A 144179-nucleotide genomic window follows, 5' to 3' on the forward strand; every position below is an offset into this window, starting at 1 on the left:
CCACACCTCCTTGCCGAGATGTTGCCTCGATGGCCACATTCAAGGAAATGACGTCGGGAAAATCCGGGTTTCCCTCTCTTGAAGAACATGTCGAACATGAAGAACATGAACATGAGGAGGATAAATGCAAGATCATAATTTGCTATTCAAGAAACCACTATACCTTAACGATCTATTTGGAAATTAAATAAAAAAGGAAGTTTAATAGAAAAGTAAATTGAATAAAAATGGAAGTTGAATAAAAATTAAAATGAAAGTTGCATAAAATTAAAAATGGAAGTTCAATCCAGAAACCACTATACCTTAACGATCTATTTGGAAATTAAATAAAAAAGGAAGTTGAATAGAAATGAAACTTGAATAAAAAAAGAAGTTGAATAAAAATAAAAATGGAAGTTGCAGAAAATTTAAAATGGAAGTTCATTCAAGAAACCACTATACCTTAACGATCTATTTGGAAATTAAATAAAAAAGGAAGTCGAGCAGAAAAGACACTTGATTAAAAATGGAAGTTAAATAAAAATAAAAATGAAAGTTGCAGAAAATTGAAAATGGAAGTCCATTCAAGAAACCACTATACCTTAACGATATATTTGGAAATTAAATAAAAAATGAAGTTCAATAGAAAAGTAACTTCAATAAAAATAGAAGTTGAATAAAAATAAAAATGAAAGTTGCATAAAATTGGAAATGGAAGTTCAGTCCAGAAAACACTATACCTTAACGATCTATTTGGAAATTAAATAAAAAAGGAAGTTGAATAGAAAAGAAACTTGAGTAAAAAAGGAAGTTGAACAAAAATAAAAATGGAAGTTGCAGAAAATTAAAAATGAAAGTTCATTCAAAAAACCAATATACCTTAACGATCTATTTGGAAATTAAATAAAAAAAGGAAGTTGAATAGAAAAATAACTTGAACAAAAATAGTAGTTGAATAAAAATAAAAATAGAAGTCGCAGAAAATTAAAAATGGAAGTTCATTCAAGAAACCGCTATACCATAACGATCTATTTGGAAAATAAATAAAAAAGGAAGTTGAATAGAATAGTAAATTGAATAAAAATGGAAGCTGAATAAAAATAAAAATGAAAGTAGCATAAAATTATAAATGGAATTTCAATCTAGAAACCACTATACCTTAACGATTTATTTGGAAATTAAATAAAAAAGGATGTTGAATAGAAAAGAAACTTGAATAAAAAAAGAAGTTGAATAAAAAAAAAAAAAAGGAAAGTTGCAGAAAATTAAAATTGGAAGTTCATTCAAGAATCCACTATACCTTAACCATCTATTTGGATATTAAATAAAAAAGGAAGTTGAATAGAAAAATAACTTGAATAAAAATGCAAGTCGAATAAAAATAAAAATGGAAGTTGCAAAAAATTAAAAATGGAAGTTCATTCAAGAAAACATTAAATCTTAACCATCTATTTTCAAATTAAATAAAAAAGGAAGTTGAATGGAAAAATAACTTGAATAAAAATAGAAGTTGAATAAAAATAAAAATGAAAGTTGCATAAAATTAAAAATGGAAGTTCAATCCAGAAACCATTTTACCTTAACGATCTATTCGGAAATTAAATAAAAAAGGAAGTTGAATAGAAAAGAAATTTGAATAAAAATAGAAGTTGAATAAAAATAAAATTGCAAGTTGCAGAAAATTAAAAATGGAAGTTCATTCAAGAAACCACTATACCTTAACGATCTATTTGGAAATTAAATAAAAAAGCAAGTAGAATAGAAAAGTAAATTGAATAAAAATGGAAGTTGAAGAAAAATAAAAATAAAAGTTGCATGAAATTATAAATGGAAGTTCATTCCAGAAACCACTATACCTTAACGATCTATTTGGAAATGAAATAAAAAAGGAAGTTGAATAGAAAAGAAACTTGAATAAAAAAAGAAGTTGAATAAAAATAAAAATGAAAGTTGCAGAAAATTAAAATTGGAAGTTCATTCAAGAAACCACTATACCTTAACCATCTATTTGGATATTAAATAAAAAAGGAAGTTGAATAGAAACATAACTTGAATAAAAATGCAAGTCGAATAAAAATAAAAATGGAAGTTGCAGAAAATTTAAAATGGAAGTTCATTCAAGAAACCAGTATACCTTGACGATCTATTTGGAAATTAAATAAAAAAGGAAGTTGAGTAGAAAAGTCACTTGAATAAAAATGGAAGTTAAATAAAAATAAAAATCGAATTTGCAGAAAATTAAAAATGGATGTTCATTCAAGAAACCATTATACCTTAACGATCTATTTGGAAATTAAATAAGAAAGGAAGTTGAACAGAAAAGTAACTTCAATAAAAATAGAAGTTTAATAAAAATGAAAATGAAAGTTGCATAAAATTAAAAATGGAAGTTCAATCTAGAAACCATTTTACCTTAACGATCTATTTGGAAATTAAATAAAAAAACGAAGTTGAATAGAAAAATAACTTGAATAAAAATGGAAGTTGAATAAAAATTAAAATGGAAGTTGCCGAAAATAAAAAATGGAAGTTCATTCAAGAAACCACTATACCTTAACGATCTATTTGGAAATTAAATAAAAAAGGAAGTTTAATAGAAAAGTAAATTGAATAAAAATGGAAGTTGAATAAAAATTAAAATCAAAGTTGCATAAAATTAAAAATGGAAGTTCAATCCAAAAACCATTTTACCTTAATGATCTATTTGGAAATTAAATAAAAAAGGAATATGAATAGAAAAGAAACTTGAATAAAAAAGGAAGTTGAATAAAAATAAAATGGAAGTTGCAGAAAATTAAAAATGGAAGTTCATTCAAGAAACCACTATAACTTAACGATCTATTTGGAAATTAAATGAAAAAGCAAGTTGAATAGAAAAGAAAATTGAATAAAAATGGAAGTTGAAGAAAAATAAAAATGAAAGTTGCATGAAATTAAAAATGAAAGTTCATTCCAGAAACCACTATACCTTAACGATCTATTTGGAAATTAAATAAAAAAGCAAGTTGAATAGAAAAGAAACTTGAATAAAAAAGGAAGTTGAACAAAAATAAAAATGGAAGTTGCAGAAAATTAAAAATGGAAGTTCATTCAAGAAACCGATATACCTTAACGATCTATTTGGAAATTAAATAAAAAATGAAGTTGAATAGAAAAATAACTTGAATAAAAATAGAAGTTGAATAAAAATAAAAATAGAAGTTGCAAAAAATTAAAAAATGGAAGTTCATTCAAGAAACGACTATACCTTAACAATCTATTTGAAAATTAAATAAAAAAGGAAGTTGAATTGAATAGTAAATTGAATAAAAATGGAATTTGAATAAAAATAAAAATGAAAGTAGTATAAAATTATAAATGGAAGTTTAATCCAGAAACCACTATACCTTAACGATCTGTTTGGAAATTAAATAAAAAAGGATGTTGAACAGAAAAGAAACTTGAATAAAAAAAGAAGTTGCATAAAAATAAAAATGGAAGGTGCAGAAAATTAAAATTGGAAGTTCATTCCAGAAACCACTATACCTTAACCATCTATTTGGATATTAAATAAAAAAGGAAGTTGAATAGAATAATAACTTGAATAAAAATGCACGTCGAATAAAAATAAAAATGGAAGTTGCAAAAAATTAAAAATGGAAGTTCATTCAAGAAAACCACTATATCTTAACCATCTATTTGGAAATTAAATAAAGAAGGAAGTTGAATAAAAAAATAACTTGAATAAAAATGGAAGTTGAATAAAAATAAAAATGGAAGTTGCAGAAAATTAAAAATGGAAGTTCATTCAAGAAACCACTGTACCTTAACGATCTATTTGGAAATTAAATAAAAAAAGGAAGTTGAATAAAAAAATAACTTGAATAAAAATGGAAGTTGAATAAAAATAAAAATGAAAGTTGCATAAAATTAAAAATGGAAGTTCAATTCAGAAACCATTTTACCTTAACGATCTATTTGGAAATTAAATAAAAAAGGAAGTTGAATAGAAAGGAACTTGAATAAAAAAGGAAGTTGAACAAAAATGAAAATGGAAGTTGTAGAAAATTAAAAATGGAAGTTCATTCAAGAAACCAATATACCTTAACGATCTATTTGGAAATTAAATAATAAAGGAAGTTGAATAGAAAAATAACTTGAATAAAAATGCAAGTCGAATAAAAATAAAAATGGAAGTTGCAAAAAATTAAAAATGGAAGTTGTAACGCCCTCAAAATAATAACATTAAACCCATCAATATAGACATGCATTGATATAAAAAAAAACTCCACATTCTTCTATTCATTAGAGTTCCCTTACCAAAAAGTATTACATGTTAACGACAAAAGCAAATGCCCTAAAGGTTTACAGCTTTCCAAGTTAACACTTGATTACAACAAAAGAGTGCTGTAGACGTCCCCCGAACGCCCCGGGAGGGTTAGTTCCCGTTCTGTTCATTTGGGGTCACTACAGCTCGGACTCTTAAATGTCACGGTTCCTAATCTGAACCAAAGAGTCCAAATCCGGCAAATCGTTTTGAGAAACAGATTTTTGAAAAAGTAGTGCCAAACATGGACTGCTTTGCCAGATACAGAGTCGCCACCTAAATATTTTATTTTGGGAAATTTAGGAAACCCTGACTCGGTGCCAAAAGGCCACGTGTCCGTCATCACCAAAGTTGCCTCGGCTCGGGAACTTGGGTACGATTGGGGAAGGTCACTTCGTGAGCACCCCCGCTCGCCCGGTCATAGACCGGCCTCTACTAACCATGATATCAATTTTTGAAAACATTGCGAGTTCTTATTCCGGTTATTAGCCTAGGTTACTATGTGATGCGCACAGCATACAATTATAGACTAGATCGCCTGAATTGGAACAAAAACATTTCATGTTCGCTTTTTGAAAATGGTTTGCTACCCGCAGGTAGGCTTGAAACATTTGATGATTTACTCCAATTCAGATAACCCAACCTTCACCCACAGGCATTCAGACAGTTATATCAGATAAGCACATAGCCTCATGGTAAGCATGCTATTTCATGGCAGCACTCACACGCATGCAAGGATGCTAAAGCATAAAGCTTACCGAGTACTCCAAGCCAAAATAGAAACTATATTAGAAATCATGCATGATCCTAAGTATACAAAAATGTCTAATGCAACACATACAAAATGCAACTATGGCAGGCTCGGCTATTCTAAACATGGCATATGAAATGCTACAACCATCATGTATTCAACTTTGAAATTGAAAATACAATGCAGTTAGTATGGTGCGCCGAGCCCGGTGCATGCAATACAGATGAATGAATGCAAAACATGCTGTCATACTGTATGCTAATTTAAACATGCCCTAATCTAACCATCAAAAGCGGATAAATAAAAGGGAGAAAGACGTGGGGTTGGAAGACATACATCACACTCACCCACACTTATTACAGTTGTGCCCTCGCAGAGAGGGTCCGAATAAATAATACAGTCCAAATATTACAGTCCCGAATAAAAGAATATTACAGTCCAAAATATTACAAAATCCTAATTAATTAACAAATTAACTAAGAAAGCAAATAAAACTGGCGTGCAAGCCAGGGACTGCCTTGCTTCTGATGGATGATGCATGCCCGGATTGTCTTGCGCGGAAATCCACCGGAATGCCCCAATTAGCCTCTGTTTACACCTGTTCTTGAAATGCGTGCCAAGCCCCAAAAGGTTGCTGATTCTTCGTTTTGCTGCAACAGAGAGCAGGAAAGGGGCATAGCAATGTATTTGCACAGATATATGCATGTCTCGATCCTCGTGCCACCAATCACGCATACCGAGGCATGATGGCCGAGGAGCCGAAATGCACAACTCAATATAGGATGAATGCACATGAAACTACAACTAAAACCTAACTCCATCATGGATAATCCGGAGTGTCGGTGACTAGAAAATTGAGACACATTCCGTCACTCGGAGTACGAAATGTACCTCGTTTTTCGTGCCCGGGCTAACTCATATTCCGGACATGATGCAATATGCATGATATGCATGAAATGCAACTAAGATGCAATCCTAACATACACAGAATGCTATGAAAAATGACATGCCTTGAAGTGCGTGCACATGGGCACGCAAACCGAGGCGATGACAGCAACAATGCGAATGACATGAAAATGAGATGCCTCGAAGTGCGTGCACACGGGCACGCAAACCGAGGCGATGACAGAATGCAATGAAAATGAGATGCCTTGAAGTGCGTGCACACGGGCACGCAAACCGAGGCGATGACAGAATGCGATGGAAATGAGATGCCTCGAAGTGCGTGTACACAGGCACGCAAACCGAGGCGATGGCAAAATGTGATGAAAATGAGGTGCCTCGAAGTGCGTGTACATGGGCACGCAAACCGAGGCGATGACAGAATGCAATGAAAATGAGATGCCTCGAAGTGCGTGCAGACGGGCACGCAAACCGAGGCGATGACAGAATGCGATGGAAATGAGATGCCTCGAAGTGCGTGCACACGGGCACGCAAACCGAGGCGATGGCAAAATGCGATAAAAATGAGGTGCCTCAAAGTGCGTGTACACGGGCACGCAAACCGAGGCGATAACAAAATGCAATGAAAATAAGATGCCTCGAAGTGCGTGCACACGGGCACGCAAACCGAGGCGATGACAGAATGCGATGGAAATGAGGTGTCTCGAAGTGCGTGTACACGGGCACGCAAACCGAGGCGATGACAGAATGCAATGAAAATGAGATACCTCGAAGTGCGTGCAGACGGGCACGCAAACCGAGGCAATGACAAAATACGATGGAATTGAGATGCCTCGAAGTGCGTGCACACGGGCACGCAAATCGAGGCGATGGCAAAATATGATGAAAATGAGGTGTCTCGAAGTGCGTGTACACGGGCACGCAAACCGAGGCGATGACAGAATGCAATGAAAATGAGATGCCTCGAAGTGTGTGCAGACGGGCACGCAAACCGAGGCGATGACAAAATGCGATGGAATTGAGATTCCTCGAAGTGCGTGCACACGGGCACGCAAATTGAGGCGATGGCAAAATATGATGAAATGACATGGAAACATGATATGGGCTTATACCAACATGAGTGAGCCTCAGCCACACTCACATAGGATGCCGGCGGATAAAAATGAAGTGCCTCGAAATGCGTGCACACGGGCACGCAAACCGAGGTGATGATAAAATGTGATAAAATGACATGGAAATGACAAATGGGCTTATACCAACATGAGTGAGCCTCAGCCACACTCACATAGGATGCCGGCGGATAAAAATGAAGTGCCTCGAAATGCGTGCACACGGGCACGCAAACCGAGGCGATGGCAAAATGCAATGAAATGACTTGGAAATGACAAATGGGCTTATACCAACATGAGTGAGCCTCAGCCACACTCACATAGGATGCTGGCGGATAAAAATGAAGTGCCTCGAAATGCGTGCACACGGGCACGCAAACCGAGGCAATGGCAAAATGCAATGAAATGACATGGAAATGACAAATGGGCTTATACCAACATGAGTGAGCCTCAGCCACACTCACATAGGATGCCGACGGATAAAAATGAAGTGCCTCGAAATGCGTGCACACAGGCACGCAAACCGAGGCGATGGCAAAATGCAATGAAATGACTTGGAAATGACAAATGGGCTTATACCAACATGAGTGAGCCTCAGCCACACTCACATAGGATGCCGGCGGATAAAAATGAAGTGCCTCGAAATGCGTGCACACGGGCACGCAAACCGAGGCGATGGCAAAATGCAATGAAATGACATGGAAATGACAAATGGGCTTATACCAACGTGAGTGAGCCTCAGCCACACTCACATAGGATGCCGGCGGATAAAAATGAAGTGCCTCGAAATGCGTGCACACGGGCACGCAAACCGAGGCGGTGACAAAATGTGATGCAACATGGCAAAAATGATATGCAAGCATGCTAATGGAATTTAAGAACTAAAATATGGGGAAAAACAGTCCCGAAATGAGGCGAAATGATACCAAATGCATGGAATTGTCCCGAAATGCGAATTTAGGCACCCGAAATGGCCTATAGCTATGCCAAACATGCACAATATGGACATGCAATGCAAAGACAGAATCTATACAGTCCCAAAAGATGCACTTTCACAGTTATAAACATGGCCAAACAGCAAGCATAGGTATGGCAAAAATAGCATGCAAGAATAGGGGCCAAAAAAGGGGTAATGAAGCAAGTGATATAAGCAAAACCCAAACTGAAAAATTTCCTTCTACAACACTGAAGAGGGACTAAAAATATGAATATTCACAGTATATGGCAGCCTCAAAATCAGTATACAAACATGCTAAAAATGTGATGCAAAATGAGGCTCAAAAGGTGCTATAACATGAAGTATACAAACTAATCACCAAACAGAAAAAAAATGTTAATGAAACATGAAGTATAGGCCAAAATAAAGCCACTTTAAGTTCGGACCAAGGTCCAAAAACAGAACCAAATGGGGCTGCCAATTTATGCAAAAATGGGGCCAAATAAGGGATATAACTACAAGTGACACGTGGAAACACCAAACAATGTTGAGCCCTTCTCCAATGTTGAAGAGGGGCTCAAAATAAGCCTTATATCAGTTTACAACATGCTCAAAAAAAGATTGCTCATGGGCCAAAAATAGCATGCATAATTATGACATACAAGAGGATCAATGAAGCAAGTGTATCATGGAGGGCTCAAACAGGGTTGAGCCCTTAATGAAAAGTGAAGATGAGCTCAAAAGAGGGCCCTTTTCAGTTAGGGCCGGAGCTTGAAACAAAAAGCAAGTGGGGCTTAGAAATAGATCAAGAAAAAGGGTCAAAAGGGTAAAAGCATTACTTACCCTTGAAGACTCAAACTTTTGTTGCTTCTTGGATAAATTTGCAGCTTCTTTGGCCTTTGGGAAACCTTCCTTGTTGCTGGAAATGAGATGGTGGTGGTAGAGCTTGGTGGTGTAGAAGGAATGATGGTTAGGGACTTAAGGTTTTTCAAAGAAATGAGAGCTATGGAGATGGAGTTGAGTATGGATGCTTGAAGGAGAGTTTTTCTAACCCCCAAAATACTACAAGGCTTGCTTGCTATATAGGCCAAAGAAGGGGTGTAAAGGTGGGGGAAAATGAGAGTAATATTCCCCCACGAAATATCCCCCAGATAAAGATCTTGTCTGGGGGAAATTGCCCCACAGCTGTAAAGTGTACAGTGCAAGGAAGCAGGCCGGCCTGGTACTTTTGTTGCAGGTGGCCGGCCGGCCACACCCCCTAGCCGGCCGGCTAGGGGTCAAAAGGTTCAATCATATTTTCTGGCCGGCCAGCAACTGGTGAGGTACTCCTATGTGTGTACAACACAACCATGTGGTTAAAAGTCCAAGAAAGTGGGTCCAAGGGGTTCAACATTAGCTCGGAAAGAGGGGTTCAAAAGGGTCAATTTGAATTAATGGCCGGCCATGAACTTTTAGGGTCCTCTCATGTGTGTACATCACAAATATGTGGTTCAAAGTTCAAGAAAAAGGGTCCAAGGGGTTCAACATTAGCCCGGAAGGAGGGGGTCAAAAGGGTCAATTTGAATTAATGGCCGGCCATGAACTTTTAGGGTCCTCTCATGTGTGTACATCACAAATATGTGGTTGAAAGTTGGCAACACTAACCCTAGGGTGTTCAACATTAGCCCGGAAGTTGGAAAAACGGGCGCCGGGAGGCTCCGGAGGAGAGATAACTGGTTGCTGCAACAATTGCTGGCCTCCCACCCTTCAATGACCTCCCCGGTGATAAAACAGAGGTACCTGCCAAAAATGAACGAAAACCGTTGCAAAACGAATGCTCGGGGACCAAAACGCGCAGTTCGGGGTCCCGAAAATGGGCTATTAAACACCGAAAGTGGTGTTCGGCCACGAAGTGGGTTTCTCAGACCCCAGTGTCCCTCAACAGGGATTAAATAAGATGTATGCCAAAAATCAGAGCAATAGGAGATGGTTAAGCGGTCCCGAACCGAGGCACACGGCCTACGGTCCCGAAAACCGGGAACCGGACTCCGAAATGGGCAAAATGGCCTACGGCCACCAAATGTAGCCTACGGCCACTGAGAGATGGTCTACAGGACCTCTCCCTCCCTTCAGGAAAAGAAACAGAGAAAATCGAGTCTGGTTCGCAAACCGAGACAAGGCAGAGAAGAAGGTTCGGAAGTTCGGAGGCAGGGCTTACGGCCGCGACTCTGAGACTTCTGAACGAGCACGATATGCAACGTCACCGAGCGCTCAATCGGTGATGTCTGAGTCTTAAGGTCGGTCAAAAATGGGGTGTCTACAGTTGCCCCTCTTTGACAGAACTCGGAAGTCATAAGTGACGGGAGTGAATGTCAAAGCCCAGAGACGACCCATTTTTGACAAGGCCGAAGACTTAGACAAACAGACAGGATAAACAGAGATGTGCCCGCAGGCATGCCCGCAGGCGGGGGGCAAAATGCAAATGATATGCAAGATGCCGAAGGTAACCCAATGATTGTGCAAATGCAGCAAGCTGTAATGAAGCAAGTATTCGCAAATAGATGCAACAGTTTTAAGCAAGAATGCAAAGCAACAACTACATTTCATGCAGTTAAGAATGCGGAGGATTATTCAATCCCCGCCACGTCTCACTCGGAGAAGATACAATACCTGCACGATTCGTCTGGTCGTACCAGCCTCAATTAAACCGTACATACAATATCATGCCTGCAAAAGAGAGAAACTCAACGAGCACAATATGCTAACAACATGTATTTAATGTGATTCTGAAAGTTCGACATACGCAGTGCCGGCGAATGTATGCATCGCAATGCAAAAGTGGAACATGCGTGACAAAGCATGCTCAAACATGGAGGTATGCCAATATCAAGAAATGTACATGACAAGGCAAGTATGCTCATGAGAATGCAAGTTATGTGCATGATAGTACAAAACGAGCATAAATCAGGGTGTTCATTTGTCATGAAACAACGAGTACGGAAACGCGTGTTTCGGCGAAGGTAACTCGATCACGGCCTCCGATCCGCTTCCCTGAAAGGTTACAACTCATTCAAAAGGGATACACTTGGATTTCGATGAATGACGATGATACACATGTCAGAACTTGAAGCCGAAGTCCCGACGGAGCAATTTTGCGACCGGAAGTGTACTTTTCTTGAACTTTTTCAGGTCCCGGGAACTCCGATCTTCCTCAAAATTTGCAGGGAGCTAGGTGAGCATGTGGGGAACATGGCCGGCCGTTCATCTTCCCAAGGGGAGGTGGCCAACCATTTTCCAATAAAGCTAATGGCTGGCCGGCCATTTCTGCAAAAAGCAGATAGCTGGCCGGCTAGAAATAGGGGCCGGCCGGCCATGTACTTTAATCCGGGGCTATTTTGGTCTTTTTTCCTCCTTTTTGCATGCTTCTTCAACCAAGGCTTGAGGCCTATAAAAGGCAGCCGAGGCCCCTTCCTTTTCTTGCCTTCTACAACACTTTCCTCTCTAGATCTGAGTTTCACGCGCGTTTTCCAACGCCCCGCGCAAATTGTTTTCGCAAAAACACTCAGTTTTAAGCACTTTGAAGCGATTAAATTCCGGCTTCGGAGCTTCTTTTTGCACTTTCGCCACTTGAGGTAAGTTTGTCTCAATATTTGGAATATTTTCTCGGGAGTTGACTTTTGTTGACTTTTCATTTCCCGAGAGTTGATTTTTGTTGACTTTTTCCAATTTTTGCTCATTTTTACTCATTTTTGCTCCTTTTGCAGATTCTTTGAAAATGGCGGGCAATTCTCCCCATGGCGGAGGTTTTCCAGGTGCCGGCGATGATTTCGATCCTATGACTCTACCCCCGAGGACCCGACCTTTCATTCCCGGGAGGTACCGTCCGCCAGCACACGTCCTCCCTCGTGCTGTCTTTCGTCACTTCACCAGTTTTGACGAGCGAGCACCCGGGGATCTGCTTCTCAGAGAGCCGGAGCAACATCTCTCTCACGAGGCCGGAGAGGTATTTACCTCATCTTCTGTATTTTACATTTCGCACCCTTGCCATGCTTGAACATGCAGTTTAGCTTATGACATAGTACTTTGCTTACATCTTGAGCATGTAGTTTCAACACTTGAATTTCTGAACACTCGGCTCATTAATTAATTGCGAACACACAGCACACATTAGTTAAGAGGCGAACACACGGCCCAATCACTGATTTGTCGAACACACAGCCCGAATTCGAAAGTGAACACACAGCCCACACTTTAAATTTTCTGAACACGCAGCCCAGATAGATAGTGAACACGCAGCCCACAATAGTTGAAATTTGAACACGCAGCCCAAACTTTAAATTTTCTGAACACGCAGCCCAGATTAGATAGTGAACACGCAGCCCACAATAGTTGAAATTTGAACACGCAGCCCAAACTTCAAATTTTCTGAACACGCAGCCCAGGTAGATAGTGAACACGCAGCCCACAATTTAACTGAAAGTTGAACACGCAGCCCAAATTTCAAATTTTCTGAACACGCAGCCCAGATAGATAGTGAACACGCAGCCCACAAGTTAACTGAAAGTTGAACACGCAGCCCAAATTTCAAATTTTTTGAACACGCAGCCCAGATAGATAGTGAACACGCAGCCCACAAGTTAACTGAAAGTTGAACACGCAGCCCAAATTTCAAATTTTCTGAACACGCAGCCCAGGTAGATAGTGAACACGCAGCCCACGATTTAACTGAAAGTTGAACACGCAGCCCAAATTTCAAATTTTCTGAACACGCAGCCCAGGTAGATAGTGAACACGCAGCCCACGATTTAACTGAAAGTTGAACACGCAGCCCAAATTTCAAATTTTCTGAACACGCAGCCCAGATAGATAGTGAACACGCAGCCCACAAGTTAACTGAAAGTTGAACACGCAGTCCAAATTTCAAATTTTCTGAACACGCAGCCCAGATAGATAGTGAACACGCAGCCCACGATTTAACTGAAAGTTGAACACGCAGCCCAAATTTCAAATTTTTTTGAACACGCAGCCCAGATAGATAGTGAGCACGCAGCCCACGATTTAACTGAAAGTTGAACACGCAGCCCAAATTTCAAATTTTCTGAACACGCAGCCCAGACAGATTTGCATGTAGTTTATTTCACTTCATCGGCATACAGCCCATCTCATCTCATTGGCACACAGCCCATTTCATCTCATTGGCACACAGCCCATTTCACTTCATTGGCACACAGCCCATTTCATTTCATTGGCACACAGCCCATTTCACTTCATTGGCACACAGCCCATTTCATTTCATTGGCACACAACCCATTTCATCTCATTGGCACACAGCCCATTTCACTTCATTGGCACACAGCCCATTTCATTTCATTGGCACACAGCCCATCTATTTCATTGTTGACACATGTATTCATTCTGAATGCAGGTTGGTTCCCGCAGTGTGCGGGGGTATGGTTCTACCATCGCGCGGGATTGGTATGCCGAGCTCCCGGAGGCCGTCCGAGATTTGGTAGATTTGGCAGGATTCGGGCCTTTTTGCGTTGGGTTATCACGTTGTCCTGCCAGGAGGACACTGATGGCGGCCCTGGTAGAGAGATGGTGGGACACCACCAATTCCTTTCATTTCTCTGCTACCGGGGACATGACCATGACCCATTTTGACTTTGCTGTATTGACCGGCCTTGACGTCGGAGGTTGGTCCATCCCCTACGATGAGGATATGGGCGAGTGGGAGGCCGCCTGGATGTATCTGTTGGGGGCTCACCCGCCTGTTGATAGGGTTTCAGGGAGAGTCCGATACACTTGGTTCTCCTCCCACTTCCGGCGGGCGGAGATGGTGCCTGAGACTCCCGAGGAGACGGAGCAGTATGCCCGTGGTTTCCTGATGTTCCTCTTCGGGACTACCCTGTTCGCCGACAGAGGGAACACCGTTGGGCTATATCTGCTGAGCGCTCTAGTCGACCTATCACAGGTCCATCGTTATGACTGGGGTGGCGCCGGCCTGGCTACCCTTTATTTTTATATGAGCGCGACCTCCCGCGGGCGGGACGATTTGCTTGGCGGCTACTGGAGAGCCTGGGAGGTACTTTCTGTCCCCTTTGATTTACATTTCTGCTTTTCATTACTTGTACATTGCACTCACAGCGCACTTTTACAGTCTGTATTTTGCTCTGAGCATTTCGTACTTACATTCTGCATTGCTTTTCTCAGCTATGGGTCTATGTATACTTCCCATCATTAGCCCCAGAGCTGGAGGTGGTAGGGATTCCCATGACCCCGTATTCATTGATATTCGAGGGCCCGCACCGGCCGAGACCTCGAGAGACCCTCCTTCGCCTTCGACAGTACTTTAACACTGTGCGACATTCAGAGGTACTTCAGAACTTTCAGTTCCTTTCATTCTCATCTTTGATTTGCTCTGTATATTCTCGATTTCTGATTGGTTTATGCATTCATCATCCGTAGATTACATGGCAGCCCTGGGTGTCCCTGGGTGATGGTCTCCGACTTCAGTATACCAGAGCATCGGACATCTCCCAGTATAGGGTCTTGCTTGAAGGGCCGGTTGGCAGGGCATGGTTCCTGGGGGAGCGCTTTCTGCGCCAGGTATGGGGGTATCTTTCTCAGGATATTCCCGCAGTACCCCCAGCCAGTATGCGGACTGCTGACAGGCTTTCTTACTCAGAGGTAGTCGGCGCCATGCTGGGTACTGATGCTTTACTATACATTGAGGAGGGGGACTACGCCACTTACCGTCACATATATTTGATGCCTCCATTGACGGAAGCTCGTATCCCGATGATGAGGCCTGCCGGTATGTCATCCTCGGGCCAGGCTCAGGCTCGGGCTGCAGACGCCCCTTCTACTAGCAGGGTCGGTACATCTAGAGGTGGGAGTAGACCGGTTCCTCCGGCTCCGTCGGTTCATCCTCATCCTGGATGGCCAGATATGCCTACTAAGTTGATGGCATGGCAGTACGGGGCTAGCTCTCCGACTCCGATTCCACTAGAGCCTCCGATGCCCAGTGATCGATACGCCATTGATCCGGACTCACCACCGATATGCTCCACTTTTTTCATTTCATCATTCAGATGTTTAGACACTTTTCTGTTCACTGATGATTATGAGCTCATTTTTGCAGCCATCGCGAGGGTACATGGAGGAGGTGGTTGGACTGGTGGCCACACTCGAAGGCATGGTCCTGCGTAGGGAGGCACAGTTGTCTGTCGCGGGCATCCAGGTACCCTTCAGTTTCCTAGCATTTATCATATCTTCTGATGACATGCTGATTTCTACTGCATCGATAGACTACTTTTGTAGAGCACATCTGACACACACCCCACTTGGACACTGTATTTATATGCACCCACTTCATGTAGCCTTTGCTTGTATCTGCATCTGATGTATATATTTGGACTGATGCATTTGAATTGAACTCTTTGTTTTCAGATGCCTTCATGGTCCGGTCAGCCGCAGGCTAGGCCATCTGGGCCTCATTGGGGAGCTGGGCCATCTGGGCCTTTTCAGGTGGCGGGGTCATCTCGGCCTTCCCGAGGAGCCGGGCCATCTAGGCCTTTTCGAGGAGCTCGAGGGGGGCCTGTCCGCAGACGCAGGGCTCACGTTGTGGAGGTGGAGCCTGATGAGGAGGAGGAGGAGGCTACCAACCGTCAGTTAGAGACATCTGTTGAGGAGGGAGGCTCCGGTTTTGGCTCGGGGAATAGAGGCGAGGCTGAGGGGGGTCCTGAGGATGACAGCTCCGACTCAGATGGTGGTGCGGAGATTGTCCCGCAAAAGAGGATGAGGCGTGCTTCTCGTTCCCGCTCCCGAGGACTTTGATGTTGCTATTTCCTGCTTTATTTTCCTTTTTGCTAGTAGTTTGTAGCACTTTGCACATTGTTAGGCAGTTTTATTTTTTGTAAAACTTGTACCTTTGTTTGTTGTAAAGCATGATGAAATGAAATAGCTTTTGAAAAGGTGTTTGTATCTAAACTTTTAGCATCGTATCGCATCATTTATTTTGCACAAAATGAAATTGAATGGAAATGTGCATTGTGTAATCACCAAGTCAGGTAGTGAACCGACGCAACAAACTAAGCAACTCAACTTACTAAGATTAACAGGACCTTAGAAAGTTTACAACTCGATAAGCAAAATGCAACAACGCAAATAAACAAGACTTTAACAAAAATTGCTTAAACAGAGAGCAATGACTCAAAAACACAAAACACGTCCGCTCGACAAACAACTCGATAAGCAAAACGACAACTCGATAAACAAAACTCAACAACAACAAAGTGTACTTCTGATGATCTGGGCATCGGAACGCATCCGAAACGGAGGGAGATGAAGGCCTTTGATTCTCCCGTTGCATGGAAATGCTTGAAACTTTCCTCAAAGGGTAAAACAGGGCCAAGGAGATACACTGCATCATTGCTGGCCATCCCTGGGAGCCGACCGGCCATCTTTGGTGGAGAGAGACAGCTGGCCGGCCATTTCTGAAAAAGTGAATGGCTGGCCAGCCAGAAAAGGTGGCTGGCCGGCCACTCAGTCCCGCAACCTCCAGATTTTTGACACGTGTCCCCGTGAATAGTGTTTTTCCTTCTATAAAAGCTTCAACTTCGGGAACATTCATTTCATCTTAGTTTTAGCCAAAGATGGAGGCGTTTCTCGCAGAAAATATCACATCTTGGATCTCTTCTCTAGATGGCTCGGAAAAGCTGAATTTCCGGGGTTTTGGCTTGAATGCACTATTCACGCTGAGCCGTACTCCGCTACATCTTCCTTTTCTCCATGCCGCGGCAAGGTTCTGGAATCCAGTGACGCATGTTTTTAGCTTTGGCGGCCAAGAGATGTGTCCCACTTTCGAAGATTTTCAGGTTTTGATGGAATCTGAATGCTCTGAAGTGATCTTGCCCCAGCTCCGTTTTGGTCACGCCCAGGCTTTAGGGCGGATGTGTGGGCTCACGGCGCATGATGCTCGATCTCTGATTTGCAGTGGAGAACTGGACATCCTCGGCTTGATCCATCGTTTTTCCGACGCCGGTGACCGCAGCAACCATTATTGGCAGGGTTTTCGGCAACACGCCCTCTGCTTATGTTTGTTGTCTCACTTTCTGCTTTCCTCGGGCTTCGGTGGGGCTAGCATTCGCCTGATTGAAGTCGCCCAAGGTTTGAGAGAAGGAAAGAGCTGTATTGCCATGACCTTGGCCGAGACATTGATGGGCTTAGATTCTGTCTATCGCCGGGAGGCGACTAGGTTCGCCGGGAGTCCACTGCTACTGCAGGTAGTGTTTCCCACCCGACCTCACATATATATTTGCTCACATCACTCGACCCTCAGGCTCGGTTTTTCTCACAAAACCCTTGTCTCACTTTTCTCTCATCGTACTTCTCTCTGTTCTTTATTCTCTCATTTTCCATCCCTCCCCTAGGTATGGTTAATGGATAAGTTGCAGGTTGTGGACTCTTGCCCAGCTTATTCAGCTCGAGGCTACTTCTTTCGGCAGCGCCTAGTCAATGCTCTTGACGAAAGGTGGTGGTTCGATTGGATGTGCAATTTGTCCGCAGACGGCATTGCTTGGCGTTGTCCTTGGCTCAACCTCCCGGCAATGAGCTATAGTATGTCCCGGCTGATTGGGATCCAACTGGTTGGTCTAACCCACTGCGTATTCTATTTTCCGTTCCGGTTCCTACGTCAGTTTGGCCATGATCAGACCTGCCCACCGGAGGGGATTGAATATCCAGCCGCTTTCCCGATCCGGGGAGCACAGCTTGCCCGATATGCCACGGCATGGAGGACTAGAGAGCTCCTGGCCCCTGCTTTTACTTTCAGTTGCACTTTGTCCGATGAGTGCGTGGATTGGCTCAATGAGGAGGCACAGGTTGGGCCTAGCTTGGCATCAGATGCTTCGTCCAGCTCTGGGAGGGGACGCAGAGATATTCGATTCAACTATGCCCCAAATTTATTGCTTATTAGTATTTTCAAGTTTTCTTTATGAATGTACTAAAAAAAGCAACCTCGATTGTAATGCAAGAGCAGGAGAACTCTATTTTGAAATCGATGAAATTGAAAGTTATGGTACTGAAAATTTTCCACTTTTGGTCCAAAAATGGTCTTAGTCGTAAAAAGATTGATTTGAACAAAGTCAACTTTTATTAAAACTTTTCAAAACTATTTTCGATGTGGATCAGAACTGGACACGCCGAAAATCTGTCACTGAGATGCACAACCCCAGATCCCTGCAACTGGAAAGTTGCCCCTAGTCTGAAGAACAATGCGGCACTTCACAGCAACGGAAAGTTGCCCCTAGTCTGAGTAACTTTGCACCGTCGCGGCAACGGAAAGTTGCCCCTAGTTTGAACAGCACTGTACCGGAGATCACGATAAATGCTGATGGATAAAGATGACTGAGATGATCAAGATGGACAAAGTTGATCGGGGAAAAGTTTATGGCTGAACTTCAAGATGAAGCTGCCTACGTATCCCAAAGATGGGAATCAAGCCTTACGTAGTTCAGGCCAAGGTTCACTCGAGTATTTTCACTCTCCTTTTGCGCTCTAACTTTTTCCAAGGCCGCCCTTTGCGGGTTTTCAACCTTGCGAGCTCAGTTTTTATATTTTCTAATTTTTTTGTGCTCCGACTTTTGCCTAGGTCACCCTTTCGGGTTTTCGGCCTAGCGAGCCTCTCAAGGATAGTATTTCTTCAACTTGTCCATATTGATCGGTTGTGAGAACTCCAAGCCATCTAGATCCATCAGAACCACAGCCCCACCTGACCAGATGGCTTTGATGATGTAAGGACCAGTCCAATTAGGTTTGAACTTGCCCCTTGGGTCGTGGATGGGAGCTCGGTTATCTTTGAGCACCAAATCTCCTTCTTTCAGATTCCTGGACTTAACCTTCTTGTTGAAAGCCCGGGCGATTCTGCGTTGATAGCCTTGGATGTGGTACAGTGCTTTCAGTCTTCTTTCATCAAAGAGCATGAGTTCTTCGAATCTGCTTTGCTGCCAATCTGCTTCGGCTATCTGGCATTCAGCCAATACTCGTAACGATGGGACCTCAATCTCAATGGGTAGAACAGCCTCCATTCCATAGACCAACGAATATGGAGTTGCTCCAGTAGAAGTTCTGATTGAAGTCCTGTAGCCCCACAGAGCAAATGGCAGCTTGTCTGGCCAATCCCGATAGGTTCCCACCATCTTCTGTAGTATATGCTTGATATTCTTGTTGGCGGCCTCAACCGCTCCGTTGGTCTACGGCCGGTATGTAGATGACTTATGGAAAGCCACATTGTATTTTTCCAACAAGTCTATCACTTCTTTCTTGAAGTGGGAACCATTATCTGAAATTATCTCGTTTGACACCCCGTAGCGACAGATGATGTTGTTCCTGATGAACTTTGCGACATGCGACGCCTTCAACACCGCGTATGATTGGGCCTCGACCCACTTTGTGAAATAATCTATCGCTACTAGGATGAACTCATGCCCGTTTGACCCCTTCGGGGTAACAGCTTCGATCACATCAATTCCCCAGACTGAAAAAGGCCACGGCGAAGTCATGTTGTACAGTTTTGACGGCGGGATGTTCATGCGATTTGCATGAATTTGACACTTGTGGCATCGCCGAACAAAGCTAATACAATCCTCCTCCATGGTTGACTAGTAGTAGCCCTGTCTGAGGATCTTTCTGGCCAGCATCACTCCATTCATGTGTGCACCGCACTCTCCCCCATGGATGGCTTCCATCAGGCGTTTTGACTCTTCAGCTTCTACACAGAGCTTATGCATTCCCAGATGACCCCTTTTGTACAAATTTCCCCCGCAGATAATGAACTGGGCAGCCATTCTTCTGACAGCCCTCTTATCCTTGGCATTTGCCCCTAGTGGGTATGTCTCCTTTTCCAAGAAGTTCCAGATGTCGTAATACCAGGGATTGCCGTCTTGAACCTCATCTATGGCGGAAATCGACTCGTATGCCGGCACGAACTTCTGATCAATAATGACTGGACGCATCCGGACTCCGGACGGGATGTCTATCATAGAAGATAGAGTTGCTAGTGAATCTGCAAACCTGTTGTTCTCTCTTACGAGGTGGGTGAAATTTAGCTTCTCAAACCGAGGAATTAACAAATCCAAGGTTTGGTGGTAGATTATCATCCTTTCCTCCTTGACTTTCCTATCTCCTTTTGCTTGAGACACAACAAGGTTCGAGTCTCCAATGACGTCCAGCCGTTTTGCCCCTAATTCCAGGGCTGCTTCCAGGCCAGCAATACATGCCTCATACTCTGCTTCATTGTTGGAAACTTTGAACCGGAGCTTGAATGCTAGAGGGATACGGGAATCATCAGGCGCTATCAGCAACACCCCTATCCCATACCCATACTGGTTTGACGCTCCATCAAAGTACATTGTCCAAGTTTCATCTTCGACGTGTAGAATAGCTTCATCTGGGAATAGATACTCAACCGTTTCATCCCCCTCAACCGGGTGGTCGGCAAGGAACTCCGCTACCGCTCTACCTTTTACTGACTTGCGCGTTATATACTTCAAATCAAATTCGGAGAGCAAAAGCAGCCAACGAGCTAGCCTACCCGTAAGTGCTGGTTTCTCGAAGAGATATTTGATGGGATCCAAACGCGAAACCAACATTACAGAGTGGGCTAACAGGTAGTGCCGCAGCTTCCTGGTTGCCCATACCAAGGCCAAACAAGCCTTCTCCAGCGGTGTATAGTGGGTCTCGTAATCCAGCATCTTTTTGCTCAGATAGTAGATGGCTCTTTCCACTTTGTCTTCTGACTCCTGCGTGAGCATGCAGCCCATGGTAGTCTCAGTTACCGAAAGGTATAATATCAACGGTCTCCCCGGCTCTGGTGGCGACAACACGGGCGGGTTCTGTAGATACTCTTTGATCTGCTCAAAAGCTGCTTGACATCGGCCGTCCCATTGGAATTTCTTTCCTTTCTTCAGGAGACCAAAAAGTGGTTCACAAGTCAAGGTTAATTTAGAAATAAACCGTCTTATGAATTGCACTTTACCTAGAAAGCCTCGCACCTCCTTTTCAGTCCTTGGTGGTGGCATTTCTAAGATGGCCTTGATTTTGGAAGGGTCGACCTCGATGCCCCTCTGTGTAATCAGAAACCCTAGCATCTTCCCTGCTGTAACACCAAACGTGCATTTCTGGGGATTCAGTCGCAGCCGAAACTCTTTGATCCTTTGAAAGAATTTTTGTAAGGCGGTGTAGTGGCCCTCTCTATCTTTGGACTTGACAATCATGTCGTCCACATACACCTCGACCTCTTTATGGATCATATCATGCAATATTGTAGTTGCTGCCCGTTGATACGTAGCTCCAGCATTTTTCAACCCGAATGGCATCACTCGATAACAATATGTCCCCCACGGGGTAGTGAACGCAGTCTTCTCCCGGTCTTCGGGTGCCATTACTATCTGATTATAGCCTGAGAAACCATCCATAAACGAAAGCAAGGCGTGCCCTGCCGTGAAATCCACCAATTCATCGATGTGCGGCAAGGGAAAGTCGTCCTTCGGACTGGCCCTGTTCAAATCTCTGAAGTCTACACAGACCCGAATTCTGCCATCCTTCTTTGGCACCGGAACAATGTTGGCCAACCAAGTTGGATATTCAGATACCAGCAGGAACCCTGCGTCAATTTGCTTGGTGACCTCTTCCTTAATTTTGAGAGCCCAGTCCGGGCGAATCCTTCTGAGTTTTTGTTTGACAGGGCGGGCCTCGGGATCAAGAGGGATCCGGTGCTGTACAATCTCAGGATCGATTCCAGGCATGTCTTCGTAGGACCACGCGAAAACATCTTTGAAATCTTTTAATAAAGCGACTAAGCGCTCGCGCTCCTCTGAAGACAACGTGGACCCGATCTGGACCAGCCGCGGGTCCTTCTCAGTACCAACATTCACAGTAGTGATTTCATCCATTAAAGGTTTAACAAATCTTTCCTGCTCTTGATTAATTAATCGTTGCAAAACTGGGGGAATTTCTTCCTCGCTGTTTTCATCAAAATTTTGAAAATCCTGATTTAAGCAATAAATCAAAGGCACAGAAAAATACTCGGAAACCACATCCACATCATTCTCATTAAATACTTCCAAGCCGTCAGATTCCTCTGTTACAACAGACTCAAAAGAAAATGAAAAAGACGACCTAGATAGGACTGTGGTATCCGGGTTATCACCCCCAGGAATACCGGACTCAGACTCAGTCGAGCTGGAATCTGATTCTGACGCACAAGATTCGGTAGAATCAGATTCCGGCTCACTACCTGACCCGGAACTGCTAGATAAAAAGCCTTCTTCATACTACCAGATGAGAGAAGGTGCGATAGATGCATCCAAGATCGGCGCTGGAAAGCCCGCAGCTATTTCATCTCCAATCACAGAAACCGAAGAGTTATCCCCCAAGCACTCTTGGCCGATCGGAGGATCTGATAGTAGACTCGCCAGTGCTACCCCCATTTCAAGCTCTGTGCTCTCAGGATCCACTGCTTCACATTGCTCAACCTCAGTTGGTGGGTCTGTCTGCGCTTCGGCAACGTCATCCCCAGATAATTGTATGTCGAAGAAGATTTCAAAACCAGGCACGCGCGTTCCCTCCGCGTTTAGCCATGGCTCCGGGAAGCCGCAGAATGGAAAATCTTCCCCCTCCCGGACGAAACGCCCGTTTAGGGTACCCCAGATGGGCCTGTGCATTAAATCAAATGGCTTCCCGGCCTTCTTTGCTTTGGCCCTTCCGGCCATTTCTTTTCCTTTCCTCACCCAATCCTCCTTGGTGGGCAGATAACCCAGTCCAAAGGCGTGAGGGTTGTGTGGCACTTCGGCCAAAACTGAGACGCCCTTCCGGCCGCTTCTCCCTAATCCCATCCCGGGAGTATGTTTTAGCTTGTTCATGAGGTAGATAGATTGTGCACTAACATACATGCCCTCATTCACAGCCATGACATTCTGAACCACTTGAGCCTCAGCCAAAGTGAACCCCGACAAAAACACATCCTCCGTGCCGTGCTCAATCTCCAAGACAGGTGTAGACACTTCCGGCGGGGGATGGATTGATGAATTCCCAAAAACGATCGCTACCCCTTTCCCGTGAGGGTATTTTAGCATCTGATGTAGAGTGGAAGAGACTGCTTTGACCTGGTGCAACCACGGTCGCCCCAAAAGTAAGTTAAAGGTTGCAGGAACGTCCAAGATATGAAATTCAATACTGTGTTGTCCTGGACCAACCTTGGTTTGAATTTTAACAGTCCCCATCACCTCTCTGCTGGTATTATCGTATGCTCTGATCACTTGGGTAGTTGGGACGAAGTCCGCGGGCTTCAACCCGATTGTGTATGCCGTTCTGGTCGGGCAGACATTAATCGCAGACCCGGTATCAACAAGTACCACCGGTATCCACTTATCTCTACATTCCATAGAAATATAGAGAGGTTTGTTATGACTTGTGCCCTCAGGCGGTAGCTCCTTGTCCGAAAAGGTTAATGCCGGGGAACCTCCTCCCGGAAAAACCAGCCCAACCAGCTGTTCAGGCGTGGTGTCTATGGAGAGTTTGGACTTGTCCATAGCAGATAGGACAGCTTCTCTGTGTACTCGTGATGCCATTAGCAGTCCCCAAATGGAGATGTCTGCTTGTATTTTCTTTAACTGTTTCAGCACAGCTTCATCTTCAATTTGCTTCTCCTTTTGTCTCTCCACTTCTCTATCTTTCCCGGATGCCTCGGGTTGGTCCAGGTGTGGGGGTTTGAAGTACCGCCCACTTCTTGTCATATGGTCAACCTCATCGAGGTACCAGGTATCATCCGGCTGGTTATTCCCCCAGTCTTCATCGGTGTGGGCAAGACACAAATCGTCATCTTCCCACCACATTCCGCTGGCAGCCAACAGACACCTATCTGGCTCCGGTCCACTCGCACTCTCAGTGCTCTCTGTCCATATGCTCGCAGCATTGTCCATTTTCGTGCACACAGCACTTTCGGTCCCCTCAGGGCCTTTAGCTTTTCTAATTCTCTCAGCCTCCTCAAATTTTCCTTGTTCCAGCTGCGTCAGTACAGCTGTTTGTTCAACAGTTCCCATATTCATAATGCCCGTGTCCCGAGCGGAATTCTTTACACCGGCGCTCTCCGGCGGTACAACTTGATTTTCGGCCGTTCCGGCCACAACTGATATTTCTGCCCCTGCCGGGCTCTGTTCTGGTTGGGCTTCCCCCACTGCATCCGGTTGATCTTCGAGCCATCCCGTGGCCTCCTCTGATCCCTCATAATCATACCAGTTAATCGACGCATCCCCCAATTCCTGGTCGTCAAGAAATTGCAAGTTCGCAAAGTCCTCCTCTACGGCTGTCAGCTCATCTGCCCATAGCCCAGATCCATCCCCCCGGATCATGCATAGTTCTCCTGTCTCTGGCAATTCTACACTTAGCCTAATTCGGCTCGTTGATAGGATGTACTTGCTTGGATCATAGGCTCCCCCAGCAAAATTCTGCCCAGTTTCAGATTCAACAATCTCATTTCCTCCCAAAATCTGCCCTGCTCCGTCTTCGACGGTCACCACCACCGGTTCTGGTTGGGTTTTGGAGATGTCCACCATGCACAAGAAATCAGTGCAATCGGGGAGGAACACCTCCGGCTTGGGTAGGTGGGTGGGCGTAATATAGATGCTAGGATCGTAAGATGCGACCCCAGTCTGGATAAAGTTAATTCTTTTGGGAGGGGGAGCTTGGTTATGTGATGGGAGAGGGTTGGTTGTGACATTGGGTTTATCAGGAGGCGCGATCACCTGTTTGTCAATAAGATCTTGGATCTCATGACGCAATCTGTAACAACGGTTGGTGTCATGACCGTGTTGTTGGTGATATGCGCAGTACTTTGACGGGTCATATGAGGGGGGAGTGGATTCGGTAATGGCTTTGGCTCCAGGGGTTTTAAATGATTTTTTCTGATCAATATTCCCAGAACCTTGGTCAGAGGCATATATAGTGGGGTAAAGGTTCTTTGGCCTCGCGGTTGGAATCGGTTGTTTTGTGTGTTGCTTCCGGACGCGCCGGAGAATGGTGTGGCAGTCATGGGCCTTGGAGGGGGAGGGGGAGTGGTGGTGACCATACTAACTTCCGAGGCTCTCGTATTGGCAGCGCCACTCGGGCCTGCATTGTTGTTGCGGTTGAAGGTCCTCCTCGGTTGTTCTCTGTCATGGTCAAACAGCCCTTGTTTCATTGCATCTTCGATTTGCACCCCCATATCATGTAAATCTGCGAAAGTAGGGAAGGGGACTACAATCATTCTTTGCATTAACTTCGGGTGGAGATTGCGCACAATCATCCGAATCTGATCTTTGTCAGTGGGCCTTAAAGTCATTGTTGACGCCTTTGCCCTCCATCGGATCACAAAGTCCGAGAAAGATTCCTTGGGCTCTTGCCTTGTCGTTTCAAGATCACGGGTTGTGACCTCGATCTGAGTGTTGTATGAATATTGCGCGACAAAGGCCTCAGCCATTTCGTCCCAATTCTTCTTCACTTCATCTTGTAATCTTGCGTACCAATGGGAGGCCACACCCGACAGGGTTCGGCCGAATAATGAGAGCTTCTGTGGTCGTGTAAGGCCCATTGGCCGCAAGACATCCGCAAACAATCGGATATGGACCATGGGGTCGCCGGTCCCGTCAAAACGGTCGATTTGTGGCATTTTGAACCTATCGGGGAGTGTTACGGCCTCCTCGGTATATCCATCTTCGATATCCGGCATAGCCTTGACCCCTTGGGATTTCTTGAAGAGCTTCTCCAATTTGCTCAATTTCAGAGCTGTATGATCAACCTCGACCTCGAAGGGAGAGTCCGGGTGATTGGATGTATGGACCTTGGACAGTTGTGGTGGAAGCGGGGGCGGAGCTGGCCTCGTTGGAAGATTCGTGTCCTCTTGTACATTTTGGACATGCGGCAGGATATTCTGGGCATTTGGTGGGGCGTTCTGAACAGTGGGTGCCTGCTCAGGTAACGGAGCCCCTGCCGGAGGAGGGATTTGGTGTGAAGCAGATGCTGTATTCTGCTGTTGCAATCTGGCGATTAGTTCGGCCTGTTGGGCCATGATCACGGCCTGCTGTTTGGAGAACTCCGTTTGACGGGCGGCATCATCATGCATCTGTCTCATGCTTTCCTGCATCTGGCGCATTAGAGCCTCCATCCTTGACGTATTCTGTTGATCCATCTGTCTAACTGGTATGTCTATTTCTGCAGCAGTAATTGAGACCTCAGTCCTATAGTCCTCTGATGAAGTAACCCACTGCTGTGACAACCTCTGTTCTGACACACTGCGCTTTTTCGGCTTCCTTCTGGTAACAGGGGGTAGAGAATGGAACACTGGCTGTCCGTCGATTAGATCCTCAGATCGATGGAGTCAACGACCTCGTGTCCAAGGTGCTTGGGGAATGCCTGCTGGGTTGGAAGCAATTGCGCTAAAACTGACCTAGCAAAAGATAAATAAAGCGAAAAGGAAATAAATAAACAGATAAACGGACAGCACAACAGCTTAAAATAAAATGCATGACACGCAGTCGGGCATAACAACACACAGTCAATAAGCTGAAATACACACTGTCCTCAAACACTGATTATTATCCCTGTATTACTGTTCCCTAAAACAAAATCTGATATCCGCAGATAACTAATCCTCAAATACTGGCTGATGCCCGCAGGCCTGATATCCATACTCATGTACTGAACCGATGCCCGCAGGCCTGATACTGACGGTACTGAACTGATGCCCGCAGGCTTGATACTCAAACTCATATACTGAACTGATGCCCGCAGGCTTGATACTGACAATACTGAACTGATGCCCGCAGGCTTGATGCCCAAACTCATATACTGATACATGCATTCTTGTAGAGACGCACTCTAAAGCACATAACAGATAAGTGAGAGCCAAAACACCCCTATGTTGGGGTAGGGTTTCCCTGTCCTATTGTGTCAGGAGCTAGGGTTTCACTACGCACGCAGCGGTTTCAAACAACCTATAAATGGGTAAGCAACCTGTCCTAATTTGGAATGGTCACTACGGATCTGAATATGCACTAGGTCGAATGGTCAAAGAGGGTGCCCCGGTAAAACCGGGGTTTGTGTTCCCATACTGGCAGAGCCCACAACCGGTCAGCCTTATGGTCATGCCTTGACAAGACAAGCCTCCGGCAAACCGTTCAGGAATAGCAGATGGCAAACACGGTGTCCTAGGCGCACCAATGCAAATGCAATGCAAAGAAACACACAAGTGTAGTCAAAAGCAGATATCATGAGTTCGAGTCAAGTTCTCTAAATCCCCAGCAGAGTCGCCAGAAACTGTAGACGTCCCCCGAACGCCCCGGGAGGGTTAGTTCCCGTTCTGTTCATTTGGGGTCACTACAGCTCGGACTCTTAAATGTCACGGTTCCTAATCTGAACCAAAGAGTCCAAATCCGGCAAATCGTTTTGAGAAACAGATTTTTGAAAAAGTAGTGCCAAACATGGACTGCTTTGCCAGATACAGAGTCGCCACCTAAATATTTTATTTTGGGAAATTTAGGAAACCCTGACTCGGTGCCAAAAGGCTACGTGTCCGTCATCACCAAAGTTGCCTCGGCTCGGGAACTTGGGTACGATTGGGGAAGGTCACTTCGTGAGCACCCCCGCTCGCCCGGTAATAGACCGGCCTCTACTAACCATGATATCAATTTTTGAAAACATTGCGAGTTCTTATTCCGGTTATTAGCCTAGGTTACTATGTGATGCGCACAGCATACAATTATAGACTAGATCGCCTGAATTGGAACAAAAACATTTCATGTTCGCTTTTTGAAAATGGTTTGCTACCCGCAGGTAGGCTTGAAACATTTGATGATTTACTCCAATTCAGATAACCCAACCTTCACCCACAGACATTTAGACAGTTATATCAGATAAGCACATAGCCTCATGGTAAGCATGCTATTTCATGGCAGCACTCACACGCATGCAAGGATGCTAAAGCATAAAGCTTACCGAGTACTCCAAGCCAAAATAGAAACTATATTAGAAATCATGCATGATCCTAAGTATACAAAAATGTCTAATGCAACACATACAAAATGCAACTATGGCAGGCTCGGCTATTCTAAACATGGCATATGAAATGCTACAACCATCATGTATTCAACTTTGAAATTGAAAATACAATGCAGTTAGTATGGTGCGCCGAGCCTGGTGCATGCAATACAGATGAATGAATGCAAAACATGCTGTCATACTGTATGCTAATTTAAACATGCCCTAATCTAACCATCAAAAGCGGATAAATAAAAGGGGGAAAGACGTGGGGTTGGAAGACATACATCACACTCACCCACACTTATTACAGTTGTGCCCTCGCAGAGAGGGTCCGAATAAATAATACAGTCCAAATATTACAGTCCCGAATAAAAGAATATTACAGTCCAAAATATTACAAAATCCTAATTAATTAACAAATTAACTAAGAAAGCAAATAAAACTGGCGTGCAAGCCAGGGACTGCCTTGCTTCTGAAGGATGATGCATGCCCGGATTGTCTTGCGCGGAAATCCACCGGAATGCCCCAATTAGCCTCTGTTTACACCTGTTCTTGAAATGCGTGCCAAGCCCCAAAAGGTTGCTGATTCTTCGTTTTGCTGCAACAGAGAGCAGGAAAGGGGCATAGCAATGTATTTGCACAGATATATGCATGTCTCGATCCTCGTGCCACCAATCACGCATACCGAGGCATGATGGCCGAGGAGCCGAAATGCACAACTCAATATAGGATGAATGCACATGAAACTACAGCTAAAACCTAACTCCATCATGGATAATCCGGAGTGTCGGTGACTAGAAAATTGAGACACATTCCGTCACTCGGAGTACGAAATGTACCTCGTTTTCCGTGCCCGGGCTAACTCCTATTCCGGACATGATGCAATATGCATGATATGCATGAAATGCAACTAAGATGCAATCCTAACATACACAGAATGCTATGAAAAATGAGATGCCTTGAAGTGCGTGCACACGGGCACGCAAACCGAGGCGATGACAGCAACAATGTGAATGACATGAAAATGAGGTGCCTCGAAGTGTGTGTACACGGGCACGCAAACCGAGGCGATGACAGAATGCAATGAAAATGAGATGCCTCGAAGTGCGTGCACACGGGCACGCAAACTGAGGCGATGACAGAATGCGATGGAAATGAGATGCCTCGAAGTGCGTGCACACGGGCACGCAAACCGAGGCGATGGCAAAATGCGATGAAAATGAGGTGCCTCGAAGTGCGTGTACACAGGCACGCAAACCGAGGCGATGACAGAATGCAATGAAAATGAGATGCCTCGAAGTGCATGTACACGGGCACGCAAACCGAGGCGATGGCAAAATGCAATAAAAATGAGGTGCCTCGAAGTGCGTGTACACGGGCACGCAAACCGAGGCGATGACAGAATGCAATAAAAATGAGATGCCTCGAAGTGCGTGCAGACGAGCACGCAAACCGAGGCGATGACAGAATGCGATGGAAATGAGATGCCTCGAAGTGCGTGCACACGGGCACGCAAACCGAGGCGATGGCAAAATATGATGAAATGAGATGGAAACATGATATGGGCTTATACCAACATGAGTGAGCCTCAGCCACACTCACATAGGATGCCGGCGGATAAAAATGAAGTGCCTCGAAATGCGTGCACACGGGCACGCAAATCGAGGCGATGATAAAATGTGATGAAATGACATGGAAATGACAAATGGGCTTATACCAACATGAGTGAGCCTCAGCCACACTCACATAGGATGCCGGCGGATAAAAATGAAGTGCCTCGAAATGCGTGCACACGGGCACGCAAACCGAGGCAATGACAAAATGTGATGAAATGACATGGAAATGACAAATGGGCTTATACCAACATGAGTGAGCCTCAGCCACACTCACATAGGATGCCGACGGATAAAAATGAAGTGCCTCGAAATGTGTACACACGGGCACGCAAACCGAGGCAATGGCAAAATGCAATGAAATGACATGGAAATGACAAATGGGCTTATACCAACATGAGTGAGCCTCAGCCACACTCACATAGGATGCCGGCGGATAAAAATGAAGTGCCTCAAAATGCGTGCACGCGGGCACGCAAACCGAGGCGATGGCAAAATGCAATGAAATGACATGGAAATGACAAATGGGCTTATACCAACATGAGTGAGCCTCAGCCACACTCACATAGGATGCCGGCGGATAAAAATGAAGTGCCTCGAAATGCGTGCACACGGGCACACAAACCGAGGCGATGGCAAAATGCAATGAAATGACATGGAAATGACAAATGGGCTTATACCAACATGAGTGAGCCTCAGCCACACTCACATAGGATGCCGGCGGATAAAAATGAAGTGCCTCGAAATGCGTGCACACGGGCACGCAAACCGAGGCGATGACAAAATGTGATGCAACATGGAAAAAATGATATGCAAGCATGCTAATGGAATTTCAGCACTAAAATATTGGGAAAAACAGTCCCGAAATGAGGCGAAACGATACCAAATGCATGGAATTGTCCCGAAATGCGAATTTAGGCACCCGAAATGGCCTATAGCTATGCCAAACATGCACAATATGGACATGCAATGCAAAGACAGAAGCTAGAAAGTCCCAAAAGATGCACTTTCACAGTTATAAACCTGGCCAAACAGCAAGCATAGGTATGGCAAAAATAGCATGCAAGAATAGGGGCCAAAAGAGGGGTAATGAAGCAAGTGATATAAGAAAAACCCAAACTGAAAAATTTCCTTCTACAACACTGAAGAGGGACTAAAAATATGAATATTCACAGTATATGGCAGCCTCAAAATCAGTATACAAACATGCTAAAAATGTAATGCAAAATGAGGCTCAAAAGGTGCTATAACATGAAGTATACAAAATAATCACCAAACAGAAAAAAAATGTTAATGAAACATGAAGTATAGGCCAAAATAAGGCCACTTTCAGTTCGGACCAAGGTCCAAAAACAGAAGAAAATGGGGCTGCCAATTTATGCAAAAATGGGGCCAAATAAGGGATATAACTACAAGTGACACGTGGAAACACCAAACAATGTTGAGCCCTTCTCCAATGTTGAAGAGGGGCTCAAAATAAGCCTTATATAAGTTTACAACATGCTCAAAAACATATTGCTCATGGGCCAAAAATAGCATGCAAAATTATGACATACAAGAGGATCAATGAAGCAAGTGTATCATGGAGGGCTCAAACAGGGTTGAGCCCTTAATGAAAAGTGAAGATAAGCTCAAAAGAGGGCCCTTTTCAGTTAGGGCCGGAGCTTGAAACAAAAAGCAAGTGGGGCTTAGAAATAGATCAAGAAAAAGGGTCAAAAGGGTAAAAGCATTACTTACCCTTGAAGACTCAAACTTTTGTTGCTTCTTGGATGAATTTGCAGCTTCTTTGGCTTTTGGGAAACCTTCCTTGTTGCTGGAAATGAGATGGTGGTGGTAGAGCTTGGTGGTGTAGAAGGAATGATGGTTAGGGACTTAGGGTTTTTCAAAGAAATGAGAGCTATGGAGATGGAGTTGAGTATGGATGCTTGAAGGAGAGTTTTTCTAACCCCCAAAATACTACAAGGCTTGCTTGCTATATAGGCCAAAGAAGGGGTGTAAAGGTAGGGGAAAAGGAGAGTAATATTCCCCCACGAAATATCCCCCAGATAAAGATCTTGTCTGGGGGAAATTGCCCCACAGCTGTAAAGTGTACAGTGCAAGGAAGCAGGCCGGCCTGGTACTTTTGTTACAGGTGGCCGGCCGGCCACACCCCTTAGCCGGCCGGCTAGGGGTCAAAAGGTTCAATCATATTTTCTGGCCGGCCAGCAACTGGTAAGGTACTCCTATGTGTGTACAACACAACCATGTGGTTAAAAGTCCAAGAAAGTGGGTCCAAGGGGCTCAACATTAGCTCGGAAAGAGGGGTTCAAAAGGGTCAATTTGAATTAATGGCCGGCCATGAACTTTTAGGGTCCTCTCATGTGTGTACATCACAAATATGTGGTTCAAAGTTCAAGAAAAAGAGTCCAAGGGGTTCAACATTAGCCCGGAAGGAGGGGGTCAAAAGGGTCAAGTTGAATTAATGGCCGGCCATGAACTTTTAGGGTCCTCTCATGTGTGTATATCACAAATATGTGGTTGAAAGTTGGCAACACTAACCCTAGGGTGTTCAACATTAGCCCGGAAGTTGGAAAAACGGGCGCCGGGAGGCTCCGGAGGAGAGATAACTGGTTGCTGCAACAATTGCTGGCCTCCCACCCTTCAATGACCTCCCCGGTGATAAAACAGAGGTACCTGCCAAAAATGAACGAAAACCGTTGCAAAACGAATGCTCGGGGACCAAAACGCGCAGTTCGGGGTCCCGAAAATGGGCTGTTAAACACCGAAAGTGGTGTTCGGCCACGAAGTGGGTTTCTCAGACCCCAGTGTCCCTCAACAGGGATTAAATAAGATGTATGCCAAAAATCAGAGCAATAGGAGATGGTTAAGCGGTCCCGAACCGAGGCACACGGCCTACGGTCCCGAAAACCGGGAACCGGACTCCGAAATGGGCAAAATGGCCTACGGCCACCAAATGTAGCCTACGGCCACTGAGAGATGGTCTACAGGACCTCTCTCTCCCTTCAGGAAAAGAAACAGAGAAAATCGAGTCTGGTTCGCAAACCGAGACAAGGCACAGAAGAAGGTTCGGAAGTTCGGAGGCAGGGCTTACGGCCGCGACTCTGAGACTTCTGAACGAGCACGATATGCAACGTCACCGAGCGCTCAATCGGTGATGTCTGAGTCTTAAGGTCGGTCAAAAATGGGGTGTCTACAAGTGCTAACTCATTTACACATTAAGCCCTTGGCTTGAATATACATGTAATACATCAAAGAAACTAAACAACAAAAGTCTGCCCCCCTCTAGCCTCCCAAGCTACGTCCTTGGAGGTGGCATGCTACCTGCACCTGAAAATGATATTCCCATATAGGGTGAGCTACAGCCCAGTAGAAATACACTAAACCAAATATGAACAATGACTAAAAGATTAGCAGTTGATAGATGGCCAACACTGATACTTTCCCTTATCACACTTTACGGTTTCATGACATACAAGTCCATGTTACAATCCATTTTCCAATTCTTTTCAATTCTGAATTTATAACCATGGCTCAGAACCTGGCCAAACAACTTATATGAGACAGTAACTCATATTAAACTTCTTCCCAATTCATATTAGATAAGCGTACTAGCTATATCAACACATCAACAGATAAGCATACAAGCTATATCATCACTTCCATAGATATGCATAAGAGCACTATCACACTTCCAAAGACAAGCATATGAGCTATGTCAACACATTACTAGATAAGCATATGAGCTCTATCTATGGAGTCCATCCCCTATCTTCTCCTGACAACATCCGGTTTAGAGGTCCATCCCCTATCATTCCCTAAACCGTGGAGTACATCCCCTATCTCCTCCAACACGACACAATGCATATAAACAATAATTATACACATCATCACACAACACATAAATTTAATGTATTCTTTCAACCGTCATACTCAATGACACATTCCAGTGATTAGTTTCAGTTTGCCTAATCATCATGCATTGTCTATAACAATCAAGACTATCCTCCACCGATAGCCCAAAGTAGTTATTTCTATATAGAAAATAAATGCAACAATGGATATATAATCAACATTTCAACCAGGTGAGTGATAAATAATCCAACTACACCCTTTAATTCCATACATTTCCAAATCAATTTCTCATTCCTCATAATTAATTATGCGAATTAATTAACCAATGCAATTAGGGCATTTTCCATAATTAACATTACAATCCTTAGGTTCTATTTTCATTAATGTTATAGCGATCCCGGTTGTCCCATTACTGTTTTGTTGTATTCCGGACTCGGTTCCATGAAGTTAATAGTAGTATCTATCTTGTTGCCATCCTTTAATTCCACTTGATTGGGTTTTAGGATGTTTTGGGCAGGTTTGTTACAGGTTAGTTAGGCCTTGGTTTCAATTTCTTGTTGTTCAGTTTTTAGGTGATCCGCTCGAGCGGGTCTTCTTGCGCTCGAGCGGGGATTGCACTCCTCCAGTATTTCGTGTTCCTGCAAAACTTCTGCAGATGTGATTTTTACGCTCGAGCAGGTTTGTTTACGCTCGAGCGGTGGCGCTTGAGCGGGTTTGGTGGCGCTCGAGTGGGTAGTACTTTCTGGGTATAAGTTCTGGGAGGGGGAAATCTACGCTCGAGCGAACTGGGTTTCGCGCTCGAGCGGAAATGCTTTATTCTTGTGTCTTGGCACTCGAGCGGGCCTTATTACGCTCGAGCGTGTTCAGATTTTTGTTCTTGGCGCTCGAGCGTCGTGTTCTCCGCTCGAGCGGGTCATACGTATATGAGTTATCCGCTGGGTGATTTTAAATCACTTTTTGCTTTTCTTTCTTTCTCCTACTTTTTCTAAAACAATTTTTGAGAGCCTCTCTCTCTAGAAACTCCCTTCTCTCTAGGGTTTGATCTAGTTAGGGTGTCCTCCTTCTCTTCGGCCTTTGTAAAAGTTGTGTGGATCGTCGAGGGCGTCGTTTTGATCCGAGAATCTTGGTCTTTGGGGCACTTTGGTTTTGGTCTCTTCTTCATCCGAGCTCTAACTTAGAGGTAGGGATATCCTACTCCTCTTTATGAGCTTTATCTTTAAATTTTAGTATTTTGAGATGTTGGGGGTTGGTTTGGTGATTTGTGAAAGTTTGGGGGCCTTGGTGTAATTTTTATAAAAGTTGGGGTTTTAGCTATATAAAACCTAGATGCATGTTTGGCATGGAAAAGTGAAATTAATGTTAAAACATTAATGAAAATGGAACCTAAGGGTTGTAATGTTAATTATGGAAAATGCCCTAATTACATTGGTTAATTAATTTGCATAATTAATTATGGGAAATGCGGAATTGATTTGGAAAGATATGGGATTAAAGGGTGTAGTTGGATTATTTATCGCTCACCTAGTTGAAATGTCGATTATATATCCATTGTTGCATTTATTTTCTGAATAGAAATAACTGCTTTGGGCTATCGGTGGAGGATAGTCTTGATTGTTGTAGATAATGCATGATGATTAGGCAAACTGAAACTAATCACTGGAATATGTCATTGAGTATGACGGTTGAAAGAATACATTAAATTTATGTATTGTGTGGTGATGTGTATAATTATTGTTTATATGCATTGTGTGTGTTGGAGGAGATAGGGGATGTACTCCACGGTTTAGGGAAAGATAGGGGATGGACCTCTAAACCGGATGTTGTTGGGAGGAGATAGGGGATGGACTCCATAGATAGAGCTCATATGCTTATCTAGTAATGTGTTGACAGAGCTCATATGCTTGTCATTAGACGTGTGATAGTGCTCTTATGCATATCTGTGGAAGTGATGATATAGCTTGTATGCTTATTTGTTGGTGCGTGATATAGCTTGTATGCTTATCTGTTGGTGTGTGTGATATAGCTAGTATGCTTATCTATGATGAAATGGGAAAGTGCTTAATGTGAGTTATTGTCCCATATGAGTTGTTTGGCCAGGTTCTGAGCCAGGGTTATAAACTGAGAATTTGAAAGGAATTGGAAAATGGATTGTAACATGGACTTGTATGTCATGAAACCGTAAAATGTGATAAGGGAAAGTATCAGTGTTAGCCATCTATCAACTGCTAATCTTTTAGTCATTGTTCATATTCGATTTAGTATATTCCTACTGGGCTGTGGCTCACCCTATATGGGAATATCATTTTCAGGTACAGGTAGCATGCTACCTCCAAGGACGTAGCTTAGGAGGCTAGAGGCAGGCAGACTTTTGTTGTTTTATTTCTTTGACGTATTACATGTATATTCAAGCCAAGGGCTTAATGTGTAAATGAGTTAGCACTCTTTTGTTGTAACCAAGTGTTAACTTGGAAAGCTGTAAGCCCGTAGGGCATTTGCTTTTGTTGTTAACATGTAATACTTTTGTAATGGAACTCTGATGAATAGAAGAAAGTGGAGCTTTTGTATTTCAATGCATGTCTCTATTGATGGGTTTAATGTTATTTTTTGAGGGCGTGACAAATGTTTTAACATTAATTTCACTTTTCCATGCCAAACATACACCTAGGTTTTATATAGCTAAAACCCCAACTTTTGTAAATTTACACAAAAGCCCCAAACTTTCACAACATTACCAACCCAACCCCAGCATCTCAAAATGCTAAAATTTAAAGACAAAACCCATAGTGAGGAGTAGGTTGTCCCTACCTCAAAGAATGACACCCAACCAAGAAGATGATGGAAACGAAAATGCTCCAAACCACGAACTTTTTGAATCAAAAGATAGCCCTCGACGATCAACAACTTTTTGTTAAAGGCCAAAGGTGAGGAAATCACTCCTACTAGATCAATACCTAGAGAGAAGGTAGAGCTCTAGAGTGAGAAGCTCAACAATGGTGTTTTTGGAAAAGTAAGAGAGAGAAGAGAAGTGGAAAAAGTGATTTAAAAAGTCAAAACACGGAGCTTTAACCCAGTCGCCCCGCTTGAGCGGCCAAACCCCCGCTCGAACGTCACTCACAGACTCCCGCTTGAGCGGCCAAACTCCCGCTCGAGCGGCAGATGCACACTCCCAGCACTTTTGCAGACAGGTCTCCCGCTCGAGCGTCCAACTCCCCGCTCGAGCGGCACTCACACACTCTCGCTTGAGCGTTACAATCGCCGCTCGAGCGTACAACACTATAGAGGAGATACTGGATGGGTTTTTTTCCCGCTCGAACGCCAAAACCCCCGCTCGAGTGGACAAGCAACAAAAGGATCCCCGCTCGAGCGTCAAACTCCCCGCTCGAGCGGACAGGTCAAAATCTGGGCAACTACTTTTGGTTTCTAAACCTCAACCAACCTGTAACAAACCTGCCCAACACATCCTATAACTCAGATACGAAGTAAGGAAGGATGTGAATAAGGTATACACAACAACCAACTCCACGGAACCTAAGTTAGGATACAACAATTAAAGAAAAGGGAAACCGGGATCGCTATAACCTCCCCCCCTTAAAGAATTCCGTCCCCGAAATTAAACACAAAATAGGTTTCCTCCATGTCCAACAATATTATGACATAATATTAAACATTTCGACCCATTACCGGTCAATTCCATCTCTTTTCAAGAGGCATTTCACAACATATATTACAAGTGCATTATCAACATGCAATTTTCTTCCATTTCCAACCATTTCCAACATTCATGGTTCACAATTCATATCATAATCAATATACATGATACAACTCCAATTCTACAATATAGCCAACATATGCAATATCATAATCAACTCCCATATCAAGGTAAGTTCTACAACATACTTCCATTAAACCAAAACATTACCAATGTTTTACAACTTAAGACATATATAAAGGTCTTAAGTCCAACAATAATACAAAATCTAAATACAAGATTACTCATCAATAAACAAGTCCGGATATTTCTCGCGGACCTCTAACTAACGCTCCCAAGTGGCTTCCTCCACTCTGTGATGTTTCCACAAAACCTTTACCAAAGGGATGGTCTTGCCACACAGGACTTGATCCCGCCTATCCAAGACCCGAACCGGTGTCTCCTCATACGAGGCATCCTCATCTACCTCTAAGTCGGTCCAATCTAACACATGCGATGGATCCGGCTCATACTTCTGAAGCATACTCACATGAAACACGTCATGAACTCCGGACAACTGTGGCGGCAACACTAAACGATAAGCAACCTCGCCAATCCTCTCAAGGATCTCAAAAGGCCCAATAAATCGAGGGGATAACTTCCCACTCTTCCCAAACCTCATCAACCCCCGCCAAGGTGATATCTTCAGAAAGACATGATCACCTATCTCAAATGCCAAAGGCCTCCTTCTACGGTCAGCATAAGATTTCTGACGACTCTGGGCTGTAACAAGCCTCCTGCGGATAAGTTTAACTTTCTTCGTCGTCTCCCTAACCAGCTCCGGACCCAACAAAAGTGCGTCACCCACCTCGGCCCAACAAAGCAGAGACCTACAAGGCCGGCCATACAAGGCCTCAAACGGTGCCATACCGATACTAGACTGAAAGCTGTTGTTGTAGGTAAACTCCACCAATGGTAAGTGCCTCTCCTACGTCCCACTAAAGTCAAGGACACAACCCCGAAGCATATCCTCAAGGATCTGAATAGTACGCTCGGACTGCCCGTCAGTCTGAGGATGATAAGCCGTACTAAAGGTCAACTTAGTACCCAAGGCACTCTGCAAACTCTGCCACAACCTAGCAGTAAAACGAGGATCTCTATCTGAGACGATCGTCACTGAGACCCCGTGCAACCTCACTATGCCGCGAATATACAAGTCGGCAAGATGGTCTACCGAATCTCTCACGCGCATAGGAATGAAGTGCGCCGACTTAATCAACCGGTCTACAACCACCCAGATAGCATCACTACCCCGCTGAGTCCTCGGAAGACCTACAACGAAGTCCATAGTGACATGCTCCCACTTCCACTCGGCAATAGGCAAGGGTTGCAACAAACCTGCTAGTCTCTGATGCTCGGCCTTCACTTGCTGACAATTAAGGCACTTAGACACGAAAGCTGCCACATCTCTCTTCATACCCCGCCACCAAAACTGGCGACCCAAATCCCGATACATCTTAGTACCTCCGGGATGCACCGCAAGACGTGAACGATGAAACTCTCGGAGTACTTCCTCTTGGCAAGACTCCGGCACAAACAAACGGTCTCGGTATCTCACACTCAGGTCGGGATACACCGTCAAACCCTTCTCAACCTTCCCACTAGAGATCTTCTCTCGGAGGGATTCTACCTCAAGGTCACCTCTCTGTGCCTCTGACACTCGAGTCACAAGTGTAGGTTGCACAACAACAGAAAATAAGGCCGCAGCCTCAACGGATTCGCCCAGTAGCAAATAAAACTCGCCAAATGCCCCCAACATCTCCCATTCCCGGATGGCCATACAAGCTACATCACCTATGGATTTCCTGCTCAGAGCGTCGGCCACAACATTGGCCATCCCCGGATGATAATGCAACTCAAAGTCGTAATCCTCAATAAATTCCATCCATCTCCTCTGCCTCAAGTTCAAGTCTTTCTGTGTAAACAGATATTTCAGACTCTTATGATCTGAGAACACCTCGAATCTCTCACCATAAAGGTAGTGCCTCCAGATTTTCAAGACAAAGATCACAGCCGCTAACTCTAGGTCATGCGTAGGGTAATTCTTCTCGTGTGTTTTCAACTGACGTGAGCCATAAGCTACCACTTTCCCTTCTTGCATCAACACGCAACCCAAACCCTCTCGTGAGGCATCACAATAGACTGCATAACCCAGCCCTCTCTCCAGAATAATCAATACCGGAGCGGTGGTCAATCTAACTTTCAGCTCTTGGAACGACTTTTCACAAGTCTCACTCCACACAAATTTGACTCCCTTCCGAGTCAGTCTAGTCAATGGCAAAGCTAACCTAGAGAAATCCTTCACAAACCGGCGGTAATACCCAGCTAATCCCAGAAAATTACGGATCTCAAACACACTCTTAGGCTGTGTCCAATCCTGCACTGCCTCAGTCTTGGATGTATCAGCAGACACCCCTTCCTTGGAAACCACATGGCCTAAGAACTTGACTTCTCCTAGACAGAACTCACACTTTCCAAACTTGGCGTACAGCCTATGGGCTCTAAGTAACTCAAGCACCACTCTCAAGTGTGCCTCGTGCTCCTCCTCTGAAGGTGAATAAATCAGGATGTCGTCCACGAAAACGACTACAAAACGATCCAAGAATTCCTGGAAGATCCGGTTCATCAAGTCCATAAAGACTGTCGGTGCGTTGGTAAGCCCAAATGGCATCACCAGAAACTCATAATGGCCATACCGTGTACGAAATGCCGTCTTCGGAATATCCTCCTCCCTGACCCTCAACTGATGGTAGCCCGATCTCAAGTCTATCTTAGAGAAACAGCGGGAACCCTTCAACTGGTCAAACAAATCATCTATACGGGGCATAGGGTACTTATTCTTGATCGTAACCCGATTCAACTTTCGGTAGTCAATACACAATCTCAAGGCACCATCTTTCTTTTTAGCAAAAAGGGCCGGTGCTCCCCACAGTGAAACACTAGGGCGAACAAAGCCCTTATCTAGCAATTCCTGGAGCTGAACTTTCAACTCAACCAACTCTGCTGGAGCAAAACGGTGAGGTGCCATAGAAATCGGCGCCGTGCCAGGCACTAGATCAATAGAGAACTCTATCTCTCGGTGAGATGGCAAACTAACAAGGTCCTTGGGAAAGACATCCGAATACTCACAAACCACCCTTGGCAACACAAGCTGGGTCTCACCACACTCACCACTCTCAAAGCTAGCAAGTAGACCACTAAGCTCACTCCGCCCTCGCGAATCATACCCCGGTGGCAAAACACTACCAACCCGGTCTCCCAAGAAATGGAACCACTTCCCGCTCAAGGTACATAACGTGACCCTCTGGCGGTAGCAATCGATAACAGCCCGGTATGACGATAGCCAGTCTATACCCAAAATAATATCAAAACCCTTCATGGGCATAACTACAAAAGGGAACGCAAGTCTATAGTTGGCGACCTCTATATCGCAACCTCTACAACCCTGTTTCAAGATCAGTTCACCCCCAAGAGGTGACACTACATATATAGGAGATGCTAACTGTGCTAACTCCAACTCCAAAACAGATGCAAATGCAGCAGATACAAAAGAATGGGATGCACCCGTATCAATCAACACATTAGCAACCGAGTTGCAAAACAAAAAGGTACCTCTCACTACTGATGGAGCCGGTACTAGATCCTGCTCGGTAACAGCATACACGCGGCCCGTAGGCCCCTGATCTACTTGCTCACCCCTCGGAGCATACGACTGCTGCACTGAATGGGACGACGAAGCCCCCGGATTGGCCCTCGAGGCCTGCACAGACTGAGCTGGCTGAAATCCCTGCGTCTGTCTAGAACCAGACGCTCCTGAAGTGGCACTCAACTATGGGCAAAACCTCTTTAGGTGCCCAGGCTGCCCACACTGATAGCAAGATAAGGGCTGCCCCCTGCCCAAACTCTGACTCTGGGGTCTAGCTGAAGAAGAAGCAGCTCTTTGACCTCCGCCCTTCTGCGGGAAAACCAAAGACTTGTGACCCAGCTGGCCACAACTATAGCAAGTCAAACCTCCCTGATTACCTCTCCCCGAGCCTGCACTCGGCACTGGAAAGGTCGATCTAGCAACTCCACCCTGAGACTGCTGAGGGTTGTAACCCCTCTGTCTCCTGCCATCACCTTGACCATCCTGGCCCCTCTTGGAGCCTGCATGCTTCTCTTCCTCCTCCTCCTGCATCATAAGCTCCATATGAGCTGCAGCATCCACCAAATGTCTATACTCTCGGATGTAAGACCCACCAACCCTTAACTTGAGGCCCCGCCTCAACTTCCGCTCAAACTCATAGCAACGGCGTTCTTCGGACGCCACCAACTCAGGTGCAAACCTGGACAAGCTAGTAAAAGTGGCCTCAAACTCTGCCACAGACATACCTTACTGCTTAAGTCGGCTAAACTGATCCCTCAGCTTCTCCCTAGCAACTGCAGATAAGAACCTCTCCTGGAAAGCATTCACAAACGCCTCCTATGTACCACTAACACGAGCCTTCTCGTACTTCCACCATTGACCCGCATCTCCCTTCAGCTGGAAGGATGCTAAGGTCACTTTCAATGCTCTGTCCTCGATGCCAAGCATCTCGAACGTCTTACTCATTTGTTCTAACCACTCGTCAGCCTTTAGTGGTTCCTTCGGATCTCCAACAAACTCGTCCGAATTAGACCGGAAGAACTCCCTCTTCAAGAAAGAAGGCCCTGCCTCAGCTGCCTGATTCCCTGCTCTGAGAATACCCAAAGCTCCTGCTATCTCTCGGGCCAAGGCACTCATAGCCTGCTGACCCACTGGCTCGGCCACATTGGCCTGGCCAACTCCCTCCTGCATTGCCGGAATATCATCCGGTAAAGGTACTTCCTGCCTCGCAAGCCTACCACGCCTAGCACCTCTTCCTCGTCCTGACATCCTAATAAAGGTAATACAGAACGTTAGCATATTCACAAATGTGCCAAAACTAAACACTCACGTCCTAATGCATGGACAAATGTAATTCACTCCACGTAAGCACATAAACACATAAGCACTTACGAATTTCATTTCCGGATAATGATAGTCCCGAGGCGTTACTAGAGTTCCAGTTAGAAACGGCATTGATCAAGTGCCTTTCCAACAAGACTCCCAGAAACCCAAGGATCCAATCAACATCCTAGAAATAAAATCCCATACCCATATAAACACATAAGCATGTTATCAATTTAAACACATACCATATGACACTACACCTAAGTCTCTATCAAGTGAGACAAACCCATTGTGATACTAATCACTTCCCACGTACCCAAAGTATTCGAACTCGATACGCTCTGATACCAAATTGTAACGCCCTCAAAATAATAACATTAAACCCATCAATATAGACATGCATTGATATAAAAAAAAACTCCACATTCTTCTATTCATCAGAGTTTCATTACCAAAAAGTATTACATGTTAACGACAAAAGCAAATGTCCTAAAGGCTTACAGCTTTCCAAGTTAACACTTGGTTACAACAAAAGAGTGCTAACTCATTTACACATTAAGCCCTTGGCTTGAATATACATGTAATACATCAAAAAAACTAAACAACAAAAGTCTGCCCGCCTCTAGCCTCCCAAGCTACGTCCTTGGAGGTGGCATGCTACCTGCACCTGAAAATGATATTTCCATATAGGGTGAGCCACAGCCCAGTAGAAATACACTAAACCAAATATGACCAATGACTAAAAGATTAGCAGTTGATAGACGGCCAACACTGATACTTTCCCTTATCACACTTTACGGTTTCATGACATACAAGTCCATGTTACAATCCATTTTCCAATTCTTTTCAATTCTGAATTTATAACCATGGCTTAGAACCTGGCCAAACAACTTATATGAGACAGTAACTCATATTAAACTTCTTCCCAATTCATATTAGATAAGCGTACTAGCTATACCAACACATCAACAGATAAGCATACAAGCTATATCATCACTTCCATAGATATGCATAAGAGCACTATCACACTTCCAAAGACAAGCATATGAGCTATGTCAACACATTACTAGATAAGCATATGAGCTCTATCTATGGAGTCCATCCCCTATCTTCTCCCGACAACATCCGGTTTAGAGGTCCATCCCCTATCATCCCCTAAACCGTGGAGTACATCCCCTATCTCCTCCAACATGACACAATGCATATAAACAATAATTATACACATCATCACACAACACATAAATTTAATGTATTCTTTCAACCGTCATACTCAATGACACATTCCAGTGATTAGTTTCAGTTTGCCTAATCATCATGTATTGTCTACAACAATCAAGACTATCCTCCACCGATAGCCCAAAGCAGTTATTTCTATACAGAAAATAAATGCAACAATGGATATATAATCAACATTTCAACCAGGTGAGTGATAAATAATCCAACTACACCCTTTAATTGCATACATTTCCAAATCAATTTCTCATTCCTCATAATTAATTATGCGAATTAATTAACCAATGTAATTAGGGCATTTTCCATAATTAACATTACAATCCTTAGGTTCTATTTTCATTAATGTTTTAACATTAATTTCACTTTTCCATGCCAAACATGCACCTAGGTTTTATATAGCTAAAACCCCAACTTTTGTAAATTTACACAAAAGCCCCAAACTTTCACAACATTACCAACCCAACCCCAACATCTCAAAATGCTAAAATTTAAAGACAAAACCCATAGTGAGGAGTAGGTTGTCCCTACCTCAAAGAATGACACCCAACCAATAAGATGATGGAAACGAAAATGCTCCAAACCACGAACTTTTCGGATCAAAAGATAGCCCTCGACGATCAACAACTTTTTTGTAAAGGCCAAAGGTGAGGAAATCACTCCTACTAGATCAATACCTAGAGAGAAGGTAGAGCTCTAGAGTGAGAAGCTCAACAATGGTGTTTTTGGAAAAGTAAGAGAGAGAAGAGAAATGGAAAAAGTGATTTAAAAAGTCAAAACACGGAGCTTTAACCCAGTCGCCCCGCTTGAGCGGCCAAACCCCCGCTCGAGCGTCACTCACAGACTCCCACTCGAGCGGCCAAATTCCCGCTCGAGCGGTGGATGCACACTCCCAGCACTTTTGCAGACAGGTCTCCCGCTCGAGCGTCCAACTCCCCGCTCGAGCGGCACTCACACACTCCCACTCGAGCGTCACAACCGTCGCTCGAGCGTACAACACTACAAAGGAGATACTGGATGGGTGTTTTTCCCGCTCGAGCGCCAAAACCCCCGCTCGAGCGGACAAGCAACAAAAGGATCCCCGCTCGAGCGTCAAACTCCCTGCTCGAGCGGACAGGTCAAAATCTGGGCAACTAGTTTTGGTTTCTAAACCTCAACCAACCGGTAACAAACCTGCCCAACACATCCTATAACTCATATATGAAGTAAGGAAGGATGTGAATAAGGTATACACAACAACCAACTCTACGAAACCTAAGTCCGGATACAACAATGAAAGAAAAGGGAAACCGGGATCGCTATAGAAGTTCATTCAAGAAACCACTATACCTTAACGATCTATTTGGAAATTAAATAAAAAAGAAAGTTGAATAAAAAAATAACTTGAATAAAAAAGGAAGTTGAATAAAAATAAAAATGGAAGTAGCAGAAAATTAAAAATGGAAGTTCATTCAAGAAACCACTATACCTTAACGATCAATTTGGAAATTAAATAAAAAAAGGAAGTTGAATAGAAAAATAACTTGAATAAAAATAGAAGTTGAATAAAAATAAAAATGAAAGTTGCATAAAATTAAAAATGGAAGTTCAATCAAGAAACCATTTTACCTTAACAATCTATTTGTAAATTAAATAAAAAAGGAAGTTGAATAGAAAAGAAACTTGAATAAAAAAGGAAGTTGAACAAAAATAAAAATGGAAGTTGCAGAAAATTAAAAATGGAAGTTCATTCAAGAAACCAATATACCATAACGATCTATTTGGAAATGAAATAAAAAAAGAAGTTGAATAGAAAAATAACTTGAATAAAAATGGAAGTTGAATAAAAATAAAAATGAAATTTGCATAAAATTAAAAATGGAAGTTCATTCCAGAAACCATTTTACCTTAGCGATCTATTTGGAAATTAAATAAAAAAGGAAGTTGAATAGAGAAGAAACTTGAATAAAAAAGGAAGTTGAACAAAAATAAAAATCGAAGTTACAGAAAATTAAAAATGGAAGTTCATTCAAGAAACCAATATACCATAACGATCTATTTGGAAATGAAATAAAAAAAGAAGTTGAATAGAAAAATAACTTGAATAAAAATAGAAGTTGAATAAAAATAAAAATGGAAGTTGCAGAAAATTAAAAATGGAAGTTCATTCAAGAAACCACTATACCTTAATGATCTATTTGGAAATTAAATAAAAAAGCAAGTTGAATAGAAAAGTAGATTGAATAAAAATGGAAGTTGAAGAAAAATAAAAATGAAGGTTGCTTGAAATTAAAAATGGAAGTTCATTCCAGAAACCAGTATACCTTAACGATCTATTTGGAAATTAAATAAAAAAGGAAGTTGAATAGAAAAGAAACTTGAATAAAACACGAAGTTGAACAAAAATAAAAATGGAAGTTGCAGAAAATTAAAAATCGAAGTTCATTCAAGAAACCAATATACCTTAACGATCTAATTAAACAAAAAAGGAAGTTGAATAGAAAAATAACTTGAATAAAAATAGAAGTTGAATAAAAATAAAAATAGAAGTTGCAGAAAATTAAAAATGGAAGTTCATTCAAGAAACCACTATACCTTAACGATCTATTTGGAAATTAAATAAAAAAGGAAGTTGAATAGAATAGTAAAATGAATAAAAATGGAAGTTGAGTAAAAATAAAAATGAAAGTAGCATAAAATTATAAATGGAAGTTCAATCCAGAAACCACTATACCTTAACGATCTATTTGGAAATTAAATAAAAAAAGGATGTTGAATAGAAAAGAAACTTGAATAAAAAAAAAGTTGAATAAAAATAAAAATGGAAGTTGCAGAAAATTAAAATTGGAAGTTCATTTAAGAAACCAATATACCTTAACCATCTATTTAGATATTAAATAAAAAAGGAAGTTGAATAGAAAAATAACTTAAATAAAAATGCAAGTCAAATAAAAATAAAAATGGAAGTTGCAAAAAATTAAAAATGGAAGTTCAATCAAGAAACCACTATATCTTAACCATCTATTTGGAAATTAAATAAAAAAGGAAGTTGAATAAAAATTGAAGTTGAATAAAAATAAAAATGGAAGTTGCAGAAAATTAAAAATGGAAGTTTATTCAAGAAACCACTATACCATAACGATCTATTTTGAAATTAAATAAAAAAAGGAAATTGAATAGAAAAATAACTTGAATAAAAATAGAAGTTGAATAAAAATAAAAATAGAAGTTGCAGAAAATTAAAAATAGAAGTTCATTCAAGAAACCACTATACATTAACGATATATTTGGAAATTAAATAAAAAAGGAAGTTGAATAGAATAGTAAAATGAATAAAAATGGAAGTTGAGTAAAAATAAAAATGAAAGTAGCATAAAATTATAAATGGAAGTTCAGTCCAGAAACCACTATACCTTAACGATCTTTTTGGAAATTAAATAAAAAAGTATGTTGAATAGAAAAGAAACTTGAATAAAAAAAGAAGTTGAATAAAAATAAAAATGGAAGTTGCAGAAAATTAAAATTGGAAGTTCATTTAAGAAACCAATATACCTTAACCATCTATTTAGATATTAAATAAAAAAGGAAGTTGAATAGAAAAATAACTTGAATAAAAATGCAAGTCGAATAAAAATAAAAATGGAAGTTGCAAAAAATTAAAAATGGAAGTTCATTCAAGAAACCACTATATCTTAACCATCTATTTGGAAATTAAATAAAAAAGGAAGTTGAATAAAAATAAAAATGGAAGTTGCAGAAAATTAAAAATGGAAGTTTATTCAAGAAACCTCTATACCATAACGATCTATTTGGAAATTAAATAAAAAAAAAAGGAAGTTTAATAGAAAAGTAAATTGAATAAAAATGGAAGTTGAATAAAAATAAAAATGAAAGTTGCATAAAATTAAAAATGAAAGTTCAATCCAGAAACCACTATACCTTAACGATCTATTTGGAAATTAAATAAAAAAAGAAGTTGAGTAGAAAAGAAACTGATGGAACAAGGAAGTTAAATAAGAATAAAAATGGAAGTTGCAGAAAATTAAAAATGGAAGTTCATTCAAGAAACCACTATACCTTAACGATCTATTTGGAACTTAAATAAAAAATGAAGTTGAATAGAAAAATAACTTGAATAAAAATGGAAGTCGAGTAAAAATAAAAATTGAGGTTGAAGAAAATTAAAAATGGAAGTTCATTCATGAAACCACTATACTTTGACGATCAATTTGGAAATTAAATAAAAAAGGAAGTTCAATAGAAAAGTAAATTGAATAAAAATGGAAGTTGAATAAAAATAAAAATGAAAATTGCATAAAATTAAAAATGAAAGTTCAATGCAGAAACCACTATACCTTAACGATCTGTTTGGTAATTAAATAAAAAAGGAAGTTGAGTAGAAAAGAAACTGATTGAAAAAGGAAGTTAAATAAGAATAAAAATGAAAGTTGCAGAAAATTAAAAATGGTAGTTCATTCAACAAACCACTATACCTTAACGATCTATTCGGAAATTAAATAAAAAAAGAAGTTGAATAGAAAAATAATTTTAATAAAAATGGAAGTCGAATAAAAATAAAAATGGAAGTTGCAGAAAATTGAAAATGGAAGTCCATTCAAGAAACCAATATACCTTAAGGATCTATTTGGAAATTAAATAAAAAAGGAAGTTGAATAGAAAAATAACTTGTATAAAAATGAAAGCTGAATAAAAATAAAAATGGAAGTTGCATAAAATTAAAAATGGAAATTCATTAAAGAAACCACTATACCTTAACGATCTATTTGGAAATTAAATAAAAAAGGAAGTTCAATAGAAAAGTAAATTGAATAAAAATCGAAGTTGAATAAAAATAAAAATGAAAGTTGCATAAAATTAAAAATGAAAGTTCAATCCAGAAACACCTCTACTTTAACGATCTATTCTGTAATTAAATAAAAAAGGAAGTTGAGTGGAAAAGAAACTGAATGAAAAAGGAAGTTAAATAAGAATAAAAATGGAAGTTGCAGAAAATTAAAAATGGTAGTTCATTCAACAAACCACTATACCTTAACGATCTATTTGGAAATGAAACAAAAAAAGAAGTTGAATAGAAAAATAACTTGAATAAAAATGGAAGCCGAATAAAAATAAAAATGGAAGTTGCAGAAAATTAAAAATGGATATTCATTCAAGAAACTAATATACCTTAAGGATCTATTTGGAAATTAAATAAAAACGGAAGTTTTATAGAAAAGTAAATTGAATAAAAATGGAATTTGAATAAAAATAAAAATGGAAGTTGCAGAAAATTAAAAATGGAAGTTCAATCCAGAAACCACTATACCTTAACGATCTATTTCGAAATTACATAAAAAAGGAAGTTGAGTCGAAAAGAAACTTGAATAAAAAAGGAATTTAAATAAAAATAAAAATGGAAGTTCCATAAAATTAAAAATGAAAATTCATTAAAGAAACCACTATACCTTAACGATCTATTTGGAAATTAAATAAAAAAGGAAGAATAATAGAAAAGTAATTTGATTAAAAATGGAGGTTGAATAAAAATAAAAGTGAAAGTTTCAAAAAATTAAAAATGAAGTTCAATCCAGAAACCAGTATACCTTAACGATCTGTTGGAAATTAAATAAAAATAGAAGTTGAATAGAAAAGAAACTTGAATAAAAAAAGAAGTTGAATAGAAATAAAAATGGAAGTTGCATAAAATTAAAATTGGAAGTTCATTCAGGAAACCACTATACCTTAACGATCTATTTGGAAATTAATTAAAAAAGGAAGTTGAATAGAAAAATAACTTGAATAAAAATGGAAGTCGAATAAAAATAAAAATGGAAGTTGCAGAAAATTAAAAATGGAAGTTCATTCAAGAAACCACCATACCTTAACGATCTATTTGGAAATTAAATAAAAAAGGAAGTTTAATAGAAAAGTAAATTGAATAAAAATGGAAGTTGAATAAAAATAAAAATGAAAGTTGCATAAAATTAAAAATGAAAATTCAATCTAGAAACCACTATACCTTAACGATCTATTTGGAAATTAAATAAAAAAAGGAAGTTGAGTAGAAAAGAAACTGATGGAAAAAGAAAGTTAAATAAGAAATAAAATAGAAGTTGCAGAAAATTAAAAATGGAAGTTCATTCAAGAAACCACTATACCTTAACGATCTCTTTGAAAATTAAAGAAAAAATGAAGTTGAATAGAAAAATAACTTGAATAAAAATAGAAGCCGAATAAAAATAAAAATGGAGGTTGCAGAAAATTAAAAATGGAAGTCCATCCATGAAACCACTATACCTTAACGATCTATTTGGAAATTAAATAAAAAAGGAAGTTCAATAGAAAAGTAAATTGAATAAAAATAAAAATGAAAGTTACATAAAATTAATAATGAAAGTTCAATCCAGAAACTACTATACCCTAACGACCTATTTGAAAATTAAATAAAAAAGGAAGTTGAGTAGAAAAGAAACTGATTGAAAAAGGAAGTCAAATAAGAATAAAAATGGAAGTTGCAGAAAATTAAAAATGTTAGTTCATTCAAGAAACCACTATACCTTAACGATCTATTTGGAAATGAAATAAAAAAAGAAGTTGAATAGAAAAATAACTTGAATAAAATGGAAGTCGAATAAAAATAAAAATGGAAGTTGCAGAAAATTAAAAATGGAAGTTCATTGAAGAAACCAATATACCTTAAGGATCTATTTGGAAATTAAATAGAAAAGGAAGTTTTATAGAAAAGTAAATTGAATAAAAATGGAATTTGAATAAAAATAAAAATAGAAGTTGCAGAAAATTAAAAATGAAAGTTCAATCCAGAAACCACTATACCTTAACGATCTATTTCGAAATTACACAAAAAAGGAAGTTGAGTCGAAAAGAAACTTGAATAAAAAAGGAATTTCAGTAAAAATAAAAATGGAAGTTGCAGAAAATTAAAAATGGAAGTTCATTCAAGAAACCACTATACCTTAATGATCTATTTGGAAGTTAAATAAAAAAGGAAGTTGAATTGAAAAATAACTTGTATAAAACTGGAAGCTGAATAAAAATAAAAATGGAAGTTTCATAAAATTAAAAATGAAAATTCATTAAAGAAACCACTATACCTTAACGATCTATTTGGAAATTAAATAAAAAAGGAAGAGTAATAGGAAAGTAATTTGATTAAAAATGGAGGTTGAATAAAAATAAAAGTGAAAGTTTCATAAAATTAAAAATGGAAGTTCAATCCAGAAACCAGTATACCTTAACGATCTGTTGGAAATTAAGTAAAAAAAGAAGTTGAATAGAAAAGAAGCTTGAATAAAAAAAGAAGTTGAATAGAAATAAAAATGAAAGTTGCATAAAATTAAAATTGGAAGTTCATTCAGGAAACCACTATACCTTAACGATCAATTTGGAAATTAATTAAAAAAGAAAGTTGAATAGAAAAATAACTTGAATAAAAATGGAAGTCGAATAAAAATAAAAATGGAAGTTGCAGAAAATTAAAAATGGAAGTTCATTCAAGAAACCACTATACCTTAACGATCTATTTGGAAATTAAATAAAAAAGGAAGTTTAATAGAAAAGTAAATTGAATAAAAATGGAAGTTGAATAAAAATAAAAATGAAAGTTGCATAAAATTAAAAATGAAAGTTCAATCCGGAAACCACAATACCTTAACGATCTATTTGGAAATTAAATAAAAAAGGAAGTTGAGTAGAAAAGAAACTGATGGAAAAAGGAAGTTAAATAAGAATAAAAATGGAAGTTGCAGAAAATTAAAAAGGGGAGTTCATTCAAGAAACCAATATACCTTAACGATCTCTTTGAAAATTAAAGAAAAAATGAAGTTGAATAGAAAAATAACTTGAATAAAAATAGAAGTCGAATAAAAATAAAAATGGAGGTTGCAGAAAATTAAAAATGGAAGTTCATCCATGAAACCACTATACCTTAACTATCTATTTGGAAATTAAATAAAAAAGGAAGTTCAATAGAAAAGTAAATTGAATAAAAATGGAAGTTGAATAAAAATAAAAATGAAAGTTACATAAAATTAATAATGAAAGTTCAATCCAGAAACTACTATACCTTAACGACCTATTTGAAAATTAAATAAAAAAGGAAGTTGAGTAGAAAAGAAACTGATTGAAAAAGGAAGTTAAATAAGAATAAAAATGGAAGTTACAGAAAATTAAAAATGGTAGTTCATTCAAGAAACCACTATACCTTAACGATCTATTTGGAAATGAAATAAAAAAAGAAGTTGAATAGAAAAATAACTTGAATAAAAATGGTACTCGAATAAAAATAAAAATTGAAGTAGCAGAAAATTAAAAATGGAAGTTCATTTAAGAAACCAATATACCTTAAGGATCTATTTGGAAATTAAATAGAAAAGGAAGTTTTATAGAAAAGGAAATTGAATAAAAATGGAAGTTGCAGAAAATTAAAAATGGAAGTTTAATCCAGAAACTACTATACCTTAACGATCTATTTCGAAATTACATAAAAAAGGAAGTTGAGTCGAAAAGAAACTTGAATAAAAAAGGAATTTAAATAAAAATAAAAATGGAAGTTGCAGAAAATTAAAAATGGAAGTTCATTCAAGAAACCACTATACCTTAAGGATCCATTTGGAAGTTAAATAAAAAAGGAAGTTGAATAGAAAAATAACTTGCATAAAAATAGAAGCTAAATAAAAATAAGAATGGAAGTTCCATAACATTAAAAATGGAAATTCATTAAAGAAACCACTATACCTTAACGATCTATTTGGAAATTAAATAAAAAAGGAAGATTAATAGAAAAGTAAATTGATTAAAAATGGAGGTTGAATAAAAATAAAAGTGAAAGTTTCATAAAATTGAAAATGGAAGTTCAATCCAGAAACCAGTATACCTTAACGATCTGTTGGAAATTAAATAAAAAAGGAAGTTGAATAGAAAAGAAACTTAAATAAAAAAAGAAGTTCAATAGAAATAAAAATGGAAGTTGCATAAAATTAAAATTGGAAGTTCATTCAGGAAACCACTATACCTTAACGATCGATTTGGAAATTAATTAAAAAAGGAAGTTGAATAGAAAAATAACTTGAATAAAAATGGAAGTCGAATAAAAATAAAAATGGAAGTTGCAGAAAATTAAAAATGGAAGTTCATTCAAGAAACCATTATACCTTAACGATCTATTTGGAAATTAAATAAAAAAGGAAGATTAATAGAAAAGTAAATTGAATAAAAATGGAAGTTGAATAAAAATAAAAATGAAAGTTGCATAAAATTAAAAATGAAAGTTCAATCTAGAAACCACTATACCTTAACGATCTATTTGGAAATTAAATAAAAAAGGAAGTTGAGTAGAAAAGAAACTGATGGAAAAAGGAAGTTAAATAAGAATAAAAATGGAAGTTGCAGAAAATTAAAAATGGAAGTTCATTCAAGAAACCACTTCACCTTAATGATCTCTTTGAAAATTAAAGAAAAAATGAAGTTGAATAGAAAAATAACTTGAATAAAAATAGAAGTCGAATAAAAATAAAAATGGGGGTTGCAGAAAATTAAAAATGGAAGTTCATTCATGAAACCACTATACCTGAACGATCTATTTGGAAATTAAATAAAAAAGGAAGTTCAATAGAAAAGTAAATTGAATAAAAATAAAAATGAAAGTTACATAAAATTAATAATGAAAGTTCAATCCAGAAACTAGTATACCTTAACGTTCTATTTGGAAATTAAATAAAAAAGGAAGTTGAGTAGAAAAGAAACTGATTGAAAAAGGAAGTTAAATAAGAATAAAAATGGAAGTTGCAGAAAATTAAAAATGGTAGTTCATTCAAGAAACCACTATACCTTAACGATCTATTTGGAAATGAAATAAAAAAAGAAGTTGAATAGAAAAATAACTTGAATAAAAATGGTAGTCGAATAAAAATAAAAATGGAAGTAGCAAAAAATTAAAAATGGAAGTTCATTTAAGAAACCAATATACCTTAAGGATCTATTTGGAAATTAAATAGAAAAGGAAGTTTTATAGAAAAGTAAATTGAATAAAAATAAAAGTAGAATAAAAATAAAAATGGAAGTTGCAGAAAATTAAAAATGGAAGTTCAATCCAGAAACCACTATACCTTAACGATCTATTTCGAAATTACATAAAAAAGGAAATTGAGTCGAAAAGAAACTTGAATAAAAAAGGAATTTAAATAAAAATAAAAGTTGAAGTTGCAGAAAATTAAAAATGGAAGTTCATTCAAGAAATCACTATACCTTAATGATCTATTTGGAAGTTAAATAAAAAAGGAAGTTGAATAGAAAAACAACTTGCATAAAAATGGAAGCTAAATAAAAATAAGAATGGAAGTTCCATAAAATTAAAAATGGAAATTCGTTAAAGAAACCACTATACCTTAACGATCTATTTGGAAATTAAATAAAAAAGGAAGATTAATAGAAAAGTAAATTGATTAAAAATGGAGTTTGAATAAAAGTAAAAGTGAAAGTTTCATAAAATTAAAAATGGAAGTTCAATCCAGAAACCAGTATACCTTAACGATCTGTTGGAAATTAAATAAAAAAGGAAGTTGAATAGAAAAGAAACTTGAATAAAAAAAGAAGTTGAATAGAAATAAAAATGCAAGTTGCATAAAATTAAAATTTGAAGTTCATTCAGGAAACCACTATACCTTAACGATCTATTTGGAAATTAATTAAAAAATGAAGTTGAATAGAAAAATAACTTGAATAAAAATGGAAGTCGAATAAAAATAAAAATGGAAGTTGCAGAAAATTAAAAATGGAAGTTCATTCAAGAAACCACTATACCTTAACGATCTATTTGGAAATCAAATAAAAAAGGAAGATTAATAGAAAAGTAAATTGAATAAAAATGGAATTTGAATAAAAATAAAAATGAAAGTTGCATAAAATTAAAATTGAAAGTTCAATCCAGAAACCACTATACCTTAACGATCTATTTGGAAATTAAATAAAAAAGGAAGTTGAGTAGAAAAGAAACTGATGGAAAAAGGAAGTTAAATAAGAATAAAAATGGAAGTTGCAGAAAATTAAAAATGGAAGTTCATTCAAGAAACCACTATACCTTAACGATCTCTTTGAAAATTAAAGAAAAAATGAAGTTGAATAGAAAAATAACTTGAATAAAAATAGAAGTCGAATAAAAATAAAAATGGAGGTTGCAGAAAATTAAAAATGGAAGTTCATTCATAAAACCACTATACCTTAACGATCTATTTGGAAATTAAATGAAAAAGGACGTTCAATAGAAAAGTAAATTGAATAAAAATGGAAGTTGAATAAAAATAAAAATGAAAGTTACATAAAATTAATAATGAAAGTTCAATCTAGAAACTACTATACCTTAACGATCTATTTGGAAATTAAATAAAAAAGGAAGTTGAGTAGAAAAGAAGCTGATTGAAAAAGGAAGTTAAATAAGAATAAAAATGGAAGTTGCAGAAAATTAAAAATGGTAGTTCATTCAAGAAACCACTATACCTTAACGATCAATTTGGAAATGAAATAAAAAAAGAAGTTGAATAGAAAAATAACTTGAATAAAAATGGTAGTCGAATAAAAATAAAAATGGAAGTAGCAGAAAATTAAAAATGGAAGTTTATTTTAGAAACCAATATACCTTAAGGATCTATTTTAAAATTAAATAGAAAGGGAAGTTTTATAGAAAAGTAAATTGAATAAAAATGGAAGTTGAATAAAAATAAAAATGGAAGTTGCAGAAAATTAAAAATGGAAGTTCAATCCAGAAACCACTATACCTTAACGATCTATTTCGAAATTACATAAAAAAGGAAGTTGAGTCGAAAAGAAACTTGAATAAAAAAGGAATTTAAATAAAAATAAAAATGGAAGTTGCAGAAAATTAAAAATGGAAGTTCATTCAAGAAACCACTATACCTTAATGATCTATTTGGAAGTTAAACAAAAAAGGAAGTTGAATAGAAAAATAACTTGCATAAAAATGGAAGCTAAATAAAAATAAGAATGGAAGTTCCATAAAATTAAAAATGGAAATTCATTAAAGAAACCACTATACCTTAACGATCTATTTGGAAATTAAATAAAAAAGGAAGATTAATAGAAAAGTAAATTGATTAAAAATGGAGGTTGAATAAAAATAAAAGTGAAAGTTTCATAAAATTAAAAATGGAAGTTCAATCCATAAACCAGTATACCTTAACGATCTATTGGAAATTAAATAAAAAAGGAAGTTGAATAGAAAAGAAACTTGAATAAAAAAAGAAGTTGAATAGAAATAAAAATGGAAGTTGCATAAAATTAAGATTGGAAGTTCATTCAGGAAACCACTATACCTTAACGATCTATTTGGAAATTAATTAAAAAAGGAAGTTGAATAGAAAAATAACTTGAATAAAAATGGAAGTCGAATAAAAATAAGAATGGAAGTTGCAGAAAATTAAAAATGGAAGTTCATTCAAGAAACCACTATACCTTAACGATCTATTTGGAAATTAAATAAAAAAGGAAGATTAATAGAAAAGTAAATTGAATAAAAATGGAAGTTGAATAAAAATAAAAATGAAAGTTGCATAAAATTAAAAATGAAAGTTCAATCCAGAAACCACTATACCTTAACGATCTATTTGGAAATTAAATAAAAAAGGAAGTTGAGTAGAAAAGAAACTGATGGAAAAAACAAGTTAAATAAGAATAAAAATGGAAGTTGCAGAAAATTAAAAATGGAAGTTCATTCAACAAACCACTTCACCTTAACGATCTCTTTGAAAATTAAAGAAAAAATGAAGTTGAATAGAAAAATAACTTGAATAAAAATAGAAGTCGAATAAAAATAAAAATGGAGGTTGCAGAAAATTAAAAATGGAAGTTCATTCATGAAACCACTATTCCTTAACGATCTGTTTGGAAATTAAATAAAAAAGTAAGTTCAATAGAAAAGTAAATTGAATAAAAATGGAAGTTGAATAAAAATAAAAATGAAAGTTACATAAAATTAGTAATGAAAGTTCAATCCAGAAACTACTATACCTTAACGATCTATTTGGAAATTAAATAAAAAAGGAAGTTGAGTAGAAAAGAAACTGATTGAAAAAGGAAGTTAAATAAGAATAAAAATGGAAGTTGCAGAAAATTAAAAATGGTAGTTCATTCAAGAAACCACTATACCTTAACGATCTATTTGGAAATGAAATAAAAAAAGAAGTTGAATGGAAAAATAACGTGAATAAAAATGGTAGTCGAATGAAAATAAAAATCGAAGTAGCAGAAAATTAAAAATGGAAGTTCATTTAAGAAACCAATATATACCTTAAGGATCTATTTGGAAATTAAATAGAAAAGGAAGTTTTATAGAAAAGTAAATTGAATAAAAATGGAATTTGAATAAAAATAAAAATGAAAGTTGCATAAAATTAAAAATGAAAGTTCAATCCAGAAACCACTATACCTTAACGATCTGTTTGGAAATTAAATAAAAAAGGAAGTTGAGTAGAAAAGAAACTGATGGAAAAAGGAAGTTAAATAAGAATAAAAATGGAAGTTGCAGAAAATTAAAAATGGAAGTTCATTCAAGAAACCACTATACCTTAACGATCTCTTTGAAAATTAGAGAAAAAACGAAGTTGAATAGAAAAATAACTTGAAGAAAAATAGAAGTCGAATAAAAATAAATATGGAGCTTGCAGAAAATTAAAAATGGAAGTTCATTCATGAAACCACTATACCTTAACGATCTATTTGGAAATTAAATAAAAAAGGACGTTCAATAGAAAAGTAAATTGAATAAAAATGGAAGTTGAATAAAAATAAAATTGAAAGTTACAAAAAATTAATAATGAAAGTTCAATCCAGAAACTACTATACCATAACGATCTATTTGGAAATTAAATAAAAAAGGAAGTTGAGTAGAAAAGAAACTGATTCAAAAAGGATGTTAAATAAGAATAAAAATGGAAGTTGCAGAAAATTAAAAATGGTAGTTCATTGAAGAAACCACTATACCTTAACGATCTAGTTGGAAATGAAATAAAAAATGAAGTTGAATAGAAAAATAACTTGAATAAAAATGGTAGTCGAATAAAAATAAAAATGGAAGTAGCAGAAAATTAAAAATGGAAGTTCATTTAAGAAACCAATATACCTTAATGATCTATTTGGAAATTAAATAGAAAAGGAAGTTTTATAGAAAAGTAAATTGAATAAAAATGAAAGTTGAATAAAAATAAAAATGGAAGATGCAGAAAATTAAAAATGGATGTTCAATCCAGAAACCACTATACCTTAATGATCTATTTCGAAATTACATAAAAAAGGAAGTTGAGTCGAAAAGAAACTTGAATAAAAATGGAATTTAAATAAAAATAAAAATGGAAGTTGCAGAAAATTAAAAATGGAAGTTCATTCAAGAAACCACTATACCTTAATGATCTATTTGGAAGTTAAATAAAAAAGGAAGTTGAATAGAAAAATAACTTGCATAAAAATGGAAGCAAAATAAAAATAAAAATGGAAGTTCCATAAAATTAAAAATAAAAATTCATTAAAGAAACCACTATACCTTAACGATCTATTTTGAAATTAAATAAAAAATGAAGATTAATAGAAAAGTAAATTGATTAACAATGGACGGTGAATAAAAATAAAATTGAAATTTTCATAAAATTAAAATGGAAGTTCAATTCAGAAACCAGTATACCTTAACGATCTATTGGAAATTAAATAAAAAAGGTATTTGAATAGAAAAGAAACTTGAATAAAAAAAGAAGTTGAATAGAAATAAAAATGGAAGTTGCATAAAATTAAAATTGGAAGTTCATTCAGGAAACCACTATACCTTAATGATCTATTTGGAAATTAATTAAAAAAGGAAGTTGAATAGAAAAATAACTTGAATAAAAATGGAAGTCGAATAAAAATAAGAATGGAAGTTGCAGAAAATTAAAAATGGAATTCATTCAAGAAACCACTATACCTTAACGATCTATTTGGAAATTAAATAAAAAAGGAAGATTAATAGAAAAGTAAATTGAATAAAAATGGAAGTTGAATAAAAATAAAAATGAAAGTTGCATAAAATTAAAAATGAAAGTTCAATCCAGAAACCACTATACCTTAACGATCTATTTGGAAATTAAATAAAAAAGGAAGTTGAGTAGAAAAGAAACTGATGGAAAAAAGAAGTTAAATAAGAATAAAAATGGAAGTGGCAGAAAATTAAAAATGGAAGTTCATTCAAGAAACCACTATACCTTAACGATCTCTTTGAAAATTAAAGAAAAAATGAAGTTGAATAGAAAAATAACTTAAATAAAAATAGAAGTCGAATAAAAATAAATATGGAGCTTGCAGAAAATTAAAAATGGAAGTTCATTCATGAAACCACTATACCTTAACGATCTATTTGGAAATTAAATAAAAAAGGAAGTTCAATAAAAAAGTAAATTGAATAAAAATGGAAGTTGAATAAAAATAAAAATGAAAGTTACATAAAATTAATAATGAAAGTTCAATCCAGAAACTACTATACCATAACGATCTATTTGGAAATTAAATAAAAAAGGACGTTGAGTAGAAAAGAAACTGATTAAAAAAGGAAGTTAAAAAAGAATAAAAATGGAAGTTGCAGAAAATTAAAAGTGGTAGTTCATTCAAAAAACCACTATACCTTAACGATCTAGTTGGAAATGAAATAAAAAAAGAAGTTGAATAGAAAAATAACTTGAATAAAAAAGGTAGTCGAACAAAAATAAAAATGGAAGTAGCAGAAAATTAAAAATGGAAGTTCATTTAAGAAACCAATATAACTTATGGATCTATTTGGAAATTAAATAGAAAAGGAAGTTTTATAGAAAAGTAAATTGAATCAAAATGAAAGTTGAATAAAAATAAAAATGGAAGTTGCAGAAAATTAAAAATGGAAGTTCAATCCAGAAACCACTATACCTTAACGATCTATTTCGAAATTACAAAAAAAAGGAAGTTGAGTCGAAAAGAAACTTGAATAAAAAAGGAATTTAAATAAAAATAAAAATGGAAGTTGTAGAAAATTAAAAATGGAAGTTCATTCAACAAACCACTATACCTTAATGATCTATTTGGAAGTTAAATAAAAAAGGAAGTCGAATAGAAAAATAACTTGCATAAAAATGGAAGCTAAATAAAAATAAGAATGGAAGTTCCATAACATTAAAAATGGAAATTCATTAAAGATACCACTATACCTTAACGATCTATTTGGAAATTAAATAAAAAAGGAAGATTAATAGAAAAGTAAATTGATTAAAAATGGAGGTTGAATAAAAATAAAAGTGAAAGTTTCAAAAAATTAAAAGTGGAAGTTCAATCCAGAAACCAGTATACCTTAACGATCTATTGGAAATTAAATAAAAAAGGAAGTTGAATAGAAAAGAAACTTGAATAAAAAAAGAAGTTGAATAGAAATAAAAATGGAAGTTGCATAAAATTAAAATTGGAAGTTCATTCAGGAAACCACTATATCTTAACAATCTATTTGGAAATTAATTAAAAAAGAAAGTTGAATAGAAAAATAACTTGAATAAAAATGGAAGTCGAATAAAAATAAAAATGGAAGTTGCAGAAAATTAAAAATGGAATTTCATTCAAGAAACCACTATACCTTAACGAGCTATTTGGAAATTAAATAAAAAAGGAAGTTTAATAGAAAAGTAAATTGAATAAAAATGGAAGTTGAATAAAAATAAAAATGAAAGTTGCATAAAATTAAAAATGAAAGTTCAATCCAGAAACCACTATACCTTAACGATCTATTTTGAAATTAATTAGAAAAGGAAGTTGAGTAGAAAAGAAACTGATGGAAAAGGGAAGTTAAATAAGAATAAAAATGGAAGTTGCAGAAAATTAAAAATGGAAGTTCATTCAAGAAACCACTATACCTTAACGATCTCTTTGAAAATTAAAGAAAAAATGAAGTTGAATACAAAAATAATTTGAATAAAAATGGAAGTCGAATAAAAATAAAAATGGAGGTTGCAGAAAATTAAAAATGGAAGTTCATTCATTAAACCACTATACCTTAACAATCTATTTGGAAATTAAATAAAAAAGGAAGTTCAATAGAAAAGTAAATTGAATAAAAATGGAAGTTGAATAAAAATAAAAATGAAAGTTACCTAAAATTAATAATGAAAGTTCAATCCAGAAACTACTATACCTTAACGATCTATTTGGAAATTAAATAAAAAAGGAAGTTGAGTAGAAAAGAAACTGATTGAAAAAGGAAGTTAAATAAGAATAAAAATGAAGTTGCAGAAAATTAAAAATGGTAGTTCATTCAAGAAACCACTATACCTTAACGATCTATTTGGAAATGGAATAAAAAAAGAAGTTGAATTGAAAAATAACATGAATAAAAATGGTAGTCGAATAAAAATAAAACTGAAAGTTGCAGAAAATTAAAAATGGAAGTTCATTTAAGAAACCAATATACCTTAAGGATCTATTTGGAAATTAAATAGAAAAGGAAGTTTTATAGAAAAGTAAATTGAATAAAAATGGAAGTTGAATAAAAATAAAAATGGAAGTTGCAGAAAATTAAAAATGGAAGTTCAATCCAGAAACCACTATACCATAACGATCTATTTGGAAATTACACAAAAAAGAAACTTGAGTAGAAAAGAAACTTGAATAAGAAAGGAAGTTAAATAACAATAAAAATGTAAGTTGCAGAAAATTAAAAATGGAAGTTCATTCAGGAAACCACTATACCTTTACGATCTATTTGGAAGTCAAATAAAAAAGGATGTTGAATAGAAAAATAACTTGTATAATAATGGAAGCTAAATAAAAATAAAAATGGAAGTTCCATAAAATTAAAAATGGAAGTTCATTAAGGAAACCACTATACCTTAACGATCTATTTGGAAATTAAATAAAAAAGGAAAATTAATAGAAAAGTAAATTGATTAAAAATGGAGGTTGAATAAAAATAAAAGTGAAAGTTTCATAAAATTAAAAATGGAAGTTCAATCCAGAAACCAGTATACCTTAACGATCTATTTGGAAATTAAATAAAAAAGGAAGTTGAATAGAAAAGAAACTTGAATAAAAAAAGAAGTTGAATAGAAATAAAAATGAAAGTTGCAGAAAATTAAAATTGGAAGTTCATTCAAGAAACCCTATACCTTAACGATCTATTTGGAAATTAATTAAAAAAGGAAGTTGAATAGAAAAATAACTTGAATAAAAATGGAAGTCGAATAAGAATAAAAATGGAAGTTGTAGAAAATTAAAAATGGAAGTTGATTCAAGAAACCCCTATACCTTAACGATCTATTTGGAAATTAAATAAAAAAGGAAGTTTAATAGAAAAGTAAATTGAATAAAAATGGAAGTTGAATAAAAATAAAAATAAAAGTTGCATAAACTTAAACATGAAAGTTCAATCCAGAAACTAATATACCTTAACGATCTATTTGGAAATTAAATAAAAAAGGAAGTTGAGTAGAAAAGAAACTGATTGAAAAAGGAAGTTAAATAAGAATAAAAATGGAAGTTGCAGAAAATTAAAAATGGTAGTTCATTCAAGAAACCACTATACCTTAACGATCTATTTGGAAATGAAATAAAAAAAGAGGTTGAATTGAAAAACAACTTGAATAAAAATGGTAGTCGAATAATAATAAAAATGGAAGTTGCAGAAAATTAAAAATGGAAGTTTATTTAGGAAACCAATATACCTTAAGGATCTATTTGGAAATTAAATAGAAAAGGAAGTTTTATAGAAAAGTAAATTGAATAAAAATGGAAGTTGAATAAAAATAAAAATGGAAGTTGCAGAAAATTAAAAATGGAAGTTCAATCCAGAAACCACTATACCTTAACGTTCTATTTCGAAATTACAGAAAAAAGGAAGTTGAGTCGAAAAGAAACTTGAATAAAAAAGGAATTTAAATAAAAATAAAAATGGAAGTTGCAGAAAATTAAAAATGGAAGTTCACTCAAGAAACCACTATACCTTAATGATCTATTTGGAAGTTAAATAAAAAAGGAAGTTGAATAGAAAAATAACGTGTATAAAAATGGAAGCTAAATAAAAATAAAAATGGAAGTTCCATAAAATTAAAAATGGAAATTCATTAAAGAAACCACTATACCTTAACGATCTATTTGGAAATTAAATAAAAAAGGAAGATTAATAGAAAAGTAAATTGATTAAAAATGGAGGTTGAATAAAAATAAAAGTGAAAGTTTCATAAAATTAAAAATGGAAGTTCAATCCAGAAACCAGTATACCTTAACGATCTATTGGAAATTAAATATAAAAGGAAGTTGAATAGAAAAGAAACTTGAATAAAAAAAGAAGTTGAGTAGAAATAAAAATGGAAGTTGCAGAAAATTAAAATTGGAAGTTCATTCAAGAAACCACTATACCTTAACGATCTATTTGGAAATTAATTAAAAAAGGAAGTTGAATAGAAAAATAACTTGAATAAAAATGGAAGTCGAATAAAAAAAAAATGAAAGTTGCAGAAAATTAAAAATGGAAGTTCATTCAAGAAACCCCTATACCTAAACGATCTATTTGGAAATTAAATAAAAAAGGAAGTTTAATATAAAAGTAAATTGAATAAAAATGAAAGTTGAATAAAAATAAAAATGAAAGTTGCATAAAATAAAAAATGAAAGTTCAATCAAGAAACCACTATACCTTAACGATCTATTTGGAAATTAAATAAAAAAGGAAGTTGAGTAGAAAAGAAACTGATTGAAAAAGGAAGTTAAATAAGAATAAAAATGGAAGTTGCAGAAAATTAAAAATGGAAGTTCATTCAAAAAACCACTATACCTTAACGATCTATTTGAAAATTAAATAAAAAAGGAAGTTAAATAGAAAAATAACTTGAATAAAAATGGAAGTCGAATAAAAATAAAAATGGAAGTTGCGGAAAATTAAAAATGGATGTTTATTCAAGAAACCCCTATGCCTTAACGATCTATTTGGAAATTAAATAAAAAAGGAAGTTTAATAGAAAAGTAAATTGAATAAAAATGGAAGTTGAATAAAAATAAAAATGAAAGTTGCATAAACTTAAACATGAAAGTTCAATCCAGAAACCACTATACCTTAACGATCTATTTGGAAATTAAATAAAAAAGGAAGTTGAGTAGAAAAGAAACTGATGGAAAAAAGAAGTTAAATAAGAATAAAAATGGAAGTGGCAGAAAATTAAAAATGGAAGTTCATTCAAGAAACCACTATACCTTAACGATCTCTTTGAAAATTAAAGAAAAAATGAAGTTGAATAGAAAAATAACTTAAATAAAAATAGAAGTCGAATAAAAATAAATATGGAGCTTGCAGAAAATTAAAAATGGAAGTTCATTCATGAAACCACTATACCTTAACGATCTATTTGGAAATTAAATAAAAAAGGAAGTTCAATAAAAAAGTAAATTGAATAAAAATGGAAGTTGAATAAAAATAAAAATGAAAGTTACATAAAATTAATAATGAAAGTTCAATCCAGAAACTACTATACCATAACGATCTATTTGGAAATTAAATAAAAAAGGACGTTGAGTAGAAAAGAAACTGATTAAAAAAGGAAGTTAAAAAAGAATAAAAATGGAAGTTGCAGAAAATTAAAAGTGGTAGTTCATTCAAAAAACCACTATACCTTAACGATCTAGTTGGAAATGAAATAAAAAAAGAAGTTGAATAGAAAAATAACTTGAATAAAAAAGGTAGTCGAACAAAAATAAAAATGGAAGTAGCAGAAAATTAAAAATGGAAGTTCATTTAAGAAACCAATATAACTTATGGATCTATTTGGAAATTAAATAGAAAAGGAAGTTTTATAGAAAAGTAAATTGAATCAAAATGAAAGTTGAATAAAAATAAAAATGGAAGTTGCAGAAAATTAAAAATGGAAGTTCAATCCAGAAACCACTATACCTTAACGATCTATTTCGAAATTACAAAAAAAAGGAAGTTGAGTCGAAAAGAAACTTGAATAAAAAAGGAATTTAAATAAAAATAAAAATGGAAGTTGTAGAAAATTAAAAATGGAAGTTCATTCAACAAACCACTATACCTTAATGATCTATTTGGAAGTTAAATAAAAAAGGAAGTCGAATAGAAAAATAACTTGCATAAAAATGGAAGCTAAATAAAAATAAGAATGGAAGTTCCATAACATTAAAAATGGAAATTCATTAAAGATACCACTATACCTTAACGATCTATTTGGAAATTAAATAAAAAAGGAAGATTAATAGAAAAGTAAATTGATTAAAAATGGAGGTTGAATAAAAATAAAAGTGAAAGTTTCAAAAAATTAAAAGTGGAAGTTCAATCCAGAAACCAGTATACCTTAACGATCTATTGGAAATTAAATAAAAAAGGAAGTTGAATAGAAAAGAAACTTGAATAAAAAAAGAAGTTGAATAGAAATAAAAATGGAAGTTGCATAAAATTAAAATTGGAAGTTCATTCAGGAAACCACTATATCTTAACAATCTATTTGGAAATTAATTAAAAAAGAAAGTTGAATAGAAAAATAACTTGAATAAAAATGGAAGTCGAATAAAAATAAAAATGGAAGTTGCAGAAAATTAAAAATGGAATTTCATTCAAGAAACCACTATACCTTAACGAGCTATTTGGAAATTAAATAAAAAAGGAAGTTTAATAGAAAAGTAAATTGAATAAAAATGGAAGTTGAATAAAAATAAAAATGAAAGTTGCATAAAATTAAAAATGAAAGTTCAATCCAGAAACCACTATACCTTAACGATCTATTTTGAAATTAATTAGAAAAGGAAGTTGAGTAGAAAAGAAACTGATGGAAAAGGGAAGTTAAATAAGAATAAAAATGGAAGTTGCAGAAAATTAAAAATGGAAGTTCATTCAAGAAACCACTATACCTTAACGATCTCTTTGAAAATTAAAGAAAAAATGAAGTTGAATACAAAAATAATTTGAATAAAAATGGAAGTCGAATAAAAATAAAAATGGAGGTTGCAGAAAATTAAAAATGGAAGTTCATTCATTAAACCACTATACCTTAACAATCTATTTGGAAATTAAATAAAAAAGGAAGTTCAATAGAAAAGTAAATTGAATAAAAATGGAAGTTGAATAAAAATAAAAATGAAAGTTACCTAAAATTAATAATGAAAGTTCAATCCAGAAACTACTATACCTTAACGATCTATTTGGAAATTAAATAAAAAAGGAAGTTGAGTAGAAAAGAAACTGATTGAAAAAGGAAGTTAAATAAGAATAAAAATGAAGTTGCAGAAAATTAAAAATGGTAGTTCATTCAAGAAACCACTATACCTTAACGATCTATTTGGAAATGGAATAAAAAAAGAAGTTGAATTGAAAAATAACATGAATAAAAATGGTAGTCGAATAAAAATAAAACTGAAAGTTGCAGAAAATTAAAAATGGAAGTTCATTTAAGAAACCAATATACCTTAAGGATCTATTTGGAAATTAAATAGAAAAGGAAGTTTTATAGAAAAGTAAATTGAATAAAAATGGAAGTTGAATAAAAATAAAAATGGAAGTTGCAGAAAATTAAAAATGGAAGTTCAATCCAGAAACCACTATACCATAACGATCTATTTGGAAATTACACAAAAAAGAAACTTGAGTAGAAAAGAAACTTGAATAAGAAAGGAAGTTAAATAACAATAAAAATGTAAGTTGCAGAAAATTAAAAATGGAAGTTCATTCAGGAAACCACTATACCTTTACGATCTATTTGGAAGTCAAATAAAAAAGGATGTTGAATAGAAAAATAACTTGTATAATAATGGAAGCTAAATAAAAATAAAAATGGAAGTTCCATAAAATTAAAAATGGAAGTTCATTAAGGAAACCACTATACCTTAACGATCTATTTGGAAATTAAATAAAAAAGGAAAATTAATAGAAAAGTAAATTGATTAAAAATGGAGGTTGAATAAAAATAAAAGTGAAAGTTTCATAAAATTAAAAATGGAAGTTCAATCCAGAAACCAGTATACCTTAACGATCTATTTGGAAATTAAATAAAAAAGGAAGTTGAATAGAAAAGAAACTTGAATAAAAAAAGAAGTTGAATAGAAATAAAAATGAAAGTTGCAGAAAATTAAAATTGGAAGTTCATTCAAGAAACCCTATACCTTAACGATCTATTTGGAAATTAATTAAAAAAGGAAGTTGAATAGAAAAATAACTTGAATAAAAATGGAAGTCGAATAAGAATAAAAATGGAAGTTGTAGAAAATTAAAAATGGAAGTTGATTCAAGAAACCCCTATACCTTAACGATCTATTTGGAAATTAAATAAAAAAGGAAGTTTAATAGAAAAGTAAATTGAATAAAAATGGAAGTTGAATAAAAATAAAAATAAAAGTTGCATAAACTTAAACATGAAAGTTCAATCCAGAAACTAATATACCTTAACGATCTATTTGGAAATTAAATAAAAAAGGAAGTTGAGTAGAAAAGAAACTGATTGAAAAAGGAAGTTAAATAAGAATAAAAATGGAAGTTGCAGAAAATTAAAAATGGTAGTTCATTCAAGAAACCACTATACCTTAACGATCTATTTGGAAATGAAATAAAAAAAGAGGTTGAATTGAAAAACAACTTGAATAAAAATGGTAGTCGAATAATAATAAAAATGGAAGTTGCAGAAAATTAAAAATGGAAGTTTATTTAGGAAACCAATATACCTTAAGGATCTATTTGGAAATTAAATAGAAAAGGAAGTTTTATAGAAAAGTAAATTGAATAAAAATGGAAGTTGAATAAAAATAAAAATGGAAGTTGCAGAAAATTAAAAATGGAAGTTCAATCCAGAAACCACTATACCTTAACGTTCTATTTCGAAATTACAGAAAAAAGGAAGTTGAGTCGAAAAGAAACTTGAATAAAAAAGGAATTTAAATAAAAATAAAAATGGAAGTTGCAGAAAATTAAAAATGGAAGTTCACTCAAGAAACCACTATACCTTAATGATCTATTTGGAAGTTAAATAAAAAAGGAAGTTGAATAGAAAAATAACGTGTATAAAAATGGAAGCTAAATAAAAATAAAAATGGAAGTTCCATAAAATTAAAAATGGAAATTCATTAAAGAAACCACTATACCTTAACGATCTATTTGGAAATTAAATAAAAAAGGAAGATTAATAGAAAAGTAAATTGATTAAAAATGGAGGTTGAATAAAAATAAAAGTGAAAGTTTCATAAAATTAAAAATGGAAGTTCAATCCAGAAACCAGTATACCTTAACGATCTATTGGAAATTAAATATAAAAGGAAGTTGAATAGAAAAGAAACTTGAATAAAAAAAGAAGTTGAATAGAAATAAAAATGGAAGTTGCAGAAAATTAAAATTGGAAGTTCATTCAAGAAACCACTATACCTTAACGATCTATTTGGAAATTAATTAAAAAAGGAAGTTGAATAGAAAAATAACTTGAATAAAAATGGAAGTCGAATAAAAAAAAAATGAAAGTTGCAGAAAATTAAAAATGGAAGTTCATTCAAGAAACCCCTATACCTAAACGATCTATTTGGAAATTAAATAAAAAAGGAAGTTTAATATAAAAGTAAATTGAATAAAAATGAAAGTTGAATAAAAATAAAAATGAAAGTTGCATAAAATAAAAAATGAAAGTTCAATCAAGAAACCACTATACCTTAACGATCTATTTGGAAATTAAATAAAAAAGGAAGTTGAGTAGAAAAGAAACTGATTGAAAAAGGAAGTTAAATAAGAATAAAAATGGAAGTTGCAGAAAATTAAAAATGGAAGTTCATTCAAAAAACCACTATACCTTAACGATCTATTTGAAAATTAAATAAAAAAGGAAGTTAAATAGAAAAATAACTTGAATAAAAATGGAAGTCGAATAAAAATAAAAATGGAAGTTGCGGAAAATTAAAAATGGATGTTTATTCAAGAAACCCCTATGCCTTAACGATCTATTTGGAAATTAAATAAAAAAGGAAGTTTAATAGAAAAGTAAATTGAATAAAAATGGAAGTTGAATAAAAATAAAAATGAAAGTTGCATAAACTTAAACATGAAAGTTCAATCCAGAAACCACTATACCTTAACGATCTATTTGGAAATTAAATAAAAAAGGAAGTTGAATTGAAAAGAAACATGAATAAAAATAGAAGTTGAATATAAATAAAAATGGAAGTTGCAGAAAATTAAAATTGGAAGTTCATTCAAAAAACCACTATACCTTAACGATCTATTTGGAAATTAATTAAAAAAGGAAGTTGAATAGAAAAATAACTTGAATGAAAATGGAAGTCCAATAAAAATAAAAATGGAAGTTGCAGAAAATTAAAAATGGAAGTTCATTCAAGAAACCACTGTACCTTAACGATCTATTTGGAAATTAAATAAAAAAAGAAGTTTAATAGAAAAGTAAATTGAATAAAAATGGAAGTTTAATAAAAATAAAAATGAAAGTTGCATAAAATTAAAAATGAAATTTCAATTCAAAAACCACTATACCTTGACGATCTATTTGGAAATTAAATAAAAAAAGAAGTTGAATAGAAAAGAAAATTGAATAAAAAAAGAAGTTGAATCGAAAAAAAAATGGAAGTTGCAGAAAATTAAAATTGGAAGTTCATTCAAGAAACCACTATTTCTTAACGAAAAATTTGGAAGTTAAATAAAAAAGGAAGTTGAATAGAAAATTAACTTGTATAAAAATGGAAGCTGAATTAAAATAAAAGTGGAAGTTCCATAAAATTAAAAAAGGAAGTTCATTAAAGAAACCAGTATACCTTAACGATCTATTTGGAAATTAAATAACAACGGAAGACTAATAGAAAAGTAAATTGATTAAAAATGGAAGTTGAGTAAAAACAAAAGTTAAAGTTTCATAAAATTAAAAATGGAAGTTCAATCCAGAAACTATTATACCTTAACGATCTATTTGTAAATTAAATAAAAAAGGAAGTTGAATAGAAAAGAAACTTGAATAAAAAAAGAAGTTGAATAAAAAGAAAAATGAAAGTTGCAGAAAATTAAAATTGGAAGTTCATTCAAGAAACCACTATACCTTAACGATCTATTTGGAAATTAATTAAAAAAGGAAGTTGAATAGAAAAATAACTTGAATGAAAATGGAAGTCGAATAAAAATAAAAATGGAAGTTGCAGAAAATTAAAAATGGAAGTTCATTCAAAAAACCACTATACCTTAATGATCTATTTGGAAATTAAATAAAAAAGGAAGTTTCACAGAAAAGTAAATTGAATTAAAATGGAAGTTGAATAAAAATAAAAATGAAAGTTGCATAAAATTAAAAATGAAAGTTCAATCCCGAAACCACTATACCTTAACGATCTATTTGGAAAGTAAATAAAAAAGGAAGTTCAGTAGAAAAGAAACTGATGGAAAAAGGAAGTTAAATAAGAATAAAAATGGAAGTTGCAGAAAATTAAAAATGAAAGTTCATTCAAAAAATCATTATACCTTAACGATCTATTTGGAAATTAAATAAAAAATGATGTTGAATAGAAAAATAACTTGAATAAAAATGGAAGTCGAATAAAAATAAAAATGGAGGTTGCAGAAAATTAAAAATGGAAGTTCGTTGATGAAACCACTATACCCTAACGATCTATTTGGAAATTAAATAAAAAAGGAAGTTCAATAGAAAAGTAAATTGAATAAAAATGGAAGTCGAATAAAAATAAAAATGAAAGTTGCATAAAAATAAAAATGAAAGTTGCATAAAATTAAAAATGAAAGTTCAATCCAGAAACCACAATACCTTAACGATCTATTTGAAAATTAAATAAAAAATTAAGTTGAGTAGAAAGGAAACTGATTGAAAAAGGAAGTTAAATAAGAATAAAAATGGAAGTTGCAGAAAATTAAAAATGGTAGTTCATTCAAGAAACCACTATACCTTAACAATCTATTTAGAAATGAAATAAAAAAAGAAGTTAAATAGAAAAATAACTTGAAAAAAAATGGAGGTCGAATAAAAATAAAAATGGAAGTTGCAGAAAATTAAAAATGGAAGTCTATTCAAGAAACCAAATACCTTAAGGATCTATTTCGAAATTAAATAAAAAATGAAGTTTTATAGAAAAGTAAATTGAATAAAATTGAAAGTTGAATAAAAATAAAAATGGAAGTTGTAGAAAATCAAAAATGGAAGTTCAATCCAGAAACCATTATACCTTAACGATCTATTTGGAAATTACACAAAAAAGGAACTTGAGTAGAAAAGAAACTTGAAAAGAAAAGGAAGTTAAATAAAAATAAAAATGGAAGTTGCAGAAAATTAAAAATGGAAGTTCATTCAACAAACCACTATACCCTAACGATCTATTTGGAAGTTAAATAAAGAAGGAAGTTGAATAGAAAAATAACTTGAATAAAAATAGAAGCTGAATAAAAATAAAAATGGAAGTTCATTAAATAAACCACTATACCTTAACGATCTATTTGGAAATTAAATAAAAAAGGAAGATTAATAGAAAAGTAAATTGATTAAAAATGGAGGTTGAATAAAAATAAAAGTGAAAGTTTCATAAAATTAAAAATGGAAGTTCAATCCTGAAACCAGTATACCTTAACGATCTATTTGGAAATTAAATAAAAAAGGAAGTTGAATAGAAAAGAAACTCGAATAAAAAAAGAAGTTGAATAGAAATAAAAATGGAAGTTGCAAAAAATTAAAATTGGAAGTTCATTCAAGAAACCACTATACCTTAACGATCTATTTGGAAATTAGTTAAAAAATGAAGTTGAATAGAAAAATAACTTGAATAAAAATGGAAGTCGAAGAAAAATAAAAATGGAAGTTGCAGAAAATTAAAAATGGAAGTTGATTCAAGAAACCACTATACCTTAACGATCTATTTGGAAATTAAATAAAAAAGGAAGTTTAATAGAAAAGGAAATTGAATAAAAATGGAAGTTGAATAAAAATAAAAATGAAAGTTGCATAAAATTAAAAATGAAAGTTCAATCCAGAAACCACTATACCTTAACGATCTATTTGGAAATTAAATAAAAAAGGAAGTTGAGTAAAAAAGAAACTGATTGAAAAAGGAAGTTAAATAAGAATAAAAATGGAAGTTGCAGAAAATTAAAAATGGAAGTTAATTCAAAAAACCGCTATACCTTAACGATCTATTTGGAAATTAAATAAAAAAGGAAGTTAAATAGAAAAATAACTTGAATAAAAATGGAAGTCGAATAAAAATAAAAATGAAAGTTGCCGAAAATTAAAAATGGAAGTTCATTCAAGAAACCACTATACCTGTCACGACCCCAAACCGCCCCTAGTAGTTTGGTGCCGTGATAGCCAGTAATTCGAGATTACCGAAGGCCAACTTTCAAAAATTTACTCAATCAGAATATTATAAACGGGGCTCACAAATGCGGAAGCAATAAATCAAAATACAAGTGGTCCATAAGAGCAGTGCATAGATCAAATGTGATGACATACATTCGGTTGATAATAAACGAAATACATATCAGAATCTTGATCAAAAGGCTTCTAGAGCCGACATGTGCAAATACAATGATTACGAGCCAAAGAAGCATAATCTTCAAGATTCGCCGACGTAAATACAAATTTTTCTGACATAGAACAAGTCAAGCCGACATGACAAGAATCCAAAACAAGCTTTGCAAAACACATGTAGGCGTCGCCGCCGTCCTGCTCATCACCTACATATATATAGAGAGGGTGAGCTTGGATACTCAGTGAATGGTACTTGTAATAAAGGTTTTGCATGAATATAGCCGAAGTCTTTAACAAACAAAACATGCCAAGCCCATACGAATATTAGCCGAGATCCTTTCAGAGCAAAAACACGTCAAAACTTTATCAAAACAAGAGATGAACCGTATTCATCTATCAAGTCTTACAAGTCTCAAGGGATGCTTACTGGCATCGGCAAAACACAAATCAAGCTTTCCGAACAAACGAGTCCACGCGGTAAACCATCAGTGGCAAAACAAAGACTGCACGATCCGTAATCGATTAGTCAAAGGTACTGCGAAAGTTTATAGTCCTCCAGCATAAGGGACTTGTGTTACTTAAGCCCGTAGCTCCTTTTAACACGACGGTCTTGTGTTACTTAGGCCCGTAGCCCGCTTTAACACGATAGTCTTGTGTTACTTAGGCCCGTAGCCCGCTTTAACACGATAGTCTTGTGTAACTTAGGCCCGTAGCCCGCTTTAACACGATAGTCTTATGTCACTTAGGCCCATAGCCCGCTTTAACACGATAGTCTTCCCAAGAAAGGACCGTATCTTTTTATACTTAGTGCTGCGAAAGTTTAGAGTCCTCCAGCACAAGGGACTTTTCAAGGATGACATCAAAACAAAGCTTATACTTGATACATCAAAACAGAGCTATTCATTCATGCTTAACAAATACTTTCGTCAAAACAAAGCAAAACAAGATTTATCAAAACAGTATAACATAGCTTTATTAAAAATACCACTCACATAGATCTCCTCGGGTGTAGGCTCAAAGCAAAGATCAAGGACCTACAATCACATGGCAACCACATTCTCAAAACAAGCTTTATATGCATGCAAATGATCCCGGCATTCTCACCAGATCCAAGTCAATAACAAGCAAAACATGCTGGGAGTTTAAACACTGCTTCCGTCCCATGAAAACACACTGGGTACCAACCAGGTCTTTGCCGAGGTCCTACACCTCCTTGCCGAGGTGTGGTCCCGATGGCCTCATTCAAAAGCAAAGTCGGGAAAACCTGGGTTTCCCTTTGAAGAACATGAAGAACATGATGAACATGATCATGAGGAAGATGAGTGCAAGATCATAACTTGTTACAAAAAAATCTGCGATTTCATGCCATGAGTTCAAAACATGGACCTGGGTACCCATACAAGAAGGTCATGCAAGAACAAACACAAAACATGGTTCTTGTTCCAAACTTTCGGATCAAAACAAGACTTTTCTTCAAGAACACATGAATACTATTTTTCTCTTCCGAAACCAACTTCAAATCGATGCATGACATGCAAAACAAATTCGATCATGCAATGCAGCTAGATGATCAATAACAACAACCAGAGTAGATTAAGATTCTTACCCCAAAGCTCGAATCCAATGGCTCAACTCCAAAGGTCAACTCGAAAATCTACTCTCTCACTCTAAAACTTCTTCTCCCTCTTCCAGAGCTTCTCTCTCTCTGGAACAAAACTTGCAACAAAATGATACAAAAGAATGATATGTTCACAGGCCTGCCGGCTGACTTAACCTTCAGCTTGGACACGTGGCGCTATCGGGTTGGTTCAACTCAAAAGGTGACTGATTGATAAGACAAGTCTATGACAAAGCGTATGCAGCAAGCTAAGGCAAGACACATCGGCAAGTAATGACATCGGCTAAAGTCAAAGCTTCGGCAACAGGGTAACAAAGACATCGGCTAGGGAGGACGACACTTGATTAAGCTGTGCCACACCTTGGCCTGGGTGTGCCACACCTCGGTCTAGGCCAAACCTGCCCAAGGACAAGGATCACTGAGTGCAAAACATCTCGGCAACATGCCCAGGGTGAAGATGGGGGTCGACCAAGTGGTTCCAAGACAGTTCTAAGTACAAAGGTTCAGAGGTGAACTAAGCTCAAGATGACCTCGGCTACACACCAAGCAAGGAACAAAATCATGCAAGCAACACTTAAACAAAACAAGGCAAGGCAAAACTTGCAAACAACGTAACAAGACAAGATCATGCATGAATGTTTGCAAGTATGACAAGAGTAAGGTGAGGGTTGCTACAGTCTACTCCCCTTAAAGAAGTTTGGTCCCCAAACTTAAGTTACTTTGCTCTATAAACAATTCCGGATAACGGATTTTCACGTCCTCTTCCTTTTCCCACGTGGCTTCTGTGCCATAATGCTCCTTCCATTCGACCTTTACCATTGGTATCGATTTGTTTCTCAACCGCCTCACTTGCCTGTCAATAATCCTCATTGGTTTCTCCTCGTAGCCCAAATCCTCATTAACCGTAATCCCAGAGTGATCGATTATATGTAGTGGATCTCAGATGTACTTCCTCAACATCGAAACATGAAACACATTGTGGACTTGGCTTAAATCTGGCGGCAAAGCAAGTCTGTAGGCAACGGGGTTAATTCTCTCAAGAATTTCAAACGGTCCAATATACCGGGGTGCTAATTTACCTTTCTTTCCAAATCTTGAAACTCCTGTCATCGGCGAGATCCTCAAAAACACATGATCCCCAACCTCGAATTTTAGCTCCCTTCTCCTTTAGTCGGCATAACTCTTCTGTCGACTCTGCGCGGTCCTAATCCTCTGCTGAATGAGCTTAATCTTTTCGGTCGTTCTTTGAACTAACTCGGGGCCAATCAAAGCTGTATCTCCCACCTCGGTCCAACATATCGGCGACCTGCACTCCCTTCCATACAAGGCTTCGTACGGCGCCATTCTAATGCTGGCTTGATAACTGTTGTTGTATGCGAATTCTACTAATGGCAGATGCGATTCCCAACTTCCCTTGAAATCCAATACACACATTCTGAGCATATCCTTAAGCGTCTGAATGGTTCTTTCCGTTTGCCCATCAGTCTGGGGGTGGAAAGCTGTGCTAAACCTCAACTCAGTCCCCAAGGCTCCTTGCAGGCTCTGCCAAAATCTAGAAACGAATTTCGAATCTCGGTCTGATACAATGGACACCGGCACACTGTGAAGTCTAATAATCTCATTCATATACAGTTCGGCAAGTCAGTCGGCATTGAACGTAGTTTTAACTGGCAAGAAGTATGCTGACTTAGTTAACCTGTCAACGATAACCCAAATTGAATCCATACCTCTTTGCGTCCTCGGCAAACCCACCACAAAATCCATAGAGATGTGTTCCCATTTCCACTCAGGAATTGACAAGGGTTGTAGAAGTCCTGTTGGTCTCTGGTGTTCTGCCTTCACTTGCTGACAACACAGACACTGCAATACGAACTCAGCTATTTCTCTTTTCATATTTGGCCACCAGAAGGTCCGCTTCACATCTTGATACATCTTGGTGCTTCCTGGATGGACGGCAAATTTGGAGTTGTGGGCTTCTTGCAAGATCTTCCTTTTTAACTCTGGGATGTCGGCCACGCATAACCTTCCTTCAAACTTGAGCACTTGATTTTCGACGGTGTATCCTGATCTCGGCTTTGTGACAATCTCCTCGGCTATTTTCTTGAAGAATTTATCCTCCATCTGTCTTGTCTTTACCTCATCAACAATAGTCGGCTCCACTGCTATCATGGTCAAATACGCCAAATTTCCATCTGACTTTCTTCTCAAAGCGTCGGCCACGCCGTTAGCTTTACCTGGGTGATACTGAATTTGCATATCATAGTCTTTCAACAACTCAAGCCACCTTCTTTGTCTCAAATTCAATTCCTTATGAGTGAACAGATTGTCACGACCCCAAACCGCCCCTAGTAGTTTGGTGCCGCGATGGCCAGTAATCCGTAATTACCGAAGGCCAACTTACAAAATTCACTCACAAACAGAGTATAATATAGGGGGCTCACAAATGCGGAAGCAATAAATCAACATACAAGTGGTCCATAAGAGCAGTGCATAGTCAAATGGAATGGCATGCATCTTTACATAGCTTTAAAACTTGAATACAAAAGTACATATTACATCTTGGCAAAAGGCTTCTCAAGCCGACATAAACATAATACATGAAATACAAATCAAGAATTCAAAATCTTCAGATTGCCGACATCCTTACAGCCGACCAAACATGCATACAAAACACACATCTCGGCGTAGCCAACTTCTTGCTTGTTACCTACATATATACATAGGGAGGGTGAGCTTGGATACTCAGTGAATGGTACAAGTAATAAAGGGGTTACATGAATGATTTCCGAGGTCTTTTAAAACAATACGTAATATATCTTTGCCAAAACCATACTTATCATAGCTTGTACAAAACATGAGATAAATCTTGTTCACCAAACCTGATCTTACAAAACTTACATACATAACATACGTCAAATCTTATAACATAACCTCGGCATAACCTTGGTCCTTCAAAACTTACTTGCTTAACATGTGTGCTACTAATGCTTAAAGTCCCCTAGCACGTACGGACTTGTGCCACTAATGCTTAAAGTCCCCTGGCACGTACGGACTTGTGCCACTAATGCTTAAAGTCCCCTGGCACGTACGGACTTTCAAAGATTGACATCAAAACAAAGCTCACTTGATAACTTGCCATTCAAAACAAAGCTTATACTTGATACATAAAATAGGGATATCATTCATGCTTAACAAATACTTTTATCAAAACAAGGCTAAGCTTTATCAAAACTTTAAGAACATAACTTTATTAAAAATACCACTCACTTTGATTCTTGGGACGTCGGGGTCAAGGCAAAGGTCCAAGTCCTACAACACATGGCAAAGCATACTGAACATACTTCTCAAAACAAGTCTAACATGCATGCAAATGATCTCGGAAAACATGCTAGAAGTCAAAACACTGTTTTACATGCCAGGAAGACATGTTGGGCACCAACCAGGTCTAAGCCGAGGTCCTACACCTTCTTACCGAGGTGTGGTCCCGACGGCCTCATTCAAAAGCAAAGTCGGAAAAACCCTGGGTTTCCCTTTTGAAGAACATGAAGAACATGAACATGAAGATCATGAAGAACACGAATGCCAAAATCATAACTTCTTTATTTACAAAATCTGGGATTTCATGCTATGAGTTCGAAAACATGGACCTGGGTACCCATACTTGAAAACCATGCAAGAATAAACACAAAAACATGGATCTAGGCATGAGCCTTCGAATCAAAACATGACTTTTCTTGAAGAACACATGAATGCCATTTTCTCTTTCTAAAACCAAACTTCAAAGCAATGCATGGCTTACAAATCATTTTCAATCATGCAATGCAATAACATAAACATAAAGAACATCATGAGCAAATCAAGAATCTGACCTTGGAACGCGGATCTAACGGTTCGATCTCTAGGAATCAAGCTTGGAAAATCCACTCTCTCTCAAGAACTCTTCTTCCTCTCCTAGAGCTTCTATCTCTACTCTTCAAAACAATATACAACAAAATGATGGGTTCTCTCTCTATCGGCTGACTTAACCCTCAGCTCGGACACGTGGCAGCGGCTGGTTGGTTCTCTTCAAAAAGGTGATGGATTGACAAGATAAGGCTCTGACAAAGCGTATCTAACAAGCTACTCGGGATGGTACTCCGGTAAGTGGTGACATCGGCTAAGGACAAGGCTTCGGCAACTATGGTAACAATGATCTCGGCTAGGAAGGACAACACTTGACTAAGCTGTGCCACACCTTGGCCTAGATGTGCCACACCTCTGTAACAACCCTCACCTTACTCTTGTCATATTTGCATACATTCCTGCATGATCTTGCCTTGTTATGTTAATTGGAAGGTTATGCTTGCCTTGTTTTGTTTGTATTGCTTGCGTAGTTTTGTTCCTTGTTCGGTGTGTGTGTGTGGCCGAAGTCATCTTGAGCTTAGGTTGCCTCTGAACCTTTGTGCTTAGAACTGTTTAGAGACCTCGGTCGACCCCGTCTTCACCTCGGGCTTGTTGCCGAGATGTTTTTGCACTTGCTGAACCTTGTCCTTGGGCAGGTATGGCCTAGGCCGAGATGTGGCACACCCCGGCCAAGGTGTGGCACAGCTTAGTCAAGCGTCGTCCTCCCTAGCCGATGTTTTGTTACCCCGTTGCCGGATCCTTGATTTGAGCCGATGTCATTCATTGCCGATGTGTTGTACCGAGCTTGCTGCATACGCTTTGTCAGAGACTTGTCTTATCAATCAATCACCTTTTTGAGCTGAACCAACCCGATAGCGCCACGTGTCTGAGCTGATTGTTAAGGCAGCCGGCAGACCTTGAAACAAATCATTTTTGGTCTCAATCTTTGTTTTTAGAGAGAGAAGCTCTAGAGAGGAGGAAGAGAAGTTCTTGAGTGAGAGTAAGTCTCCCACGCTTGATCTTCGTGGTTTGAACCGTTGGATCCGAGTTTTGAGGTTAGAATCTTGATCTCCTTTGGTTGTTCTTGCTGATCATCTAGCTGCATTGCATGATCGAACTTGTGTTGCATGTCATGCATTGTTTTGAAGTTGGTTTTTGAAAGGAGAAAATGGTTTTCCATATGTTCTTGAAGAAAGTCTCATTTTGATCCGAAAGTTTGGAATAAGAATCATGTTTTTGTGTTTATTCTTGCATAACCTTTTTGTATGGGTACCCAGGTCCATGTTTTGAACTCTTGGCATGAAACCCCAGATCTTTGTAACGAGTTTTGATCTTGCATTCATCTTCCTCATGATCATGTTTATCATATTCTTCATGTGCTTCAAAGGGGAACCCAGGTTTCCCCGACTTTGCTTTTTGGTTAAGGCCAGCGGGACCACACCTCGGCAAGGATGTGTGGGACCTCGGCAAAGACCTGGTTGGTACCCAGTGTGTTTTCATGAGACGGGAGCAGTGTTTGAACTCCCAGCATGTTTTGCTTTATTATTGACTTGGATCTGGTGAGAATGCCGAGATCATTTGCATGCATATAAAGCTTGTTTTGAGAATGTGGTTTGCCGTGTGATTTGTAGGACCTTGATCCTTGCTTTGAGTCTACACCTGAAGAACTAGGTGAGTGGTATTATTGATAAAGCTATGTTATACATGTTTTGATAAATCTTGCTTGCTTTGTTTTGACAAAAGTGTTTTGTTAAGCATGAATGAATAGCTCTTGTTTTGATGTGTCAAGTATACTCCTTGTTTTGATGCCATCTTTGAAAAGGATACAGTCCTCTCTTGGAAAGTCCCTCGTGCTGGAGGACTCTAAACTTTCGCAGCACTAAGTATAAAAGGATACGGTCCTTGTTAAATCGGGCTACGGGCCTAAGTAGCACCAGTTTTGCTATGTTAAATCGGGCTACGGGCCTAAGTAACACAAGTCCCTTGTACTGGAGGACTCTAAACTTTCGCGGTACCAAGTGCATAAGTCCCTCGTGCTGGAGGACTCTAAACTTTCGCAGCACTAAGTATAAAAGGATACGGTCCTTGTTAAATTGGGCTACGGGCCTAAGTAGCACCAGTTTTGCTATGTTAAATCGGGCTACGGGTCTAAGTAACACAAGTCCCTTGTACTGGAGGACTCTAAACTTTCGCGGTACCAAGTGCATAAGTCCCTCGTGCTGGAGGACTCTAAACGTTTGCAGCACTAAGTATAAAAGGATACGGTCCTTGTTAAATCGGGCTACGGGCCTAAGTAACACCAGTTTTGCTATGTTAAATCGGGCTACGGGCCTAAGTAACACAAGTCCCTTGTACTGGAGGACTCTAAACTTTCGCGGTACCAAGTGCATAAGTCCCTTGTACTGAAGGACTCTAAACTTTCGCAGTACTAAGTGTAAAAGGATACGGTCCTTTCTTGAAAAGATTTCTATGTTAAATCGGGCTACGGGCCTAAGTAACACCAGTCCCTTGTGCTGGAGGACTATAAACTTTCGCAGTACCTTTGACTAAACGATAACAGAGCGTACATCCCTTGAGACTTGTAATATTTGAATGATGAATACGGTTCATCCCTTGTTTTGCCGATGTCAGTAAGCATCCCTTGAGACTTGTAATATTTGAATGATGAATACGGTTCATCCCTTGTTTTGCCGATGTCAGTAAGCATCTTTGGATACTTGTAATATTTGATTGATGAATACGGTTCATCCCTCGTCTTGATAAAGTTTGATGTGTTTCGTTTTGAAGGACCTCGGCTATATTCATGCAAAACCTTTATTATTAGTACCATTCACTGAGTATTCAGACTCACCCTCTCTATATATATGTAGGTGATGAGCAGGACGTCGGCGACGCCTAGACTATTTTGAAAGCTTGTTTTGGACTCACGATTATGTCGGCTTTGTTTTGTATTTATGTCGGCAATTCTTGAAAATCATGCTTCTTGGCTCGTATTAACTGTATTTTTGTATATGTCGGCTCGAGAAGCCTTTTGATCAAGATGTAATACGTATTTTACTTGTTGTATTCAAGTTGTAAAGTTAATTGGAGATGAATGACATTGCATTTGATCTATGCACAGCTCTTATGGACCACTTGTATTTTAGATTATTGCTTCCGCGTTTGTGAGCCCCGTTTATCATACTCTGATTATGTTAAGTTTTTGAAAGTTGGCCTTTGGTAATTACGGATTACTGGCCATCACGGCACCAAACTACTAGGGGCGGTTTGGGGTCGTGACAGAATGGTATCAGAGCACAAGTTTCTCGATATACGTTAATCACACACTTTGAGTCCTGAAGAGCATAGGATTTCCCCTAGAAAGATATTAGGGTTGTATCATGGTATTTGTTGTTGAGTGAGGTGTGCATTGTCTTGAAATGCTTATTTGTTGCTTGCCTACGTGGTTATTTGCTTATTTGTTTTAAAGTCATACTTTGCACGCTCATAGCATCATGAGGAGAGGTAGACCTCCAATTGGCCGGGATCAGCCCGAAGACAGAATGGATAGACTAGAAAGATTGGTTGAAGGTTTGGCCTGGGAGTTGAGGCAAACCAGACAGCAGTTCGCTGGTGCTACGTCGACTCAGGCCGAGCAGACCAACGGCCGAAATGTAGTTCCATCTCCACCTCCTCCAGTGCCGCAAGTTCCCCCGCAGCGAGCCTTATATGGGGATGGCACGATAGCTTTGATTCGGGAGTTCAAGAAGATGAGACCACCAAGATTCTCTAGGGGTATAGAGCCAATGAAGGCTGAGGCATGGGTTTTAGAAATGGAGAAGTTGTTCGAGATTTTCCCTAGCACCGACGCTCAGAAAGTGACGTTGGCAGCATTCACATTAGATGATGACGCTCGCAGGTGGTGGATGATGGTTAGAGGGAACAATCCAGATTTGACCTGGACTCGATTCTTAGAGTTGTTCTACAAGAAACATTTTCCCCTAAGTGTTCGAAACCGCAAGGCTATCGAATTTCACACTTTGACGCAAGGCAACAGAACAGTGGCGGAATATGACTGCGCTTTTACTGAATTGGTGAGGTTTGTACCTCACATGACCAACGATGAATATATGAAGGCCAGGAAGTTCGAGTGTGGGCTTCGTGGGCCGATTCAAGACCGGGTTAGTTTGCTCGATATGCCGACTTATGCCGAAGTATTGGACAAAGCCATTCAGGCCGAAGCTAATTTGAACCGATACCAGAGCTCGGGAGAAAACCAGCGAAAGAGGCAGAACTATGACAGTCGCCGAGGACAGCTGGGCACCAAGAAGAGAACGAACATGGGCAGCACTAGTAACCTAAGACAGGAAGGGAGTGCTAAACCGATGTGTTCGGATTGTGGGAAACAGCATTTCGGGATCTGTCGACGAACGTCTGGAGCCTGCTATGAATGTCGTGAGATGGGCCATTATGTGAGAGATTGCCCCAAAACAAAGGCTAATAACAACAAGAAAGGTGAGAATAGCTCGGGTTCCGTTCAGAAGGGAAATGCTGGGAAAGGACAGATGAGACAGGGCAGAGTATTTGCGTTAGTACCAGGAGACACTCAGAATGCTGAGGCAGTGGTGTCAGGTATACTTCTAATTTGCTCCCAAGATGCTTATGTGTTGATTGATTCGGGTTCTACTCATTCGTTTATATCTACTAAGTTTGCCGAGAAAATTGATAGAGAACTAGAGCCCCTTGATTATGTGTTGTCCGTGTCTACTCCATCTGGGAGACCTATGATTGTTGTGTCCATTTATAGAGCGTGTGTTGTTATGATTGAGAATGTCGAACTGTTAGTAGATTTAATGCCTCTGGGTATGGTTCATTTTGATGTTATACTGGGAATGGATTGGTTGACCGCAAATCATGCTTCTATTAATTGTGTTTCGAAAAGTGTCACATTGAGACCCCCAAACCGAGCCGAGGTCACCTTCCAGGGTAAAGGGATAGTGCCCCCACCGTACTTGATTTCGTCCATTAAGGCCTATAAGTTGATTCAGAAAGGGTGTCGAGGCTACTTGTGTAGTGTACTGAGTGATCCGAATGGAGATGTTAATCTAGCCGACATCCCCGTGGTTAACGAATTCCCCGACGTCTTTCCAGACGAATTGCCTGGCCACCTAACCGATAGGGAAATAGAGTTTACTGTTGACATCATGTCGGGAACACAGCCGATCTCCAAAACACCTTATAGGATGGCCCCAGCTGAACTTAGAGAATTGAAACTGCAATTGCAAGAGTTGTTAGATAAGAGGTTTATTAGGCCGAGCACTTCACCATGGGGAGCACCTGTTTTATTTGTTAAGAAGAAGGATGGCACACTCCGTCTTTGTATTGACTATAGAGAACTTAATAAGGTCACCATTAAGAACAAGTACCCATTGCCTAGGATTGATGATCTGCTTGACCAATTACAAGGAGCACGAGTCTTTTTTAAGATCGACCTTAGGTCTGGTTACCATCAGCTTAAAGTTAAGGCCGAAGATGTTGAGAAAACTGCCTTTCGAACAAGATATGGCCACTACGAGTTCTTAGTAATGCCTTTTGGAGTGACTAATGCCCCTGCTGCATTTATGGATTTAATGAACAGAGTCTTCAAGCCATATTTAGATGAGTTTGTAGTTGTCTTCATTGATGATATATTGATCTATTCCAAGAGTGAAGTTGAACATGGAAATCATTTGAGACTTGCCTTACAGATTTTGAGAGAACGGAAATTGTATGCTAAGTTTAACAAGTGTGAGTTTTGGCTTTCTACCATCTCATTCTTGGGTCATGTGAGTAATGAAGAGGGTATCTCGGTTGATCCTAGCAAAATTGAAGCCGTAGTAAATTGGCCGAGGCCGACTAATGTATCCGAGATTCGTAGTTTTCTGGGTTTGGCAGGTTATTACAGAAAGTTTGTCAAAGATTTCTCAAAGATTGCAATTCCATTGACGCAATTGACTAAGAAGGGAACACTGTATGAATGGACTAAAGATCGGGAGTCAGCTTTCCAGGAACTGAAGACGAGGTTAATTACAGCACCAGTACTTGTGCTACCATCAGGTAATGAAGAATTTCATGTCTATAGTGATGCATCGCATAAGGGTTTGGGTTGTGTATTAATGCAAAAGGGTAAGGTTATAGCTTATGCATCTCGTCAGTTGAAACCTCATGAGGAAAACTACCCTACCCATGACTTAGAATTGGCGGCCGTGGTATTTGCTTTAAAGATTTGGCGTCACTATTTGTATGGAGCTTCTTGTCAAGTTTTTACAGATCATAAGAGTTTAAAGTACCTATTTACACAGAAGGAATTGAATTTGAGACAGAGAAGGTGGCTTGAGTTGTTGAAAAACTATGATATGCAAATTCAATATCACCCGGGAAAAGCTAACAGTGTAGCCGACGCTTTGAGCAGAAAGTCAGATGGAAATTTGGCGTGTTTGACCATGATAATAGTGGAGCCGACTATTGTTGATGAAGTAAAGACAAGACAGATGGAGGATAACTTCTTCAAGAAAATAGCTGAGGAGATTGACACAAGGCCGAGACCAGGGTATACCATCGAAAATCAAGTGCTCAAGTTTGAAGGAAGGTTATGTGTGGCCGACATTCCAGAGTTGAAGAGGAAAATTTTACAGGAAGCTCACGGTTCTAAGTTTGCTGTCCATCCAGGGAACACCAAAATGTATCAAGATGTGAAGCAGATCTTCTGGTGGCCAAATATGAAAAGAGAGATAGCCGAATTCGTATCCCAGTGTTTGCATTGTCAACAAGTAAAAACAGAACATCAAAGACCAGCAGGACTCCTCCAACCTTTGCCGATTCCTGAGTGGAAATGGGAACACATCTCCATGGATTTTGTGACTGGTTTGCCGAAGACACCGAAATGTATGGATTCGATTTGGGTTGTTGTTGACAGATTAACTAAGTCAGCACACTTTCTGCCTGTTAAGACTACATTCAACGCCAATCAACTTGCCTTGTTATATGTGAACGAGATTGTCAGACTTCATGGAGTGCCGATGTCAATTGTGTCAGACCGAGATCCTAAATTTGTTTCTAGATTCTGGCAGAGGTTACAGAGGGCTTTTGGAGTCGAGCTGAGATTTAGTACAGCCTTTCATCCCCAGACAGATGGGCAGACAGAGAGGACGATTCAGACACTTGAAGATATGCTTAGACTTTGTGTATTAGACTTCTTAGGGAGTTGGGAAACACATTTGCCCTTAGTGGAATTCGCTTACAATAACAGTTATCAAGCTAGCATTGGCATGGCGCCGTATGAGGCCTTGTACGGAAGAAAATGTAGGTCGCCGATATGTTGGACCGAAGTTGGAGACAGAGCTCTGCTTGGTCCCGAATTGATTCAAGTAACAACAGAGAAGATTAAACTTATCCGACAGAGGATTAAAACTACCCAGAGTCGACAAAAGAGCTACGCCGACCAGAGAATGAATGACTTAGAATTCGAAGTTGGGGATCATGTATTCCTAAAAACTTCACCAATGAAAGGGGTTTCCAGATTTGGAAGGAAAGGTAAATTAGCACCTCGGTATATTGGACCATTTGAAATCCTTGAGAAAATTGACCCCGTTGCCTACAGACTTGCTTTGCCGCCGGATTTGAGCCAAGTCCACAATGTGTTTCATGTTTCGATGTTGAGGAAGTACGTCCGAGATCCACTACATGTAATTGATCATTCCGAAATCACAGTTAATGAGGATTTGGGCTACGAGGAGAAACCAATGAGGATTATTGACAGACAAGGGAGGCAGTTGAGAAACAAATCGATACCAATGGTAAAGGTAGAATGGAAGGAACATTATGGCACAGAAGCCACGTGGGAAAAGGAAGAGGATGTGAGAATCCGTTATCCGGAATTGTTCAAGGAGCAAGGTAATCTAAGTTTGGGGACCAAACTTGTTTAAGGGGGGTAGGATGTAACAACCCTCACCTTACTCTTGTTATGTTAATTGGAAGGTTATGCTTGCCTTGTTTTGTTTGTATTGCTTGCGTAGTTTTGTTCCTTGTTCGGTGTGTGTGTGTGGCCGAAGTCATCTTGAGCTTAGGTTACCTCTGAACCTTTGTGCTTAGAACTGTTTAGAGACCTTGGTCGACCCCGTCTTCACCTCGGGCTTGTTGCCGAGATGTTTTTGCACTTGCTGAACCTTGTCCTTGGGCAGGTATGGCCTAGGCCGAGATGTGGCACAGCTTAGTCAAGCGTCGTCCTCCCTAGCCGATGTTTTGTTACCCCGTTGCCGGATCCTTGATTTGAGCCGATGTCATTCATTGCCGATGTGTTGTACCGAGCTTGCTGCATACGCTTTGTCAGAGACTTGTCTTATCAATCAATCACCTTTTTGAGCTGAACCAACCCGATAGCGCCACGTGTCCGAGCTGATTGTTAAGGCAGCCGGCAGACCTTGAAACAAATCATTTTTGGTCTCAATCTTTGTTTTTAGAGAGAGAAGCTCTAGAGAGGAGGAAGAGAAGTTCTTGAGTGAGAGTAAGTCTCCCACGCTTGATCTTCGTGGTTTGAACCGTTGGATCCGAGTTTTGAGGTTAGAATCTTGATCTCCTTTGGTTGTTCTTGCTGATCATCTAGCTGCATTGCATGATCGAACTTGTGTTGCATGTCATGCATTGTTTTGAAGTTGGTTTTTGAAAGGAGAAAATGGTTTTCCATATGTTCTTGAAGAAAGTCTCATTTTGATCCGAAAGTTTGGAATAAGAATCATGTTTTTGTGTTTATTCTTGCATAACCTTTTTGTATGGGTACCCAGGTCCATGTTTTGAACTCTTGGCATGAAACCCCAGATCTTTGTAACGAGTTTTGATCTTGCATTCATCTTCCTCATGATCATGTTCATCATATTCTTCATGTGCTTCAAAGGGGAACCCAGGTTTCCCCGACTTTGCTTTTTGGTTAAGGCCAGCGGGACCACACCTCGGCAAGGATGTGTGGGACCTCGGCAAAGACCTGGTTGGTACCCAGTGTGTTTTCATGAGACGGGAGCAGTGTTTGAACTCCCAGCATGTTTTGCTTTGTTATTGACTTGGATCTGGTGAGAATGCCGAGATCATTTGCATGCATATAAAGCTTGTTTTGAGAATGTGGTTTGCCGTGTGATTTGTAGGACCTTGATCCTTGCTTTGAGTCTACACCTGAAGAACTAGGTGAGTGGTATTATTGATAAAGCTATGTTATACTTGTTTTGATAAATCTTGCTTGCTTTGTTTTGACAAAAGTGTTTTGTTAAGCATGAATGAATAGCTCTTGTTTTGATGTGTCAAGTATACTCCTTGTTTTGATGCCATCTTTGAAAAGGATACAGTCCTCTCTTGGAAAGTCCCTCGTGCTGGAGGACTCTAAACTTTCGCAGCACTAAGTATAAAAGGATACGGTCCTTGTTAAATCGGGCTACGGGCCTAAGTAGCACCAGTTTTGCTATGTTAAATCGGGCTACGGGCCTAAGTAACACAAGTCCCTTGTACTGGAGGACTCTAAACTTTCGCGGTACCAAGTGCATAAGTCCCTCGTGCTGGAGGACTCTAAACTTTCGCAGCACTAAGTATAAAAGGATACGGTCCTTGTTAAATCGGGCTATGGGCCTAAGTAACACCAGTTTTGCTATGTTAAATCGGGCTACGGGCCTAAGTAACACAAGTCCCTTGTACTGGAGGACTCTAAACTTTCGCGGTACCAAGTGCATAAGTCCCTTGTACTGAAGGACTCTAAACTTTCGCAGTACTAAGTGTAAAAGGATACGGTCCTTTCTTGAAAAGTTTTCTATGTTAAATCGGGCTATGGGCCTAAGTAACACCAGTCCCTTGTGCTGGAGGACTATAAACTTTCGCAGTACCTTTGACTAAACGATAACAGATCGTACATCCCTTGAGACTTGTAATATTTGAATGATGAATACGGTTCATCCCTTGTTTTGCCGATGTCAGTAAGCATCCCTTGAGACTTGTAATATTTGAATGATGAATACGGTTCATCCCTTGTTTTGCCGATGTCAGTAAGCATCTTTGGATACTTGTAATATTTGATTGATGAATACGGTTCATCCCTCGTCTTGATAAAGTTTGATGTGTTTCGTTTTGAAGGACCTCGGCTATATTCATGCAAAACCTTTATTATTAGTACCATTCACTGAGTATTCAGACTCACCCTCTCTATATATATGTAGGTGATGAGCAGGACGTCGGCGACGCCTAGACTATTTTGAAAGCTTGTTTTGGACTCACGATTATGTCGGCTTTGTTTTGTATTTATGTCGGCAATTCTTGAAAATCATGCTTCTTGGCTCGTATTAACTGTATTTTTGTATATGTCGGCTCGAGAAGCCTTTTGATCAAGATGTAATACGTATTTTACTTGTTGTATTCAAGTTGTAAAGTTAATTGGAGATGAATGACATTGCATTTGATCTATGCACAGCTCTTATGGACCACTTATATTTTAGATTATTGCTTCCGCGTTTGTGAGCCCCGTTTATCATACTCTGATTATGTTAAGTTTTTGAAAGTTGGCCTTTGGTAATTACGGATTACTGGCCATCACGGCACCAAACTACTAGGGGTGGTTTGGGGTCGTGACAACCTCGGTCTAGGTCATACCACTCCAGGACAAGATCACTCAGGTGCAAAGGTAACATCTCGGCCCAGATAATACACATGTCGGCCTTGGTGATTCACACCTCGGCCCAGATAATGACATCTCGGCCAATATGTCAAAGCAAAGGTGGAGGTCAAACGAAAGGGTTCCAAGATACTTCTAGACTAAAGATGACCTCGGCTTGGAATGATCTAGGTTTAACATAACCTAGGCTTGGCATCAAGGATGGAGCAAAGCATGCGAGCAACACATAGACGAATCACTTAGGCATCAAAACAAGGCATGGATCTTACTCACTTAAGCAAAACAAGTCACAAACATACTAATGCAAGCTTAACAAGTCATAATCATACATATGCTCATGAACATGACTAAGACATAAATGTGGGTCATTACACAGATACTTTAAACTCTTATGATCTGTAAAAACCTGACAAGAAGCTCCATACAAATAGTGTCGCTAAATCTTTAAAGCAAATACGACGACTGCTAGCTCCAAATCATGGGTGGGATAGTTCCTCTCATGTGGCTTTAACTGACGAGGTGCATATGCTATGACTTTACCCTTTTGCATCAATACACAACCCAAACCCTTATGCGATGCATCACGATAGATGTGAAACTCTTCATTACCTGATGGAAGTACGAGTACTGGTGCTGTAACTAACCTCGTCTTCAGTTCCTGGAAAGCTGACTCCCGATCTTTAGTCCATTCATACGGTGTTCCCTTCTTAGTCAATTGCGTCAATGGAATTGCAATCCTTGAGAAATCCTTCACAAACTTCCTGTAATAACCTGCCAAACCCAGAAAACTACGAATCTCGGACACATTAGTCGGCCTCAGCCAATTTACTACGGCTTCAATTTTGCTAGGATCAACCGAGATACCCTCTTCATTAATCACATGACCCAAGAATGAGATAGTAGGAAGCCAAAACTCACACTTGTTAAACTTAGCATATAATTTCCGGTCTCTCAAAATCTGTAAGGCAAGTCTCAAATGATTTTCATGTTCAGCTTTACTCTTGGAATAAATCAATATATCATCAATGAAGACAACTACAAACTCATCTAAATATGGCTTGAAGACTCTGTTCATTTAATCCATAAATGCAGCAGGGGCATTGGTCACCCCAAAAGGCATTACTAAAAACTCGTAGTGGCCATATCTTGTCCGAAAAGCAGTCTTCTCAACATCTTCGGCTTTAACTTTAAGCTGGTGGTAACCAGACCTAAGGTCAATCTTAGAAAAGACTCGTGCTCCTTGTAATTGGTCAAGCAAATCATCAATCCTAGGTAATGGGTACTTGTTCTTAATGGTGACCCTATTAAGCTCTCTGTAATCGATACAAAGACGGAGTGTGCCATCCTTTTTCTTAACAAATAAAACAGGTGCTCCCCATGGTGAAGTGCTCGGCCTAATAAATCCCTTATCCAACAATTCTTGAAATTGCAGTTTCAATTCCCTAAGTTCAGCTGGGGCCATCCTGTAGGGGGTTTTGGAGATCGGCTGGGTTCCCGGTATGATATCAACAGTAAACTCTATCTCTCTATCGGCTAAGTGGCCAGGCAATTCGTTTGGGAAGACGTCGGGGAATTCACTAACAACTGGGATGTCGGCTAAATTAACATTTCCATTCTGGTCACTCAGTACACTACACAAGTAGCCTCGACACCCTTTCTGAATTAACTTATAGGCTTTAATGGACGAAATCAAGTAAGGTGGGGACACTACTCCTTTACCTTGGAAAATAACCTCGGCTAGGTTTGGGGGTTTCAGTGTGACACTTTTCAAAACACAATTAATAGAGGCATGATTTGTGACTAACCAATCCATTCCCAGTATAACATCAAAATGAGTCATGTCCAGAGGCATTAAATCTACTAACAGTTCAACATTCTCAATCACTACAACACATGCTCTATAAATGGATACAACAATCATAGATCTCCCAGATGGAGTAGACACAGATAACACATAATCAAGGGGCTCTAGTTCTCTATTAATTTTCTCAGCAAACTTAGCAGATACAAACGAATGCGTAGAACCGGAATCAATCAACACATAGGCATCTTGGGAGCAAATTAGGAGTATACCTGACACCACTGTCTCAGCATTCTGAGTGTCCCCTGGTACTAGCGCAAATACTCTGCCGTGTCTCATCTGTCCTTTCCCAACATTACCCTTCTGGACGGAACCTGAGATATTCTCACCTTTCTTGTTGTTAGCAGCCTTTGTCTTAGGGCAATCTTTCACATAATGACCCATTTCACCACATTCATAACAAGCTCCGGACGTCCGACGACAGACCCCGAAATGTTGCTTCCCACAATCCGAACACGTCGGTTTAGCATTACCTTCCTGCCTTAGGTTACCAGCACTGCCCATGTTCGTCTTCTTCTTGGTGCCTAGCTGTGCTCGGCGATTGTCATAGTTCTGTCTCTTTCGCTGGTTCTCCCTCGAGCTCTGGTATCGATTCAGGTTAGCTTCGGCCAAAATGGCTTTGTCCAACACTTCGGCATAAGTCGGCATATTATGCAAGTTAACCCGGTCTTGAATCGGTCCGCGAAGCCCACTCTCGAACTTTCTGGCCTTCATGTATTCATCTGTAATAACCCACATTCATATCCTAGTCATGTTCCTGCACACTTGCATGTTTCTGTTTTGTTAAGCTTGCATTTGCACATTTTGACTTGTTCTGCTTAAGTAAGATCCATGCCTTGCTTTGATGCCTCGTGATTTGTCTAAGTGTTGTGTGCTTGCTTTGCTCCCTCCTTGATGTGAAGCCTAGGTCGCGCCAAGCCTAAGTTATCTTAACCGATGTTATGCCAAGCCTAGGTTATGTTAAGCCTAGATCATTCCAAGCCGAGGTCATCCTCAGTATAGAAGTATCTTGGAACCCCTTCGTTTGACCTCCACCTTTGCTTTGACATATTGGCCGGGATGTCATTATCTGGGCCGAGGTGTGAATCACCAAGGCCGAGATGTGTATCATCTAGGCCGAGATGTTACCCTTGCACCTGAGCGACCTTGTCCTGGAGTGGTATGACCTAGACCGAGGTGTGGCACATCTAGGCCAAGGTGTGGCACAGCTTAGTCAAGTGTTGTCCTTCCTAGCCGAGGTCATTGTCACCCTAGTTGCCGAAGTCTTGTGGTTAGCCGATGTCACCCCTTGCCGGAGTGCCATTCCGAGTAGCTTGCTAAATACGCCTTGTCAGGGCCTTGTCTTGTCAATCTATCACCTTTTTGAAGAGAACCAACCAACCGTTGCCACGTGTCCGAGCTGAGAGTTAAGTCAGCCGGCAGAGAGAGAAACCCATCATTTGTTGTATATTGTTTTGAAGAGTAGAGAGAGAAGCTCTAGAAGAGGGAGAAGAGTTCTTGAGAGAGAGTAGATTTCCAAGCTTGATTCCTAGAGATCCAACCGTTAGATCCGCGTTCTAAGGTTAGATTCTTGATCGGCTCATGATGTTCTTTATGTTTATGTTATTGCATTGCATGATTGAAAATGATTTGTAAGCCATGCATTGTTTTGAAGTTCGGTTTTAGAAAGAGAAAATAGCATTCATGTGTTCTTCAAGAAAAGTCATGTTTTGATCCGAAGGCTCATGCCTAGATCCATGTTTTTGTGTTTGTTCTTGCATGATTTTCAAGTATGGGTACCCAGGTCCATGTTTTCGAACTCATGTCATGAAATCCCAGATCTCGTAATAACAAGTTATGATTTTAGCATTCATGTTCTTCATGATCTTCATGTTCATGTCCTTCCTGTTCTTCACGGGTGGAAACCCAGGTCTCCAGACTTCACTTTCCGGGGTGTAGTCGCCGAGACCACTCTCATCTAGACCTCACACTTAGGCCAAGCATCGTATCTCACCTTGGCCTACCTTGTATAATCACTTACACCTTTGGTTGTCTTGTGCGCACCTCGGCGTGCAGCCGCATGCCGAAGCCTAGGTAGCCGCACCTCGGCCAGGAGGTGTAGGGCCTCGGCTTAGACCTGGTTGGTACCCAGCATCTCTTCCTGACATGAAAAACAGTGTTTTGACTTCTAGCATGTGTTCCCGAGAATCATTGCATGCATGTGAGACTTGTTTTGAGAAGTATGTTCAGTATGCTTTGCCATGTGTTTGTAGGACTTGGACCTTTGCCTTGACCCGACTTCCCAAGAACTAGAGTGAGTGGTATTTTTAATAAAGTTATGTTCTTAAAGTTTTGATAAAGCTTTGCCTTGTTTTGATAAAAGTATTTGTTAAGCACGAATGATCACCCCTATTTTATGTATCAAGTATAAGCTTTGTTTTGAATGGCATTCTTGGAACCGTCCTTTCGTGTTAGGGGACGTTAAGCCTAAGTAACGCCGTCCTTTCGTGTTAGGGGACGTTAAGCCTATGTAACACAAGTCCCTTGTGCTGGAGGACTCTAAACTTTCGCAGTACTAAGTATAAAAGGATACGGTCCTTGTCAAAGCGGGCTACGGGCCTAAGTGACACAAGTAATGGTCAAAGCGGGCTACGGGCCTAAGTGACACAAGTAATGGTCAAAGCGGGCTACGGGCCTAAGTGACACAAGTAATGGTCAAAGCGGGCTACGGGCCTAAGTGACACAAGTAATGGTCAAAGCGGGCTACGGGCCTAAGTGACACAAGTAATGGTCAAAGCGGGCTACGGGCCTAAGTGACACAAGTAATGGTCAAAGCGGGCTACGGGCCTAAGTGACACAAGTAATGGTCAAAGCGGGCTACGGGCCTAAGTGACACAAGTATGTTTCGAAGGACCAAGGTTATGCCGAGGTTATGTTATGAGATTTGACACGTGTTAAGTATGTGAGTTTTGCAAGACCAAGTTTGATGAACAAGATTTACTTCATGTTTTGTACAAGTTATGATAAGTATGGTTTTGACTTGATATATTATGTATTGCTTTGTAAAGACCTCGGGAATCATTCATTTAACCCCTTTATTACTTGTACCATTCACTGAGTATCCAAGCTCACCCTCCCTATGTATATATGTAGGTAACAAGCTTTAAGTCGGCTACGCCGAGATGTGTGTTTTACAAGGTGTTTTGTATGCATGTTACGTCGGCAGTGAGGACGTCGGCAAATCTTGAAGCTTTTGTATTTTGAACATGTCGGCTTGGGAAGCCCTCTGTTATGATGTAATGTGTATTTTGTACCTTGTATTCAAGTTTTAAAGCTATATAAAGATGTATGCCATTTCATTTGACTTATGCACTGCTCTTATGGACCACTTGTATCTTGAATTATTGCTTCCGCATTTGCGAGCCCCCTATATAAATACTCTGATTGTGTGTGAATTTTGTAAGTTGGCCTTCGGTAATTACGGATTACTGGCCATCACGGCACCAAACTACTAGGGGCGGTTTGGGGTCGTGACAAAATGGTATCAGAGCACAAGTTCCTTATAGTACGTTATTCACACACTTTGAGTCCTAAAGAGCATAGGATGTCCCTTAGAATGATTTTAGAATTGCATCATGTTGCTTGCTACTTGATGAGGTGTGCATCATCTCGGCATGATCATGTTCACTTGCATACATGTTCATTTGTTCATTTTATTCTAAGAGTCACATCCTGCATACCCCCCAGTATCATGAGAAGAGGTAGACCCCCAGTTAGCCGAGATCAATCCGAGGACAGAATAAACAGATTAGAAAGATTGGTTGAAAGTTTGGCCGATGAATTAAGGCAGGCAAGGCAGCAGAACACCGGTACTACCTCCACCCAGGCCGAGCAAACAGATGGCCAACATGCAGTTCCACCACCGCCAGTACCGCAAGTGCCTCCGCAACCAGCTCTATATGGAGATGACACATTGACCCTGATCAGAGAATTCAAGAAGATGAAACCGCCGAAGTTCCATGGAGGTATAGAGCCGATGAAAGCAGAAGCATGGATTCTTGAGATGGAGAAAATGTTCGAGGTTTTTCCCAGCACCGACGCTCAGAAAGTAGCACTAGCAGCATTCACATTGGAAGACGACGCCCGTAGATGGTGGATGATGATTCGAGAAGGCAACCCAGACTTGACTTGGGCCAGATTTTTGGAATTGTTTTACAACAAACATTTTCCCTTAAGTGTTCGAAATCGCAAGGCCACCGAATTTCATACCTTGACACAGGGCAACCGAACAGTGGCGGAATACGACCGCGCTTTTACCGAATTGGCAAGGTTTGTACCTCGCATGGCCAACAACGAATACATGAAAGCTAGGAAGTTTGAGAGTGGACTTCGAGGGCCGATACAAGATCAGGTCAATTTACTCGACATGCCGACGTATGCTGGAGTATTAGACAAAGCCCTCCTTGCAGAAGCCAACCTGAACAGAAGTCAAAGTTCGGGGAAGAGTCAAAGGAAGAGACAGACCTACGACAATCGCGAAGAAGAGGCAGACCCGAATGATGCCGAGGAGAAGACAGTGGAAGATAGTCCCAACAACGCGAATCAGGAAAGTGGCACCAGGCCGACGTGTGCAAGTTGTGGGAAGCTACATTTTGGGGTTTGTCTTCGAGCGACTGGAGCATGTTTCGGATGCGGAGAGAGGGGTCACCGCATTAAGGATTGTCCCAAGATAAAGGCTAGAGGGGATAAGCAGAGATGAGAACTTGACATCGGGAACTGTTTTGGAAATAAGGTAAGCGAAGTTTGGGGACCAAACTTCTTTAAGGGGGGAAGAATGTAATAACCCACATTCATATCCTAGTCATGTTCCTGCACACTTGCATGTTTCTGTTTTGTTAAGCTTGCATTTGCACATTTTGACTTGTTCTGCTTAAGTAAGATCCATGCCTTGCTTTGATGCCTCGTGATTTGTCTAAGTGTTGTGTGCTTGCTTTGCTCCCTCCTTGATGTGAAGCCTAGGTCGCGCCAAGCCTAAGTTATCTTAACCGATGTTATGCCAAGCCTAGGTTATGTTAAGCCTAGATCATTCCAAGCCGAGGTCATCCTCAGTATAGAAGTATCTTGGAACCCCTTCGTTTGACCTCCACCTTTGCTTTGACATATTGGCCGGGATGTCATTATCTGGGCCGAGGTGTGAATCACCAAGGCCGAGATGTGTATCATCTAGGCCGAGATGTTACCCTTGCACCTGAGCGACCTTGTCCTGGAGTGGTATGACCTAGACCGAGGTGTGGCACATCTAGGCCAAGGTGTGGCACAGCTTAGTCAAGTGTTGTCCTTCCTAGCCGAGGTCATTGTCACCCTAGTTGCCGAAGTCTTGTGGTTAGCCGATGTCACCCCTTGCCGGAGTGCCATTCCGAGTAGCTTGCTAAATACGCCTTGTCAGGGCCTTGTCTTGTCAATCTATCACCTTTTTGAAGAGAACCAACCAACCGTTGCCACGTGTCCGAGCTGAGAGTTAAGTCAGCCAGCAGAGAGAGAAACCCATCATTTGTTGTATATTGTTTTGAAGAGTAGAGAGAGAAGCTCTAGAAGAGGGAGAAGAGTTCTTGAGAGAGAGTAGATTTCCAAGCTTGATTCCTAGAGATCCAACCGTTAGATCCGCGTTCTAAGGTTAGATTCTTGATCGGCTCATGATGTTCTTTATGTTTATGTTATTGCATTGCATGATTGAAAATGATTTGTAAGCCATGCATTGTTTTGAAGTTCGGTTTTAGAAAGAGAAAATAGCATTCATGTGTTCTTCAAGAAAAGTCATGTTTTGATCCGAAGGCTCATGCCTAGATCCATGTTTTTGTGTTTGTTCTTGCATGATTTTCAAGTATGGGTACCCAGGTCCATGTTTTCGAACTCATGTCATGAAATCCCAGATCTCGTAATAACAAGTTATGATTTTAGCATTCATGTTCTTCATGATCTTCATGTTCATGTCCTTCCTGTTCTTCACGGGTGGAAACCCAGGTCTCCAGACTTCACTTTCCGGGGTGTAGTCGCCGAGACCACTCTCATCTAGACCTCACACTTAGGCCAAGCATCGTATCTCACCTTGGCCTACCTTGTATAATCACTTACACCTTTGGTTGTCTTGTGCGCACCTCGGCGTGCAGCCGCATGCCGAAGCCTAGGTAGCCGCACCTCGGCCAGGAGGTGTAGGGCCTCGGCTTAGACCTGGTTGGTACCCAGCATCTCTTCCTGACATGAAAAACAGTGTTTTGACTTCTAGCATGTGTTCCCGAGAATCATTGCATGCATGTGAGACTTGTTTTGAGAAGTATGTTCAGTATGCTTTGCCATGTGTTTGTAGGACTTGGACCTTTGCCTTGACCCGACTTCCCAAGAACTAGAGTGAGTGGTATTTTTAATAAAGTTATGTTCTTAAAGTTTTGATAAAGCTTTGCCTTGTTTTGATAAAAGTATTTGTTAAGCACGAATGATCACCCCTATTTTATGTATCAAGTATAAGCTTTGTTTTGAATGGCATTCTTGGAACCGTCCTTTCGTGTTAGGGGACGTTAAGCCTAAGTAACGCCGTCCTTTCGTGTTAGGGGACGTTAAGCCTATGTAACACAAGTCCCTTGTGCTGGAGGACTCTAAACTTTCGCAGTACTAAGTATAAAAGGATACGGTCCTTGTCAAAGCGGGCTACGGGCCTAAGTGACACAAGTAATGGTCAAAGCGGGCTACGGGCCTAAGTGACACAAGTAATGGTCAAAGCGGGCTACGGGCCTAAGTGACACAAGTAATGGTCAAAGCGGGCTACGGGCCTAAGTGACACAAGTAATGGTCAAAGCGGGCTACGGGCCTAAGTGACACAAGTAATGGTCAAAGCGGGCTACGGGCCTAAGTGACACAAGTAATGGTCAAAGCGGGCTACGGGCCTAAGTGACACAAGTAATGGTCAAAGCAGGCTACGGGCCTAAGTGACACAAGTAATGGTCAAAGCGGGCTACGGGCCTAAGTGACACAAGTAATGGTCAAAGCGGGCTACGGGCCTAAGTGACACAAGTATGTTTCGAAGGACCAAGGTTATGCCGAGGTTATGTTATGAGATTTGACACGTGTTAAGTATGTGAGTTTTGCAAGACCAAGTTTGATGAACAAGATTTACTTCATGTTTTGTACAAGTTATGATAAGTATGGTTTTGACTTGATATATTATGTATTGCTTTGTAAAGACCTCGGGAATCATTCATTTAACCCCTTTATTACTTGTACCATTCACTGAGTATCCAAGCTCACCCTCCCTATGTATATATGTAGGTAACAAGCTTTAAGTCGGCTACGCCGAGATGTGTGTTTTACAAGGTGTTTTGTATGCATGTTACGTCGGCAGTGAGGACGTCGGCAAATCTTGAAGCTTTTGTATTTTGAACATGTCGGCTTGGGAAGCCCTCTGTTATGATGTAATGTGTATTTTGTACCTTGTATTCAAGTTTTAAAGCTATATAAAGATGTATGCCATTTCATTTGACTTATGCACTGCTCTTATGGACCACTTGTATCTTGAATTATTGCTTCCGCATTTGCGAGCCCCCTATATAAATACTCTGATTGTGTGTGAATTTTGTAAGTTGGCCTTCGGTAATTACGGATTACTGGCCATCACGGCACCAAACTACTAGGGGCGGTTTGGGGTCGTGACATCATCGTTGGCCATGTGAGGCGCAAACCTCGCCAATTCAGTAAAAGCGCGGTCGTATTCCGCCACTGTTCGGTTGCCTTGCGGTTTCGAACACTTAGGGGAAAGTGTTTGCTGTAGAACAACTCTAAGAATTGGGTCCAGGTCAGATCTGGATTGCTTTCTCGAACCATCATCCACCATCTGCGAGCGTCATCATCTAACGTGAATGCTGCCAACGTCACCTTCTGAGCGTCGGTGCTAGGAAAGATCTCGAACAACTTTTCCATTTCCAAAACCCACGCCTCAGCCTTCATTGGCTCTATACCCCCAGAGAATCTCGGTGGTTTCATTTTCTTGAACTCCCTGATCAAAGCTATCGTACCATCCCCATATAAGGCTGGCTGCGGAGGAACTTGCGGCACTACATTTCGGCCGTTGGTCTGCTCGGCCTGAGTCGACATAGCACTAGCGTACTGCTGTCTTGTTTGCCTCAACTCGCGGGCCAAACCTTCAACTAATCTTTCCAGTCTGTCCAATCTGTCTTCGGGCTGATCCTGGCCAATTGGAAGTCTACCTCTCCTCATGATGCTATGAGCATGCAAAGTGTGACTTTAAAACAAATAAGCAAATAACCGTGTAGGCAAGTAACAAATAGGTATGTCAAGACAATGCACACCTCGTTCAAATAGCAAGCACCATGATGCAATCCTAGCATCTTTTTAAGGGAAATCCTATGCTCTTTAGGACTCAAAGTGTGTGAATAACGTATACTGAGGAACTTGTGCTCTGATACCATTCTGTCACGACCCCAAACCGCCCCTAGTAGTTTGGTGCCGTGATGGCCAGTAATTCGAGATTACCGAAGGCCAACTTTCAAAATTTTACTCAATCAGAAAATAATAAACGGGGCTCACAAATGCGGAAGCAATAAATCAAAATATAAGTGGTCCATAAGAGCAGTCCATAGATCAAATGTAATGACATACATGACATAGTTTCTCATTCGGTTGATAATAAACGAAATACATATCAGAATCTTGATCAAAAGGCTTCTAGAGCCGACATGGGCAAATACAATGATTACGAGCCAAAGAAGCATAATCTTCAAGATTCGCCGACGTAAATACAAATTTTTTCGACATAGAACAAGTCAAGCCGACAAGACAAGAATCCAAAACAAGCTTTGCAAAACACATCTAGGCGTCGCCGCCGTCCTGCTCATCACCTACATATATATAGAGAGGGTGAGCTTGGATACTCAGTGAATGGTACTTGTAATAAAGGTTTCCCATGAATATAGCCGAAGTCTTTAACAAACAAAACATGCCAAGCCCATACGAATATTAGCCGAGATCCTTTCAGAGCAAAAACACGTCAAAATTTTATCAAAACAAGAGATGAACCGTATTCATCTATCAAGTCTTACAAGTCTCAAGGGATGCTTACTGGCATCAGCAAAACACAAATCAAGCTTTCCGAACAAACGAGTCCACGCGGTAAACCATCAGTGGCAAAACAAAGACTGCACGATCCGTAATCGATTAGTCAAAGGTACTGCGAAAGTTTATAGTCCTCCAGCACAAGGGACTTGTGTTACTTAAGCCCGTAGCTCCTTTTAACACGACGGTCTTGTGTTACTTAGGCCCGTAGCCCGCTTTAACACGATAGTCTTGTGTTACTTAGGCCCGTAGCCCGCTTTAACACGATAGTCTTCCCAAGAAAGGACCGTATCCTTTTATACTTAGTGCTGCAAAAGTTTAGAGTCCTCCAGCACAAGGGACTTTTCAAGGATGACATCAAAACAAAGCTTATACTTGATACATCAAAACAGAGCTATTCATTCATGCTTAACAAATACTTTCGTCAAAACAAAGCAAAACAAGATTTATCAAAATAGTATAACATAGCTTTATTAAAAATACCACTCACATAGATCTCCTCGGGTGTAGGCTCAAAGCAAAGATCAAGGACCTACAATCACATGGCAACCACATTCTCAAAACAAGCTTTATATGCATGCAAATGATCCCGGCATTCTCACTAGATCCAAGTCAATAACAAGCAAAACATGCTGGGAGTTTAAACACTGCTTCCGTCCCTTGAAAACACACTGGGTACCAACCAGGTCTTTGCCGAGGTCCTACACCTCCTTGCCGAGGTGTGGTCCCGATGGCCTCATTCAAAAGCAAAGTCGGGAAAACCTGGGTTTCCCTTTGAAGAACATGAAGAACATGATGAACATGATCATGAGGAAGATGAATGCAAGATCATAACTTGTTACAAAAAAATCTGCGATTTCATGCCATGAGTTCAAAACATGGACCTGGGTACCCATACAAGAAGGTCATGCAAGAACAAACACAAAACATGGTTCTTGTTCCAAACTTTCGGATCAAAACGAGACTTTTCTTCAAGAACACATGAATACTATTTTTCTCTTCCGAAACCAACTTTAAATCGATGCATGACATGCAAAACAAATTCGATCATGCAATGCAGCTAGATGATCAATAACAACAACCAGAGTAGATTAAGATTCTTACCCCAAAGCTCGAATCCAACGGCTCAACTCCAAAGGTCAACTCGAAAATCTACTCTCTCACTCTAAAACTTCTTCTCTCTCTTCCAGAGCTTCTCTCTCTCTAGAACAAAACTTGTAACAAAATGATACAAAAGAATGATATGTTCACAGGCCTGCCGGCTGACTTAACCTTCAGCTCGGACACGTGGCGCTATCGGGTTGGTTCAACTCAAAATGTGACTGATTGATAAGTCAAGTCTATGACAAAGCGTATGCATCAAGCTAAGGCAAGACACATCGGCAAGTAATGACATCGGCTAAAGTCAAAGCTTCGGCAACAGGGTAACAAAGACATCGGCTAGGGAGGACGACACTTGACTAAGTTGTGCCACACCTTGGCCTGGGTGTGCCACACCTTGGTCTAGGCCAAACCTGCCCAAGGACAAGGATCACTGAGTGCAAAACATCTCGGCAACATGCCCAGGGTGAAGATGGGGGTCGACCAAGTGGTTCCAAGACAGTTCTAAGTACAAAGGTTCAGAGGTGAACTAAGCTCAAGATGACCTCGGCTACACACCAAGCAAGGAACAAAATCATGCAAGCAACACTTAAACAAAACAAGGCAAGGCAAAACTTGCAAACAACGTAACAAGACAAGATCATGCATGAATGTTTGCAAGTATGACAAGAATAAGGTGAGGGTTGCTACAATACCTTAATGATCTTTTGGGAAATTAAATAAAAAAGGAAGTTTAATAGAAAAGTAAATTGAATAAAAATGAAAGTTGAATAAAAATAAAAATGAAAGTTGCATAAAATTAAAAATGAAAGTTCAATCCAGAAACCACTATACCATAACGATCTATTTGGAAATTAAATAAAAAAGGAAGTTGAGTAGAAAAGAAACTGATGGAAAAAGGAAGTTAAATAAGAATAAAAATGGAAGTTGCAGAAAATCAAAAATGGAAGTTCATTCAAGAAACCACTATACCTTAATGATCTATTTGGAAATTAAATAAAAAATGAAGTTGAATAGAAAAATAACTTGAATAAAAATGGAAGTCGAATAAAAATAAAAATGGAGGTTGAAGAAAATTAAAAATGGAAGTTCATTCATGAAACCACTATACCTTAACGATCTATTTGGAAATTAAATAAAAAAGGAAGTTCAATAGAAAAGTAAATTGAATAAAAATGGAAGTTGAATAAAAATAAAAACGAAAGTTGCATAAAATTAAAAATGAAAGTTCAATCCAGAAACCACTATACATTAACGATCTATTTGGAAATTAAATAAAAAAGGAAGTTGAGTAGAAAAGAAACTGATTGAAAAAGGAAGTTAAATAAGAATAAAAATGGAAGTTGCAGAAAATTAAAAAAAGTAGTTCATTCAAGAAACCACTATACCTTAACGATCTATTTGGAAATGAAATAAAAAAAGAAGTTGAATAGAAAAATAACTTGAATAAAAATGGAAGTCGAATAAAAATAAAAATGAAAGTTCATTCAACAAACCAATATACCTTAAGGATCTATTTGGAAATTAAATAAAAAAGGAAGTTTTATAGAAAAGTAAATTGAATAAAAATGGAAGTTGAATAAAAATAAAAATGAAAGTTGCATAAAATTAAAAATGAAAGTTCAATCCAGAAACCACTATACCTTAACGATCTATTTGGAAATTAAATAAAAAAGGAAGTTGAGTAGAAAAGAAACTGACTGAAAAAGGAAGTTAAATAAGAATAAAAATCGAAGTTGCAGAAAATTAAAAATGGAAGTTCATTCAAAAAACCTCTATACCTTAACGATCTGTTTGGAAATGAAATAAAAAAGGAAGTTAAATAGAAAAATAACTTGAATAAAAATGGAAGTCGAATAAAAATAAAAATGGAAGTTGCAGAAAATTAAAAATGAAGTTCATTCAAGAAACCACTATACCTTAACGATCAATTTGGAAATTAAATAAAAAAGGAAGTTTAATAGAAAAGTAAATTGAATAAAAATAGAAGTTGAATAAAAATAAAATTGAAAGTTGCATAAAATTAAAAATGAAAGTTCAATCCACAAACCACTATACCTTAACGATCTATTTGGAAATTAAATAAAAAAGGAAGTTGAGTAGAAAAGAAACTGATGGAAAAAGGAAGTTAAATAAGAATAGAAATGGAAGATGCAGAAAATTAAAAATGGATGTTCATTCAAGAAAGCACTATACCTTAACGATCAATTTGGAAATTAAATAAAAATGAAGTTGAATAGAAAAATAACTGGAATAAAAATGGAAGTCGAATAAAAATAAAAATGGAGTTTGCAGAAAATTAAAAATGGAAGTTCATTCATGAAACCACAATACCTTAACGATCTATTTGGAAATTAAATAAAAAAGGAAGTTCAATAGAAAAGTAAATTGAATAAAAATGGGAGTTGAATAAAAATAAAAATGAAAGTTGCATAAAATTAAAAATGAAAGTTCAATCCAGAAACCAATATACCTTAACGATCTATTTGGAAATTAAATAAAAAAGGAAGTGGAGTAGAAAAGAAACTGATTGAAAAAGGAAGTTAAATAATAATAAAAATGGAAGTTGCAGAAAATTAAAAATGGTAGTTCATTCAAGAAACCACTATACCTTCACAATCTATTTGGAAATGAAATAATAAAAGAAGTTGAATATAAAAATAACTTGAATAAAAGTGGAAGTCGAATAAAAATAAAAATGGAAGTTGCAGAAAATTAAAAATGGAAGTTCATTCAAGAAACCAATATACCTTAAGGATTTATTTGGCAATTAAATGAAAAAGGAAGTTTTATAGAAAAGTAAATTGAATAAAAATGGAATTTGAATAAAAATAAAAATAAAAATGGAAGTTGCAGAAAATTAAAAATGGAAGTTCAATCCAGAAACCACTATACCTTAACGATCTATTTAGAAATTACAAAAAAAAGGAAGTTGAGTAGAAAAGAAACTTGAATAAAAAAGGAATTTAAATAAAAATAAAAATGGATGTTGCAGAAAATTAAAAATGGAAGTTCATTCAAGAAACCACTATACCTTAACGATCTATTTGGAAATTAAATAAAAAAGGAAGATTAATAGAAAAGTAAATTGATTAAAAATGGAGGTTGAATAAAAATAAAAGTGAAAGTTTCATAAAATTAAAAATTGAAGTTCAATCCAGAAACCAGTATACCTTAAATATCTATTTGGAAATTAAATAAAAAAGGAAGTTGAATAGAAAAGAAACTTGAATAAAAAAAGAAGTTGAATAGAAATAAAAATGAAAGTTGCAGAAAATTAAAATTGGAAGTTCATTCAAGAAACCACTATACCTTAACGATCTATTTGGAAATTAATTAAAAAAGGAAGTTGAATAGAAAAATAACTTGAATAAAAAAGGAAGTCGAATAAAAATAAAAATGGATGTTGCAGAAAATTAAAAATGGAAGTTCATTCTTGAAACCACTATACCTTAACGATCTATTTAGAAATTAAATAAAAAAGGAAGTTTAATACAAAAGTAAATTGAATAAAAATGGAAGTTGAATAAAAATAAAAATCAAAGTTCAATCCAGAAACCACTATACATTAACGATCTATTTGGAAATTAAATAAAAAAGGAAGTTGAGTAGAAAAGAAACTGATTGAAAAAGGAAGTTAAATAAGAATAAAAATGGAAGTTGCAGAAAATTAAAAATGGAAGTTCTTTCGAAAAACCACTATACCTTAACGATCTATTTGGAAATTAAATAAAAAAGGAAGTTAAATAGAAAAATAACTTGAATAAAAATGGAAGTCGAATAAAAATAAAAATGGAAGTTGCTGAAAATTAAAAATGGAAGTTCATTTTAGAAACCACTATACCTTAACGATCTATTTGGAAATTAAATAAAAAAGGAAGTTCAATAGAAAAATAAATTGAATAAAAATGGAAGTTGAATAAAAATAAAAATGAAAGTTGCATAAAACTAAAAATGAAAGTTCAATCCAGAAACCAATATACCTTAACGATCTATTTGGAAATTAAATAAAAAAGGAAGTTGAGTAGAAAAGAAACCGATGGAAAAAAGAAGTTAAATAAGAATAAAAATGGAAGTTGCAGAAAATTAAAAATGGAAGTTCATTCAAAAAACCACTATACCTTAACGATCTATTTGGAAATTAAATAAAAAATGAAGTTGAATAGAAAAATAACTTGAATAAAAATGAAAGTCGAATAAAAATAAAAATGGAGGTTGCAGAAAATTAAAAATGGAAGTTCATTCATGAAACCACTATACCTTAACGATCTATTTGGAAATTAAATAAAAAAGGAAGTTCAATAGAAAAGTAAATTAAATAAAAATGAAAGTTGCATAAAATTAAAAATGAAAGTTCAATCCAGAAACCACTATACCTTAACGATCTATTTGAAAATTAAATTAAAAAGGAAGTTGAGTAGAAAAGAAACTGATTGAAAAAGGAAGTTAAATAAGAATAAAAATGGAAGTTGCAGAAAATTAAAAATGGTAGTTCATTCAAGAAACCGGTATACCTTAACGATCTATTTGGAAATGAAATAAAAAAAGAAGTTGAATAGAAAAATAATTTGAATAAAAATGGAAGTCGAATAGAAATAAAAATGGAAGTTGTAGAAAATTAAAAATGGAAGTTCATTCAAGAAACCAATATACCTTAAGGATCTATTTGGAAATTAAATAAAAACGGAAGTTTTATAGAAAAGTAAATTGAATAAAAATGGAAGTTGAATAAAAATAAAAATGAAAGTTCAATCCAGAAACCACTATACCTTAACGATCTATTTGGAAATTAAATAAAAAAGGAAGTTGAGTAGAAAAGAAACTTATTGAAAAAGGAAGTTAAATAATAATAAAAATGGAAGTTGCAGAAAATTAAAAATGGTAGTTCATTCAAGAAACCACTATACCTTAACAATCTATTTGGAAAAGAAATAATAAAAGAAGTTGAATATAAAAATAACTTGAATAAAAATGGAAGTCGAATAAAAATAAAAATGGAAGTTGCAGAAAATTAAAAATGGAAGTTCATTCAAGAAACCAATATACCTTAAGGATTTATTTGGCAATTAAATGAAAAAGGAAGTTTTATAGAAAAGTAAATTGAATAAAAATGGAATTTGAATAAAAATAAAAATAAAAATGGAAGTTGCAGAAAATTAAAAATGGAAGTTCAATCAAGAAACCACTATACCTTAACGATCTATTTGGAAATTACAAAAAAAAAGGAAGTTGAGTAGAAAAGAAACTTGAATAAAAAAGGAATTTAAATAAAAATAAAAATGGATGTTGCAGAAAATTAAAAATGGAAGTTCATTCAAGAAACCACTATACCTTAACGATCTATTTGGAAATTAAATAAAAAAGGAAGATTAATAGAAAAGTAAATTGATTAAAAATGGAGGTTGAATAAAAATAAAATTGAAAGTTTTATAAAATTAAAAATAGAAGTTCCATCCAGAAACCAGTATACCTTAAATATCTATTTGGAAATTAAATAAAAAAGGAAGTTGAATAGAAAAGAAACTTGAATAAAAAAAGAAGTTGAATAGAAAATAAAAATGAAAGTTGCAGAAAATTAAAATTGGAAGTTCATTCAAGAAACCACTATACCTTAACGATCTATTTGGAAATTAAATAAAAAAGGAAGATTAATAGAAAAGTAACTTGATTAAAAATGGAGGTTGAATAAAAATAAAAGTGAAAGTTTCATAAAATTAAAAATTGAAGTTCAATCCAGAAACCAGTATACCTTAAATATCTATTTGGAAATTAAATAAAAAAGGAAGTTGAATAGAAAAGAAACTTGAATAAAAAAAGAAGTTGAATAGAAATAAAAATGAAAGTTGCAGAAAATTAAAATTGGAAGTTCATTCAAGAAACCACTATACCTTAACGATCTATTTGGAAATTAATTAAAAAAGGAAGTTGAATAGAAAAATAACTTGAATAAAAAAGGAAGTCGAATAAAAATAAAAATGGATGTTGCAGAAAATTAAAAATGGAAGTTCATTCTTGAAACCACTATACCTTAACGATCTATTTAGAAATTAAATAAAAAAGGAAGTTTAATACAAAAGTAAATTGAATAAAAATGGAAGTTGAATAAAAATAAAAATCAAAGTTCAATCCAGAAACCACTATACATTAACGATCTATTTGGAAATTAAATAAAAAAGGAAGTTGAGTAGAAAAGAAACTGATTGAAAAAGGAAGTTAAATAAGAATAAAAATGGAAGTTGCAGAAAATTAAAAATGGAAGTTCTTTCGAAAAACCACTATACCTTAACGATCTATTTGGAAATTAAATAAAAAAGGAAGTTAAATAGAAAAATAACTTGAATAAAAATGGAAGTCGAATAAAAATAAAAATGGAAGTTGCTGAAAATTAAAAATGGAAGTTCATTTTAGAAACCACTATACCTTAACGATCTATTTGGAAATTAAATAAAAAAGGAAGTTCAATAGAAAAATAAATTGAATAAAAATGGAAGTTGAATAAAAATAAAAATGAAAGTTGCATAAAACTAAAAATGAAAGTTCAATCCAGAAACCAATATACCTTAACGATCTATTTGGAAATTAAATAAAAAAAGAAGTTGAGTAGAAAAGAAACCGATGGAAAAAGGAAGTTAAATAAGAATAAAAATGGAAGTTGCAGAAAATTAAAAATGGAAGTTCATTCAAAAAACCACTATACCTTAACGATCTATTTGGAAATTAAATAAAAAATGAAGTTAAATAGAAAAATAACTTGAATAAAAATGAAAGTCGAATAAAAATAAAAATGGAGGTTGCAGAAAATTAAAAATGGAAGTTCATTCATGAAACCACTATACCTTAACGATCTATTTGGAAATTAAATAAAAAAGGAAGTTCAATAGAAAAGTAAATTAAATAAAAATGAAAGTTGCATAAAATTAAAAATGAAAGTTCAATCCAGAAACCACTATACCTTAACGATCTATTTGAAAATTAAATTAAAAAGGAAGTTGAGTAGAAAAGAAACTGATTGAAAAAGGAAGTTAAATAAGAATAAAAATGGAAGTTGCAGAAAATTAAAAATGGTAGTTCATTCAAGAAACCGGTATACCTTAACGATCTATTTGGAAATGAAATAAAAAAAGAAGTTGAATAGAAAAATAACTTGAATAAAAATGGAAGTCGAATAAAAATAAAAATGGAAGTTGTAGAAAATTAAAAATGGAAGTTCATTCAAGAAACCAATATACCTTAAGGATCTATTTGGAAATTAAATAAAAACGGAAGTTTTATAGAAAAGTAAATTGAATAAAAATGGAAGTTGAATAAAAATAAAAATGAAGGTTCAATCCAGAAACCACTATACCTTAACGATCTATTTGGAAATTAAATAAAAAAGGAAGTTGAGTAGAAAAGAAACTTATTGAAAAGGGAAGTTAAATAATAATAAAAATGGAAGTTGCAGAAAATTAAAAATGGTAGTTCATTCAAGAAACCACTATACCTTAACAATCTATTTGGAAAAGAAATAATAAAAGAAGTTGAATATAAAAATAACTTGAATAAAAATGGAAGTTGAATAAAAATAAAAATGGAAGTTGCAGAAAATTAAAAATGGAAGTTCATTCAAGAAACCAATATACCTTAAGGATTTATTTGGCAATTAAATGAAAAAGGAAGTTTTATAGAAAAGTAAATTGAATAAAAATGGAATTTGAATAAAAATAAAAATAAAAATGGAAGTTGTAGAAAATTAAAAATGGAAGTTCAATCAAGAAACCACTATACCTTAACGATCTATTTGGAAATTACAAAAAAAAAAGGAAGTTGAGTAGAAAAGAAACTTGAATAAAAAAGGAATTTAAATAAAAATAAAAATGGATGTTGCAGAAAATTAAAAATGGAAGTTCATTCAAGAAACCACTATACCTTAACGATCTATTTGGAAATTAAATAAAAAAGGAAGATTAATAGAAAAGTAAATTGATTAAAAATGGAGGTTGAATAAAAATAAAATTGAAAGTTTCATAAAATTAAAAATAGAAGCTCCATCCAGAAACCAGTATACCTTAAATATCTATTTGGAAATTAAATAAAAAAGGAAGTTGAATAGAAAAGAAACTTGAATAAAAAAAGAAGTTGAATAGAAAATAAAAATGAAAGTTGCAGAAAATTAAAATTGGAAGTTCATTCAAGAAACCACTATACCTTAACGATCTATTTGGAAATTAATTAAAAAAGGAAGTTGAATAGAAAAATAACTTGAATAAAAAAGGAAGTCGAATAAAAATAAAAATGGATGTTGCAGAAAATTAAAAATGGAAGTTCATTCTTGAAACCACTATACCTTAACGATCTATTTGGAAATTAAATAAAAAAGGAAATTTAATAGAAAAGTAAATTGAATAAAAATGGAAGTTGAATAAAAATAAAAATGAAAGTTCAATCCAGAAACCACTATACCTTCACAATCTATTTGGAAATTAAATAAAAAAGGACGTTGAGTAGAAAAGAAACTGATTGAAAAAGGAAGTTAAATAAGAATAAAAATGGAAGTTGCAGAAAATTAAAAATGGAAGTTCTTTCGAAAAACCACTATACCTTAACGATCTATTTGGAAATTAAATAAAAAAGGAAGTTGAGTAGAAAAGAAACTGATTGAAAAAGGAAGTTAAATAAGAATAAAAATGGAAGTTGCAGAAAATTAAAAATGGTAGTTCATTCAAGAAACCACTATACCTTAACGATATATTTGGAAATGAAATAAAAAAAGAAGTTGAATAGGAAAATAAATTGAAAAAAAATGGAAGTTGAATAAAAATAAAAATGAAAGTTGCATAAAATTAAAAATGAAAGTTCAATCCAGAAACCAATATACCTTAACGATCTATTTGGAAATTAAATAAAAAAGGAAGTTGAGTAGAAAAGAAACCAATGGAAAAAGGAAGTTAAATAAGAATAAAAATGGAAGTTGCAGAAAATTAAAAATGGAAGTTCGTTCAAGAAACCACTATACCTTAACGATCTATTTGGAAATTAAATAAAAAATGAAGTTGAATAGAAAAATAACTTGAATAAAAATGAAAGTCGAATAAAAATAAAAATGGAGGTTGCAGCAAAATTAAAAATGGAAGTTCATTCATGAAACCACTATACCTTAACGATCTATTTGGAAATTAAATAAAAAAGGAAGTTCAATAGAAAAGTAAATTGAATAAAAATGAAAGTTGCATAAAATTAAAAATGAAAGTTCAATCCAGAAACCACTATACCTTAACGATCTATTTGAAAATTAAATAAAAAAGGAAGTTGAGTAGAAAAGAAACTGATTGAAAAAGGAAATTAAATAAGAATAAAAATGGAAGTTGCAGAAAATTAAAAATGGTAGTTCATTCAAGAAACCGGTATACCTGAACGATCTATTTGGAAATGAAATAAAAAAAAGAAGTTGAATAGAAAAATAACTTGAATAAAAATGGAAGTCGAATAAAAATAAAAATGGAAGTTGTAGAAAATTAAAAATGGAAGTTCATTCAAGAAACCAATATACCTTAAGGATCTATTTGGAAATTAAATAAAAACGGAAGTTTTATAGAAAAGTAAATTGAATAAAAATGGAAGTTGAATAAAAATAAAAATGAAAGTTGCTGAAAATTAAAAATGGAAGTTCAATCCAGAAACCACTATACCTTAACGATCTATTTGGAAATTACAAAAAAAACGAAGTTGAATAGAAAAGAAACTTGAATAAAAAAGGAATTTAAATAAAAATAAAAATGGAAGTTACAGAAAATTAAAAATGGAAGTTCATTCAAGAAACCACTATACCTTAACGATCTATTTCGAAGTTAAATAAAAAAGGATGTTGAATTGAAAAATAACTTGTATAAAAATGGAAGCTGAATAAAAATAAAAATGGAAGTTCCATAAAATTAAAAATAGAAGTTCATTAAAGAAACCACTATACGTTAACGATCTATTTGGAAATTAAATAAAAAAGGAAGATTAATAGAAAAGTAAATTGATTAAAAATGGAGGTTGAATAAAAATAAAAGTGAAACTTTCATAAAATTAAAAATGGAAGTTTAATCCAGAAACCAGTATACCTTTAATATCTATTTTGAAATTAAATAAAAAAGGTAGTTGAAAAGAAAAAAACTTGAATAAAAAAAAAGTTGAATAGAAATAAAAATGGAAGTTGCAGAAAATTAAAATTGGAAGTTCATTCAAGAAACCAATATACCTTAACGATCTATTTGGAAATTAATTAAAAAAGGAAGTTGAATAGAAAAATAACTTGAATAAAAATGGAAGTCGAATAAAAATAAAAATGGAAGTTGCAGAAAATTAAAAATGGAAGTTCATTCAAGAAACCACTATACCATAACGATCTATTTGGAAATTAAATAAAAAAGGAAGTTTAATAGAAAAGTAAATTGAATAAAAATGGAAGTTGAATAAAAATAAAAATGAAAGTTGCATAAAATTAAAAATGAAAGTTCAATCCAGAAACCACTATACCTTAACGATCTATTTGGAAAATAAATAAAAAATGACGTTGAGTAGAAAAGAAACTGATTGAAAAAGGAAGTTAAATAAGAATAAAAATGGAAGTTGCAGAAAATTAAAAATGGAAGTTCATTCAAAAAATCACTATACCTTAACGATCTAATTGGAAATTAAATAAAAAAGGAAGTTAAATAGAAAAATAACTTGAATAAAAATGGAAGTGGAATAAAAATAAAAATGGAAGTTACAGAAAATTAAAAATAGAAGTTCATTCAAGAAACCACTATACTGTAGACACCCCATTTTTGACCGACCCTAAGACTCAGACGTCACCGATTGAGCGCTGGGTAATATTGCATAATGTGCTTGTTCAGAAGATTCGGAGTTGCGGCTGTGAGCCCTACCTCCGGACTCCCGAACCCTTTTCTGTGCCTTGTCTCGGTTTGCGAACCAGACTCGGTTTTCTCTGTTTCTTTTCCTGAAGGGAGGGAGAGGTCCCGTAGACCATCTCTCAATGTCCGTAGGCTACATTTGGTGGCCGTAGGCCATTTTGCCCATTTCGGAGTCCGGTTCCCGGTTTTCGGAGCCGTCAGGCCGTGTGCCTCGGTTCGGGACCGCTTGACCGTCTCCTATTGCTCTGATTTTTGGCATACATCTTATTTCATCCCTTTTGAGGGACACTGGGGGCTGAGAAACCCACTTCGAGGTCGAATACAATTTTCGGTGCTTAACAGCCCATTTCCGGGACCCCGAACTGCGTGTTTTGGCTCCGGAACATTCGTTTTGCAACGGTTCTCGCTCATTTTTGGCAGGTACCTCTGTTTTATCCCAAAGAAGGTCACTGAAGGGTGGGAGGCCAGCAATTGTTGCAGCAACCAGTTATCTCTCCTCCCGAGCCTCCCGGCGCCCGTTTTTCGCACTTCCGGGCTAATGTTGAATACCTTAGAGCTAGCGTTGCCAACTTTCAACCACATATCTGTGATCTACACACCTGGGAGGCCACTAAAAGTTCATGGCCGGCCATTAAGGTCACCTGACCCTTTTGACCCTTTTCTTCCGGGCTAATGTTGAACCCCTTGGACCTTTTTTCTTGAACTTTGAACCACATATCTGTGATCTACACACCTGGGAGGCCACTAAAAGTTCATGGCCGGCCAGTAAGTCAACTTGACCCTTTTGACCCCCTCTTTCCGAGCCATTGTTGAACCCCTTGGGCCCACTTTCTTGGAATTTCAATTACATGGTTGTGCTGTACACACATAGGGCTACCTCCCCAATACCTGGCCGGCCAGAAAATCTGGTTGACCTTTTTGACCCCTAGCCGGCCGGCTAGGGGGTGTGGCCGGCCGGCCACCTCCGGCCAAAGTGAGCGGCCGGCCGTGCTCTCCTCACTGTGCCCTTTCCAGCTGTGGGGCAATATCCCCCAGATATTTTCTGTATCTGGGGGATATTTTGGGAGAGAGTTTTCCTCTCCATTTGACCCCCCTTTTACACCCCTTTCTTGACCATATAAACCAGCTGAGGGTCTTCTTCATAGAGGTTAGAAAAATTCATCTCCAAGGCTCAACCCTAAACTCCATTGTTATAACTCTCAAAACTTCAAAAAAACCCTAACTCCTTAACCTTCATTTCTTCTACACCACCAAGCCCTACCACCACTATCTCATTTCCAGCAACAAAGAAGGGTTCTTGAAGGCCAAAGGAGCAGCAAATCCATCCAAGAAGCAACCAAAGTCTAGATCTTCAAGGGTAAGTTACACTTTTACCCTTTTGACCCTTTTTCTTAATCAATATGTAAGCCATGCATGCTTTTTGTGTTGAGCTTCGGCCTTAACTGAAAAGGGCCATATTTTGAGCTCATCTTCACTTCTCATCAAGGGCTCAACCCTGTTTGAGCCCTCCATAATACATTTGCTTCTTTGACCATCTTGTATATCATAATTTTGCATGCTATTTTTGACCCATGAGTAATTTATTTTCGAGCATGTGGTAAACTAATTTAGGGCTTATTTTGAGCCCCTCTTCAACATTGGAGAAGGGCTCAACATTGTTTGGTGTTTCCATATGTCACTTGTAGTTATATCCCCTATTTGGCCCCTTTTTTGCATAAATTAGTAGCCCTCTTTGTTTCTGTTTTTGGACCTTGGTCCGAACTGAAAGTTGTCTTATTTTGGCCTATACTTCATGTTTCATTCACACTTTTTTTCTGTTTGGTGATTATTTTATACACTTCATGTTTTAGCACCTTTTGAGCCTTATTTTGCATCATATTTTTAGCATGTTTGTATACTGATTTTGAGGCTGCCATATACTGTAAATGTTCATATTTTTGGTCCATATTCAGTGTTGTAGAAGGACATTTTTCAGTTTGGGTTTAGCTTATACCACTTGCTTCATTACCCCTATCTTGGCCCCTATTCTTGTATGCTATTTTTGCCATACCTATATTTGATGTTTGGCCATGTTTATAACTGGAAAAGTGCTTATTTTGGGACTGTCTAGCTTCTGTCTTTGCATTGCATGTCCATGTTGTGCATGTTTAGTATGGCTATAGGCCATTTCGGATGCCTAATGTTGCATTTCGGGACATTTCCTTGCATTTCATGTCATTTCGCTTCATTTCGGGACTGTTTTCCCTCATATTTTGTTGCTGAAATTCTGTTAGTATGCTTGCATATCATTTTTGCCATGTTGCATTGCATTTCGTCATCGCCTCGGTTTGCGTGCCCGTGTGCACGCATTTCGAGGCGCTCCTTTTTTATCCGTCGGCATCTTATGTAAGTGTGGCTGAGGCTCTCTCATGTTAGTATAAGTCCATTTGTCATTTTCCATGTCATTTGCATTGCGTATGCATCGCCTCGGTTTGCGTGCCCGTGTGCACGCATTTCGAGGCACCTCATTTTCTGCCATCGGCATCTTATGTAAGTGTGGCTGAGGCTCTCTCATGTTAGTATAAGTCCATTTGTCATTTTCCATGTCATTTGCATTGCGTATGCATTGCCTCGGTTTGCGTGCCCGTGTGCATGTACTTCGAGGCATCTCATTTTCATCATTCTGTCATCGCCTCGGTTTGCGTGCCCGTGTGCACGTACTTCGAGGCATCTCATTTTCATATCATCTGTCATTGCCTCGGTTTGCGTGCCCGCATGCACGTATTTCGAGACACGTATCATCGCCTCGGTTTGCGTGCCCGCGTGCACGTATTTTGAGACACGTATCATTTCCTCGGTTTGCGTGCCCGCGTGCACGTATTTCGAGACACGTATCATTTCCTCGGTTTGCGTGCCCGCGTGCACGTATTTCGAGACACGTATCATTTCCTCGGTTTGCGTGCCCGCGTGCACGTATTTCGAGACACGTATCATTTCCTCGGTTTGTGTGCCCGCGTGCACGTATTTCGAGACACATATCATCGCCTCGGTTTGCGTGCCCGCGTACACGCATTTTGAGGCATCTCATTTCCATAGCACTTTGTATGTTAGGATTGTATCTTAGTTGCACTTCATGCATATCATGCATATTGCATCGTGTCCGGAAAAGGAGTTAGCCCGGGCACGGGAAACGAGGTACATTTCGTACTCCGAGTGACGGAATGTGTCTCAATTCCCCAGTCACCGACACTCCGGATTATCCATGATGGAGTTAGGTTTTAGCTGTAGTTTCATGTGCATTCATCCTATATTGAATTGTGCATTTCGACTCCTCGACCATCATGCCTCGGTATGCGTGATTGGTGGCACGAGGATCGAGACATGCATATATTTGTGCAAATACATTGCTATGCCCCTTTCCTGCTCTCTATTACAGCAAAACCAGGAATCAGCAAACTTTTGGGGCTTGGCACGCATTTCAAGAACAGGTGTAAACAGAGGCTAATTGGGGCATTCCGGTGGATTTCCGCGCAAGACAGTCCGGACATGCATCATCCACCAGAAGCAAGGCAGTCCCTGACTTGCACGCCAATTTATTTGCTTTCTAGTTAATTCATTAATTAATTAGAATTTCTGTAATATTTTGGACTGTAATATTCTTTTATTTTGGGGACTGTAATATTTGGACTGTATTATTTATTCGGACCCTCCGAGTGAGGGCATAACTGTAATAAGTGTGCGTGAGTGTGATGTATGTCTTCCAACCCCACGTCTTTCTCCCTTTTATTTATCCGCTTATGATGGTTAGATTAGGGCATATTTAAATTAGCATACAGTATGACAGCATGTTTGCATCATCCATCTGTATTGCATGCACCGGACTCGGCACATCATACTAACCGCATTGTACTTTCAATTCTAAATTGAATACATGATAGTTGTAGCATTTCATATACCATCTTAGAATAGCCGAGCCTGCTATAGTTGCATTTTGCATGTGTTGCATTAGGCATTTTTGTATACTTAGGATCATGCATGATTTCTAATTAACTTCCTTTTTTTTTGGCTTGGAGTACTCGGTAAGTTTTATGCTTTAGCATCCTTGCATGCGTGTGAGTGACTGCCATGAATAGCATGCTTACCATGAGGCTAATTGCTAATGTGATGTAACTGCCTGAATGCCTGTGGGTGAAGGTTGGGTTATTTGAATTGGAATAATTCATTAAATGTGTGTTTTAAGCCCACTAGATAGTGGCAAAATCATGTTTTCTAAGCCCACCTGAGGGTGGCAAATCCACGTCTTAGCCTACTTGCGAGTAGCATCATCAAACCATTTTTAAATAAACAAGCATGAAATGTTTTGTTCCAATTCGGGCGATCCAGTCTATATTTATATGCTGTGAGCATCACATAGTAATCTAGGCTAAATAACCGGAATAAGAACTCACAATGTTTTCAAAAATTGATATCATGGTTAGTAGAGGCCGGTCTATGACCGGGCGAGCGGGGGTGCTCACGAAGTGACCTTCCCCAATCGTACCCAAGTTCCCGAACCGAGGCAACTTTGGTGATGACGGACACGTGGCCTTTTGGCACCGAGTCAGGGTTTCCTAAATTTCCCAAAATAAAATATTTAGGTGGCGACTCTGTATCTGGCAAAGCAGTCCATGTTTGGCACTTCTTTCAAAAATCTGTTTTCTTAAAACGATTTGCCGGATTTGGACTCTTTGGTTCAGATTTAGAACCGTGACTGCAAAAGTCGAGTCCGAGCTGTAGCGAGGTCCCCCGCGGGCTTGTTACAGTTTCTGGCGACTCTGCTGGGGATTTAGAGAACTTGACTCGAACTCATGATATCTGTTTTTGACTACACTTGTGTGATTCTTTGCATTGCATTTGCATTGGTGCGCCTAGGACACCGTGTTTGCCATCTGCTATTCCTGAACGGTTTTCCGGAGGCTTGTCTTGTCAAGGCATGACCATAAGGCTGACCGGTTGTGGGCTCTGCCAGTATGGGAACACAAACCCCGGTTTTACCGGGGCACCCTCTTTGACCATTCGACCTAGTGCATATTCGGATCCATAGTGACCATTCTAAATTAGGACAGGTTGCTTACCCGTTTATAGGTTGTTTGAAACCGCTGCGTGCATAGTGAAACCCTAGCTCCTGACAAAATAGGACAGGGAAACCCTACCCCAAACATAGGGGTGTTTTGGCTCTCACTTATCTGTTATGTGCTTTAGAGTGCGTCTCTACAGGAATGCATGTATCAGTATATGAGTTTGGGCAACAGGCCTGCGGGCGTCAATTCAGTATTGTCAGTATCAGGCCTGCGGGCATCAGTTCAGCATTGTGGGTATCAGACCTGCGAGCATCAGCCAGTATTTGAGAATCAGTTATCTGCGGGTATCAGATTCAGTGTTAGGGGACAGTGATACAGGGATAATAACCAGTGTTTGAGGACAGTATGTTGTTCAGCTTTTTGACTGTCTGCCCGACTGCGTGTCATGCATTTTATTTTAAGCTGTTGTGCTGTCCATTTATCTGTTTATTTATTTCCTTTTCGCTTTATTTATCTTTTGCTAGGTCAGTTTTAGCACGATTGCTTCCGACCCAACAGGCATTCCCCAAGCACCTTGGACGCGAGGTCGTCGACTCCACCGATCTGAAGATCTAATCGACGGACAGCCAGTGTTCCATTCTCTACCCCCTGTTACAAGAAGGAAGCAAAGGAAGCGCAGTACATCTGAATTGAGAGCACCAGAACAGTGGTATCCCCCACCAGTGGACAGTTGGACTGAGATCCCCCTTGAGACAAATCTGTCAGTAGTTCAGACAAATCAAAACAGTATGACGGCACCAACAGGAATTGAGGAGATGATGCGCCAAATGCAAGAAACTATGCAGGCCATGCAGCAAGATGCCGTTCGCCGGGATGAACTCGCTAAGCAACAATCTGAAATTATGACCCATCAGGCTGAGCTGATTACCAGACTGCAACAGCAGAATGAGGCATCTGCTTCGCAACAAGTCCCTCCCCCGGCAAGGGCCCCATTACCTGAGAAGGCTCCTGCCATTCATGACGTTCCTCCGAACACCCAGAATACTGTACCAACCATCCAGACTCTGCAAGAGGACACAAGTCTTCCAACGGGGCCAACTCCGCCCCCGATTCCACCACAACTGTCCAAGGTCCATACACCCAATCACCCGGACTCTCCATCCGAGCTCGAGGTTGATCAAACAGCTCTGAAATTGAGCAAACTGGAGAAGCTTTTCAAAAAATCCCAAGGGGCTAAGGCTATGCCGGATATCGGAGATGGATATACCGAGGAGGCCGTGACGCTCCCCGATAGATTCAAAATGCCACAAATAGACCGTTTTGACGGGACTGGTGACCCTATGGTTCATATCCGACTGTTTGCGGATGTCTTGCGGCCAATGGGCCTCACACGACAACAGAAGCTCTCATTATTCGGCCGAACCCTGTCGGGTGTGGCCTCCCATTGGTACGCAAGATTATCGGATGAGGTAAAGAAGAACTGGGATGAGATGGCCGAGGCCTTTGTCACACAATATTCCTATAATACTCAGATCGAGATCACAACTCGTGATCTTGAAACGACGAGGCAAGAGCCTAAGGAATCTTTCTCGGACTTTGTGGTCCGATGGAGGGCAAAGGCATCGACGATGGCTTTAAGGCCCACTGACAGAGATCAAATCCGGATGATTGTGCGCAATCTCCACCCCAAGTTAATGCAAAGGATGATTGTGGTCCCCTTTCCTACTTTTGCAGATTTGCATGATATGGGGGTCCAAATTGAAGACGCTATGAGACAAGGTCTGTTTGACCAGGACAGAGAACAACCGAGGAGGACGTTCAATCGTGGCAACAATGCGGGCCCGAGTGGCGCTGCTAATACAAGAGCCTCGGAAGTTGGTATGGTCACCACCACTCCCCCTCCTCCTCCAAGGCCCACAACTGCCACACCCTTCTCCGGCGCGTCCGGAAGCAATACACGAACCGATAGATTCCAACCTCGGGGCCAAAGGGCATTTACCCAATTATACATGCCCCTGTCCAAGGTTCTCGGAATACTGATCAGGAAAAACCATTTGAAACCCCTGGAACCCAAGCCATTACCAAATCCACTCCCTCCCTCCTTTGACTCATCGAAATACTGCGCTTATCACCAACAACACGGTCACGACACCGACCGTTGTTTCAGATTACGTCATGAGGTCCAGGATCTTATTGACAAACAGGTGATCGCACCCCCAGACAAACCCAATGTCACAACCAACCCTCTCCCACCACATAACCAACCTCCCCCTCCCAACAGAATTAATTTCATCCAGACTGGGGTCGTGTCTTACGATCCTAGCATCTATATTACGCCCACCCACCTACCCAAGCCGGAGGTGCTCCTCCCCGCTTGCACTGACCTTTTGTGCATGGTGGACGTCTCCAAAACCCAATCGGAGCCGGTGGTGGTGACCATCGAAGACAAGGCAGGGCAGATTTTAGGAAAGAATGAGTCTGTTAAATCTGGGACTGGGCATAATTTTGCTGAGGGAGCTTATGATCCGAGCAGGCACATCCTATCAACGAGCCGAAGTGGGCTAATTGTAGAATTTCCCGAGACAGGAGAATTGTGCATGATCCGAGAGGATGGATCTAGGCTATGGGCAGATGAGCCGACAACCATAGAGGAAGACTTGGCCAACTTGCAATTTCGCGATGATCAGGAGTTGGAGGACGCGTCCATTAACTGGAATGATTATGAGGGATCAGAGGAGGCCACTGGATGGCTTGAAGATCAACCGGATGCAGTGGGGGAAGCCCAACCAGAACAGAGCCCGGCAGGGGCAGAAACATCACTTGTGGCCGGAACGGCCGAAAATCAAGTTGTGCCGCCGGAGAGCGCCGGTGTTAAGAATTCCGCTCAGGACATGGACATTACGGATGTGAGAACTGTTGAACAAACAACTGTACTGACACAGCTGGAGCAAGGAAAGTTTGAGGAAGCTGAAAGAGCCAGAAAGGCGAAGGGCCCTGAGGGGACCGAAAGTGCTGTGTGCACAAAGACAGACAATGCTGCGAGCATTTGGACAGAGAGCACTGAAAGTGCGAATAGACTGGAGCCGGACAGATGTCTGTTGGCTGCCAGCGGAATGTGGTGGGAAGATGACGATTTATGTCTTGCCCACACCGATGAAGACTGGGGAAATGGCCAACCAGATGATACTTGGTATCTTGACGAAGTGGACCACATGACAAGAAGTGGGCGGTACTTCAAGCCCCCACACCTAAACCAACCCGAAGCATCTGGGAAAGACAGAGAAGCGGAGAGACAGAAGGAGAAGCAGATCGAGGATGAAGCTGTGCTGAAACAGTTAAAGAAAATACAGGCAGACATCTCCATCTGGGGACCGCTAATGGCATCACGAGTGCACAGAGAAGCTGTCCTATCTGCCATGGACAAGTCGAAACTTTCCATAGACACCACGCCCGAACAGCTGGTTGGGCTGGTTTTTCCGGGAGGAGGTTCCCCGGCATTAACTTTTTCAGACAAAGAGCTACCACCTGAGGGCGCAAACCATAACAAGCCCCTCTACATCTCCGTGGAATGTAGAGATAAGTGGATACCGGTGGTACTTGTTGATACCGGGTCTGCGATTAATGTCTGCCCAACCAGAACGGCATATGCAATCGGGTTAAAACCCGCGGACTTCATCCCAACCACCCAAGTGATCAGGGCATATGACAATACCAGCAGAGAAGTGATGGGGACTGTTAAAATTCAAACTAAGGTTGGTCCAGGACAACACAGCATCGAATTTCATATCCTGGACGTTCCCGCAACCTTTAACTTACTATTGGGGCGACCGTGGTTGCACCAGGTCAAAGCAGTCTCTTCCACCCTACATCAAATGCTGAAATACCCTCACGGGAAAGGGGTAGCGGTCGTTTTTGGGAATTCATCAATCCATCCGCCGCCGGAAGTGTCTACACCCGTCTTAGAGATCGAGCACGGCACGGAGGATGTATTTTTGTCGGGGTTCACTTTGGCCGAGGCTCAAGTGGTGCAGAATGTCATGGCTGCGAATGAGGGCATGTATGTCAGTGCACAATCTATCTACCTCATGAACAAGCTAAAACATACCCCTGGAATGGGATTAGGGAGAAGTGGCCGGAAAGGCGTCTCAGTGTTGGCCGAGGTACCACACAATCCTCACACCTTTGGACTGGGTTATCTGCCCACCAAAGAGGACTGGTTGAGGAAAGGAAAAGAAATGGCCGGAAGAGCCAAGGCAAAGAGGGCTGGGAAGCCATTTGACTTAATACATAGGCCCATCTGGGGTACCCTAAACGGACGTTTCGTCCGGGAGGGGGAAGATTTTCCATTCTGCGGCTTCCCGGAGCCATGGCAAAACGCGAAGGGGGAGCGCGTGCCTGGTTTTGAAATCTTCTTCGACATACAATTATCTGGGGATGACGTTGCCAAAGCGCAGACAGACCCACCAACTGAGGTTGAGCAATGCGAAACAGTGGATCCTGAGAGCACAGAGCTTGAAATGGGGGTAGCACTGGCGAGTCTACTATCAGATCCTCCGATCAGCCAAGAGTGCTTGGGGGATAACTCTTCGGTTTCTGTGATTGGAGATGAAATAGCTGCGGGCTTTCCAGCGTCGATCTTGGATGCATCTATCGCACCTTCTCTCATCTGGCAATATGAAGAAGGCTTTTTATCTAGCAGCACCGGGTCAGGTAGTGAGCCGGAATCTGATTCTACCGAATCTTCTGCGTCGGAATCAGATTCCAGCTCGACTGAGTCTGAGTCCGGTATTCCTGGGGGTGATAACCCGGATACCACAGTCCTGTCTAGGTCGTCTTTTTTATTTTCTTTTGAGTCTGTTGTAACAGAGGAATCTGACGGCTTGGAAGTATTTAATGAGAATGATGTGGATGTGGTTTCCGAGTATTTTTCTGTGCCTTTGATTTATTGCTTAAATCAGGATTTTCAAAATTTTGATGAAAATAGCGAGGAAGAAATTCCCCCAGTTTTGCAACGATTAATTAATCAAGAGCAGGAAAGATTTGTTAAACCTTTAATGGATGAAATCACTACTGTGAATGTTGGTACTGAGAAGGACCCGCGACTGGTCCAGATCGGGTCCACGTTGTCTTCAGAGGAGCGCGAGCGCTTAGTCGCTTTATTAAAAGATTTTAAAGATGTTTTTGCGTGGTCCTATGAAGACATGCCTGGAATCGATCCTGAGATTGTACAGCACCGGATCCCTCTTGATCCAGAGGCCCGCCCTGTCAAACAGAAGCTCAGAAGGATTCGCCCGGACTGGGCCCTCAAGATTAAGGAAGAGGTCACCAAACAAATTGACGCAGGGTTCCTGCTGGTATCTGAATATCCAACTTGGTTGGCCAACATAGTTCCGGTGCCAAAGAAGGATGGCAGAATTCGGGTCTGTGTAGACTTCAGAGATTTGAACAAAGCCAGTCCGAAGGACGACTTCCCCTTGCCGCACATCGACGAATTGGTAGATTTCACGGCAGGACACGCCTTGCTTTCGTTTATGGATGGTTTCTCAGGCTATAACCAGATAGTGATGGCACCCGAAGACCGGGAGAAGACTGCGTTCACTACCCCGTGGGGTACATATTGTTATAGAGTGATGCCATTCGGGTTGAAGAATGCTGGAGCTACGTATCAACGGGCAGCGACTACAATATTGCATGATATGATCCATAAGGAGGTCGAGGTGTACGTGGACGACATGATTGTCAAGTCCAAAGATAGAGAGGGCCACTACACCGCCTTACAAAAATTCTTTCAGAGGATCAAAGAGTTTCGGTTGCGACTGAATCCCCAGAAATGCACGTTTGGTGTTACAGCAGGGAAGATGTTAGGGTTTCTGATCACACAAAGGGGCATCGAGGTCGACCCTTCCAAAATCAAGGCCATCTTAGAAATGCCACCACCAAGGACTGAAAAGGAGGTGCGAGGCTTTCTGGGTAAAGTGCAATTCATAAGACGGTTTATTTCTAAATTAACCTTGACTTGTGAACCACTTTTTGGTCTCCTGAAGAAAGGAAAGAAATTCCAGTGGGACGACCGATGTCAAGTAGCTTTTGAGCAGATCAAGGAGTATTTACAGAACCCACCCGTGTTGTCACCGCCAGAGCCGGGGAGACCGTTGATACTGTACCTTTCGGTAACTGAGACTACCATGGGCTGCATGCTCGCGCAGGAGTCAGAAGACAAAGTGGAAAGAGCCATCTATTATCTGAGCAAAAAGATGCTAGATTACGAGACCCGCTATACGTCGTTGGAGAAGGCTTGTTTGGCCTTGGTATGGGCAACCAGGAAGCTGCGGCACTACCTGTTAGCCCACTCTGTAATGTTGGTTTCGCGTTTGGATCCCATCAAATATCTTTTCGAGAAACCAGCACTTACGGGTAGGCTAGCTCGTTGGCTGCTGTTGCTCTCCGAATTTGATTTGAAGTATGTGACGCGCAAGTCAGTAAAAGGCAGAGCGGTAGCGGAGTTCCTTGCCGACCACCCGGTTGAGGGGGATGAAGCGGTTGAGTATCTATTCCCAGATGAAGCCATTCTGCACGTCAAAGATGAAACCTGGACAATGTACTTTGACGGAGCGTCAAACCAGTATGGGTATGGGATAGGGGTGTTGCTGATAGCGCCTGATGATTCCCGTATCCCTCTAGCATTCAAACTCCGGTTCAAGGTTTCCAACAATGAAGCAGAGTATGAAGCATGTATTGCTGGCCTAGAAGCAGCCCTAGAACTAGGGGCGAGACGAGTGGACGTCATTGGGGACTCGAACCTCGTTGTGTCTCAAGCAAAAGGAGATTGGAAGGTCAAAGAGGAAAGGATGATAACCTACCACCAAACCTTGGATCTGTTAATTCCTCGGTTTGAGAAGCTAAATTTCACCCACCTCGTAAGAGAGAACAACAGGTTTGCAGATTCACTAGCAACTCTATCTTCTATGATAGACATCCCGTCCGGAGTCCGGATGCGTCCAGTCATTATTGATCAGAAGTTTGCGCCAGCGTACGAGTCGATTTCCGCCATAGATGAGGTTCAAGACGGCAACCCCTGGTACTACGACATCTGGAACTTCTTGGAAAAGGAGATATATCCACTAGGGGCAAATGCCAAGGATAAGAGGGCTGTCAGAAGAATGGCTGCTCAGTTCGTTATCTGCGGGGGAAAGCTGTACAAAAGGGGTCATCTGGGAATGCATAAGCTCTGTGTAGAAGCTGAAGAGTCAAAATGCCTGATGGAAGCCATCCATGGGGGGGAGTGCGGTGCACACATGAATGGAGTAATGCTGGCCAGAAAGATCCTCAGGCAGGGCTACTACTGGTCAACCATGGAGGAGGATTGTATTAGCTTTGTTCGGCGATGCCACAAATGTCAAATTCATGCAAATCGCATGAACATCCCGCCGTCAAAACTTTACAACATGACTTCGCCGTGGCCTTTTTCGGTCTGGGGAATTGATGTGATCGGAGCTGTTACCCCGAAGGGGTCCAACGGGCATGAGTTTATCCTGGTAGCGATAGATTATTTCACAAAGTGGGTCGAGGCCCAATCATACGCGGTGTTGAAGGCGTCGCATGTCGCAAAGTTCATCAGGAACAACATCATCTGTCGCTACGGGGTGCCAAATGAGATAATTTCAGATAATGGTTCCCACTTCAAGAAAGAAGTGATAGACTTGTTGGAGAAATACAATGTGGCTTTTCATAAGTCATCTACATACCGGCCGCAGACCAATGGAGCGGTTGAGGCCGCCAACAAGAATATCAAGCATATACTACAGAAGATGGTGGAAACCTATCGAGATTGGCCAGACAAGCTGCCATTTGCTCTGTGGGGCTACAGGACTTCAATCAGAACTTCTACTGGAGCGACTCCATATTCATTGGTCTATGGAATGGAGGCTGTTCTACCCATTGAGATTGAGGTCCCATCATTACGAGTATTGGCTGAATGCCAAATAGCCGAAGCAGATTGGCAGCAAAGCAGATTCGAAGAACTCATGCTCTTTGATGAAAGAAGACTGAAAGCGCTGTACCACATCCAAGGTTATCAACGCAGAATTGCCCGGGCTTTCAACAAGAAGGTTAAGTCCAGGAATCTGAAAGAAGGAGATTTGGTGCTCAAGGACAACCGAGCTCCCATCCACGACCCAAGGGGCAAGTTCAAACCTAATTGGACTGGTCCTTACATCATCAAAGCTATCTGGTCAGGTGGGGCTGTGGTTCTGATGGATCTAGATGGCTTGGAGTTCTCACAACCGATCAATATGGACAAGTTGAAGAAATACTATCCTTGAGAGGCTCGCTAGGCCGAAAACCCGAAAGGGCGACCTAGGCAAGATTCAGAGCACAAAAAATTAGAAAATATAAAAACTGAGCTCGCAAGGTTGAAAACCCGCAAAGGGCGGCCTTGGCAAAAGTTAGAGCGCAAAAGGAGAGTGAAAATACTCGAGTGAACCTTAGCCTGAACTACGTAAGACTTGATTCCCATCTTTGGGATACGTAGGCAGCTTCGTCTTGAAGTTCAGTCATAAACTTTTCCCCGATCAACTTTGTCCATTTCGATCATCTCAGTCATCTTTATCTATCAGCATTTACCGTGATCTCCGGTACAGTGCTTTTCAAACTAGGGGCAACTTTCCGTTGCTTTGGAGTGCCGCATTGTTCTTCAGACTAGGGGCAACTTTCCAGTTGCAGGGATCTGAGGTTGTGTATCTCGGTGACAGATTTTCGGCATGTCCAGTTCTGATCCACATCGAAAATAGTTTTGAAAAGTTTTAATAAAAGTTGACTTTGTTCAAATCAATCTTTTTACGACTTAGACCATTTTTGGATCAAAAGTGGAAAATTTTCAGTACCATAACTTTCAATTTCATCGATTTCAAAATAGAGTTCTCTTGCTCTTGCATTACAATCGAGGTTGCTTATTTTAGTACAGTCATAAAGAAAACTTGAAAATGCTAAATAAGCAATAAATTTGGGGCATAGTTGAATCAAGTATCTCTGTGTCCCCTTCCAGAGCTGGACGGAGCATCTGATGCCAAGCTGGGCCCAAATTGTACCTCCTCTTTGAGCCAATCCACGCATTCATCTGACAAAGTGCAACTGAAGGTTGAAGCAGGGGGCCAGAAGCTCTCTAGTCCTCCATGCCGTGGCATATCTCTGGCTGGCTAGCCATTCACCTTTTGCAAAAATGGCCGGCCAGCTCCCCGGGATGGCTAGCAATGCTGCAGTGTGTCTCCTCGGCCCTGTTTTACTCTTCGAAGGAGAACTCCAAGCATTTCCATGCAACGGGAAACTCAAAGGCCTTCATCCCGGATGCGTTCCGATGCCCAGATCGTCAGAAGTACACTTTGTTGTTGTTGCATTTTGCTTATCGAGTTGTTGCATTTTGCTTATCGAGTTGTTTGTCGAGCGGACGTGTTTTGTGTTTTGAGTCATTGCTCTCTGTTTAAGCAATTTTTGTTAAAGTCTTGTTTATTTGCGTTGTTGCATTTTGCTTATCGAGTTGTAAACTTGCTAAAGATTCTGTTATACCTTAGTAAGTTGAGTTGTTTAGTTTGTTGCGTCGGTTCACTACCTGATTTGGTGATTACACAACGTACATTTCCTTTCAAATTCATTTTTGTGCGAAATAAATGATGCGATACGATGCTAAAAGTTCAAAATACAAACACCTTTTCAAAAGCTATTTCATTTCATCATGCTTTACAACGAACAAAAGGTACAGGTTTTACAAAAACAAAACTGCCTAACAATGAGCAAAAGTGCTACAAACTACTAGTAAAAGAAAAATAAAGCAGGAAATAGCAACATCAAAATCCTCGGGAACGGGAACGAGAAGCCCGCCTGGTCCTCTTTTGTGGAACAACCTCCACACCATCATCAGAGTCGGAGCTGTCGTCCTCAGGATCCTCCTCAGCCTCGCCTCTGTTCCCCGAGCCAAAACCGGAGCCTCCCTCCTCGACAGATGTCTCGAACTGACGGTCGGTAGCCTCCTCCTCCTCCTCCTCATCAGACTCCACCTCCACGACATGAGCCCTGCGTCTGCGGACAGGCCCCCCTCGAGCTCCTCGAAATGGCCTAGATGGCCCGGCTCCTCGGGAAGGCCGAGATGACCCCTCCCCCTGATAAGGCCCAGATGGCCCAACTCCTTGATAAGGCCCAGATGGCCCAGCTCCCCAATGAGGCCCAGGTGGCCTGGTCTGTGGCTGACCGGACCATGAAGGCATCTGAAAACAAAGAGTTCAATTCAAATACATCAGTCCGAATATATACATCAGATGCAGATACAAGCAAAAGCTACGTAAAGTGGGTGCATGTAAATACAGTGTACAAGTGAGGTGTGTGTCAGATGTGCTCTACACAAGTAGTCTATCGATGCAGTAGAAATCAGCATGTCATCAGAAGTATGATAAATGCCAAAAAACTGAAGGGTACCTGAATGCCCGCAACAGACAACTGTGCCTCCCTGCGTAGGACCATGCCCTCGAGTGTGGCCACCAGCTCAACCATCTCCTCCATGTACCCTCGCGATGGCTGCAAAAATGAGTTCATAATCATCAGTGAACAAATGAGTATCTAAACATCTGAAATGATGAATGACGAAAGTGGAGCATACCGGCGGTGAGTCCGGATCAATGGCATATCGATCACTGGGCATCGGAGGCTCTAGTGGAATTGGAATCGGAGAGCTAGTCCCATACTGCCACGCCATCAACTCAGTAGGCATATCTGGCCATCCCAGATGAGGATGAATCGACGGGTTCGGAGGAAACGGTCTACTCCCACCTCTAGATGCGCCAGCCCTACTAGAAGAAGGGATGTCTGTAGCTCGAGCCTGAGCCTGATCCGAGGATGACGTACCGGCAGGTCTCATCATCGGAATACGAGCTTCTGTCAATGGAGGCATCAAATATATGTGACGATAGGTGGCGTAGTCCCCCTCCGCAACATATAACAAAGCATCACTGCCCAGCATGGCGCCGACTACCTCTGAGTAAGAGAGCCTGTCAGCGGTCCGCATACTAGCTGGAGGTACCGCGGGAACATCCTGAGAAAGATACCCCCGTACCTGGCACAGAAAGCGCTCCCCCAGGAACCAAACTCTGCCGACTGGCCCTTCGAGCAGGACCCTATACCGGGAGATGCCTGATGCTCCGGTATACTGAAGTAGGAGATCATCACCCAAGGGTGCCCAAGGCTGCCAAGTAATCTGCGGATGATAAATGTATAAACCAATCAGAGAATGAGAATATACAGAGCAAGTCAAAGATGAAAATGAAAAGAACTGAAAGTTCTGAAGTACCTCTGAGTGTCGCACAGTGTCGAAGTACTGTCGCAGGCGAACCAGGGTCTCTCGAGGCCTCGCCCGGTGCGGGCCCTCAAATATCAATGAATATGGGGTCACGGGAATCCCCACCACCTCCAGCACTGGGGCTAACGATGGGAAGTATACATAAGCCCATAACTGAGAGAAGCAGTGCAGAATATAAGTACAAAATGCTGAGAGCAAAATACAGACTGTAAAAGTGCGCTGTGTATGCGATGTACAAGTAATGAGAAGCAGAAATGTAAATCAAGGGGACAGAAAGTACCTCCCAGGCTCTCCAGTAGCCGCCAAGCAAATCGCCCCGCCCGCGGGAGGTCGCGCTCATGTAAAAGTAGAGGGTAGCCAGGCCAGCGCCACCCCAATCATATCTACTGACCTGTGATAGGTCGACTAGAGCGCTCAACAGATATAGCCCAATGGTGTTCCCTCTGTCGGCGAACAGGGTAGTCCCGAAGAGGAACATCAGGAAGCCACGAGCATACTGCTCTGTCTCCTCAGGAGTCTCGGGCACCATCTCAGCCCGCCGGAAATGGGAGGAGAACCAAGTATATCTGACTCTCCCTGAAACCCTATCAACAGGTGGGCGAGCCCCCAACAAATACATCCAGGCAGCCTCCCACTCGCCCATATCCTCGTCATAGGGGATGGCCCAACCTCCGACATCAAGGCCGGTCAATACAGCAAAGTCAAAAGGGGTCATGGTCATGTCCCCGGTGGCAGAGAAATGAAAGGAATTGGTGGTGTCCCACCATCTCTCTACCAAAGCTGCCATCAAGGTCCTCCTAGCAGGACAGCGTGACAACCCGGCGCAGAAGGGCCCAAACCCTGCCAAGTCTACTAAGTCTCTGACGCCCTTCGGGAGCTCAGCATACCAATCTCGTGCCATGGTGGAGCCATACCCTCGCACACTGCGGGAACCACCCTGCATTCAGAATGAATACATGTGTCAATAATGAAATGAATAGGCTGTGTGCCAAAGAGATGAAATGGGCTGTGTGCCAATGAAATGAATGGGCTGTGTGCCAAAGAGATGAAATGGGCTGTGTATCGATGAAGTGAAATAAGCTACATGCGAAATCTATCTGGGCTGCATGTTCAGAAAATTTGAAATTTGGGCTGCGTGTTCAACTTTCAGTTAATTTGTGGGCTGCGTGTTCACTATCTACCTGGGCTGCGTGTTCAGAAAATTTGAAATTTGGGCCGCGTGTTCAACTTTCAGTTAATTTGTGGGCTGCGTGTTCACTATCTACCTGGGCTGCGTGTTCAGAAAATTTTGAAATTTGGGCCGCGTGTTCAACTTTCAGTTAATTTGTGGGCTGCGTGTTCACTATCTACCTGGGCTGCGTGTTCAGAAAATTTTGAAATTTGGGCTGCGTGTTCAACTTTCAGTTAATTTGTGGGCTGCGTGTTCACTATCTACCTGGGCTGCGTGTTCAGAAAATTTGAAATTTGGGCCGCGTGTTCAACTTTCAGTTAATTTGTGGGCTGCGTGTTCACTATCTACCTGGGCTGCGTGTTCAGAAAATTTTGAAATTTGGGCTGCGTGTTCAACTTTCAGTTAATTTGTGGGCTGCGTGTTCACTATCTACCTGGGCTGCGCGTTCAGAAAATTTGAAATTTGGGCCGCGTGTTCAACTTTCAGTTAATTTGTGGGCTGCGTGTTCACTATCTACCTGGGCTGCATGTTCAGAAAATTTGAAATTTGGGCTGCGTGTTCAACTTTCAGTTAATTTGTGGGCTGCGTGTTCACTATCTACCTGGGCTGCGTGTTCAGAAAATTTTGAAATTTGGGCTGCGTGTTCAACTTTCAGTTAATTTGTGGGCTGCGTGTTCACTATCTACCTGGGCTGCGTGTTCAGAAAATTTGAAATTTGGGCTGCGTGTTCAACTTTCAGTTAATTTGTGGGCTGCGTGTTCACTATCTACCTGGGCTGCGTGTTCAGAAAATTTTGAAATTTGGGCTGCGTGTTCAACTTTCAGTTAATTTGTGGGCTGCGTGTTCACTATCTACCTGGGCTGCGTGTTCAGAAAATTTTGAAATTTGGGCTGCGTGTTCAACTTTCAGTTAATTTGTGGGCTGCGTGTTCACTATCTACCTGGGCTGCGTGTTCAGAAAATTTTGAAATTTGGGCTGCGTGTTCAACTTTCAGTTAATTTGTGGGCTGCGTGTTCACTATCTACCTGGGCTGCGTGTTCAGAAAATTTGAAATTTGGGCCGCGTGTTCAACTTTCAGTTAATTTGTGGGCTGCGTGTTCACTATCTACCTGGGCTGCGTGTTCAGAAAATTTTGAAATTTGGGCTGCGTGTTCAACTTTCAGTTAATTTGTGGGCTGCGTGTTCACTATCTACCTGGGCTGCGCGTTCAGAAAATTTGAAATTTGGGCCGCGTGTTCAACTTTCAGTTAATTTGTGGGCTGCGTGTTCACTATCTACCTGGGCTGCGTGTTCAGAAAATTTGAAATTTGGGCTGCGTGTTCAACTTTCAGTTAATTTGTGGGCTGCGTGTTCACTATCTACCTGGGCTGCGTGTTCAGAAAATTTTGAAATTTGGGCTGCGTGTTCAACTTTCAGTTAATTTGTGGGCTGCGTGTTCACTATCTACCTGGGCTGCGTGTTCAGAAAATTTGAAATTTGGGCTGCGTGTTCAACTTTCAGTTAATTTGTGGGCTGCGTGTTCACTATCTACCTGGGCTGCGTGTTCAGAAAATTTTGAAATTTGGGCTGCGTGTTCAACTTTCAGTTAATTTGTGGGCTGCGTGTTCACTATCTACCTGGGCTGCGTGTTCAGAAAATTTTGAAATTTGGGCTGCGTGTTCAACTTTCAGTTAACTTGTGGGCTGCGTGTTCACTATCTACCTGGGCTGCGTGTTCAGAAAATTTGAAATTTGGGCTGCGTGTTCAACTTTCAGTTAAACTGTGGGCTGCGTGTTCACTATCTATCTGGGTTGCGTGTTCAGAAAATTTAAAATGTGGGCTGTGTGTTCACTTTCGAATTCGGACTGTGTGTTCGACAAATCAGTGTTTGAGCTGTGTGTTCTAATGTGGGCTGTGTGTTCGCAATTAATTAATGAACCGAGTGTTCAGAAATTTGAATGTTGAAACTACATGTTCAAAGATGTAAGCAAAGTACTATGTCACAAGCTAAATGTTTAAGCATGGCAAGGGTGCGAAATGTAAAAAAACGGAAGATGAGGTAAATACCTCTCGGGCCTCGTGAGAGAGATGCTGCTCCGGCTCTCTGAGAAGCAGATCCGCAGGTGCTCTCTCGTCGAAACTGGTAAAATGACGGAAAACGGCACGAGGGAGGACGTGCACTGCCGGACGGTACCTCTCGGGCACGAAAGGTCGGGTCCTCGGAGGTAGAGTCATGGGATCGAAGTCATCTCCGGCACCTGGGAAACCCCCACCGTGAGAAGAAATACCCGCCATTTTCAAGAATCTGCAAAAGGGGAGCAAAAATGAACAAAATGCGCAAAAATTGGAAAAAGTCAACAAAAGTCAACTCTCGGGAAATAAAAAGTCAACAAAAGTCAACTCCCGAGAAAATATTCTAAATATTAAGATGAACTTACCTCAAGTGGTGGAAATGCAAAAAGAAGCTCCGAAGCCGGAATTTAATCGCTCCAAAGTGTTTAAAACTAAGTGTTTTTACGAAAACAATTTGCGCGAGGCGTTGGAAAACGCGCGTAAAACTCAAAACTGGAGAGAAAAGTGTTGAAAGAGACAAGAAATGAAATGGGGTTCGGCTGCTATTTATAGGCTTCAAGCCTTGGATGAAAGGCATGCAAAAAGGAGGCAAAAAGACCGAAATACCCTCGGGAAAAGGGCATGGCCGGCCGGCCCCTGTTTCTAGCTGGCCAGCCATCTGCTTTTTGCAGAAATGGCCGGCCAGCCATTAGCTTTTGTGGAAACTGGTTGGACACCCCCCCTTGGGAAGATAAGTGGCCGGCCATGCTCCCCACATGCTCACCTAGCTCTCTGCAAATTTTGAGGAAGATCGGAGTTCCCGGGACCTGAAAAAGTTCAAGAAAAGTACATTTCCGGTCGCGAAATTGCTCCGTCGAGACTTCGGTTTCAAGTTCTGACATGTGTCTCATCATCATTCATCAAAATCAAAGTGTATCCTTTTTGAATGAGTTGTAACCTTTCAAGGAAGCAGATCGGAGGCCATGATCGAGTCACCTTCGCCGAAACACGCGTTTCCGTACTCATTGTTTCACGACGAATGAACACCCTGATTCATACTCGTTTTTGTACTTTCATGCACATATCTTGCATTCGCACGGGCATACTCACATTGTCATGTACATTTCTTGTTATTTGTATACCTTTGTGTTGGAGCATGCGTTGTCGCGCATGTTCCACTCTTGCATTGCGATGCATACACTCACCGACGCCGCGTGTGTCGAAACTTTCGGAATCGCGTTAAATATTTGTTGTTAGCATATTGTACTTGTTGCAATTTCTCTCTTTTGCAGGCACGATATTGTATGTACGGTTCAATTGAGGCTGGTGCGACCAGACGAATCGCACAGGTATCGTATCTTCTCCGTGTGAGACGTGGCGGGGATTGAATAATCCTCCGCATTCTTAACTGCATGAAATGTAGTTGTTGCTTTGCATCCTTGCTTAAAACTGTTGCATCTATTTACGAATACTTGCTTCATTACAGCTTGCTGCATTTGCGATCATTGGGTTACCTTCGGTTTCTTGCATATCATTTGCATTTTGCCCCCTGCCTGCGGGCACATTTCTGTTTATCTTGTATGTTTGTCTAAGTCTTCGGCCTTGTCAAAAATGGGTCGTCTCTGGGCTTTGACATTCACTCCCGTCACTTGTGACTTCCGAGTTCTGTCAAAGAGGGGCAACTGTAGACACCCCATTTTTGACCGACCCTAAGACTCAGACGTCACCGATTGAGCGCTGGGTGATATTGCATAATGTGCTTGTTCAGAAGATTCGGAGTTGCGGCTGTGAGCCCTACCTCCGGACTCCCGAACCCTTTTCTGTGCCTTGTCTCGGTTTGCGAACCAGACTCGGTTTTCTCTGTTTCTTTTCCTGAAGGGAGGGAGAGGTCCCGTAGACCATCTCTCAATGTCCGTAGGCTACATTTGGTGGCCATAGGCCATTTTGCCCATTTCGGAGTCCGGTTCCCGGTTTTCGGAGCCGTCAGGCCGTGTGCCTCGGTTCGGGACCGCTTGACCGTCTCCTATTGCTCTGATTTTTGGCATACATCTTATTTCATCCCTTTTGAGGGACACTGGGGGCTGAGAAACCCACTTCGAGGTCGAATACAATTTTCGGTGCTTAACAGCCCATTTCCGGGACCCCGAACTGCGTGTTTTGGCTCCGGAACATTCGTTTTGCAACGGTTCTCGCTCATTTTTGGCAGGTACCTCTGTTTTATCCCAAAGAAGGTCACTGAAGGGTGGGAGGCCAGCAATTGTTGCAGCAACCAGTTATCTCTCCTCCCGAGCCTCCCAGCGCCCGTTTTTCGCACTTCCGGGCTAATGTTGAATACCTTAGAGCTAGCGTTGCCAACTTTCAACCACATATCTGTGATCTACACACCTGGGAGGCCACTAAAAGTTCATGGCCGGCCATTAAGGTCACCTGACCCTTTTGACCCTTTTCTTCCGGGCTAATGTTGAACCCCTTGGACCTTTTTTCTTGAACTTTGAACCACATATCTGTGATCTACACACCTGGGAGGCCACTAAAAGTTCATGGCCGGCCAGTAAGTCAACTTGACCCTTTTGACCCCCTCTTTCCGAGCCATTGTTGAACCCCTTGGGCCCACTTTCTTGGAATTTCAATTACATGGTTGTGCTGTACACACATAGGGCTACCTCCCCAATACCTGGCCGGCCAGAAAATCTGGTTGACCCTTTTGACCCCTAGCCGGCCGGCTAGGGGGTGTGGCCGGCCGGCCACCTCCGGCCAAAGTGAGCGGCCGGCCGTGCTCTCCTCACTGTGCCCTTTCCAGCTGTGGGGCAATATCCCCCAGATATTTTCTGTATCCGGGGGATATTTTGGGAGAGAGTTTTCCTCTCCATTTGACCCCCCTTTTACACCCCTTTCTTGACCATATAAACCAGCTGAGGGTCTTCTTCATAGAGGTTAGAAAAATTCATCTCCAAGGCTCAACCCTAAACTCCATTGTTATAACTCTCAAAACTTCAAAAAAACCCTAACTCCTTAACCTTCATTTCTTCTACACCACCAAGCCCTACCACCACTATCTCATTTCCAGCAACAAAGAAGGGTTCTTGAAGGCCAAAGGAGCAGCAAATCCATCCAAGAAGCAACCAAAGTCTAGATCTTCAAGGGTAAGTTACACTTTTACCCTTTTGACCCTTTTTCTTAATCAATATGTAAGCCATGCATGCTTTTTGTGTTGAGCTTCGGCCTTAACTGAAAAGGGCCATATTTTGAGCTCATCTTCACTTCTCATCAAGGGCTCAACCCTGTTTGAGCCCTCCATAATACACTTGCTTCTTTGACCATCTTGTATATCATAATTTTGCATGCTATTTTTGACCCATGAGTAATTTATTTTCGAGCATGTGGTAAACTAATTTAGGGCTTATTTTGAGCCCCTCTTCAACATTGGAGAAGGGCTCAACATTGTTTGGTGTTTCCATATGTCACTTGTAGTTATATCCCCTATTTGGCCCCTTTTTTGCATAAATTAGTAGCCCTCTTTGTTTCTGTTTTTGGACCTTGGTCCGAACTGAAAGTTGTCTTATTTTGGCCTATACTTCATGTTTCATTCACACTTTTTTTCTTTTTGGTGATTATTTTATACACTTCATGTTTTAGCACCTTTTGAGCCTTATTTTGCATCATATTTTTAGCATGTTTGTATACTGATTTTGAGGCTTCCATATACTGTAAATGTTCATATTTTTGGTCCATCTTCAGTGTTGTAGAAGGAAATTTTTCAGTTTGGGTTTATCTTATACCACTTGCTTCATTACCCCTATCTTGGCCCCTATTCTTGTATGCTATTTTTGCCATACCTATATTTGATGTTTGGCCATGTTTATAACTGGAAAAGTGCTTATTTTGGGACTGTCTAGCTTCTGTCTTTGCATTGCATGTCCATGTTGTGCATGTTTAGTATGGCTATAGGCCATTTCGGATGCCTAATGTTGCATTTCGGGACATTTCCTTGCATTTCATGTCATTTCGCTTCATTTCGGGACTGTTTTCCCTCATATTTTGTTGCTGAAATTCTGTTAGTATGCTTGCATATCATTTTTGCCATGTTGCATTGCATTTCGTCATCGCCTCGGTTTGCGTGCCCGTGTGCACGCATTTCGAGGCGCTCCTTTTTTATCCGTCGGCATCTTATGTAAGTGTGGCTGAGGCTCTCTCATGTTAGTATAAGTCCATTTGTCATTTTCCATGTCATTTGCATTGCGTATGCATCGCCTCGGTTTGCGTGCCCGTGTGCACGCATTTCGAGGCACCTCATTTTCTGCCATCGGCATCTTATGTAAGTGTGGCTGAGGCTCTCTCATGTTAGTATAAGTCCATTTGTCATTTTCCATGTCATTTGCATTGCGTATGCATTGCCTCGGTTTGCGTGCCCGTGTGCATGTACTTCGAGGCATCTCATTTTCATATCATCTGTCATCGCCTCGGTTTGCGTGCCCGCGTGCACGTATTTCGAGACACATATCATCGCCTCGGTTTGCGTGCCCGCGTGCACGTATTTCGAGACACGTATCATTTCCTCGGTTTGCGTGCCCGCGTGCACGTATTTCGAGACACGTATCATTTCCTCGGTTTGCGTGCCCGCGTGCACGTATTTCGAGACACGTATCATTTCCTCGGTTTGCGTGCCCGCGTGCACGTATTTCGAAACACGTATCATTTCCTCGGTTTGCGTGCCCGCGTGCACGTATTTCGAGACACATATCATCGCCTCGGTTTGCGTGCCCGCGTACACGCATTTTGAGGCATCTCATTTCCATAGCACTTTGTATGTTAGGATTGTATCTTAGTTGCACTTCATGCATATCATGCATATTGCATCGTGTCCGGAAAAGGAGTTAGCCCGGGCACGGGAAACGAGGTACATTTCGTACTCCGAGTGACGGAATGTGTCTCAATTCCCCAGTCACCGACACTCCGGATTATCCATGATGGAGTTAGGTTTTAGCTGTAGTTTCATGTGCATTCATCCTATATTGAATTGTGCATTTCGACTCCTCGACCATCATGCCTCGGTATGCGTGATTGGTGGCACGAGGATCGAGACATGCATATATTTGTGCAAATACATTGCTATGCCCCTTTCCTGCTCTCTATTACAGCAAAACCAGGAATCAGCAAACTTTTGGGGCTTGGCACGCATTTCAAGAACAGGTGTAAACAGAGGCTAATTGGGGCATTCCGGTGGATTTCCGCGCAAGACAGTCCGGACATGCATCATCCACCAGAAGCAAGGCAGTCCCTGACTTGCACGCCAATTTATTTGCTTTCTAGTTAATTCATTAATTAATTAGAATTTCTATAATATTTTGGACTGTAATATTCTTTTATTTTGGGGACTGTAATATTTGGACTGTATTATTTATTCGGACCCTCCGAGTGAGGGCATAACTGTAATAAGTGTGCGTGAGTGTGATGTATGTCTTCCAACCCCACGTCTTTCTCCCTTTTATTTATCCGCTTATGATGGTTAGATTAGGGCATATTTAAATTAGCATACAGTATGACAGCATGTTTGCATCATCCATCTGTATTGCATGCACCGGACTCGGCACATCATACTAACCGCATTGTACTTTCAATTCTAAATTGAATACATGATAGTTGTAGCATTTCATATACCATCTTAGAATAGCCGAGCCTGCTATAGTTGCATTTTGCATGTGTTGCATTAGGCATTTTTGTATACTTAGGATCATGCATGATTTCTAATTAACTTCCTTTTTTTTTGGCTTGGAGTACTCGGTAAGTTTTATGCTTTAGCATCCTTGCATGCGTGTGAGTGACTGCCATGAATAGCATGCTTACCATGAGGCTAATTGCTAATGTGATGTAACTGCCTGAATGCCTGTGGGTGAAGGTTGGGTTATTTGAATTGGAATAATTCATTAAATGTGTGTTTTAAGCCCACTAGATAGTGGCAAAATCATGTTTTCTAAGCCCACCTGAGGGTGGCAAATCCACGTCTTAGCCTACTTGCGAGTAGCATCATCAAACCATTTTTAAATAAACAAGCATGAAATGTTTTGTTCCAATTCGGGCGATCCAGTCTATATTTATATGCTGTGAGCATCACATAGTAATCTAGGCTAAATAACCGGAATAAGAACTCACAATGTTTTCAAAAATTGATATCATGGTTAGTAGAGGCCGGTCTATGACCGGGCGAGCGGGGGTGCTCACGAAGTGACCTTCCCCAATCGTACCCAAGTTCCCGAACCGAGGCAACTTTGGTGATGACGGACACGTGGCCTTTTGGCACCGAGTCAGGGTTTCCTAAATTTCCCAAAATAAAATATTTAGGTGGCGACTCTGTATCTGGCAAAGCAGTCCATGTTTGGCACTTCTTTCAAAAATCTGTTTTCTTAAAACGATTTGCCGGATTTGGACTCTTTGGTTCAGATTTAGAACCGTGACTGCAAAAGTCGAGTCCGAGCTGTAGCGAGGTCCCCCGCGGGCTTGTTACATATACCATAACGATCTATTTGGAAATTAAATAAAAAAGAAAGTTTAATAGAAAATTAAATGAATAAAAATGGAAGTTGAATAAAAATAAAAATGAAAGTTGCATAAAATTAAAAATGAAAGTTCAATCCAGAAACCACTATACCTTAACGATCTATTTGGAAATTAAATAAAAAAGGAAGTTGAATAGAAAAGTAACTGATGGAAAAAAGGAAGTTAAATAAGAATAAAAATGGAAGTTGCAGAAAATTAAAAGTGGAAGTTCATTCAAGAAACCACTATACCTTAACGATCTATTTGGAAATTAAATAAAAAATGAAGTTGAATAGAAAAATTACTTGAATAAAAATGGAAGTCGAATAAAAATAAAAATGGAGGTTGCAGAAAATTAAAAATGGAAGTTCATTCATGAAACCACTATACCTTAACGATCTATTTGGAAATTAAATAAAAAAGGAAGTTCAATAGAAAAATAAATTGAATAAAAATGGAAGTTGAATATAAAAATAAAAATGAAAGTTGCATAAAATTAAAAATGAAAGTTCAATCCAGAAACCACTATACCTTAACGATCTAATTGGAAATTAAATAAAAAGGAAGTTGAGTAGAAAAGAAACTGATTGAAAAAGGAAGTTAAATAAGAATAGAAATGGAAGTTGCAGAAAATTAAAAATGGTTGTTCATTCAGGAAACCACTATACCTTAACGATCAATTTGGAAATGAAATAAAAAAAGAAGTTGAATAGAAAAATAACTTGAATAAAAATGGAAGTCGAATAAAAATAAAAATGGAAGTTGCAGAAAATTAAAAACAAAAGTTCAATCCAGAAACCACCATACCTTAGGGATCTATTTCCAGATTAAATAAACAAGGAAGTTTTATAGAAAAGTAATTGAATAAAAATGGAAGTTGAATAAAAATAAAATTGGAAGTTGCAGAAAATTAAAAATGGAAGTTCAATCCTGAAGCCACTATACCTTAACGATCTATTTGGAAATTACATAAAAAAGGAAGTTGAGTAGAAAAGAAACTTGAATAAAAAAGGAATTGAAATAAAAATAAAAATGGAAGTTGCAGAAAATTAAAAATGGAAGTTCATTCAAGAAACCAATATACCTTAAGGATCTATTTGGAAATTAAATAAAAAAGGAAGTTTTATAGAAAAGTAAATTGAATAAAAATGGAAGTTGAATAAAAATAAAAATGGGAGTTGCAGAAAATTAAAAATGGAAGTTCAATCCAGAAAGCAGTATACCTTAACGATCTATTTGGAAATTAAATAAAAAAGGAAGTTGAATAGAAAAGAAACTTGAATAAAAAAAGAAGTTGAACGGAAATAAAAATGGATGTTGCAGAAAATTAAACTTGGAAGTTCATTCAAGAAACCATTATACCTTAACGATCTATTTGGAAATGAAATAAAAAAAGAAGTTGAATAGAAAAATAACTTGAATAAAAACGGAAGTCGAATAAAAATAAAAATGAAATTTGCAGAAAATTAAAAATGGAAGTTCATTAAAGAAACCACTATACCTTAACGATCTATTTGGAAATTAAATAAAAAAGGAAGTTCAAAAGAAAAGTAAATTGAATAAAAATGGAAATTGAATAAAAATAAAAATGAAAGTTGCATAAAATTAAAAATGAAAGTTCAATCCAGAAACAACTATACCTTAACGATCTACTTGGAAATTAAATAAAAAAGGAAGTTGAGTAGAAAAGAAACTGATTGAAAAAGGAAGTTAAATAAGAATAAAAATGGAAGTTGCAGAAAATTAAAAATGGTAGTTCATTCACGAAACCGCTATACCTTAACGATCTATTTGGAAATGAAATAAAAAAAGAAGTTGAATAGGAAAATAACTTGAATAAAAATGGAAGTCGAATAAAAATAAAAATGGAAGTTGCAGAAAATTAAAAATAGAAGCTTATTCAAGAAACCAATATACTTTAAGGATCTATTTCCAAATTAAATAAAAAAGGAAGTTTTATAGAAAAGTAAATTTAATAAAAATGGAAGTTGAATAAAAATAAAAATGAAAGTTGCAGAAAATTAAAAATGGAAGTTCAGTCCAGAAACCACTATAACTTAACGATCTATTTCGAAATTAAATAAAAAAGGAAGTTGAGTAGAAAAGAAACTAATTGAAAAAGGAAGTTAAATAAGAATAAAAAAGGAAGGTGCAGAAAATTAAAAATGGTAGTTCATTCAAGAAACCACTATACCTTAACGATCTATTTGGAAATGAAATAAATAAAAAGTTGAATAGAAAAATAACTTGAAGAGAAATGGAAGTCGAATAAAAATAAAAATGGAAGTTGCAGAAAATTAAAAATGGAAGTACATTCAAGAAACCAATATACCTTAAGGATCTATTTGGCAATTAAATAAAAAAGGAAGTTTTATAGAAAAGTAAATTGAATAAAAATGGAAGTTGAATAAAAATAAAAATGGAAGTTGCAGAAAATTAAAAATGGAAGTTCAATCAAGAAACCACTATACCTTAACGATCTATTTGGAAATTACAAAAAAAAGGAAGATGAGTAGAAAAGAAACTTGAATAAAAAAGGAATTTAAATAAAAATAAAAATGGATGTTGCAGAAAATTAAAAATGGAACTTCAATCAAGAAACCACTATACCTTAACGATCTATTTGGAAGTTAAATAAAAAAGGAAGTTGAATAGAAAAATAACTTGTATAAAAATGGAAGCTGAATAAAAATAAAAATGGAAGTTCCATAAAATTAAAAATGGAGGTTCATTAAAGAAACCACTATATCTTAACGATCTATTTGGAAATTAATTAAAAAAGGATGTTGAATAGAAAAATAACTTGAATAACAATGGAATTCGATTAAAAATAAAAATGGAAGTTGCAAAAAATAAAAAATGGAAGTACATTCAAGAAACCACTATACCTTAACGATCTATTTGGAAATTAAATAAAAAAGGAAGTTTAATAGAAAAGTAAATTGAATAAAAATCAAAGTTGAATAAAAATAATAATGAAAGTTGCATAAAATTAAAAATCAAAGTTCAATCCAGAAACCACTATACCTTAACGATCTATTTGGAAATTAAATAAAAAAGGAAGTTGAGTAGAAAAGAAACTGATTGGAAAAGGAAGTTAAATAAGAATAAAAATGGAAGTTGCAGAAAATTAAAAATGGAAGGGTCATTCAAAAAACCACTATATCTTAACGATTTGTTTGGAAATTAAATAAAAAAGGAAGTTAAATAGAAAAATAACTTGAACAAAAATGGAAGTCGAATAAAAATAAAATTGGAAGTTGCAGAAAATTAAAAATGGAAGTTCATTGAGGATACCACTATACATTAAAAATCTATTTTGAAATTAAATAGAAAAGGAAGTTTAATAGAAAAGTAAATTGAATAAAAATGGAAGTTGAATGAAAATAAAAATGAAAGTTGCATAAAATTAAAAATGAAAGTTCAATCCAGAAACCAATATACCTTAACGATCTATTTGGAAATTAAATAAAAAAGGAAGTTGAGTAGAAAAGAAACCGATGGAAAAAGGAAGTTAAATAAGAATAAAAATGGAAGTTGCAGAAAATTAAAAATGGAAGTTCATTCAAGAAACCACTATACCTTAACGATCTATTTGGCAATTAAATAAAAAAGGAAGTTTTATAGAAACATAAATTGAATAAAAATGGAAGTTGAAAAAAAATAAAAATGGAAGTTGCCGAAAATTAAAAATGGAAGTTCAATCAAGAAACCACTATACCTTAACGATCTATTTGGAAATTATAAAAAAAGGAAGTTGAGTAGAAAAGAAACTTAAATAAAAAAGGAATTTAAATAAAACTAAAAATGGATGTTGCAGAAAATTAAAAATGGAACTTCATTCAAGAAACCACTATACCTTAACGATCTATTTGGAAGTTAAATAAAAAAGGAAGTTGAATAGAAAAATAACTTGTATAAAAATGGAAGCTGAATAAAAATTAAAATGGAAGTTCCATAAAATTAAAAATGGAAGTTCATTAAAGAAACCACTATACCTTAACGATCTATTTGGAAATTAAATAAAAAAGGAAGATTAATAGAAAAGTAAACTGATTAAAAATGGAGGTTGAATAAAAATAAAAGTGAAAGTTTCCTAAAATTAAAAATGGAAGTTCAATCCAGAAACCAATATACCTTGAATATCTATTTGGAACTTAAATAAAAAAGGAAGTTGAATAGAAAAGAAACTTTAATAAAAAAAAGTAGTTGAATAGAAATAAAAATGGAAGTTGCAGAAAATTAAAAATGGAAGTTCATTCAAGAAACCACTATACCTTAACGATCTATTTGGAAATTAAATAGAAAATGAAGTTGAATAGAAAAATAACTTGAATAAAAGTGGAAGTCGAATAAAAATAAAAATGGAAGTTGCAGAAAATTAAAAATGGAAGTTCATTCAAGAAACCACTATACCTTAACGATCTATTTGGAAATTAAATAAAAAAGGAAGGTCAATAGAAAAGTAAATTGAAAAAAAATGGAAGTTGAATAAAAATAAAAATGAAAGTTGCATAAAATTAAAAATGAAAGTTCAATCCAGAAACAACTATACCTTAACGATCTATTTGGAAATTAAATAAAAAAGGAAGTTGAGTAGAAAAGAAACTGATTGAAAAAGGAAGTTAAATAAGAATAAAAATGGAAGTTGCAAAAAATTAAAAATGGAAGCTTATTCAAGAAACCAATATACCTTAAGGATCTATTTCCAAATTAAATAAAAAAGGAAGTTTTATAGAAAAGTGAATTTAATAAAAATGGAAGTTGAATAAAAATAAAAATGAAACTTGCAGAAAATTAAAAATGGAAGTTCAATCCAGAAACCACTATACCTTAACGATTTATTTGGAAGGTAAATAAAAAAGGAAGTTGAATAGAAAAATAACTGGTATAAAAATGGAAGCTGAATAAAAATAAAAATGGAAGTTTATTAAATAAACCACTATACCTTAACGATCTATTTGGAAATTAAACAAAAAAGAAAGATTAATAAAAAAGTAAATTGAATAAAAATGGAAGTTGAATAAAAATAAAAATGAAAGTTGCAGAAAATTAAGAATGGAAGTTCAATCCAGAAACCACTATACCTTAACGATCTATTTGGAAATTACATAAAAAAGGAAGTTGAGTAGAAAAGAAACTTGACTAAAAAAGGAATTTAAATAAAAATAAAAATGGAAGTTGCAGAAAATTAAAAATGAAAGTTCATTCAAGAAACGACTATACCTTAGCGATTTATTTGGAGATTAATTAAAAAACGAAGTTGAGTGGAAAAGAAACTTGAATGAAAAAGAAAGTCAAATAAAAAAAAAATGGAAGTTGCAGAAAAGTAAAAATGGAAGTTCAATCCAGAAAACACTATACCTTAACGATCCATTTGGAAATTAAATAAAAAAGGAAGTTGAATAAACAGAACAGTGAAAGTTGCATAAATTTAAAATTGGAAGTTCATTCAGGAAACCACTATACCTTAACGATCTATTTGGAAATTAATTTAAAAAGGAAGTTTAATAGAAAAATAACTTGAATAAAAATGGAAGTCGAATAAAAATAAAATTGGAAGTTGCAGAAAATTAAAAGTGGATGTTTATTCAAGAAACCACTATGCCTTAACGATCTATTTGGAAATTAAATAAAAAAGGAAGTTTAATAGAAAAGTAAATTGAATAAAAATGGAAGTTGAATAAAAATAAAAATGAAAGTTCCATAAAATTAAAAATTAGAATTCAATCCAGAAACCACTATACCTTAACGATCTATTTGGAAATTAAAAAAAAAAGGAAGTTGAGTAGAGAAGAAACTGATTGAAAAAGGAAGTTAAATAAGAATAAAAATGGAAGTTGCAGAAAATTAAAAATGGAAGTTCATTCAAAAAACAACTATACCGTAACGATCTATTTGGAAATTAAATTAAAAAGGAAGTTAAATAGAAAAATAATTTGAATAAAAATGGAAGTCGAATAAAAATAAAAATGGAAGTTGCAAAAAATTAAAAATGGAAGTTCATTCAAGAAACCACTATACCTTAACGATCTATTTGGAAATTAAATAAAAAAGGACGTTTAATAGAAATGTAAATTGATTAAAAATGGATGTTGAAAAAAAATAAAAATGAAAGTTGCATAAAATTAAAAATGAAAGTTCAATGCAGAAACCACTATACCTTAACGATCTATTTGGAAATTAAATAAAAAAGGAAGTTGAGTAGAAAAGAAACTGATTGAAAAAGGAAGTTAAATAAGAATAAAAATGGAAGTTGCAGAAAATTAAAAATGGAAGTTCATTCAAAAAACAACTATACCTTAACGATCTATTTGGAAATTAAATAAAAAAGGAAGTTGAATAGAAAAATAATTTGAATAAAAATGGAAGTCGAATAAAAATAAAAATGGAAGTTGCAGAAAATAAAAAATGGAAGTTCATTCAAGAAACCACTATACCTTAACGATCTATTTGGAAATTAAATAAAAAAGGAAGTTTGATAGAAAAGTAAATTGATTAAAAATGGAAGTTGAAAATAAATAAAAATGAAAGTTGCATAAAATTAAAAATGAAAGTTCAATCTAGGAAACACTATACCTTAACGATCTATTTGGAAAATAAATAAAAAAGGAAGTCGAGTAGAAAAGAAACTGATGGCAAAAGGAAGTTAAATAAAAATAAAAATGGAAGTTGCAGAAAATTGAAAATGAAAGTTCATTCAAGAAACCACTATACCTTAACGATCTTTTTGGAAATTAAAAAAAAAAAATGAAGTTGAGTAGAAAAATAACTTGAATAAAAATGGAAGTCAAATAAAAATAAAAATGGAGGTTGCAGAAAATTAAAAATGGATGTTCATTCATGAAACCACTATACCTTAACGGTCAATTTGGAAATTAAATAAAAAAGGAAGTTCAATAGAAATGTAAATTGAATAAAAATGGAAGTTGAATAAAAATAAAAATGAAAGTTGCATAAAATTAAAAATGAAAGTTCAATCCATAAATTACTATACCTTAACTATCTGTTTGGAAATTACATAAAAAAGGAAGTTGAGTAGAAAAA

The 144179-nt window shown here is 38.3% G+C and overlaps 1 protein-coding gene across 1 annotated transcript; it reads right to left on the reverse strand.

Moving 5' to 3' along the window:
- Positions 1-126471: 126471 nt before the first annotated feature.
- LOC145815467 (protein MAINTENANCE OF MERISTEMS-like) lies at positions 126472-128183 on the reverse strand. Its single transcript, XM_082912214.1, has 4 exons — positions 127677-128183; positions 127388-127549; positions 126701-127294; positions 126472-126618 (listed from the first exon to the last, which is right to left on the reverse strand). The coding sequence occupies exons 1-4, from the start codon at positions 128181-128183 to the stop codon at positions 126472-126474; spliced, it is 1410 nt and encodes a 469-aa protein (XP_082768340.1).
- Between the last annotated feature and the right edge of the window lie 15996 nt (positions 128184-144179).

Source organism: Camellia sinensis, unplaced genomic scaffold (assembly GCF_055761805.1).
Source record: "Camellia sinensis isolate YWXY unplaced genomic scaffold, ASM5576180v1 Unanchor2, whole genome shotgun sequence".
Taxonomy (NCBI): Eukaryota; Viridiplantae; Streptophyta; class Magnoliopsida; order Ericales; family Theaceae; genus Camellia; species Camellia sinensis.

Excerpts from the sequence above, each read along its gene's own strand:
- LOC145815467 (XM_082912214.1), bottom strand. The coding sequence starts at position 128,183 with ATGGCAGCTTTGGTAGAGAGATGGTGGGACACCACCAATTCCTTTCAT. Across the intron at positions 127,550-127,676 it reads GCTACTGGAGAGCCTGGGAG|TTATGGGCTTATGTATACTT; the intron begins GTACTTTCTGTC and ends TGCTTCTCTCAG. Across the intron at positions 126,619-126,700 it reads TTGATCCGGACTCACCGCCG|CCATCGCGAGGGTACATGGA; the intron begins GTATGCTCCACT and ends TCATTTTTGCAG.